At 40.1% G+C, this 144,179-nt stretch overlaps 2 protein-coding genes and 1 pseudogene across 6 annotated transcripts; 1 reads left to right on the top strand and 2 right to left on the bottom strand.

Annotated features, from left to right (window-relative positions):
- The first annotated feature begins 5,090 nt into the window (after positions 1 to 5,090).
- On the top strand, positions 5,091 to 46,170 carry TCP11L1 (t-complex 11 like 1). 4 transcript variants are annotated; one of them, XM_053562913.1, is made up of 10 exons: positions 5,091 to 5,370; positions 9,412 to 9,598; positions 14,576 to 14,708; positions 17,473 to 17,593; positions 18,822 to 19,042; positions 28,953 to 29,089; positions 30,643 to 30,839; positions 36,612 to 36,793; positions 39,987 to 40,159; positions 45,803 to 46,170. In XM_053562913.1, the coding sequence occupies exons 2-10, from the start codon at positions 9,436 to 9,438 to the stop codon at positions 45,997 to 45,999; spliced, it is 1,524 nt and encodes a 507-aa protein (XP_053418888.1). In that variant the 5' UTR covers positions 5,091 to 5,370; positions 9,412 to 9,435; the 3' UTR covers positions 46,000 to 46,170. The 4 variants fall into 4 exon arrangements, with proteins under 4 accessions (XP_053418888.1, XP_053418891.1, XP_053418889.1 ...); XM_053562916.1 differs by having other exon boundaries at positions 5,106 to 5,370; positions 39,987 to 40,041; XM_053562914.1 differs by lacking the exon at positions 5,091 to 5,370 and adding an exon at positions 5,729 to 5,802.
- Positions 31,392 to 31,750, bottom strand: LOC128566024 (cytochrome c oxidase subunit 6B1-like; annotated as a pseudogene).
- A 10,311-nt stretch (positions 46,171 to 56,481) lies between the features above and the next one.
- CSTF3 (cleavage stimulation factor subunit 3) lies at positions 56,482 to 143,724 on the bottom strand. Of its 2 annotated transcripts, none has more exons than XM_053562908.1 (21): positions 143,508 to 143,724; positions 124,622 to 124,723; positions 124,404 to 124,499; positions 82,887 to 82,919; positions 81,676 to 81,773; positions 79,835 to 79,901; positions 79,698 to 79,732; positions 79,486 to 79,612; positions 76,218 to 76,295; positions 74,748 to 74,910; positions 72,528 to 72,637; positions 71,768 to 71,884; positions 71,451 to 71,525; positions 68,486 to 68,629; positions 66,630 to 66,732; positions 62,700 to 62,769; positions 61,197 to 61,392; positions 58,576 to 58,729; positions 57,812 to 57,906; positions 57,606 to 57,666; positions 56,482 to 57,190 (listed from the first exon to the last, which is right to left on the bottom strand). In XM_053562908.1, exons 1-21 carry the CDS (start codon positions 143,532 to 143,534, stop codon positions 56,988 to 56,990), a joined length of 2,154 nt encoding a protein of 717 aa, XP_053418883.1. In that variant the 5' UTR covers positions 143,535 to 143,724; the 3' UTR covers positions 56,482 to 56,987. The 2 variants fall into 2 exon arrangements, with proteins under 2 accessions (XP_053418883.1, XP_053418884.1); XM_053562909.1 differs by lacking the exon at positions 143,508 to 143,724 and adding an exon at positions 105,000 to 105,082 and having other exon boundaries at positions 124,622 to 124,645.
- Positions 143,725 to 144,179: the final 455 nt, after the last annotated feature.

The raw sequence follows: 144,179 nt of genomic DNA, 5'->3' as shown, positions 1-144,179 counted from the left end.
GGTACAGGTGAAACTTACTAAAGGCAGAATACAAATGTCTACATACGGGCGGTGCCTGTGGCTCAGTCGGTAAGGCGCCGGCCCCATATACTGAGGGTGGTGGGTTCAAACCTGGCCCCGGCTGAACTGCAACCAAAAAATAGCTGGGCGTTGTGGCTGGCGCCTGTAGTCCCAGCTACTCGGGAGGCTGAGGCAAGAGAATCGCTTAAGCCCAGGAGTTGGAGGTTGCTGTGAGCTGTGTGATGCCATGGCACTCTACGGAGGGCCATAAAGTGAGACTCTGTCTCTACAAAAAAAAGAAAAAAAAAACAAATGTCTACATACAATAACTAAGAAAATGCCATGAAGGCTACGTTGAACATTTTGATGAGAATATTTCAGATTGTATATGAAACCAGCACATTGTACCCCTTGATTGCACTAATGTATACAGCTTTGATTTAACAATAAAAAAATAATAATAATTAAAAAAATGAAAAACAAAACAAAACACAACCGTAGGCTTGGCACTGGTAGCACAGTGGTTACAGCGCCAGCCACATACACTAAAGTTAGCAGGTTCAATCCCAGCCCGGGCCAGCTAAAACAATGACAAGTGCAACAAAAAATAGCCAGGTGTTGTGGCAGGTGCCTATAGTCCCAGGTACTTGGGAAGCTGAGGCAAAAGAATTGTTTAAGCCTAAGAGTTGGAGGTTGCTGTGACACCACGGCACTCTGGCACTCTACCGAGGGTGACATAGTGGAAGTCTGTCTCAAAAAAATAACCATAGGACAGATGTAGTGGCTCACAGCTATAATTCTAGTACTCTGGGAGGCCAACATGGGAGGATCTCTTTAGTTCAGGAGTTTGAAACCAGCCTGCGCAACAACCAGGTCCCATTTCTACTAAAAATTAAAAAAAATTGCCAGATATTGTGGAAGACACCTGTAGCCCCAGCTACTTGGGAAGTTCAGGCAAGAGGATTGCTTGAACTCAGTTTCGAGGTTGCTGTGAGCTAGGCTGATGCCATGATACTCTAGCCTGGGCAATAGAGTGAGACTGTCTCAAAAACTAAAAACCATAATCATTCACACAAACCCCAAATTCCTTAATATCAGGAACACTTAATGCAGTGTTCCAACTTTCTGATCTCAAAAGATTTTGATGGCTTTATTCAAATAATGCCACATTCAGATAAGGGGTCCAAATGTCCATAAGTTGCAATTGCTTAACATGGTTAAGTTTCTTTTAAAAAATCCATGGGTTCTTTTCTCCCTCAACACTTGTACCTCATCTCTGTCTGTCCCTATTGTGGAATAAACCTGGTCAGTTGACCTCGAGTCTTCCATAGTCTCAATTTTGCTGATTGTAAGTCTGGGTTGTCCTTTATCATGTACCTTTTTGTCCTATATTTCCTGTAAATTGGTCACTAGAGCTAAAGTTTTTAGCAACTTTTTAATCAAGTTAATGATTGTTTTGGGACAACTTCACTATCAAGATGTACACAGGTGACCTTTGAACAACACAGATTTAAATGCGCAGAATATGTCCATACTTGGATTTTTAAAAAAGTTCTGGCCCAGGTATGGTGGCTTGTGTCTGTAATCCGGGAGGTACAGGTGGGGAGACTCACTGGAGGTCAGGAGTTTTAGGACTAGCCTGAGCAAGAGTAAGACCCCTGTCTCTACTAAAAATAGGAAAAATTAGCTGGGCATTGTGGTGTGCACCTGTAGTCCAAATTGCTAGGGAGACGTAAGTTTGACATAATGTTTGAGACATAAGCCATGACTATTGCACTCCAGCCAGGGTGACAGACTCAAAAAACCAATTTTAGGCCAGGTGCAGTGGCTTATGCCTGTAATCCTAGCACTCTGGGAAGCCAAGGAAGGTGAACTGCTTGAGCTCAAGAGTTGTAGACCAGCCTGAGCAAAGTGAGATTCTGTGTCAAAGAACAGTGAGAGGAAATTTCCAGAAACATGCTACTGGAACTGTGGTGAGAACATGGTTGGCAAAACAACTTTGTGTATGCTATGTGATTTGCAACTTTTTTTTTTTTTTTTTGAGACAGAATCTCACTTTGCTGAGGTAGCACTTCCAGCGTAGTACAGGTCCAATGCTACCCTGAAAGCCTTGGGCAACCCCCTTGAGTCAATAGAACTGTCAGTTAACTTTGATGTGTGCCCTCATTACTCCCCAATGCCTTCTTGGCGGCCCATCCCCAGACATACACCTGATGCCTCGGTCCTAGCAGAGTAGACTCAGGCTGAGCACTTGATCCAGGATAGCTTCCTTGGAAGCCAAGACTGAATTTGTACAAAAATCAGCTTGACCAATCATTCTATGTAGGTAAATCTAAATTTTGAGGGAGCAGCAACTATGTGAAGAGAAGCCAGGCTGTAGGATGGAAAGGGAAGAATGGAATAGACTACAGGAGGAAGCAGAGATATGTTGTGAGAGCTCTTGTGTGTTCCAGGAGTAAGAAATGTGTTCTGACTTCTAGAACAGATGCCACCTTTCTCCTTCTAAGCCCATGTAGCCTTGCAGTGAACTCCCTTTAACTTTGAAGTAATTTGTTTCTAGTTCTCACTGCCAGGGCAGTGCCTGTGGCTCAAGGAGTAGGGTGCCGGCCCCATATACTGGAGGTGGTGGATTCAAACCTGGCTCCAGCCAAAAACTGTGGGGGGAAAAAAAAAGAAAGAAAGAAATAGTTCTCATTTCCCAACACCAAACCGGAAAGTGTTTATTTTTTTATTTTTTTATTTTAAGGGAAAACGGTGGGTGGAAGGGTGGGCACGGAGGCTCAAACCTGTAATCCCAGCACTTGGGAGACGAAGGCGCATGGATTGCCCGAGCCAGAGCAAGACCCCATCTCCTAAAACAACCAGGCATTGTGGTGGGTACCTGTAGTCCCAGCTACTAGGGAGGCTGAGGCAAAAGAATCACTTGAGCCCAAGAGTTCGAGGTTGATGTAAGCTGTGACGTCACAAACACTCGATTGAGGGTGACAAAGTAAGACTCTGTCTGAAAAAATTTTTTAAAGGAAACAGTTCAAAACAGTTCATGTGAACTTTATGGCCACCCAGTACATAAAGAGATTACAGGTGTAAACCATCCCAAATTAAATCAGAGTGGTTTTGGTATTGTTGCAGTGCTTTCTCCAAGTGAAACTTGGTTTTATGTGGGCCACTATGAAACTTTTTTGTTTTTGTTTTGTTGAGACATAGTCTCACTCCATCGCCCTGGGTAGAGTGCCTGGCCTCATAGCTCACAGCAACCTCAAACTCCAACAATCCTCTTGCCTCAGCCTCCCGAATATCTGGGACTACAAGAGCTCACCACAATGCCTGGCTAGTTTTCTATTTTTAGTAGAGACGGTGTCTAACTCTCATTCAGGCTGGTATTGAACTCCTGAGCTCAGTCAATTCACCCGCCTCAGCCTCCCATGGTGCTCTGATTACTGGTGTGAGTCACTGCACCCAGCTAGTATGAAAGTTTTGAGACAGACTGTGTTATGGTCCATTATTTCACTTCCAAGAAACACATAGTTGGCAGAGTCCTTTCTGAATCACCCATTCAAGTGTCAGCTTGCTCGGCTTATGGGGCTTCATTTATTTCCATCTGTGCAGATTCTACATTTCTTGAGTTTTGTGTATCTCAAAACTTCCACAACAACCCACATATTCATTCTCTTGCATCTTGCATCTCACTGCCAAGGAAGGCAGTAGAGGTGGTTCTGGCCTACCTGCACATTAGGAATACCTGGGAAGCTCTCACAAGCTTTTTGCCTGGCATCAACCCAGAGTTTGTCTGCTTTAGAACCCCTACCCCAAGTTTCTAAGGTGTAATGAAGATTGAGAAATACCCGTCTGGAGACTTTATGGTACATTATTAGTTTGGACTCAATTGAGAAGTAAATGTTTTCTTTGAGAATCTTAACAATTCCTTAGGTGAGCCATCTTAAGTGTTTGGGGTGGTTTGTGTCTTTTTTTCTCCTAAAGTGAATCTTCATCGAGAATTTCTGCTGTTCTAAAACAAAAATTCGCACTTTGATGTACAAGTTAGCAAATGGTTTGAGGGTCCTGCACTCTGCCTTCAATACTTTACGAATAACTACCTACACGTACTCTATTAAAAAGTAGTGTTTGAAAGCACTAATTCCACCCCATCTGCTTTGTTTCAGTTGTTTGAATTAAACAAGTTCTATAGGCTACAAGTAGGTGACATCGTTCATTTTCTTTAAGGTATGAAATGAACAGTTAAGAGTCACATGCCTTTTACATAGTATTCTTTAAGATCGAGCACAAAACAAACTTTCTGTGCGTGTAGTTTTCTATTTTACTGCTGCCGGCTGAGAAAAGTATGGTTTTCCCGGAGCATCAAGTAGTCGTCCAGTGCCGCCACAGTCATGGCCATCACCACCTGGGACCGAAAGAGGCTCCAAAATAGGCTTGTCTTAACTTGAAACACGGGAAAAATGTTCCTTTCTGGAACACAGACTAATCATAAAATGCTCTCAGAGCTCAGTGTGCTTATAACCACCGACACCAAGCTGAGCCCCCAAGGAAACCATTGTCCGGTCTTTGGTCTTTTCAGAGCTGAAGTCTTGCTCTTCCCATAGACAATTTGCAGCAGCCCCTTACACAGACTCTCAAAAACCGAATCTGTGCCATTGAAAACTGGCTGTCTACGTGGTGTGCATGACTTTTTTTTTTTCTAAAAGCCAAAATGAGAGAAGGGGAATAAACTTTGTGTAGCTACAAAGATGATAGACTGTTTAAATTTCAGTGCCAGCGAAGGCTGCGAACGCGATTACTCCTGAGAGGAAACTTCCTTTCAGCTCCTGCCCTGAACCAGTGCGATCCGTGCCCAGCTTTCCGCTCGCGCCCACCTCGTCAGCGGCACGTAGCCAAGCCTCCGCCTTTCCGTACGGAAACATGGCGCCTCCCCGTGTGGGGCGGGCGACTCCCCGTCTTGAGCCACTGCCCACTGAACCCTCTTGGCTAGAACCCAGCCGCGCCTTCCGCCTTTTTCTACAGAGATACGGCACGGCGGAGTTCTGTCCGAGCCACCCCTTCTGAGCCCTCTTGGCAAACCGGAGAAAAGCCACCCGCTTTTCCGTACGAAAACATGGCGCCGCCCTGTGTTGGGCTGGCGCCTCGCGGCTAAGAGCAGCCTCCTCCTCCTCGTCGCTAAGGAGCGGCCACTTTGGCCGCTGCCCCCTAGAGCCGGGCTGGGAGGACCGCCCGCAGCGCGGCGAGGGATGCGGCCTCCGAGGGGCAGAGGCTGAACCGCTCCTGCTGGCAGCGCATCGCTCCCGCCCTCGCCGCGGTGAGGCCGCCGCCTGACTCACGGTGGGAGCGGCAGGAGGGAGAACGCCGACCCCGCGGCAGGTGAGCAGAGGCGGCGAGAGGCTGGCGCGGCCGCACGGGAGGCGCGAGGCCGGAATCCCAGGCCTTTTTCCGTCGGGTCGCGTCCGGGTGATGTCGGGTGGAGGCGAGGAGGAGGCAGGGACCGCGGGCGGGTGCAGACCGCCCCTCGAGGCTTCCCTCGCTTGCTCCCGGCCCCGCCACTCCCTCGTCGGGCCAAACAGTTGTTTACAACGGAGTGCCAGGGGAGCTGAGTCCGGCGCCTGTGAACAGACCCCCCTCCCCCCCTTTTTCTTTTTTGTGAAAGATCCCTTCTGCTGAGAAGTCCCTGTGTCCAGCTTAGGCCCACGTGCGGCCCCGGCGGATGACCGTCTTCACGGCAAGCGAAGCATCCTCCTTCCCTCGGTCCCTCTTTTAGGCATAGTAGGGGTTGGTGATTGAATGAACGAGCGCACTGTAAGCATTTCAATGGTTTCTGGCCGCGTCCTGTAGCCCTTTAATTATAGTTACCATTTGTGAAAAGCCTGTTGTGTGCCACCCTCCGTTTAGCTCAATCTCTCGCGGCGGGGTGAGGGGGAAGAAGGCAGCTCCATTTTACAGATGAGGAAACTGACGTTAGTGAAGAGCCAGTATTGGGCCCCAGTTATGTCCCAGACCAACGCCCAGCCCTCCCAATGCACATCACAGAGATGACACAGGATTTCGTGTCTATCAACCAATATTTAGCGGGTGTCTATTTGGGGGATATACGTATGGAGCCAGTGTCAGGGATGTGCTTGGTCCTGGCACTTAAATTCAGAATCTAAATGAAGAGTTTTTAAAAAATGAAAACTATCACTTTTACCATCTGGCCCCAATGCATCTTTCGGTGGTTCTCTGTTGCCACTTCATCCTCTCTTTTTTTGTGTGCCTTGACTTCTACTCTGGCTTCTGCCCTCTGAGTGAAATGCCCTGTTTTTTGTTTTTGTTTTTCACCTCTCCTCCAGGCATTTTGTAACCAGGTGAAATCTTACTCCTTTTAAAGATCAATTCAGATGTCACCTTTTCTTGGAGGGTTTTCCAAACCTCCTCCCAGGCACAATTAGTTTCTTCCTCTGCTGTATTCTCAGGGCAATTTCATAATGCCACCAAGGCTTAAGTTTCAAATGGTTCCTTGTAAGCAGGTCTGTCTCCTCCCTAGACTGTGTATTTTAAATTGAATTTAAGGCAATGATGAATGCCAGATGTCCCGTAACCATCTCTAAGGGAGTTCAGAGGAAGGGGCAAACGCTGGTGAGGTCTGGGAAACATACTGAGGAGACAGGACTTGAACTGAATCCTAAAAGGGTTGAGTTAGTTTACTAAGCCGTGCATTAGAGACTTAGAAATCCTGCCTTTCCTCCTCACTGTACAGAACGAATTACTTCATTTTTCTGGGCTCCTTTTCGGCATGTGAAAAGGATAAAATGGGAAGTGTTTCTCTTTGTCCTTTCTCGTAGAATATACTGGTAATGTTAATCCTTTGGATCTTAGAGCGTTTCCAGACCCTAATAGAATTTAGGACAGAGAAGAAATGGGTGTATGGATGGGTAGCTAAAGTGGCACTTGAAAGGGGGAAATACATGAAAGCAATCTTCCTACTAATAATACAGGTCTGAAAATTTCAGTTCCAGTAAGTTCATTCTGTTTAATGGAGCTCTCTGAAATTTCAGGTAATTATGTCATCTGATTCTTCTCTCTGTAAAGTGGAGAAGTCTGCCAAACCTCCCTAAGGCAAGCTACATATCTTTTGATCCCTTGATTACCTTCCACATGTGTAATAAAGTCTACTTAGTGTTTTTGAAACTGTTTTGTGATCTTCAGGTGTTAAGGATGCAAATGTTAATTACTTTTAGTAAATGCAGAAACATTGTATCTTTATTCTTTCTTAATTAGAAACACCTTATTATTAAAAAAAAAAAAAAAGAAAGAAACACCCTATTAGGGCGGCACCTGTTGCTCAGTGATAGGGTGCCAGCCCCATATACCAAGGGTGGCTCAAACCCAGCCCCGGCCAAACTGCAACCAAAAAATAGCCGGGCGTTGTGGCGGGCGCCTGTAGTCCCAGCTGCTCGGGAGGCTGAGGCAAGAGAATCGCCTAAGCCCAAGACCTAGAGGTTGCTGTGAGTCCTGTGACGTCATGGCACTCTACTAAGGGTGGTAAAGTGAGACTCTGTCTCTACAAAAAAAAAAAGAAACACCCTATTAATAGAGACCCCTAGTGGGGAGAAAACCTTTCAGTGTATAAAAAATTTTTTTTTTTTTCTTTTGGCCGGGGCTGGGTTTGAACCTGCCACCTCCGGCATATGGGACCGGCGCCCTACTCCTTGAGCCACAGGCGCCGCCCTAAAAAAATTTTTTTAAACAACAACCTTTTTTTTTTTTTTTGTTGAGACAGAGTCTCACTTTATTGCCCTTGGTAGAGTGACGTGGCATCACACAACTCACAGCAACCTCCAGCTCCTGGACTCATGCGATTCTCTTGCATGAGAGAAAGGTCCCCAACACAATGCCTGGCTATTTTTTTGTTAGTTTGGCAGAGGACAGTTTTAAACACACCACCTTCAGTATATGGGGCTGGTGCCCTACTCACTGACCTACAGGCGCCACCCCAACAGCATCAACCTTTTAGTGTAATTAAAAGAGGCCTTTAGCCGGGCGTTGTGGCGGGCGCCTGTAGTCCCAGCTACTCGGGAGGCTGAGGCAAGAGAATCGCTGAAGCCCAGGAGTTGGAGGTTGTTGTGAGCTGTGTGAGGCCACGGCACTCTACTGAGGGCCATAAAGTGAGACTCTGTCTCTACAAAAAAAAAGAGGCCTTAATAACTGGCACAAACCAAAGAGTCAAGTGTTTGCCTATTCTAATCAGTGACTAAAAAAAAAAGAAAAGAAACTCCACCCAACTGCATGTATTGTGGTTATCTGTTAACTTCCTATTGTATTCACCATCTTTTCCTACTTACTGGTAAGGAGGTGATAAAAATATTTGCTTCACACTTTCCTTTTAAATACTGTATAAGATTATAGCTGGCTAGGCAGCAAAGCTGTAATCCTAGCCCCCTGGGAGACTGAGGCAGGAAGATTGCTTGAGCTCAGGAGTTCAAGACCAGCCTGACCAAGAGCAAGACCCTGTCTCTACTAAAAATAGAAAAATTAGCCGGTTGTGGTGCGGGCATCTATCGGCTACTTAGAGCTTGAGACAGAAGGATTGATTGACCCAGGCGGAGGCTATGGCACTGGAGCCCAGGCCACAGAGTGAGACTCAAAAAAAAAAAAAATGGTGGTGCCCTTAGCTCAGTCAGGTGCTGGCCACATACACCAAGGCTGGTGGGTTTGAACCCAGCCTGGGCCAGCTAAAACAATGATAACTGCAACAAAAAAAATAGCCAGGTATTGTGTTGGGGACCTGTAAGTCCCAGCTACTTGGGAGGCTGAGGCAAGAGAATCCCTTAAGCCCAAGAGTTTGAGGATGCTGTGAGCTGTGATGCTACTGCACTCTACCCAGGGCAACAGCTTGAGACTCTGTCTCCCAAAAAAAAAAAAAAAAGATTCTACCTTCTGTTATCCTCAGGTAAGGTATCTTATCCACATAAAATCAGAGAATCAGTTTGTCCTTGTGGATTCATTTGGAAGCCTGGTTAAAACTCCTGATTTTCAAGGAGGTTTTCTATCCACTCTAGGAATGAAAGTAAAGAGTTTAAGATTGAATCACTCTCTGATTAAAAAGGAAGCCAGCAGTTTATAGTGTGTCTTCTAGTAGTTTAAGGCCCTCTTTTCTTGTGACATGCTACACAGGAATGGACAGAAAATATTCCAACTTATACAGTCTGAGGTCTATAAAATTGATGAATTCCATGTGTCATTTCACAACTATCTGTTTAATCATTGAAGTAGAATATTATAACGGGATAAGATCTGAGCAAGGCTGTTTATTTTATAGATGAAAAATCTGAAACTCAAAGAGGTTAAATGCTTTGCCTAGTAGAGTCACATTGCTAGTTGGTGACAAAGCTAGAAACACTTTTGATTCATTTTTTTTTCCTTTCCTAGGAAAGTGAATAAACTTAATTGAGAATGTCTGACAACCTTGACAAGTCCAATATAAACAAAGCAGGAAAATCAAAATCAAATGATTCTGAGCAAAGCCCTGAAGATGCTGTGGAAGGTTCTGAGGAAGCTTTACAGAAAAAAATAAAAGCGGGCTCTCCCAGTCCCCAAAGAGTACAAAGACCTCACTGTAAGCAAATTTGACTTTGGTGAGAAGTCATATTATCATTGTTTTCAGATGTTATTTTTATTAGGCCTCTTTGTGATGTGGCCCTGAGCTAGATTCTCATAATATGATAACATTGCCAATAATTAGCATTTAAGAATAGTAGCAGTTTTTCATCTTGCAGCCTAGTTACTTGTGGGTTTTCAATTGCATGGGAAACTAAAATTTTAGAATAGTGTCCGGAATGCTCCTGTTTTTCTCCAGCCTCAGTAACATTCCAGTTCCTCTGAAGTGATCTGAGAAACTGGAGGGTGGAGTGCAAATTGCAGCATTAATTAAAAGGATGTTTGAAAGTCTGAGGCTGATTCCAGCCAGAACTGTGCTTGTGCAAGTTAAAAAATATATGAGTTCACCACTCCCTAACTTCACTGCCTCGGGGCTCCATTCCCACAAAGTTGTGGGATTCAGTTTGCTGAATGTGTGTGGTACAGTCATTTCAGATCCCTGGCAGGGAGCAAGCCTGGTAGATGAAAGGGTGGCAGTTTATGCCCATATTCCCAGTGGTTGCCTCTACTCATGTCTTTTATTAGGAATAATTAAGCTTTTTGAAGTGAGTCCGAAAATGAAAGTTTTAAGAAGGCGTGTCATAGTCTAAGAATGTCAGTATTGATGTTATCTCTTTAAAGTATAGATGATCAGTAATTCTGCATATTTGGAAGAATAACATTTTTGTTTTTTTTTTGAGACAGAGCCTCAAGCTATTGCCCTATGTAGAGTGCTGTGGCGTCACAGGTCACAGCAACCTCCAACTCCTGGGCTTAAGTGATTCTCTTGCCTCAGCCTCCCGAGTAGCTGGGACTACACGTCCCTGCCACAACACCCAGCTGTTTTTTTGGTTGCAGTTGTCATTGTTGTTTAGCAGGCCTAGGCCAGGCTTAAACCTGCCAGCCTCAGCCTCTGTGTATGTGGCCAGCACTATAACCACTGAGCTATGGGTGCCACCATAACATTTATACTTATATAACAGAAATATTTTTAGGGTTGATAAATACACTTGCTGTTGATAACTGATGTAGAATACTGAAAAGGAAAAAATGGCTGGCTTGTAAGAATTGGTTGACACTAATCTGAGGTGGTGATTTGATTCTAAAAGATGATCTATTCTGTGAAAAGATGTCCTTAGAGTAAGGATCAATCAGCTGTAACTTAATGATTTTCTCTTTAAGATCCTCTGCTTCCATTTACTTTCTCTGATCATAAATCACCTTGTGTTCTAACTTTTAATCACCTAGGTTGACCTGTTAAAGATGCCATATTCAGGGCTGGGTGCGGGGGCTTATGTCTGTAATCCTAGCACTCTGGGAGGCTGAGGTGGGTGGATCGCATGAGCTCAGGAGTTCGACACCAGCCTGAGAGGAATGAGACCCCATCTCTTTAAAAAAAAAAAAAATACCCAGCTGCTCAGGAGGCTGAGGCAAGAGAATCGCCTAAGCCCAAGAGTTGGAGGTTGCTTTGAGTCCTGTGACATCATGGCACTCTACCGAGGGCGGTAGAGTGAGACCCTGTCTCTACCAAAAAAAAAAAAAATAGCTAGGTGTTGTGGTGGGTGCCTATATTCCCAGCTACTCGGGAAGCTGAGGCAAGAGAATTGCATGAGTCCAAGAGTTTGAGGTTGCTATGAACTATGATACCAGGGCACTCTACCCCAGGGTGAGTGAGTGAGACTCTGTTTCATTAAAAAAAAAAAAAAAAAAAAAAACGATGCCATATTCAGATGACAGACATCAATTCTTAATGCCAGTTAATGTTTCCCACTTACTACTTTGGTTTATCGAATCAGGTCCTTGTGAGTTTAATTAGTAGATTCCATTCATTTTAGATGAATGGATGACGTGAGTTCTTACTTTTTTTTTTTGAGACAGAGTCTCACCGTGTTGCCCTCAGTAGAGTGCAGTGGCGTCACAGCTCACAACAACCTCCAACTCTTGGGCTTAAGTGATTCTCTTGCCTCAACCCCCCAAATTGCTGGGCCTACAGGCAGAGTTCTTAGATTTCTGAAGCTTATGACTAAACTTTGCATTATGGTGTCTCCCTATCTATTGAGTACATACTGTGCATTGGGTTTCAGTGGTGAGCCAGACATATACTGTCTCTGTCCTCATGGAGCTTGCAGTCTCATGAAGAAGCAATTTCTATTCTGTGTAATAAGTTATATGGATAATCTTTACACTGACTTAATATACTTTAGCAGCTGTCTGGGTGACAGTTGCCATCTGCCTTCCATAAATATCTATCTACTTATGTGACTAAAAGCATCTTTCTAGAGTGTGTAGACTTCTCAGATCATAAGACACCTTAGTAAAGAAGGGCAGAGAGTACAACCATTCTAAATTAGAACTTCATTTTAGTTTGGAATCTGTCAGCTGGCCCCCCAAAGGCTATGTTTAACTTAATGTGGTTTTTAGTTTCTCTAACAGGGCATCAATACGCAAATCCATTTAGTTTTATATCACATAAACTCCAAGGTAGGATAGATACAACAAATTTTTTTTTTAATTTTTTAAAATTTCAGATTAATGTGAGGGTATAAACCACCAGGTCACAATGTTTGCAATTGTCAGATAGGGTCCTTCTTGTAGTTGTGTCCCGCACCCAAGTTTTTATAAAACTTTTAAAGACACAGAGCCTCCCTGTGTTGCCTAGTTTGGCCTTCTTGAATTCCTGGGCTCAAGAAATCCTCCCACTTCAGCATCCTGAGTAGCTGGGACTGCATGCCGCTATATTCAGTTTAACCTTATTACTTTTTTTTTTGAGACAGAGTCTCACTATGTTGGCCTCAGTGGAGTCCGTGGCGTCACAGCTCACAGCAGCCTCCAACTCTTGGGCTTAAGCGATTCTCTTGCCTCAGCCTCCCAAGATAGCTGGGACTACAGGCACCTGCCACAATGCCCAGCTAGTTTTTGGTTGCAGTTGTCATTGTTGTTTGTTAGACCTGGGCTGGATTCGAACCTGACAGCTCCAGTGTAAGTGACTGGCACACTAGCTGCTAAGCTACAGGTGCCGAGCCGAGCTCTGAGATTCTTTCTTCTGCCTGGTCTAGTCTATTCTTAATGCTTTCCACTGTATTTTATATTTCCTTGAATGAAATTTTTATTTCCAGAACCTCTGCTTGATTTTTAACATATAGTTCAAGGGTAGCACCTGTGGCTCAGTAGGTAGGATGCCGGCCCCATATACTGAGAGGGGTGGGTTTGAACCCAGCCCCAGCCGAACTGCAAAATAAAACAGTAGCTGGGCATTGTGGTGGGTGCCTATAATCCTGCTATTTGGGAGGCTGAGACAAGAGAATTGCGCAAGCCCAAGAATGGGAGGTTGCTGTGAACTGTGATGCCATGACATTCTACCAAGGGTGATAAAGTGAGACTCTGTCTCTTAAAAAAAAAAAGTTTAAAATATAGTTCAATTTCTTTACTCATCTCCTGCATTGTTTCTTTGGTTTCTTTGTGTTGGGTTTGTATTTTCTCTTGTATTTCACTGGGCTTCCTTAAAATCCATATTTGAAATTCATTATCAGTCATTTCAGTCCTCTCATTTTGGTTGATTTCTGTTGATACAGAGTTATTGTTTTCATGGGAGAGGTGTGTCTTTTCACTCTGATTTTTCATGTATCTGAGATCGTTCACTGATTTTTCTTTTTTTTGTTGAGGCAGAGTTCTACCCTATGCCCTGAGCAGAGGGCAGTGGCGTCAGAGCTCACTGCAACCTCGGACTCCGGCTGTCGGCACCCTGCTGCCTCAGCCTCCGGGGCCACTGGGATTACAGGCGCTCTCCGCTGCGCCTGGCTGGGTTTTTCCATTTTTTTCACGAGTTGGGGGTCTCACTCTCGCTCAGACAAGCCTCGAACTCCTGAGCTCAAGCAATCCTCCCGCCTCAGCCTCCCACAGTGCTGGGATTACAGGCGTAAGCCACCGCGCCCAGCACACTGATTTTTCTTATCTGGAGCAGCTTTTACTTTTTATTTTTAGATTTTCTTTTCCTTATTTTTGTGTTTTTTGTAGATATGTTTCACAATGTTGCCTAGGCTCACCTTGAACTCCTAGTCTCAATCCATCTTCCCTCCTTGACCTCCCAAAGTATTAGGATTACAGCAGGTGTGAGCCACCATGCCTGGCCCAAATACGACTTTTCCCCAAAGTTTTTGGTGTAGGGGACCTGCATTCTATAACATTTTTGTGCGTACACGTTCTGATCTGTTCATTGGTCAGCTTCAGAGCTCTCATAGTCTTAGGATCCTGTGCAAGGTGGTGATTTTAGCTTTGTTTAAACAGCACCTGGCACCCTAAAGGACTTGATGCTGCTTTAATTTGGGGAGATTCATTCATGGCACAGTATTAGTGGTAGTACAAAAGTAAACTGCTGTTGAGAACAGAAGAGAAGATCTTAAATCTACTTTTTATTTTCTTTTAGGGTAGACAGGAGGCAAAAGGATTAGAAAATAAATCCTCATCTTATTGGGAAGATAATAATCTATAACTTTAGTTTTTCTAAGTATCAGTTTACTATAATTATTTTCCATTGACCAGTCTTAGTAAAACCCAGATGTTTTTAGTATTATAAAGGGTCTCTGCTTTTGGGGTTCTAGGTTAAAAGAAAAATGAATGTGAAATAGGCAAAATTCTGCTGTTGTTTGAAAATTCCAGGACATTTTTAGCCGGGCGTTGTGGTGGGCGCCTGTAGTCCCAGCTGCTTGGGAGGCTGAGGCAAGAGAATCGCTTGGGCCCAGGAGTTGGAGGTTGCTGTGAGCTGTGTGAGGCCATGGCACTCTACCGAGGGCCATAAAGTGAGACTCTGTCTCTACAAAAAAAAAAAAAAAAAAAGAAAATTCCAGGACATTTTAATGGAGGCATAATTGAAATTATTGTCTGGTATCAGAACTACTGCTTTCTTATTTTAACAGAAATGCTAATGTATAAAAGCAAATCTCTTACTCTTTTGTTACAGCTAGTCCTCCTCGATTTGTGACAGTAGAAGAACTTCTAGAGACAGCAAAAGGAGTCACTAACATGGCTCTAGCACATGAAATTGTAGTAAACGGAGACTTTCAGATTAAACCAGTTGAATTACCAGAAGACAGGTAAGGTAGTTAATAAGAAATATTATTTAGTAGAACACTGCCATTTCCCAGTTTTGGAAATGTTTCCTTCAGTTGATGCCAATACATTCAAATACATTTTTTCTTTTGTACATATTGCTAAAAAGTACTCTTGTTTTAGGAATTACAGAGTTTGAAAGTGGATCTTGGCAACACTGATCCTTCAAAATGCAAATGAAGGGTCTAGAAATCTCCCGTGAAAGTCTTTCATGTCAGCTTTTCTCTGCTCAATAGGATTTAGCTGCCTCATCTTGTGTTTTCATGGCATTGTTTCATTTATTTCTCTGCAGCTGTCACATTACACTGTAGTTGTTGGTTTACTTGAATTTCTTTACCAGGTCATAAATTTCACAAAGTCAGTGACTATGGTTTATTCTCTGTGTCCCTAGTGCCTAGCACATATCATTTTTTTAATTGAATGAAAAAGTCTAGTGATTATAAGGTATACCTTTTAAACATGTACCATCATAAGAAAGAGAAAACTGCTCATTATAATTGTAAAACTGCCATTGTTTTTTTTTTTTTTTTGTAGAGATAGAGTCTCACTTTATGGCCCTCGGTAGAGTGTCGTGGCCTCACACAGCTCACAGCAACCTCCAACTCCTGGGCTTAAGCGATTCTCTTGCCTCAGCCTCCTGAGTAGCTGGGACTACAGGCGCCCGCCACAGCGCCTGGCTATTTTTTGGTTGCAGTTTGGCTGGGGCCGGGTTTGAACCCACCACCCTCGGTATAATGGGGCCAGCGCCTTACCGACTAAACCACAGGCGCCGCCCAAACTGCCATTGGTTTTAAGACAGATTCAAGTTTCAGAGATATTAAAATGGGAGAAAAAAGTTTTAGAATCAAGGAAGTAGAGGTGTAAGTGCCTTTCTTTCAGCTCCACTGATGTGAAGGTTCTGGATTGATGTCTGATTTCCTGGGCCTGTTCTTCACGGCTGCAGGATGAATGCTGCAGCTCCAAGCATCTCATCATTCACCAGCATTGCAGGCAAGAGGGAAAAGATTATGTGAACCAGGGCTCTTCTCTTGTTAGAGAGGAACATTTTTCCCTGGAGTCATAAGTCAGACATCCCCCAACGTTCTGTTAGAATTTGCTCACATGCTACCTTAGCTAAGAGTGAGCCTGGAAAGCTTAAATCCGGCAAAGGGGAATGGAACTTAGGCTTAATAGATCAGTCATGATTTATTTTCCTAGGCAAAGTATATTGCTGCTCTGACAAACACTGGGATTTTGTTAACAGAGAAAGGAGTGGTGGTTGGATTGGTAAGCTGTAGTGTCTCCCATAGGAAGCTTCTAAATATGACTTTACAGGTATTTCTTGTATGTGTTCAAAGATAATACTTTTTGCTATTAATAATGAAGAATTACTTGTTTTGCTTTCAAGGCATAAAGACTGTTTTTTTGTTTGGTTGTTTTTTTTTAAGGCAAAGTCTCACTACGTCGCCTTCAGTAGAGTGCCATGGCATCACAGCTCACAGCCTCCAACTCTTAGTCTTAAGCAATTCTCTTGCCTTAGCCTCCCAAGTAGCTGGGACTATAGGTGCCTGCTACAATGCTGGCTACTGTTTTGTTTTGCAGTTTGCTATTGTTTGGTTGCAGTTGTCATTGATGTTTAGCAGGCCCAGGCCAAGTTTGAACCCGCCAGCCTGGGTGTATGTGGCTGGCACTGTAACTACTGTACTATGGGCGCTGAGCCATAAAGACTGGTTTTAAAGAGATGTTATATATACACGTCATTACAGTTTAGTACCAAGTTAAGCGACTGTCACATGTACCATATGAGAATAGGATAATTTTAGGAAATAAGTCTTTCACCACATTACATGCTAAATTGCTATATATTAACTACTTAATAATAAAAGTCTTAGGGAAATTGCTAGTATCAGGGAACTAAAAATTAGTATCTATGAACTTTTCAATATATTTTTTGATACAGAGGCGCAAGCTGTCGCCCTGGGTAGAGTGCCATGGCATCACAGCTCACAGCAACCTCCAGCTCCTGGGCTTAAGTGATTCTCTTGCCTCAGCTTCCCAAGTAGCTGGGACTACAGGCGCCCACCACAACGCCTTATTTTTTGGTTGTAGCTGTCATTGTTGTTTGGCAGGCCCAGGCTGGATTCGAACCCGTCAGCTCAGGTGTATGTGGCTGGCGCCTTAGCCATTTGAGCCACAAGCGCCGAGCCTAACTTTTTGATATTTTTTAATATGGTATTTTCATGTATTGTTAATTGGATAATTTGGCTATTAAATTAGTTGAAAGATCTTCTTTCCTATGAAATACTTATTGAAAAAAACCACTAGTGGCTTGGTGCCTGTAGCTCAAGTGGCTAAGGTGCCAGCCACATACACCAGAGCTGGCAGGTTCGAATCCAGCCCCGGTCTGCCAAACAACAATAATAGCTACACCCAAAAGATGGCCAGGCATTGTGGCAGGCACCTGTAGTCCCAGCTACTTGGGAGATTGAAGCAAGAGAATCATTTGAGCCTAGGCATTGGAGGTTGCTGTGAGCTGTGATGCTACAGCACTCTACCCAGGGTGACAGCTTGAGGCTCTGTCTCAAAAAAAAGAAAAAAAAGAAAAATCACTAGCTAAAGGTATGGTATCAGTTTCAGTATCTCTGGGAAATCTTTCCTTGATGCAAATTATTATTAAGGTTTCTTACCCTAAGAATTTGTGCCTTTGGAAGTGATTTGAAACTTTAATATTTTAGTTTTTGCCTTTTTTTTTTTTCTCATTGCCTCCAGTTTGCAGAAGAGAGTAAAGGAGATTGTACATAAAGCTTTCTGGGATTGCTTGAGTGTTCAGCTAAGTGAAGACCCCCCAACATATGACCATGCTATCAAACTTTTAGGAGAAATCAAAGAGGTGAGGCAGAGAATGAATTGTGGTGCTTTTCTGCTGTATTAGGAATGTTTAGTCAATCTTTGTGTTACTATGCCAGAAGACTTTGCAGAATTAAAGGATCAAGAAGATAAATTACTTGTTGAAATGTAGATCAGGAATATTGTTTGCTTAATGCCCTTTTGTTGTTGTTTTTTAATTTTAAGTAATAACCTGAAGGCATAAAAAAATGTTATTTTACAAAGTCTAGGTTTTTATTTCTGTATTTATTTATGAGACAGGATCTTGATCTTGTTGCAGTTAGAGAGCAGTGCCACCATCATAGTTCACTGCAGCCTTGAACTCCTGGACTTAGGCAATCCTTCCTCTTCAGCCTCCCTAGTTCCTGGGACTACAGGTGTCTACCATCATACCTGGCTATTTTGTTTGTTTGTTTTTGTACAGATGGGTTCTCACTGTATTCCCCATGCTGGTCTCAAACTTCTGGGATCAAGCAATCCTCCTGCCTTGGTCTCCCAAAGTGCTGGGATTTAAGGCTGTGCTGTTTCCAGCCTCTAGCCTATTTGTAAATTTTAATAGGTATGAATGCTGTGGGGCATTTGGGTAGAGAAGACTTGGTAGGGCGGCGTCTATGGCTCAGTGAGCAGGGTGCCGGCCCCATATGCTGATGATGGTGGGTTCAAACCCAGCCCTGGCCAAACTGCAACAAAAAAAATAGCCGGGCGTTGTGGCAGGCGCCTGTAGTCCCAGCTACTCCAGAAGCTGAGGCAAGAGAATTGCCTAAACCCAGGAGTTGGAGGTTGCTGTGAACTGTGATGTTATGGCACTCTACCGAGGGTGATAAAGTGAGACTCTGTCTCAAAAAAAAAAAAAAAAGAGAAGGCTCGGTAGAAGGACTGATTTTGCAATGCCTTGAACAATAGTAATCAGAGAAGAAATGTATCCATGGGAATTGGCATCTGTGGTTGGCTCACAGGTGCTTGTTAATAAATGTGTTTTCCTCTTCTTACCATTAACTTTTTTCTTATATCCATTTAATTGTTACCTAGAGCTTAAATGGAAGCTTAAATAGCTATTTGAAATGATTCATAAACATATTTTTCTGTCGATTTGTTGAATAAGTGGTTAAAATATGTACAACATTACAGTAGCAGTTGGTAAATCCTTATGTAGATAGTTATAAATCCTTTCATATGTAATAAAAAATGGTATGTGAGAAATTGTGATTAAACTTAGCTATGTTCTCTTGTAGACTCTCTTATCTTTCTTGCTGCCTGGTCACACTAGACTGAGAAACCAGATAATAGAAGTCTTGGATCTGGATCTGATAAAGCAGGAAGCAGAGAATGGCGCCCTAGACATTTCCACGCTGGCAGAATTCATTACTGGCATGATGGGGACACTGTGTGCACCTGCTCGAGATGAGGAAGTTAAGAAACTAAAGGACATTAAGGAAATAGTACCCCTTTTCAGGTATGGAAATATGTTAATCACTCACAGGGCACCTAAAATTTAAACTTCTGGAAGGCTAGGTATGCATGCATTAAAAAAAAATTTTTAAGGTAACATTTTGTAAAATGCCAAAAAGTAAAAAGAAGTAAGAAATTCACTCATCATTTTACCACTCAGAGGCATAATTACTTATCTTGATATGTATATTTCTACATATCAAATTCTTTCATCATTTTGTTGTAAAAAATTCCAGACCTAAAGAAAATTTGCAAAAACAGTTCAATCTTCAGTAAACCATACTGTAAACAAGAAAAAAAACAAAACAGTTCATCAACACTCAGATGTCCGTCACGTAGATCTACCAGTTTTTAATATTTTATCACATTTGCTTTATATTCTTATATATATAGCTTTTCATATATATATATATGTCTATATATGTGTATGTACATTTTTCTCCCTGAACTTTGAGGGTTAATTTGGACATGGGTGGGTGTGATGGCTCACCCTTGTAATCCTAGCATTCTGGAAGGCTGAGCTGGAAGGACTGCTGAACTCAGGAGTTTGAGGCCAGCCTAAGCAAAAGAGCAAGATCTCATCTCTACCAAACAGAGGAAAAATTGGTGTTGTGGCAGGTACCTCTAGTCCTAGCTACTTGGGAGGGTGAGGCAAGAGGATCACTTGAGCCCAGGAGTTTGAGGTTGCAGTGAGCTATGATGATACCATTGCACTCTATCCGGAGTAACAGAGCAAGACTGTTTCAAAACAAGAAGCAAAAAACATGGCAGATATTGACATTTTGCACTTAAATAGTTAAGCAGCTATCTCCTGAGAATGTCTGCATTCTCCTGCATGATCAAAAGACAACAAAAGAATTAAAGAAATTTAATATTAATATCCTATTAACTAAGATATAATACATATTAACTTATTTCAGTCTTTTGAATATTTAATTTTAAGTATATATAATTATGATTAAATTTATATAATTTTTATGCTAATACAGATGAAGGAATGACATGATGCTGCCTGAGAGTTTGACTTTTGGTTAACTGTTTTCCTGTAAATAGATAAAGGTATTATGCATCAAAATGCTATTAGACATCGCTTATAGGAAAAGTGACCTCTGACTGGTAATTGCATCTGAACTGAAAGGAATGATAATGAGCTATAAATACCAAATGGGAGTGACACCACACATTGGACTTCCTGAGTGAGACAATTTAATAACTGGGCATATCTGTCATGGGGATCCTGAAAGTCATGCTGTATAGTTGTTACAAAATATATTGGGTCTGAGAGCTGAGGCTTTTAACCCCGGTGGCTCCAGCCCTCTTCTGATGTGGCTCTCCTTACATCTGAGCTGACTGCTGGTGGCTGTCCCTGTAACTCTAGCTGAGGAGGAATGTGTGGTGCTGCCCTGCTAATAAGCTGTGTGAATAGGTGATGCCAAGCATGGAGCCTGTGGAGTCTTGTCAGTCTGAACGAAGAAGGCCCCCTTGTGTGCATTCCAAGGCTAACTTGCAGGGCTAACTTTCACTGTTAACCTTGTAACCTATTCATTTCACTTTTTTTTTTTGAGACATGGTCTTGTTCTGTTGCCCTGGCTAAAGTACAGTGGTGTCACAGCTCACTGCAACATCCACCACCTGGGCTCAAGTGATCTTCCTGCCTCAGCTTCCTGAGTAGCTGGGGCTGAAGGTGTGCACCATGATTCCTGGCTAATTTTTCTATTGTTTATGGAGATAGGGGTCTCGCTCTTGTTCAGGCTGGTCTCGAACTCCTGAGCTGAAGTGATCCTCCTGCCTTGGCCTCCCAGAGTACTAGGATTATAGACATGGGTCACCATGCCTGGCCTCACTTTTGATTGAAAGTTCTATTGATACAATTGTATTCACATGGAATTGTAAGAAATAATACAATATATTTTATCCCCAATGGTGACATTTTGCCAAGCTGTAGTAATACTATCACAACTAGGGTATTAACATTGATAGACTCCACTGATCTTAGATTTCCTGTTTTACTTGTATTCATTTGTGTATACTTTTTTTTTTTTTTTTTTTGGAGACAGAGCCTCAAGCTGTCGCCTTGGGTAGAGTGCAGTGGCATCACAGCTCACAGCAACCTCCAGCTCCTGGGATTAAGTGATTCCCTTGCCTCAGCCTCCCAAGTAGCTGGGACTATAGGTGCCCACCAGAATGCTGGGCTATTTTTTGGTTGTAGTTGTCATTGTTGGCAGGCCCAGGCTGTATTTGAACTCGCCAGCTCTAGTATATGTGGCTGGTGCCTTAGCTGATTGAGCTACAGTTGTTGAGCCTGTGTGTACGTATATTAACTTTTACACAGTTTTATCACCTGTAATATGTGTATGCCTCCCTACAGTCAAGATACTGAGCAGTTCCAACATCATAAGGATTTCTTGCATTGCCCTTTTGTAACTAGCTTATCTTTGAAACTCCCCATAAGCATTTTCTCTTTTCTTTCTTTCTTTCTTTTTTTTTTTTGAGACAGAGTCTCACTCTGTTGCCCGAGGTAGAGAGCCGTGGCATCATAGTTCCCAGCAACCTCAAACTCCTGGGCTTAAGTGATTCTCTTACTTCGCCTCCCAAGTAGCTGGGACTACAGGTGCCCACTACAATGCTGGCTAATTTTTCTTTTTTTTTTTTTTTTGGTTTTTGGCCAGGGCTGGGTTTGAACCCGCCACCTCCGGCATATGGGACCGGCGCCCTACTCCTTGAGCCACAGGCGCCACCCCTGGCTAATTTTTCTACTTTTAGGAGACATGGGGGTCTCTCTGTTGCTCAAGTTGGTCGAGTACTCCTGAGGTAAGCAATCTACCTGTCAGTCTCAGCCTTCCAGAGTGCTAAGATTATAGGCATGAGCCACCATGCCTGGCCCCCATAATCGTTTCAGTGATGGCAATATTCATTTGTATCTATACAATATTCATTTGGATAGATAAAATTATTTCTCTCATAAGAGAAAAAAAATTTTTTTTCTTGAAGCTGAGAAGTTTATTAATGAAGGGGTTTGGGTCAGCTGGTGTTTACATGCTTGACCCCTGCAGCCCTGTCTCCCGGCTGTATTAAGGAAGATGGCTGGCTTTTCTGCTGGCTGCAGGTGATATTATCCCAGGAGCATGCTGAGCCCTCTCTCCTGGGTCCCTGTTGCCATGGCTGGAGTCCAGCACTATCAGATAGATTGCACTTCTGTTTCTTGTGCTTGAGCTAGAGTATCAACATTTTTTAGGATCTCAGCATAGTATGGGCCAAATACTTGCTGATTATGACGCATCAGCTTGACAAACTTCCGGCCTACTTCTGTCAACTCTCCTTCAATGTGATTAAGGCCTTTGGGAAAGTGTAGCAGAGACTCCTACATGCCACGAACCAAACAGCATTTGAGAAACAAAAGGAGGCGCTGATCAATGATACTATGAACATGGTTTTCTTTCTTGGTGATGCTCTGGAGTTGTCCTATAAGACATACTGTGTTTTCACTGCTTAGGGCAGTAAAGCCCAGGTCCTTGAGGCCACAATGAATTCCCTGAGACACCTGTTCACTCACATTCAACATAACTTCTTCAGGCTTGGAGTTAAATTCCTCAGTCACAGCCTTAGTTATGCGTTTCAGTTTATCCACTAATCCAGGTGAGTTGAATAAAATTGAACCAGAGAAACTTCTAGCCACCAGTAAGACTGAGGCCAATATAGTCAAGTGGCACAAATGGGACCTCATTTCCTGGACCCGGATTCTGTCTATCAGCAGAATCTCAGGGAATTCTTTATTTTCAGGATCCCAGAGGAGGAGATTCAGGTAGCCCTGGTATAGCACCATTATGGGATTGGGAGGATCTCAATTCTTAGCTGCCTTGTCTGGAGGTGAACAGGCCATGCTGGAGGAGCTGGGGATGTCAGGAGAATTCAGACATGGTGTAATGAGGCCTGTGGCTGCTTTGGTTAGCCATTTCTTGGTGTAATCAAGGAGATTGGGTTGTTTGTCAAGGAGTTCCTGGAATTTAGCTCTTTCATACTGGATGGAATATTCCTGCAGGTAGGGTCGAATGCTCTGGATGGTATAGTTCGCCATGTCCATTTTCATTAGGCCCAGAACATGGAAGCTGCCCCTCAGTAACTGTGCTGGATCTGTTATGCTCTGTAGTTTCTTTACTGCTTCATCTCGAACTGGTGCACATAGCAGGGTCATCAGACTAAGAGTGTAGTTAGAGAGACGAGACGTCTAGGGCTCCACATTCTGCTTCTTGCTTGAGGAGATCCATGTCCCGAACTTCTTTAATCTCATTTTTTAGGCAGATGTGGCGTGGTAATATCAGTGATAGCAAAACCTCCTTAACTTCTGTCATAAGTTCAAGAGCACAAGTGAATTCGGGAGGATTACTCAAGAGGTTCTCTTAGATGGTCCCAAAAAAACATTGTACAATGTCTCCATGAACCTGTCTTCCAGACTGTTTGGAGATAAAACATTCTCTTCCATGTAGAAATCTTGGTTTACCATGATTTCATGAGCAATGCTCATCCTAGAAACTTCATTAATTGTTTCTATTAGATGAGGAGGGTAGTTATTTAAACAGAAGTCTTCCTCTTCTTGGTTCTTCTCTGATGTTTCAGAATTATGGGCTCCACACTTTGCTTCATTGGGATCATTTTGGAGTACAGTTTCCTCACTCTTGAGCATCTTGATGTTATCTCTTCCTCTGTTCTTGACCGGCTGCCCCGCAGCTCCATAAGAGAGAAAATTAGATTATTTGTAATTGCTTACTGTTTAACCTTGAAATGAAAATTTATATGTATAAACTTTTTTCTGGAATTTGGGTTATTTCTAAAGGCAGGTTCTTATTTATTTATTTAAAATATTAAGGGGGTACAAATGTTTTTGTTACATGGATAGCTTTTATAATGCCTTAAGTCAGGACTGTTAATGTGTCCACCGCCCAAATGGTGTTCACTGTACCTCTTAGGGAGGTTTTTCCCCTGCTCTAAAGGGAGGTTCTTAAAATGGGGTTACTGTGTGAGAGGGTATGAACAGTGTTAAGAATCTCATTCTATGTTACCAAGTTGTTTTCTGAAAGTTTTATAAGCAAAAAAAATTTCCTTCATTCCCAGCTTTGTTGGCATCGTTTATGAAAGAGAGAGGACAGATGGCATATCCTCCCTAATTTTTTCCATACAAACAAAAATGCCCTGAGTCGTAAGATTACCTCAGGGTTTAGAAAGAACATTTATGTTGTGAAGTGTTCCATAAAAAAGAAAAAAGAGCATTGAAAAGACCTCCTAAAAATATTTACTGATTTATTTATTCATTTGCTAGGCTTCTATTGAGCACCTCTCCTAGGCTAGGCATAGAATAGTGCTAGACATCAGAAATAAAATAATGGATAAGAGCTCACAGTCTGGTCAAGTTAAATGAGGGATTCCCTGGAACAGAGCCCTCAGGGGAAATAGCTTTGTAGCAAAATCAAACTCCTATGGTAAAAAGAGAAGGGACTGGGGAGACTGTAGCATATGGGGAAGAACGTGCCCCCTAAAGGAGGTTCGGTGCCTCTTAGCTCTGACTTGATCTGACACGGGCCCAAATTGCCAGATCTTTTGGTTTTTTAATTTTATTTGATTTTTATTTAGTTTTATTTTTTTGTTGCAGTTTGACCGGGGCTGGGTTTGAACCTGCCACCCTTAGTATTTGGGGCTGGCACCCTACTCACTGAGCCACAGGCGCCGCCCAGATCTTTTGGTTTTTATTTATTTATTTTTTTTTGTAGAGACAGAGTCTCACTTTATGGTCTTTGGTAGAGTGCCGTGGCCTCACACAGCTCACAGCAACCTCCAACTCCTGGGCTTAAGTGATTCTCTTGCCTCAGCCTCCCGAGTAGCTGGGACTACAGGCGCCCACCACAACACCCAGTTATTTTTTGGTTGCAGTTTGGCCCGGGCCGGGTTTGAACCCGCCACCCTCGGTATATGGGGCCGGCGCCTTACCGACTGAGCTACAGGCGCCGCCTATCTTTTGGTTTTTGAAGAAAAGCCAGAAACCCAGGTTTTTAAATTTTTATTTATTTATTTATTTATTTTTAATTTCAACTTCCTTGTTCATTCTTCTTCGTTTGAAGTACTCTTTTTTTGTCTTCCTCTGGCGATGTTCTTTATGTTAGTAGAGACGGGGTCTTACTCTGGCTGACTGCTGTTACATATAGGTCTCGAACCTCTGAGCTCAGGCAATCCACCCGCCTCCGCCTTCCACAGTGCTGGGACTACAGGCGTGAGCCACCACGCCAGGCCTTTTTTTTTTTTTTTTTAATTATTTTATTTTATTTTTAATTTCAACTTCCTTGTTCATTCTTCGAAACCCAGGTTTTTAAAAACACTGTGTGGGGCGGCGCCTGTGGCTCAGTTGGTAGGGCGCCGGCCCCATATACCGAGGGTGGCGGGTTCAAACCTGGCCCCGCTGAACTGCAAACCAAAAAATAGCTGGGCGTTGTGGCGGGCGCCTGTAGTCCCAGCTACTCGGGAGGCTGAGGCAAGAGAATCGCTTAAGCCCAGGAGTTGGAGGTTGCTGTGAGCTGTGTGATGCCATGGCACTCTACCGAGGGTGATAAAGTCAGACTCTGTCTCTACAAAAAAAAAAAAACAAAAAAACACTGTGTGAGCACAAAACATGTTTGTTGGTTACTTCCGGTCTGCAGTTTCTCAATGGCCTCTGGTTTCCTTTGAGTGAGTTTTGGGAGCTGTTGGAGATGCTCTCTAGGGAGAGGCAGAGTGCCTTGCAGAGGAAGTAGACTGCCCTGTGCATTTGGGAGATGGACAGAATAATGGGGGTGGGAGACAGAATATGGAGAAGGATTTAATTATTCCTCAAGCTGTGTATCTTTTCCCATATGTCATGACTTTACGTGTGAGTGAGATTATTCTGTCATGTAAAGTACAGCTCAAAGAGCGTCAAGGGACGTCAGAAGACATGTGATCCTTTCCTCCTTTTGTGTAGAGCCACACCTAAACCTGTACCTTTGGCTCCTAGCCACCTCCTCAAATTAGCACTTGTAGCTCTTGATATATGGCCGGAGAAGTTATAGCCACTGGCAGGCAAAGTCAAAGGCAGCCGTGGCATCAGGTACTGGGCACGTTTGTTTCCTATGAAAACAAGGTAACCTGTGTGAGAATGAAGATGGGGGTGGTGAGCTTCCCACCCTAACCTCTCCTGTCATGGGCTCTGTCCTTCTTCTGTGCTACTGCCAGGATTGGCCCAGAGCCAAGGAATGAGTTCTGGGCTGGAAAGGTGGGGAGGGGAGGAATAGTAGTTTAAAAACTTACAGGCCAGGCACCGTGGGTCACATCTATAATCCTAGCACTTTGGGAGGCTGAGGTAGGAGATTTACTTGAGGACAGGCGTTTTAAGAACAGTCTGAGGGTGGTGCCGGTGGCTCAAGGAGTAGGGCGCCAGTCCCATGTCGGAGGTGGTGGGTTCAAACCCAGCCCCAGCCAAAAACCACACACACACACACACAAAAAAAAAAATCTTAAGAACAGTCTGAGCAACACAGCAAGACCTGGTCACTACAAAAATTTAAAAATTATGGGCGGCGCCTGTGGCTCAGTCGGTAAGGCGCCGGCCCCATATACCGAGGGTGGCGGGTTCAAACCCGGCCCCGGCCAAACTGCAACCAAAAAATAGCCGGGTGTTGTGGCGGGCGCCTGTAGTCCCAGCTACTCAGGAGGCTGAGGCAAGAGAATCGCTTAAGCCCAGGAGCTGGAGGTTGTTGTGAGCTGTGTGAGGCCACGGCACTCTACCGAGGGCCATAAAGTGAGACTCTGTCTCTACAAAAAAAAAAAAAAAATTAGCTGGGACTGATGATGTATATAGTCCCAGCTACTCAGGAAGCTGAGGCAGGAGATCACTTGAGCCCTCAAGTGTTTGAGGTTGTAGTGCGCTATGATCACATCATTGCACTCCAGCCTTTGTGACAGAGCCAGAACTTGTCTCAAAAAAGAAAAAAACAAATTTAGAATCTTGGCCAGGCATGGTGGCTCACGCCTGTAATCCCGGCCCTTAGGAGGCTGAGGCCCGTGGATTGCCTGAGCCAGAGGGAGACCTCATCTCTAAAAATAGCTGGGCGTCTTGCAATCCCAGCACTCTGGGAGGCTGAGGTGGGCAGATTGCCTATTCTCACAAGTTCAAGACCAGCCTGAGCTAGAGCGAGACCCCGTCTCTAAAAAATACCTGGGTGTTGTGGCGGGTGCCTATAATCCCAGCCACTTGGGAGGCTGAGGCAAGAGAATAGCTTAAGCCCAAGAGTTTGAGTTTGCTGTGAACTATGACACCATGGCACTCTACCAAGGATGACAAAGTGAGACTCTGTCTCAAAAAAAAAAATTATAATTTTTCATACCATTATTTGAGTGTTCGTATTTTCTTTTTTTTTTTTTGTAGAGACAGGGTCTCACTTTATGGCCCTCGGTAGAGTGCCGTGGCCTCACACAGCTCACAGCAACCTCCAACTCCTGGGCTTAAGCGATTCTCTTGCCTCAGCCTCCTGAGTAGCTGGGACTACAGGTGCCCGCCACAACGCCCTATTTTTTTGGTTGCAGTTTGGCCGGCCCCGCCACCCTTGGTATATGGGGCTGGCACCTTATCGATTGAGCCACAGGCGCCGCCTGAGTGTTCGTATTTTCTAAATTTCTTTTTCTTGATCTACTTTTCTTTTTTTTTTTTTTTTTTTGAGACAGAGTCTTACCAGGTTGCCCTCAGTAGAGTGCCATGGCGTCACAGCTCCTAGCAACCTCAAACTCTTGGACTTAAGCGATTCTCTTGCCTCGCTTCCCAAGTAGCCGGGACTACAGGCGCCCACCATAACGCCTAGCTATTTTGTTTGTTGCAGTTGTCATTGTTGTTTAACAGGCCTAGGCCTGGTTCGAACCACTGAGCTACAGACGCTGAGCCTCTTAATCTACTTTTCCTGTAATTTTCAAACTTTTCTTGCTATCCTTTCTGAGATGAAAAAAGTATCTCAAAAAAGCTTATAACTGGGGAGGCGCCTGTGGCTCAGTGAGTAGGGCGCCGGCCCCATATGCCTAAGGGTGGCGGGTTCAAACCCAGCCCCGGCCAAACTGCAACAAAAAAAGAGCCGGGCGTTGTGGCGGGCGCCTGTAGTCCCAGCTGCTCGGGAGGCTGAGGCAAGAGAATCGCGTAAGCCCAAGAGTTAGAGGTTGCTGTGAGCCGTGTGACGCCATGGCACTCTACCCGAGGGCGGTACAGTGAGACTCTGTCGCTACAAAAAAAAAAAAAAAAAAGCTTATAACTGGCCTGGTGCTATGGCTCACACCTGTAACTCTAACACTCTAGGAGGTCAAGGTGGGTGGATTACATGAGTTCAGGAGTTTGAGACCAGCCTGAGCTGATCTCAAACTCAAATACAATACTAGCCAGGCATTGTGATGGGTACCTGTAGTTCCAGTTACTTGGAAGGCTGAGGCAAGAGGATCTCATGAATCCAAAGAGTTTGAGGTTGCTCTGAGCTATGATGCCATGGCACACTACTCAGGGCAAGAGAGTGAGACTCTGTCTCAAAACAAACAAAAAAAACATTTAAAACTATTTTTACAGGGTGGCGCCTGTGGCTCAGTGAGTAGGGCGCCGGCTCCATATGCCGAGGGTAGCGGGTTCAAACCCAGCCCCAGCCAAACTGCAACAACAACAACAACAAAAATAGTCGGGCGTTGTGGCGGGCGCCTGTAGTCCCAGCTGCTTGGGAGACTGAGGCAAGAGAATCGCGTAAGCCCAAGAGTTAGAGGTTGCTGTGAGCTGTGTGACGTCATGGCACTCTACCCGAGGGCGGTACAGTGAGACTCTGTCTCTACAACAAAAAAAAACTATTTTTACTTTATAAGTATTTAGTTCTAAATCCTTTTATCTCTTTTAGAGCAATTTTCTCTGTGTTGGACCTAATGAAAGTGGACATGGCGAACTTTGCGGTCAGTAGCATTAGGCCACATCTCATGCAGCAGTCAGTTGAGTATGAAAGGAAGAAGTTCCAAGAGCTTCTGGAGAAGCAGCCAAGTATGTTTAATATTTTGTGATGCTTTTTTATTGTCTGTGTTTTTTTATTTTAGTTGCTGTAGCTTATTGCATGATGATGTTATTTTCAGAATAAAACTGAAATGTAATAGAATAGTCTAATTTGAAGAAGGAAAAACACAAACAACTTCATCTTGAGTTAATCATTGAAAAGAAAACTTAATTGCTGGGCGTGGTGGTGCAGACCTGTAGTCCCAGCTACTATGGAGGCTAAGGTGAGAAAATTGCCTGAGCCCAGGAGTTCATAACCAGCCTGAGCAACATAGCAAAACTCATCTCTCAGAAAAACAAAAGTAAACTAGCTGGGCGTTGTGGCGGGCACCTTTGGTCCCAGCTACTTGGAAGGCTGAGGCAAGAGAATTGCTGAAGCCCAAGAATTTGAGGTTGCTGTGAGCTGTTAACGCCACAGCACTCTACCGAGGGTGACAGAGTAAGACTGTGAGACTGTGTCTCAAAAAACAAAACAAAACTTGATTTTAAGGGTGCCTCCTTTGGCAGAGCCACAGCACCTCCCCGGACCTGGCAGACGTGGTTTTTGTCCAGATCGTGTGCACAAGATTCTCCTATTCTCTCTCTATCGCTGAAAATGCCTGCTGTATCACTCAGCGTAGAAGATAGAGGGAGCATGATAGTGGCTGAAAGCCAACTGAGGGCTGTTGCTCATAGTGCTCTAAATGCAGTGAATTTCATACCAAACACTTCTCCCTGGCCAAAAGTCAACCAGGTTGATAGGTGGTTAAGATCTAGACAAAGTTGGCTCGGCGCCTACAGCTCAAGTGGCTAAGGCACCAGCCATATACAGCTGATATGGCGGGTTCGTCACCAGCCCGGGCCTGCCAAACAACAATGACAGCTGCAACCAAAAAATAGCCGGGCGTTGTGGTGGGTGCCTGTAGTCCCAGCTGCTTGAGAGATGGAGGCAGGAGAATCGCTTGAGCTCAGGAGTTGGAGGTTGTTGTGAGCTGTGATGCCACTGCACTCTACCCAGGGCGACAGCTTGAGGCTCTGTCTCAAAGAAAAAAAAAAGAAGATCTAGACAAAGAAAACGCCTCATTATCAGAGGATACTTTACACAGAGAAACTTTAGCCCATGTTTCATTCCATCTGCCTCTGGGCAAGAATTTTTGTCATCCCACAGAGCTAGAACTTTGTCGTCAGAACTTACGGCCACATCTCATGCAATGTCAGAATGGGAAGAAGCAGCGAATAAAAGTGAGCTTGTTGAATACCTACTGGGTAGCAAGGCCTGGGTAGATGTTATATGTTCATTGTCTTGTTAAATCCTCACAAGAACCTGTTAGGCAGATGTTGTAAATTTCCTTGTATTAGGAATCTGATATTCAGACAGACTGTGTCTTGCCTGAGATCACTCATCTAGTCATTGGCAATACTGTGATTTCAACAGGGTTCTTTTTGATTCCAAAGTTCATTCTCTATGTTCTACCACACTACCAGGACAGTTTTCTCCTAAAGTAATTCTGAGCAGCATACTTTTGCAATGTCATGGTAATGTTCACAACTTTGCTTTTTCACAGATTCCCTGGACTTTGTCACCCAGTGGCTAGAAGAAGCCTCAGATGACCTTATCAATCAGAAGCGTAAACATGCCCTACCAGCTGGGGGAGGGGCTGCTGGCTCTGGGGACGCTCCCAGGCCTAGTCCTGTGGCTATCCAGAATTATGCGTACCTGAAGCTTCTGAAGTGGGACCACGGCCAGAGGCCTTTCCCAGAAGTAGGTGCCTCTGAGCAGCCCCTGTAACTGCTCACATTTTTTTTGTGCTGAACTTGTAAAAACGAACAACTCTATTCTAAGTCACATACCAGAAAATTCCCCCTTTTAAAGTGTACAGCTCCATGGTTTTTAGTATATTCACAGAGTTCTTCATCTATTACCACTATTTAATTTACAACATTTTCATCACCCCTAAAATACTCCCCTACCCATGGGCAATTGGTCCCCCCATCCCACCCCGGCACTGACTAATCCACCCTCTATCTCTGTGGATTTACCTGTTCTGAACATTTTATATAAAGGAAATCATGCAGCACTGGCCTTTTGTGTCTGGCTTCCTCCACTAAGCACCATGTTCATCCATGTTAGAGCAGGTTTCAGTGCTTCATTTCTTTTTATCCACTGTGTTTTTTTTTTTTTTTACTTTTTCATCGAGTTTTTATTAGTAAAGTCATGATTCAGAATCATCAGGCACCCACGTCCCCCTCTACTATCCTGGAATAAGGAAGAAGGACGGAGGACGGAGGATGGAGGACAGAGGAGGTGAGGTACAGCCACTTCAAATCTTCCCAGGAAACATGCCTTCTGCCCGACGGTCATCCCAGGCCGAGACCCAGGACACGGGACAGAGCGACTTGTGCACACGGTGGTCCCATTCACACCCAGAGACGTCACCTCCTTTTGCCGTCATTGCCTTCTGGCAGCCGTGGTAGTCTAGGTAGCTCTGCCAGCAGTGTCTGGTCTGGTTCTGGTCGGGGAAGCGGCTGTCAAAGGGGCAATCTTGTAGTTCTTGATTTTGGTCTTGATGTCTTCTGCCATGGTGCTGACCCGAAAGACACCCCGGACGCACCTCAAAGCTCAATGTGACCCTCAGCAAAGACCCACTGTGTTTTTTTATTGTGGTAAAATATATTTAACATAAAAATTACCATTTTAGCTATTTCTAACTCAGTGACGCTAGTATATTCACATTGTTGTAGACCATCACCACTGTCCATCTCCAGAGCATTTCCATCTTCCCAAACAGAAACTCTCCTCTGGTCAAACATTAATTCCCCATTCCCTTCGCTCCCCCAACTGTGGCAACCACCATTCTACTTTGAATCTTTAGGAAATTCACTAATCTGGGTACCTCATCTAAGTGGAATTATGCAATATTTACCCTTTTGTGTCTGGCTTATTTTACTTAGCATAAAGTCTTCAAGGTTCATTTATGTTGGGTGGTGCCTGTGGCTCAGTGAGTAGGGCGCCGGCCCCGTATACTGAGGGTGGCAGGTTTGAACCTGGCCCCGGCCAAACTGCAACAGAAAAATAGCTGGGTGTTGTGGCGGGCGCCTGTAGTCCCAGCTACTTGGGAGGCTGAGGCAAAAGAATCGCCTAAACCCAAGAGCTGGAGGTTGCTGTGAGCTGTGACTCCACAGCACTCTGAGGGCGACAAAGTGAGACTTTAAAAAAAAAAAAAAGATTCATTTATGTTGTATTGTGTATCAGTATTTCTTTCCATTTTAAACCTGAATAATGGATTCCACTGTATGGATATACTATATTTATACTATATTTTGTCTATAGATTCGTTTATCATTTGAAGAACATTTGAGTTGTTTTCACTTTTTGGCTATTGTGAATTATGCTTCTGTGAACATTTGTGTACAAGTTTTTGCATGGGCATATGCTTTTTCTTTCTTTTTTTGTCATTTAATTCTTTAATGGAAAAAGCCATTAATAATCAAATGAAGGAATCACTTTAAAAAACCTATACTTAAGTAAGAAACATTTCTTTTTTTTGAGACAGTCTCACTATGTCGCCTTCAGTAGAGTGCTGTGGTGTCACAGCTCACAGCAACCTCAAACTCTTGGGCTTAAGTGATTCTCTTGCTTCAGCTTCCCAAGTAGCCGGGACTACAGGCGCCCACCACAACGCCTGGCTATTTTTTGTTGTTGTTGGAGTTGTCGTTGTTTTAGCGTTTAGGGTTAGAACCCAATAACCACTGAGCTGTGGGCACCAAGCCTGAACATATGTTTTCAATTCTCTTGGTTATATACCCAGAATTAGAATTGCTGGGTTATGTAGTAACTCTTAAGTTTAACATTTTGAGGCGCTGCCAACAATTTTCCAAAGCAGTTGCATCATTTTATGATCCCCCAAGCAATGTGTAAGATTCCCAATTGTGCTGCTGAACTTTTATCCTGTTTTTACTCATCTTGATCAAAACCGTAGTAGTGGTGTTGTTTGCAGCTTTATGTGAAGAAACTTCTTCCCCTTCCATGGTGAGCGATATTTCTTCTTTTTATGTTTTCACAACAAATACTTACAACTGCATTGTTTCTTAAGGGGATGACTAAGAAGGGACTCCCCCATTTTGTCTGCAAATAGATGATTTGGTGAGTGTAGACTCTTTTCTTTTTTGAGATTGCAGGGGCTTCTAATCTCTAGCCCTAGATCTTGCTACTTCTCTAAATATCTCTCATAACTTCCATAATTGTCCTTTCTAGAAGTTGTAAGCTTAAAGTTTTACCTTTTGCCTGAGTTCTCTGTTTTATGCTGGAGGAGGATCTACAGAGGATGTTAAATTGAGGGGGACAATGTTCCTTTCTGAATAGTTACATGTTCTTTTCTGGAGGGAAATTTTCAGCCTAACGTGTCTCTTAAAAAAATAGCTATGGGGGGCGGCACCTGTGGCTCAGTGAGTAGGGCGCCGGCCCCATATACCAAGGGTGGTAGGTTCGAACTTGGCCCCTGCCAAACTGCAACAAAAAAATAGTGGGGAGTTGTGGCGGGTGCCTGTAGTCTCAGCTACTCAGGAGGCTGAGGCAAGGGAATCACCCAAACCCAAGAGCTGGAGGTTGCTGTGAGCTTATGATGCCATGGCACTCTACAAAGGGCAACAAAGTGAGACTATCTCTAAAAAAAAAGAAAAGAAAAGAAAATTAGCTATGGAGACAATGATAGTTTTTGTTTGTTTGTTTTGAGACAGATTCTCAAGCTGTCACCCTGGATAGAGTGTCGTGGTATCACAGCTCACAGCAACCTCAAACTCTTGGGCTTAAGAGATTCTCTTGCCTCAGCCTCCCAAGTAGCTGGGACTATAGGTACCTGCCACGTGCCCAGCTATTTTTTTTTCTGTTGTTGCAGTTGTCATTATTGTTTTAGCTGGCCCGGGCTGGGTTCAAACCCAACAACCTCAGTATATGTGGCTGACGCCCTACCCACTCAGCAATGGGCACTGCCTGACGATGATAGTTCTTACTGGGGACAGATGTCTACTCTCTTGGTCCTTGGAAATTTTTTGCATCTAAGCTGGAGTACTTCATACTGTTAGGAAACACAAAGCAAAGTCAAGTCACGGGAGGCTGATAGTGAGCCCATTGAAGCCAGTTTGTTTAATAAGAGGATTCTTATCTTCAGAGATAGTTTCTATTTGAGATGAGTTCTGGCCTAGAACCCCACAATGTTCACTGTTCATGTCTTGATTTGGCATATCTCAGTTTCTTACAGCAAGACCAGTCCTTCAGGTTCATTTGATTAACCCGTAAAAACTTACATCAGAAACTGTATCTCTTCAGTTTTTCCTCTGCTCTTTCCCTCACCCCACTCAAGAGGCTGTGGCATGGTGGGTGTCAGGAAATTTACTTGTTGCCTGCTTTCTGCACCAGGCAGCTTTGGGATGTTACCTGTCAGCCCTACTCTGTGTATTTAACCATTTCCTTTTCTTTTCATTTATTCACTTACCAGTTCTTGAGAGCTTCCTTTGCGCTAGGTGGTGAGGGTGTACCCTCCAGGAATTCCTCCCTTCCACTGTCCAGTATAGAGTAACTAGCTATCCTGGTGTGCTAGGAATTAAGGAGAATTCACAAGATTTGGGATTTTCTTGGGGGCTTTGTTTTCTTAAGTTTTTTGTCTGTTTTTGAGACAAGATCTCACTGTGTCACCCAGGCTGCAATATAGTGGTGCGATCAAAGCTCACTTTAACCTCAAACTCCTAGGCTAAAGCGATCCTCCTGCCTCAGCCTTCCAAGTAGCTGCAACTACAGGTGTGCACCACCATGCCTGGCTAATTTTTTTTTTAAACTGTTGTTTTTTTTTTTTTAGAGACAGAGTCTCACTTTATTGCCCTTGGTATGGTGTCACAGCTCACAGCATCCTCCAACTCCTGGGCTTAGGCGATTCCTTTGCCTCAGCCGCCCGAGTAGCTGGGACTACAGGCGCCCGCCACAACGCCCAGCTATTTTTGTTGTTGTTGCAGTTTGGCTAGGGCTGGCTTTGAACCTGCCACCCTCGGTATATGGAGCTGGGGCCCTACCAGCTGAGCCACAGGCGCCGCCCCAAGGCTAATTTTTTGTTTGTTGGTTTGGTTTTAGAGATGGGGGTCATGATATATTGCCCAGAGTCAGCTTGAACTCTTGGCTTTAAGCAGTCCTCCTGCCTCAGCCTCTCAAAAAGCTGGGATTTCAGGAATGAGCTGCAGCACCTGGCCTGGATTTCTGTTTCAAAACTGGGACAGTCCTGGAGAAACTGGTCACCCTAACTCTGTACCTTATTACTTCCTTCCTTCCATTTTTTTTTTTTTTTTTGAGACAGTCTTAAGCTGTCACCTGGATAGAGTACCATGACGTCACAGCAAACTCCAACTCTTGGGCTCAAGCAATCCTCTTGCCTCAGTTTTTCTGTTTTTTAGTAGAGACAGGATTTTGCTTTTGCTCAGGCTACTCTTGAACTCATGAGCTCAAGCAATCCACATACTTCAGTCTCCCAGAATGCCGGGATTATAGGTGTAAGCCACCACCCCCAGCCACTTTTTTCCTTTCTGATGATATAACCTTTATCTGTTGAGTGCTGGCTCTGACAGCCACTTTATATACAGGATCTTGTTGTGTGTTTTTTATAAAAATTTTATTTTATTTTATTTTTTTGAGACAGAGCCTCAAGTGGTCACCCTGGGTAGAGTGCTGTGGCATCACAACTCACAGCAACCTCCAAAACTTCCAATTCCTGGGCTGAAGTGATTCTCTTGCCTCCGCCTCCCAAGTAGCTGGGACTACAGGTGCCCACCACAACGCCCAGCTGTTTTTTTGTTGTAGTTGTCATTGTTGTTTGGCAGGCCCGGGCTGGATTCGAACCCACCAGCTCAGGGGTAGGTGGCTAGCGCCTTAGCCACTTGAGCTACCGATGCTGAGCCTATGTACAGGATCTTTTTCATCTTTAAAACAGCCCTGCGAAGTAGGAATCCCCACTTTGAAAAGCTTGCATGATGTCATTGTACTGTTAAGTGCAGAGCCTGGAGTTATCCCCAGGTCTGTCTCAGTGAGTGCTTTATTTTATTTTATTTTTTTATTAAACCATAGCTGTGTACATTAATGCGATCATGGGGCACCATACAGTGATTTTATAGACTGTTTGACACATTTTCATCACACTGGTTAACATAGCCTTCCTGGCATTTTCTTAGTTATCGTGTTAAGACATTTATATTCTATATTTACTAAGTTTCACATGTACCCTTGTAAGATGCACCGCAGGTGTAATCCCACCAATCACCCTCCCTCCGCCCATCCTCCCCCTCCCTTCCGTCTCCCCCCTCAGTGAGTACTTTATATCGCACCCTTTCTCAAGGAGAAAGGGCTCTGACATGGAAGCGTGCTCCATCCACACATGACTCCCTCATAGCTCCAAAACAACTCTAGAACATCATGAGGGAAACTGTGATCCCACTGCCCTCTGCTGGCCAGTCCAAACCTTCAGCTCAGCCATGACTTACCTTGTATTTCTTACAGACAGTTTTGATGGACCAGTCCCGCTTCCAAGAGCTCCAGCTGCAGCTGGAGCAACTCACCATCCTAGGGGCTGTGTTACTGATCACATTCAGCATGGCAGCGCCCGGAATTTCTAGCCAGGCTGACTTTGCTGAGAAACTCAAGATGATTGTGAAGATTTTGCTGACAGATATGCATCTACCGTAAGTGGCTGCATCGTTAGCGGATGGATGGTAGGCGGTGGGTGACAGAAGACTGGAAGGCAGAATCCCGGGCCACTTTCTAGGAACTGAGAGGAAACCTTGCTCTCTAACTTGGTTCCCTTGATGAAGACCCCAGCAGAATTTTTCAGGGCCATAGCATCAAAGTGAATCAACAGCTGGTTTAGCAAAGCTCTAGGGTAGGATCTGTAAGATGTTTGTTAACTAGTCTGCAAGGCCTAGAGGCCACACTCTAGGAGGGTTTGGGTCATTATCCTAAGAGCAAGAGGGAGCCACAAAGGATTAGAAGCAAGAGGAGACATAATTAGATTTATGGGGGATTTTTGTTCTTTTGTTTGTTTTTAGAGACAGAAACTCACTCTTTCGCCTAGATTAGAGTACAGTGGCATGATCACAGCTCATAGCAGCCTGGTATTCCTGGGCTCCAGCAATCCAATCCTCCTGCCTCAGCCTCCTGAGTAGTTGGGACTATAGGCACATACCACCACACCTGGCTAACTTATGACCTTAATTTTAAATTTTGGCTGGGAAGGGAATAGTAGATAGGAGAGAGAATTTAGGAGTTGAGAGAAGAGGTGGCTTTAGCTGGGGGTCTGCCGTGGACAGGGTGAGGGGCTGGTATTCATGGTTGCCTGCTCGGAAGAGTTTGAAATCCTGGGCTTGGGGATCCTGTGCCCCTCTGTGCCCTTCTACCACACTCCTCCCCAGGCCTGGCTGGGTGCCGGGTGCCATCAGCTGATTTGCTCTCCCTCCTCAGGAGCAGTGTGCTGTCTGCTCTTTCCTCCTTTAATGGGGTTGTCCTTGTCTCTTCACCTCCAAGGCCCCTGTTTTTGATTATGTTGAGTGCTTCATTTCTTTAAGGGCCATTTTTTAAACATTTAATCATAGCTGTGTACATTAATGCAATCATGCGGTACAATGTGCTGGTTTTATATACAATTTGAAATATTTTCATCGAACTGGTTAACATAGCCTTCATGGCATTTTCTTAGAGTGTTTCATTTCTTTTCCTAAACCTTTCAAATGCCTTAAACTCTTGCTAGAGCCCATGAAGAGACTGAGGTGTGGAGACATTGGGGAAAAAAAAATACGATGACTAGGATCCATAGTAAGAAATTTATTTTGTGAGGTACAGTGGCTCACACCTATAATCCTGGCACTCTGGAGGCCAAGCCTGAACAAGAGTAAGACTTCATCTCTACTAAAAATAGAAAAAATTATCTTGATGTGGTGGCACACACCTGTTGTCCCAGGTACTTGGGAGGCTAAGGCAGGAAGATGACTAGAACTCAGGAGGATGAGGTTGCAGGGATGATGACACTGCACTCTACCCCAGGTGTTAAAGCAAAGACTGTCTCATAAAAAATGAATCTTTCTTTACTTCCTTCCTTCCTCCTTTATTCCTCCCTCTCTTTCTCCCTTCCTTCCTTTCTTCTTTCTCTCTTTTTTTTTTTTTTTGAGACAGAGCCTCAAGCTGTCACCCTGGGTAGAGTGCTATGGCATCACAGCTCACAGCAACTTCCAACTCCTGGGCTCAGCGATTCTCCTGCCTCCACCTCCCAAGTAGCTGGGACTACAGGTGGCTGCCACAATACCTGGCTATTTTTTGGTTGCAGCTGTCATTGTTGTTTTGGTGGGCCTGGGCTGGATTCGAACCTGCCAGCTCAGGTATATGTGGCTGGCACCTTAGCGGCTTGAGCCACAGGCGCCGAGCCTAAGTGGAGGAATTTTATTGCTGAGTTTGCAGAAACCATGGGTGTGTTCATTGCAGTGTGGGTGTGTCCACTTGTGACTAAGAGTTCAACACTCCTGACTTGGGCCAGGAGACTTTTTGCTTAGCCAAGCCCTAGTCTGAGGCCCTTGTACAGGCACAGCTCTGAGCTGTCACCTAGATCCCTTTCCAGTTAGAACTGGTCTGTCAAAGCTACCATTGATGGGGGTCCCAGTTCAGCACTTCCTCAGGAGTCCAGCCCTGAATGCCCATATCTGCCCAGCAGTGAGTCCCAGGATTTGGTTCCATGATCCCTATTAAGTCTGTACATAGGAGCTAGACCCAAAAGAAAGTACCATATAGTCAGGCCTGGTGGCTCACACCTGTAATCCTAGCACTTTGGAAGGCTGGGGCAAGTGGATTGCTTGAGCTCAGGAGTTCAAGACCAGTCTGAGCAAGAGTGAGACCCCATCTTAATAAAAATAGAAAAACTAATACCAGCTACTCAGGAGGCTGAGGCAAGATCATTTAAGTCCAAGAATTTGAGGTTGCTGTGAGCCACAATGATGCTGTGGCACTCTACCCAGGGCATCAGAGTGAGACTCTGTCTCAAAACAAAACAAAACAGAAGTGCCTGCTCACAGAATACCCACTAACAGGAGGGTCCCAGGAAATTAACACACTTTTTTAACTTTTGGATCTTAATTTTATCTATTCTTTTAAAAATAGATAACACATGCACTTTTTTTTTTTTTTTGGTGGCCGGAGGTGGGTTTGAATCTGCCACCTCCAGGGCTGGCACCCTACTCCTTTGAGCCACAGGCGCTGCCCCCACGTGCACGTATTTCAGAAATCAAAAGTTACTAGCCAGATGTTGTGGCACGCCTGTAGTCCCAGCTGCTCGGGAGGCTGAGGCAAGAGAATCGCGTAAGCCCAAGAGTTAGAGGTTGCTGTGAGCCGTGTGACGCCACGGCACTCTACCCAAGGGCGGTACAGTGAGACTCTGTCTCTACAAAAAAAAAAAAAAAAAAAAAAATCAAAAGTTACAAAAGGGTATTCAGTTAAAAGGTTCTCTCCCATTCTTGCCCCATAGCTGCCAAATTTCTGGGGTTTTGTGTATTCCGCTAGAGGTATCACAAGATACTCTTAAGTTCCAGGCTTACTCCATCATACAGAGGCTAGCAAAAAGTTGTGTTTTGGATCTTTGGTCCTGGTATATTCTGAATCCCCCCTTCCCACTGTCCTTTCTAGTGGAGGGAGAGAAAGGACGTCTTCTCCAGTCAGGTGTGCACAGCCTGGGATGTAAGAGAGAAGGGAAGAAAGTCACAAATTGTCTCTTGAACATGTAAATCCATTGGTGGGTGGTGTAACTCTTGCCAGGGCATGGGCTGTTGGAGCTGGTTATGGCACTTTGTTTATAGGCACTTTCTTCCTCTGGCTTTTCTTTTCCTTTCTCTGTTTAAGCTCCTTCCACCTAAGAGATACCCTGACTACCATTGGGGAAAAAGTCTGCCTGGAGGTGAGCAGCTGCCTTTCCCTGTGTGGGTCCTCTCCCTTCTCCACAGACAAGGAGACCACGCTCAAGGGCCAGATCCAGGCTGTTGCCAGTCCCGATGACCCCATCCGCAGGATCATGGGTATGTTTGGGGGAGGTAGGCAGCAGGGCTGCGCCCTCAGGAGGACTGGGGGACTGGGGATGGACTCCTCTGAAGAGATCTCATTGGACTTTGGTGGGAATAAGAGTGCTCCTGGGTGAAGAAAGAGGATGATTAATTACCACAGTGTGATCAGGGCCCTGAAAGGATGGACAAGTGATCAGGCTGCCATCATTGTTCTGAGGGCTCTGACTTTGGAATCATAAGCCTTGGTTCATAAGGCTTGTTCCAGCACTTACGGTATAGCTTCAGCAAGTGACTGGACACTCAAGTTTCCTTATCTCTAAAAAGGGAATGATAACAACCACCTTACAAGGCAACTGAGAGGGCTACCTGGGAGGAGATATGTAAAGTCCTTACCATAGTGCCTGGTACTCAGTAAGAAGTAGCTATTATTAAAATAGCTGAGGGTGGTGCCTGTGGCTCAAGGAGTAGGGTGCCGGTCCCATATGCCGGAGGTGGCGGGTTCAAACCCAGCCCCGGCCAAAAACTGCAAAAAAAAAAAGACATTTAAAATAGCTGAATATTAATATTAAAATGTTATTTAAAAAGAAAATCAAGGACTCAGTGCCCATAGCTCAGGGCGACATAGTGAGACTCTGTCTCAAAAAAAAATGAAAAAAGAAAAATCAAGGCTGGGCAAGGTGGCTTATACCTGTAATCCTGGCACTCTGGAGGTCAAGGCAGGTGAATCACCTGAGTTTAGGAGTTCGAGACCTGAGCAAGAGTGAGACCCCATCTCTAAAAATAGCCAGGCATTGTGTCAGGTGCCTGTAGTCCCAACTATTTAAGAGACTGAGGCAAGAGGATTGCTTAGGCCTAAGAGTTTGAGGTTGCTGTGAACTGTGATGCCATGGGACTCTACCCAGGGCAAAAGAATGAGACTCTGTCTCAAAAAAAAAAAAAAAAACTATTAAAATATTAGTACTTGGGGCGGCGCCTGTGGCTCAGTGAGTAGGGCGCTGGCCCCATATACCGAGGGTGGCGGGTTCAAACCCGGCCCTGGCCAAACTGCAACCAAAAAAATAGCCGGGCGTTGTGGCGGGCACCTGTAGTCCCAGCTACTCGGGAGGCTGAGGCAGGAGAATCGCGTAAGCCCAGGAGTTGGAGGTTGCTGTGAGCTGTGTGACGCCACGGCACTCTACTGAGGGCCATAAAGTGAAACTCTGTCTCTACAAAAAACAAAATATTAGTACTTGGCTCGATGCCTGTGGCTCAAGTGGCTAAGGTGCCAGCCACATACACCTGAGCTGGCGGGTTTGAATACAGCCCGGGCCCGCCAAACAACAATGACAGCTGCAACCAAAAGATAGCCGGGAGTTGTGGCAGGCACCTGTAGTCCCGGCTACTTGGGAGGCGGAGGCAGGAGACTCGCTTGAGCCCAGGAGTTGGAGGTTGCTTGATGTGAGCTGTGATGCCCCGGCACTCTACCCACGGTGACAGCTTGAGGCTCTGTCTCAAAAAAAAAAAAAAATTAGTACTTAATAGTAACATATTGAAGATAATAAAAGTATTAAAATGGTAATATCAAAGTATTGTTATTAAAACTTACAGGGCTGCCCCTATGGCTCAGGGGGTAGGGCACTGGCCTGATATACTGAGAGTGGCGGGTTCAAACCCCGCCCCAGCCAAACTGCAACAACCAAAAAATAGGCAGGTGGTGTAGCAGGCACCTGTAGTCTCAGCTACTTGGGAGGCTGAGGCAAGAGAATCTCCTAAGCCCAGGAGTTGGAGGTTTCTGTGAGCTGTGTGACCCCACAGAACTCTACTGAGGGCAATAAAGTGAGACTCTTGTCTCTACAAAAAAAAAAAACAAAAAACAACTTATAATAAACTGGTGTGGTGGCTCATGCCTATAATCCTAGCACTCTGGAAGGCTGAGGCAGGTGGATTGCTTGAGCTTAGGAGTTCAAGACCAGCCTGAGCAAGACCAAACCACAGGCGAGCGCCATCATGTCTGGCTAATTTTTTTATTGTCTTTTTGTAGAGAAGGGGTCTTGCTATGATGCTCAGGCTGGTCTTGAAATCCTGGCCTCAAGCAATCCTCCTGCCTCAGCCACCCAAGTGCCAGGATTATACACATGAGCCACTATGCCCAGCTATATTAAACTATTTTTAATAAATATTCTATAAAATTTGAAAGATATTCTGTATTAGCTATTACTTTTTCATCACCAGAGCAGTTTTACTATGAAAAATTCTGTTAATTAGCTTGATTTAATCATTTCACAATGTATACATATATGAAAACGTGTGTGTATATATGTATAATTTTATATATACATTGATATAATGTTAGTTATACATTAATAAGGCTGGTGGGGGGAAGAAAATTATCTTTTTGGGTTTGATCAAGGAAACAATATTTTAAAAACTCAAGTTAAATTTTTTAATTGGATTCAATTAATTTTCAAGCTCTTATTCTTTGAAAGCAAATAAGTATTTTAATTTTTAACGTTAATTATTTATTTATTTTTTCACTATTGGTTTTTTTTTTTTATTCACAGCTGTGTACATTAATGCGATCATGGGGCACCATACACTGGTTTTATAGACCGTTTGACACAATTTCATCACACTGGTTAACATAGTCTTCCTGGCATTTTCTTAGTTATTGTGTTAAGACATTTACAATTTTTTATTCTTTTTTGAAAGCAAATAAGTGCTAAAGAAGTAATGAGAAATTAGTAGGTTTCACTTCAGGCATAAACAGAATGATCATGGTTCTTTTTTGTTTTTGTTGTTTTGTTTTGTTTTTGAGACAAGAGTCTTACTCTGTTGCACCTGGGTATAGCTCTGGCCTCATAGCTCACCGCAACCTCAAAGTCCTGGGGTCAGGTGATTTTCCTGCCTCAGCTTTCTGATTAGCTGGGACCACAGGTGCTTGCCACAATGCCCAGAAATTTTTCTATTTTCGTTTATTTTATTTTATTTTTTTGAGACAGAGTGTCATTTTGTCACCCTTGGTAGAATGCCATGGCATCATAGCTCACAGCAACCTTAAACTCTTAGGCTCAAGTGTTCCTACTGCCTCAGCCTCTCAAGTAGCTAGGACTACAGGTGCCTACCACAATGCCCGGCTGTTTTTAGAGATGGGGTTTTGCTCTGGCTCTTGCTGGTCTTGAACTCCTGAGCTCAGGCAATCCACCTGCCTCAGCCTCTCAAAGGGCTAGGATTATAGGCATGAACCACCATACCCAGCCTAATTTTTCTATTTTTATTTTTTAAATTTATTTATTTTTTGAGACAGAGTCTCACTGTGTGGCCCTCAGTAGAGTGCTATGGCATCAGAGCTCACAGCAACCTCAAACTCTTGGGCTTAAGCGATTATCTTGCCTCAGCTTCCCAAGTAGCTAGGACTACAGGCACCCGCCACAATGCCCAGCTATTTTTTTTCTTTTTTCTTTTGTAGTTGTTATTGTTGTTTGACAGGCCTGGGCCAGATTCAAACCCTCCAGCCCCCATGTATGTGGCAGGCACCCTAACCACTGAGCTACGGACGCCAAGCCTTTTCTATTTTTAGTAGAGATGGGGTCTCACTTTTGCTCAGAGTGGTCTTGAACTCTTGAGCTCAACTCAGCCTCCCACAGAGCTGGGATTACAGGCTTAAGCCACCACAACTGGCTCAAAATTTATTTTAAAAAAAAAACAAAACACTTCGTCCTGGCTCAGCGCCCATAGCACAGTGGTTATGGTACCAGCCATATACACTGAGGCTGGCAGGTTCAAACCCAGCCCAGACCGGCTAAGCAACAATGACAGTTGCAACAGAAAAATAGCCAGGTGTTGTGGCGGGGGCCTATAGTCCCAGCACTTGGGAGGCTGAGGCAAGAGAATTGCTTAAGCCCAAGAGTTTGAGGTTGCTGTGAGCTGTGAAGCCATATCACTCTACCAAGGGCAACACAATGAGGCTCTGTCTCAAAACAAAACAAAACAAAACAAAAAACCATTTCATCCTAGCTTTGTATTGGTCACAGTTGTCTGTGGGTCCCCCAAGAGGAGCTCTTCCAGATCTTGCAGGACCCTCAGACCATCTCGATTTACACTCAGCTTTAACAGAGGTAGGAAAGTGCCTGTCCGTAGACCTGTGGCTAACAAGCTGCTTCTCGACCTGTTGTCTTGCTTGTTTCCTAACAGCTAGTTATAGCTATGAGGATTAAAAACCAGTTCTTGGGTGGGCCTGTGGCTCAGTGAGTTGAGTGCTGGCCCCATATACCGAGGGTGGTGGGTTCAAACCCAGTCCCAGCCAAACTGCAACAAAAAATAGCCGGGCATTGTGGTGGGTGCCTGTAGTCCCAGCTATTCAGGGCTGAGGCAAGAGAATCGCCTAAGCCCAAAAGCTGGAGGTGGCTGTGAGCTGTGATGTTACAGCACTCTACTGAGGGCGACAAAGTGAGACTCTGTCTCTAAAAAAAAAAAAAATTAAATTAAATTAAAAACCAGCTCTTAGGTAATAACAGTAGGATGATCTACACTCCTGAGTAAGTCTTCCTGTTCTGGGAACCTTAGAGAACCAAATTAACTTAGGGATGGGGCAAAAGAACCCATCCTATCAGTGTGTTTTGAGTTTAGAAGGTATAAGGGGCAGGGCATATAGTTTGAAAAAGCCCGTTCAGGGCGGCGCCTGTGGCTCAGTGAGTCCCATATACCAAGGGTGGCGGGTTCAAACCCAGCCCCCGCCACACTGCAACAAAAAAATAGCTGGGCGTTGTGGCGGGCGCCTGTAGTCCCAGCTACTCGGGAGGCTGAGGCAGGAGAATCACGTAAGCCCAGGAGTTGGAGGTTGCTGTGAGCCGTGTGACGGCACGGCACTCTACCGAGGGCCATAAAGTGAGACTCTGTCTCTACAAAAAAAAAAAAGAAAAAGCCCGTTCAATTTTAGTACATGTGCTGCTGAAGTGAGCGCAAAAAAGCCTGTTCAGTATAAATGTCCTTATTGTTTTTATAATGAAATCTGTAAGAAGTGTGGCTTGATCAAATCTTTTTCAGCTGGGGAGATTATGCGGAAGAGTGTAAAGGCATCATAGAGGGGAATGGGTTAGGAAAGCATCAAACGAAATTATTCTTCAGAGCAGGACCAATTTACAAATGCCCACAACTTCCAGGGCCTTCCACAGTAGCATTAGGGAAGGAAGCTCATGCTTCTTTCTTGTGAGTATAGTAAGAAAAGAGACCACAAGCCAGTGGTGCTGGGATTTTCTTTTTTCATTTTTGAACTTACAATTTGTGCCCTCTTTTCATGTGATCTCAGTATATCTTGTTCCCACGAAAGCAAAACATTTCTTCAGTCTCTTTCTTTATCCGTACATTCATTCTTGCATTCCAAATGTGTTTTGAGCTTCCCCTGGGAGCCAGGTCTCATGCCTGCATGGTGCTGGGTGATGAGAGATGATGAACAAGAGAAGCCCGATTCTTACCTTCATGAAACTTACCCTCCAGAGGGGGAGAGGAAACATTACAAATGGGATGACTGTTCAGAAGTGCAAGGTTCTATGGGTAGGGTCTAGGGGTGTGACTGGGGAAGACTTCCGCTAAAGAGTGATGATTAAGCTAAGAACCGAAGCATAATCAGAGAAGTTCATAAGGTCACTCTGAAACAACTAACAACTGTGTTTTCCATCACAGAATCTCGAATCCTGACCTTCTTAGAAACCTACCTTGCCTCGGGTCATCAGAAGCCATTGCCTACAGTACCTGGGGGATTGGGTCCAGTTCACAGAGAACTGGAAGAAGTTGCTATTAAATTTGTTCGCCTGGTCAACTATAACAAGATGGTCTTCTGTCCCTATTATGATGCAATCCTCCGTAAGATCCTCGTCTGATCCTAACTTGTATGCCCCCTGCAGCAGCAGTATTATTTACTTGCCTCAGAATATCTGTTCTGAACTGTAATGTTGCTTTGGAAAATGGCTATGTAGTACATTTCTATTTAACAGCACTGATTCCAAAGGGAATACTATGTGTATCACTGTTGAAAAGAGTTGTTGAAAAATGCACTGAATTCTATTTTGAGAGATTGTATTTATGAGTGCAAGTTTACAAATCAAAGAAGCTTTTTGTTTTCTTGAGTTTTTATAGGTTACACTTAGCTTTTAAACTTTCAACTGCCAGTGTCTCCTCTTGTATTCCATCATGATTGTAGCAACGGTGTCCTTCCGAAGAGGCTGGGACCTTTCTTCTGCAATCTGGGTATCTCTCCTTCATATACCCCGTGAGTTAAAGAGACCAAGCCATGACTTCAGCTCTTGCCCCTCCCTCACACAGTGCCCTCCCCCAAAGTATTTTGTGTTGGAAGGGCTACATGAAGTCTTACTACTATTTAATTTCTTTTCCTTTTTCTTATTTATTTATTTTTCCTTGCCTGGCCTAGCCAGGGTACTGGAGCCCCCTTTGTTCTAGAGAAGAGTTATTTAATTTTAAAAAGGTTATTCTTTTATACAAAATTACTTCTGACCCTGGATGATGACTTATGAGATTTAGAGAATGGAAATTCTTTGACTTTTAAGCCTTGAAAATTGAAGAACTTTTTTTTTTTAGTTTAATGTGAAAGAAGAGAGAAATATCAGAGATTCTACTGAAAAAAAAAATGAGTCTAATACAGTACACAGATGTGTTCATTGAATTGGAATTCTGGAATTAGATCTGAATGTTTTAAGGTAAAATAACTCAAGGTCACTAATCTCCAAGATAAGGAAATCAGAAAATCCCTGGTTTTTGAACAGTATTTTTCAAGGAACTTCAGTGACCAGAATTCCTGACATGTCCTATGACTATGAGATTAATTCGAGTCTCATAAATGATCTGTTAAAAAACAAAAATAGGAGAGTGTGTATATATTTTAGACAGGGACATTGTATTAGAAGCAGAGCCATGAAGTTGGAAAGATCCCCAACTGACAGAATCGCAAGGAATGAGATAAATGTAAAGAATCCCTTTATTGGGTGGTGCCTGTGGCTCAGTGAGTAGGGCACTGCCCCCATATACTACTGAGGGTGGCGGGTTCAAATCCAGCCCCGGCCAAACTGCAACAACAACAAAAAATAGCTGGGCGTTGTGGCAGGCGCCTGTAGTTCCAGCTACTCGGGAGGCTGAGGCAAGAGAATCGCCTAAGCCTAAGAGCTGGAGGTTGCTGTGAGCTGTGATGCCACAGCACTCTCCCGAGGGCAATGGAGTGAGACTCTTATCTAAAAAAAAAAAAAAAAATCCCTTTATGGAAGCAGGTAGGGCTGGAGTGGGCTGGCAGGGTTTGAAGGGGCAGCAGGAGCATTCACTCTGGGCTGTGTAGTGGGGCAGGCTTCGTAAGGGTGAATGGTTGTATCAAGTGTGTGTGCTTTCTCCACACACAAGCTGTGTGAGCTGTGCTCTGCTGCTGTGTCACACTTGCAGTCAGAAGTGTGTGCTGCAGTATAGGGTCAGAGTCATCCAGGAGTGTCCAACCTGCAGCCCGCTGCCACATGCCGATTTGGTGAGGACTTTTTTACTTATCTGTGGTGTTGAATATCATGAAAAGTATACATGGATCTTTTCTTGCTCATCAGCTTCCGTTAGTGTTTGTGTACTTAGTGTGCGGCTTAAAACAACTCTCTATTCCAATGCATGGCAGAGGTAAAAAAAAAAAAGGTTGGACACCCCTGGTGACTCAAGGACGAATTTTCCCTGGTTTCTTTAGAAAGATAAAATTTCTTACTGACAGACATAAAAGTAATCCAGTCCATAAAGACTTCTGGGCGAGAAGCTAAAAGAAACTCGGAAGTCATTCCAGATGGCCCCTTCCTGGAAGGCCAGCAGCTATTCTTGAGGAACCAGGGGAAAGGACTCATTTCATGGCAGGCACCGTTTTCTCTGATCTTTTGCATAAGGAAATGTGAGTTAGGAAAGACTTAAACAAGCAGTTGGGTTGTCCTTTACAGGATAGGCATTACAATAGTACTGATGTGGGGAGGAAAGCAGGTACTCTATGAGAACAGGATCAGACCCAGTAGTATCAGAAACGACTCCACTTTATTGGGTGGAGTCGTTTTTGAGATTGTTCATGGTCCCGTTATAGAGCTTGGGTTTATACAGAGGACTTGGGAACTCAGGTGGAAATTACACGTCAGTAGATGAGCACTGATGTCAGTTCTAATCTATGCTATATGGTAAATTTTTTAAAATGCAAGTAGAGTCAGGTGTTTCTTTAGGTCCCAGGCAGTAGATCCTGGAGCATCTGGGGGTCACTGTAAATTGATGACTGGTCACATTTTATGTGAGAGTGCTTTTAAAGACCAAAATCACATCTTTTTATAGCATGTTCAGTTAGGTTGCTTTGGGAGTTGTTCCTTTGAGGCCTGAGGTTGCTCTGGGGCAGTTCTGCCTGCTGGCCTTATGATATTATCAGTTCCTGGGCTGAGAAGCCCTGAACACCCAGGGGTGGCACTCTTTAATGCCTCAGCCTCTGAGTGTTTGGGGGCTTTTTCTCTCCTTCAAAGGGGAAAGGAGCTTCCCACACACACACCTGCACAGGATCAATTCCCATTTCTGAAGTCATTCTTCCTAAATCTCAAAAACTCTTCTTTTGTAAGACAACTCTTACAAGATATTTTTTCCCCTTGTGGGTTGCTACATTGACAGGGTTCAGTCTGGGTGGTTTGAAATCTTGATGCACATATAATGTGGAGCTTCATAGACTCTCTTGGCCCCTCTGCTCCCTCAGTGTCCACTGGTGGAGTCCTGTGACTGCACAGGCCAAGAACGAAGGAAGCACACTTCAGAATCAGATATTCATATTGAATCATTTTGTTCTTGCTCTATGAAGATAAGTGAGCTATTTTTCTTCCTGGAATCTCATAGGATTATTACTAAGGGCCAGGAAAATTCATTTAGGTCATTTAGTCACTCAGGAAACGTCACTAAGCATCTGTCTACGTGTCATTCCCCCCCCCCACAGCTCTCCCTCTAAAATAAAACATCCTGTGGAGTATAGCATGTCCTTCAGAATTGAATTGATTCTATATGCTGTTAAGTAACAGATTTGTGGAGATAAGTGTCTTTTCCCAAAATTGCTAAGTTTTTGGTGGTTGTACTTTGCCACAGTGGATAGAACTGAGCACCTTGAGAGTGAGGTCAGTATCACCAAGCCTCTTCAATCTACTGTTAAATAATTTGACAGTCTGAGGAATGAATGGCTGGGTATCCAGAGCAGTAACTGCTACTTTATTAGCTCTTGGTTGGGTGGGTGGATAGATTCTCGGTCCAGGTGTTTTTCTTTTGTTTTCTGTTTTTAGAGACAGGCTCTTGCATTGTTGCTCAGGCTAGAGCGCAGTGATGTACTTATAGTTCACTGTAATCTAGAACTCCTAGGCTCAAGCCAGAGTCTTCCCACTGTGCCACCATTCATGCTAATTTAAAAAAAATGTTTGTTTAGAGATAGGATCTTACTGTGTTGCCCAGGCTGGGATTATATCCTGTAAAACCTAACTATAAATATACTTCAGGTAAGAACCACACTGATCTCCCAAAATGCTGGGATTATATCCCATCTAACCCGACTATAAATATCTTCGGGTAAGAACCATAACTGATAACAGTGTCTACTGATGAGATGGAGTAGGTAGGTGTATACGAACTTTTTTCTCTGTGAAGAAAAGTTAGCATTTGACTTAATGGGCATGCAATCCACACGTACTGGCTGACAATTCTGAATGGATTGTTCAGTGGTTCAGTTTTTGTGGAAGTGCTTATTTTCATTTCCTGGGAATAGAGGAGGTGTTGCTGCCACCAACTTTCCTGGTCAGTTTCATAGCAAATAGGTGTTTGCTGTTTGATTTTCAGTGACCTTTTGGCATGCCCTGATTTATATGTATAACATTTGTTTAATTTTGAGGCAGGGTGATGAGTGGAAAGACTAGGCGCTGTCAGTAAACAGGGTTCTGATCTCCACAGTTTTATATCCTCGCTGGGGCAAATCAGGGCCTGTTTCTAATACCTATAACATGAAAGGACTAAGACTTGATTTTTAATAAAGGTCCCTTCTAATTATAACGTTTGGTCATGGCAAAATTCTGCATAAAGCTCAGATTTAGAGGAACATCTAGTTTGGAGTCTTCCCTCTGTTGCTTTCTTATTGGTTATATGATATGTGTACTGGGCCAGTCATGCTCTCTTAGGCCTCAGTATTTTCATCTGTGAAATGGGAACACTACTATCTTGCATTGTTGCTGTGAGGATTACATTTTGTAATGGATATAAGAATGGTTTTGCTTCATTAGCAGTAAAGGAGAGCCTATAACCAACCCTCTACCTGTGTAGGTGCTCGTCTGTTATTGTTGAATTCCACAGTTAGTGCCCAACTTCCCTTGAGTCGAGCACATTTTATAGGGCTAAAGGGGAGGTTTTCTTCCTAGCCTATCCCCAAACTGGTGTTTACGTTCATTATCTCTTCTGTGCCAGCGCTGCAGCCTCACCTTTGCTTACTTCCTGACATCCTCTCCGCCCCAGTGATTTCTCCCATCTCCATTTGTATGTTGTTTGAACTAAATGTGTCCATGTATGAACAAATGAACAGATGAATGAATTGGTAATGGATGATGGCTGTGAAGTCATATTTAAATGCACTATCTTACTTAAAAACAATCTAAATAAATAACTCCAATGGTATTTCCAATTGTGTAATTATATTGTATTTTATATTGCGTAACTTAATGGCTAACCTTTTTGTTCATAGAATTCAAAGCAACTTCATAGTGTGGGTGGGAGGGATAAATTTTAAGCCCCATAAGCTCTATTTATTGACATATCCAGTGTTTACTGGTACTTTCAGAAATAGCCAGAGTTCTAGAAAATATGCATTGGAAGCCTGAACAATTTTACTTAAAACTGTTCCTTGTGTGGGTTTCTGTCACACCTGACTTAAATATATTGCCTTCTGAATGTAGAAACCAGAACTAAGCTATGGGCCTGGTTTGATGTTATGTCACTTACTTGATTTCCAAATCAGATGTGTCTGGTGTTAGTAGCCCTAGTCAAATTTCATTTCTCTTAAACCTATTTTTAATTTTGCTTTATATGAACTAAACATTGAGAACTTGTAACTTCAATATCTGACTTAAAATTAACCTTAAAATTAAAGTAACAGTTCTGTTTTTTTCTCTTCCTTATTCATGTTGCTTCTCCTTTTAAAAGCACTGTCTTCTTTTTTTTTTTTTTTGTAGAGACAGAGTCTCACTTTATGGCCCTCGGTAGAGTGCCGTGGCCTCACACAGCTCACAGCAACCTCCAACTCCTGGGCTTAAGCGATTCTCCTGCCTCAGCCTCCCGAGTAGCTGGGACTACAGGCGCCCGCCACAACGCCCGGCTATTTTTTGGTTGCAGTTTGGCCGGGGCCAGGTTTGAACCCGTCACCCTCGGTATATGGTGCCGGTGCCCTACCGACTGAGCCACAGGCGCCGCCCAGCACTGTCTTCTTTATACTCAAAGCAGAGCTTTGGTCAGTGCTCAGACAGGAAAGAAAGTTTAATAAGCAGTGGAAATGTTTGTAATGACTCTTACTCTCAAAGCTTGGTAAGCTGACACTTCTGTTGAGTAAGATTTTACTTAAATTAGTCATATGATACCTGAATTTTATTACTTGATATGAATTACCTTTCAAGACTTCTGAATTTTTTAGTAAGTAAAACATAAGTTTGTTCAATGTCATAGTCAAGAACTACCAACTTCAGTGAAATTTGGTTTGGGAATTGAAATGTAAAAAAGCAATTTACGAACATGGTAATTATACTTTACTGTAAGTGAATTTTGTGTGTCGTGGCATCAACTCTCACAGCAACCTCCAGTTCTTGGGCTTAAGCAATTCTCTTGCCTCAGCCTCCCAGGTAGCTGGGACTACAGGCACCTGCCACAATGCCCGGCTATTTTTTATTTTTTTTTTATTTCAGTTGTCATTGTTGTTTAGCAGACCTGGGCAGGGTTTGGACCCGCCAGCCTGAGTGTATGTGGCTGGCACCCTACCCACTGAGCTACAGGTGTTGCCTGTAAGTGAACTCTTAACATGTACATATTAACTACAGGCCAGTAGAAGCTTATAAAATTACCAAATAAATTCGTAATTATTGACCAAGGTAAATATACTGATAAAAATTATTTATTTTTTCATTCTTTTAGAGTGCTATGATTTGATCATTCAGAGAGCTATGTTTACTAGTGATTTTTTACTTTACTAGGTGTGGCCACGTATCTATAACCTCTTGTTTAAAGTTTAATGGTAAAGGCCAGAGTTTGACCTTTTTGAATGCCATGGCATCACCTTAGCTTACAGCCACCTTAAACTCCTAGGTTCAAGCAGTTCTCCTGCCTCAGCTTCCTGAGTAGCTGGGACTACAGGTGCCCACCACCACACCCAGTTAATTTTTCTATTTTTAACAGAGACGGGGTTTCACTCTTGCTGAGACTAGTCTTGAATTCCTGAGCTCCAGTGATCCTCCTGCCTCGTCTCCAAGAGTGCTGGGATTACAGGCATGAGCCACTGCACCTGGCCAAGAATTTGCTTAATTTTGTTTAAGAAACAATCCTTGAATACTTTGTCTACTTCTAGAATCTTGAGATACTATAATTGCTTTATAAAAAGGAAAAATATGGATATCTTTGGCAATTTTTCTGGGTTCAGAAATATTGATAAATAAGAGTCCTTGGAAATGTAGAACTGATGATACCACGAGTCTGCACAAAGGTAAGTTCAGATGTCTAACATTATGCTGCTGCTTAAAGTATGTTTAACGAAAGCAATTATCAACTGTTCAGGCAGGATCACTTTAAAAATTAAAGCTTCATAAATATATAGTAGTTAGGACATTAGAAAAATATTTTTTTCTTTTTTATTTGAGACAGTCTCATTCTGTCACCATGGGTATAGCGCCATGGTGTCATCATGTCTCACAGCAACCTCAAACTCTTGGGCTCACGCAATCCTCTTGCTTCAGACTCCTGAGTAACTCTGACTACAGATACCTGGTATAACACCTGGCTAGTTTTTTATTTTTAGTATAGACAGGGTCTTGCTCTTGTTCAGCCTTGTCTTTTTTTTTTTTTTTTTTCCTAGAGACAGAGTCTTACTCCAGTGCCCTGGGTAGAGTGCATTGTGGTGTCATAGCTCACAGCAACCTCCAACTCCTGGGCTCAAGCAATACTCTGATACTGTCAGCCTCCCAAGTAGCTGGGACTACACGTGTCTGCCACAACACCTGGCTAATTTTTCTATTTTTAGTAGAGACTGGGGTCTCGTTCTTGCTCAGACTGGTCTCAAAACGCCTGAGTTCAAGTGATCCACCCACCTCAGCCTCTCAGAGTGCTAGGATTATAGGCATGAGCCACTGGCCCAGCCTAGAAAATATTTTTTTCTAATGAGAAATAATCCTTTTTATGTCTAAAGAACAGATCATTTCTAAGAGAAATATCTTGGAAATAAGTGCTGTAGGAACAATTATGATATACATAATGGCCTTAACAGTGATTAGTGGCACTTTTTGCCAGGTGTATATGTATATATAAAATGTTTTCTCTTCATTATGATGTTAACATCATTTTTCATGCATATTCACGTGGCTTTGTTTAGCCATCTGTTATTACAAACCACTTACAGGTATTTCATATTATTTTATCTTCTTCAAAACATTAACCACCAAAACAGTTTAGGAAAGTCTACACCAGTGGTTCTCAACCTTCCTAATGCTGTGGCCCTTTAATACAGTTCCTGTGGGTTGCAACCCACAGATGGAAAACCACTGGTCTACAACTCTGTCTTTTAAAGTCTGCCATATGGTACCACTTGTGTCTTTTAAGATTGTTTTTTGGCTGGGCTGGTCTGGCAGTTCACACCTGTAAATCCTAGCACTTTGAGGGGCCAAGGTGGAAGAATTGATGGAGGCCTGGAGTTTGAGACCACCTTAAGCAAGAGCAAGACTCCTGTCTACAAAAGATAGAAAAGTTAGCCAGGCTGGTGCTGTGTGCCTATAGTCCCATCTACTCCTGAGGAGGTTCCCTTGCATTTGAGGTTGCAGTGAGCTATGATGATGCCACTACATTCTAGCCAGGACAACAGAATGAGACTCTTGCAAAAATAGTTTTGTTGATAATTGTAAAATAAAAAAACACAGCTCGTAAATAATACTTGGAAAGATAACAAAATCAGAGACACTGATTTTGAGGCACTTTTAGCTTTAATGGGAAAGTATTAGAAACCAAACATGCATGTGACCAATTTCTATAAATACAACCTTGCTACATATAAATTTATGTGAGAAAATGATTCAAGATTACCTTTCTTGTGTTATAAACAAGTGTTATGGGAAATTTGAAGCTGGTTTTTAATTGTAAGATTATTTAATAACATGTGAATTCACATACTAAATTGTTTCCAAGGCCAGGGTGGTGGCTCACACCTGGGCAGCTGAGATAGGTGGATTGCTTGGGCTCAGGAGTTCAAGACCAGCCTGAGCAAGAGTGCGACTCCCCCCTCATCTCTACTGAAAATAGGAAAACTAGCCAAGTGTTGTGGGTAGCCTGTAGTCCCAGCTACTCGGGAGGCTGAGGCAGGAGAACTGCTTAAACCCAGGAGTTTGAGGTTGTGAGCTATGATACCACGGCACTCTACCCAGGGCATCAGAGTGAGATTGTCTCAAATAATAATAATAATAAAATAGTTTCTAATATGTAAGACAGTTTTATAACCACAATACTTTTCCTTTTCTTGTTTTGTTTCATTTTGTTTTCTTCCTGATTTTTAGCTTTTGACTACTAATGAGTTAATAGGAGCTAATGTTGCCAAAGAGTAAAACATAGTTCTTTGGACTTAATTTTTTTTTCCTTTTTGAGACAGAGTCTTACTGTCACCCTCTGTAGAGTGCTGTATAATCATAGCTCACAGCAACCTCAAACTCTTGGGCTGAAGTGATTCTCTTGCCTTAGCCTCTCAAGTATCTGGGACTATAGGCGCCCACCACAATGCCCAGTTATTTTTAGAGATGGGGTCTTGCTCTGGCTCAGGCTGGTCTCCAACCCATGAGCTCAGGCAATCCATCTGCCTTGGCCTCCCAGAGTATTAGGATTACAGGCTTGAGACATTGTGCCTGGCTTTGGACTTGATGTTCATGACAAGTTTTGGCTTACTCTAATTATAATTCAGTTAAGTATGACTTTCTTTAATGCTATCTATATTTAGCTCATAAAAAAATGTTCTTGAGCACTAAGCATCTTTCAAAATATTCAGGATGAGTATCCTTAATCTGAAAATCTGAACTCCAGAATGCTCTAAAATCTGAAATATTTTGGGCACTGACATGGTGATACACAAAGGAAATGCTCTGTGTGGCTTTTCAGATTTTGAACTTTTGAGTTAGGGATGTTGGACTGGTAAGTATGATGCAACTATGCCAAAATACTACTGGTCCCAAGCATTTCAGATAAAGTATACTCAATCTGCAACTATGTGAGAACAAGACAGTGGGTGGTTAAAGGGATTTCTGAAGTCATGTTGCTTTTAAGAGACAAAAGACCAAAATCTGCCTCAGATTTAATTGTGGGGAAATGCATTCATATTTGAAGATTTCTAATACGTTTAATTTGCCTCTTAAAAATGTTTTCAGTATCACAAGAATGGAAAAGTAAGAATCCAGTGTACTCAATATGAAACCAGTAGATAAACAAATATGCACTCACATAAGAGAAAAACACAAATTCAAGTGAGGGAGAGGAAAGAGACATGGAGGAACAAGGGGGATTGTTGCACTTTCACTTAACAGGCACGATGTATATGGCACACCTGGGTGAGGGAACTAACTACAACTTGGACTCTACCTAACAAAAACAATAAGCTAATCATCTGTACTCTCATATTAATCTGATATTTAAAGAAAAGTTTTCATTTAGTTCCAAAAGAAATTAAGAACGTGGTTAAGTATACATATAGTAATTAAATTCAAGATGGCCTATCTTGTATTTTTGACATTTACTTTTATACTATTGGCTGAATAACTTACGTTATTCCTAAGGATGAACATGGTGGCTTATGCCTGTAATCTCAGCACTTTGGAAGGCCAATGCAGGAGGATAGCTTGAGGCCAGGAGTTCAAGACCAGCCTGAGCAGCAAGACTCCAGTTCTACAGAAAGAAAAAAAAGTTGGCTACTCAGGAGGCTGAGGCAGGCGCATTGCTTTAGTCCATGTATTTGAGGCTGCAGTGAGCTATGATCATGCCCCTGTATTCCAGCTGGGCAACAATCCCTTTTCTTTAAAAAACAAAAAAAATCTAAATGAAAGAAGCAGAAGGAGGCACAGTGTTTTTGAGATCCTTTTATTTTTTTAAAGGACTGTTTTAAAATTTTAAACTACAAAACAGATTCCATACATTCTGCCATAAATAAAAACAAACAATAAGGCAGGACTCTACATAAGCAAACCAAGAACAGCTGTTTTTCAGAAAATGTGATAAAATGCTTTACAATCATAAGCCATCCAGTTTTTAAAATAAAACTGTTGAAAACTCACAATCTTCAAGCGGCACATACGACACACCCTTGAAGAGGGAACAAAGGGTGATTCTGCCATTTTGTACTGTTCTCACATTTTTGAAAACCTAATTTTGCTTAGAGCATGGGTCTGTTCCACATTCTAAAATTCACACAGGTTTTTTTTCTCAAGAACTGTATGATAGAGGCACCAATGACAACTTTGTTTCCAAGAACCTGTAACAAAGCGTTGTCTCTTTTAAACATATGACTTAAGAGGCAAAAAAGGGAATCCTGGATAAGAGTTTTTTTTCAGAGTCAGGTGTTAAGCTTGCTTCACCGAATTCGCTTCTGCTGCCGTGCTCTGTAAATGTCATGAACAGGGGGGACAACAGCTCCCTTTTCTTCATCATCATCTGAATCTTCGTTGGGCCTTTTGACAGCCTTGGTGAGCACTGCGTTGCTTTCCACAGGGCCATTGCCTTCTACAGCTAGCTCAGGGACCCCACCAGTAATGATCCTCACAGCTTCCTCAACGGCTATGGAAGTGAAACACAAAAGGACAGATGGCGGATATTTAAGGTATGCTACTGTGAAAGGATATGTATGCTGTGCTTTGGATACTTTATCAGCAAAGTATAATAACAAATTACTGATACTAAATAATTAAAGGAAAGAACTGCTATTAAAAGTAATGAAATATTCTCATAAGCCAAGTCTGATAGTGCATGTTCACATGAATAGAAAGGACAAGCTTTTATGACATGTTAGTAGAATTAGAATATGAATAAGTCTCTCTCTTGATCCAAGGAGGGTTTGGATCACTCCTGGGCTTCGTTTTACTTTTGCATGTTGCCTGTCTGGTTTTGGAAATTTCAGTGCCAAAGAATAACAATCTACCTAGGAGACAACAATGTGAAATTACAGTCTGAAAATGGAGCTTTCACTACTTACTGTTTGGTATCTTGCATCTTCGGAAAATTTCCATTAGTTCATCCACTTGTACAAAAGGACCCTGTTTTGACATGAATACAGTTTAATCCCCAGTAATCTGACAAGTTAAAATAGCAATATTTTATATTTCCCATTATACAAAAGAAAAAGCATGTAACTGCTATAACCCATAAAGCCAGTAACCACCATGAAAATAGTGAACCAACCTGGAAACAGATAGGAGGAGGAAGAAGTTTCATTAAAACAACAGCTGCAGGAGGCACTGGGAACACTCCACCAGGGACAGGGTGTAAACCTGGAGCTGTGAGAGAAAGAAAAGCATAAAGCAAGTAGGATGGAAGAATTTCTATATACACAAGAGCTAAAATAATTTGTATGTCTATGTCGCTTTGTTCTGGACATTTACCCACGGGACCAAACTCAAGTAGGGGAGATAATGAAAGCAGCTCAATCTTCCGTGACCAGTGGGAGGCAGAAAAGTAGATGAGTGGCTTGTGTAAGACAACCCAAAGGGTGAACTAAAGCCAGTTTTTGTCAAAGACTACTTCTGAGCTGCACAAATCATTTGTTCAGCAATCCTGTTAAAGTCAATTATTCAACAAATGTAATCAAAAGAGCCTTGTTCAGAAAGAATTAGAGGGGTTACTAAACATTACGTTAAGTATAAAAATACCAAATAACATTGCTGAAGTGAGTTTCCAGCAGTTTGGGTAATCTGCATATAGAAGCATTTCTGAAAACTATCACTGCCAAATGGGTTACTGGAAATGGAAATCTGGATCATTGAAATTTTGTTTTTAGTACATTCTTATAATCTGGTTCAAAGATTATAGCCAAGTCACTTGCCCTAGTAACCATTAAGTCTAATAATTAACCTGCAATGGAAAGAATGTTACCCGTCCCCCACCTCTTAGATTTAAATCAACAAACAAAATGAAGTCTCAATACTGGATCTAAAGTCTGAGCTTACGTGCTAAATGTCGTGGCTGAAATGGAATCATCTGCTGAGTGTCTGGTTTAGGGTATTCTGGTTTTCTATCCACTTCATCTTTCAAAACAGGCACTATTGAAGGAGCTACAACTGGGTCTGGAATTATAGCGGCTAGCTTAGCACGGGAGACATCCTGAAAATGCAGAACAGAAAAATCCTAAACCTGAAAAGGGGACTTAAACAAGTATAATTGTGCAGTTCTATAATCTTGAGAATACAGTGTGAATAACTGTGTTAAAACCACCAGAAGAGAAAATGGAGAGAAAAAAAACTAATGTGGTAAAGACTTAAATACTCAACAAGGAAAGCTATTTGGCTCTAAAGACTCGGTGTTTTATAATCTTACCACAGTGCCAATCAAGAATCACTACACTCAGTGTCACGTTGACTTTTGTAGACAAAGTCATGAGACTGGGCACCAAGGAGATGGTAGGGAAATTTGGAGAACAATTCAAAATTCAGCATTTATTCTTTCCCTGATGAGGCAAATAGTAACAACCTCAAAAACTTTTTTTTTAAGCAGCACATCTCTCAATCCACATCCACATTTTATACAAAGGACTGAAACTCAGAAAGGTTGTGATATTTCCCTGGCCATATAGCTAATAAGAATATAGAGAGGAGGACTGAGAGCCTAGGCCTCTGTGACCTCAAACCCATCCACAGTGTTCTTTTCAGTACACTAGCAGTGCCCTGGCAGGGCTGAGAACAATCCTCTAAGAGACGTCAAAGGTAGCAATATACCACCTATCAACAGAGGCCCTATCCTAGAGGAGTTCCTCTGCTATAGGCAATTAGTGTCAATCTCTTTGTGCCACCATTATATGATATAAAAGCATTTCACTTTCTCAAAACTCTTGTTCACAATGCAGTTGGTGACATCTAGTGTTATATAAGCACATCTAAATGAGTAGGCACATTGGGAATAGTCTCTCTCACTCGAATGCGCATATACACCACAGAGCAGAAGCACATTAATTCTTCTCAAAAGACTAAGAGTAGAAATAGAAATACAAGATGAAAAATTCACATTCAAGAAGTAGTTCTACTCAAACAGTAAGATTATTTTCACTAGCTTCCTTAATTTAAGCTGAAATAGCCTTTTTGTAATAACCACTAACAGTTCCACAAAGTAGAGTAAGTCTTCACTTAATATTGCTGATAGGTTGTTGGGAAATGTCATTTTAACTAAACCAATTGTTTCCTCTTTGAATGAAGAAACATCATTTCCCTTCAGGTTGCAGTTTCTAGGAACCTATTGCTAGGCTGGTGAGGACTTAAATGTCTTTGGCTTTTCATCAAGAAGTAAACTAGAAGCAGGAACTGCTCAACCTTTGGAGTTCAGAATAGGAATGTGGGACCGGCACAGAACTGGGGCTTCCACTAACCAAAATGTCTGAAGCTCAATTATGGGTAGTTTTTCTCAAATTTGTTAATCTGGTTCAGACACAGAGTAAGATCCAGGCCAAAAGAGGGCAATGGGAGGTGGAGCCTGTGGCTCAAAGGAGTAGGGCGCCAGCCCCATATACCAGAGGTGGTGGGTTCAAACCCGGCCCCAGCCAAAAAAAAATCCACTCCCAAAGAGGGCAATGGGAAAAAGAATGATGGTCAGGAACATCTAATGCTGGTTAGCTTAAAGGACCAACCAAAGACTTTTGTGCATATAGCATCCCTTTTGATTTCCATCTTTGTCTCAGTTCACAAAACACAGAAGATTAAGAAATGATAGACCTCAGCACTCTGGGAGGTCAAGGCAGGTGGATTGCCTGAGCTCACAGGTTTGAAATCAGCCTGAGCAAGAGCAAGACCCCCGTCTCTAAAATAGCCAGGTATTGTGGCAGGTGCCTGTAGTCCCAGCTACTTGGGAGGCTGAGGCAAGAGAATCGCTTGAGCCCAAGAGTTTGAGGTTGCTGTGAACTGTGATGCCAAGCACTCTACTGAGGGCTACAAAGTGAGACTGTCTCAAAAAAAAAAAAGAAATGATAGAGTATTGGATTTTCTCAGCAAGGGCTATTTATGGGGCTGTGTAAACATGAATCTCTCCCCCTAGTGTATACAGATTCAGGTATCAGATGCTTTTTCTCGCAGAAGAGTTTTATTCCGAGGTAACCTAATCCCCTGAAGGGCCACTGAAGGAGGGCTGTTGTAAGGATACAGATCCCTTACGGAACTTTATGGATTTAACATGCCGTAATGTTTCTTCATTGTATCTTTCAAAATATGCATTAGGAACTACCTCTGGTTTAAGATCTGTCAAAACAAAGCTCCTTAATTTGATAAGAGCTATTAGAAATGAAGTAATACCTAAGATGATACTTAGATTTTTTTTCCCTCCCCTTCCATTTGATGTAAGATATAAGGTACTGACAATTTCAGGGACAGAATGAAAATGTTTTTAAAATTTCATATCCTCATTTTTGTTCAGCTACTTTTGACAATGTTTCACAAATCCAAGGAACTTTTTTCTGGTTTTCTGCAAATCTGTTCTAAAACTAGATTAATTTATATTTCAGAATTTACTTTATAGTGAAGGTTATCCATGATTTCTTCTAAAACACTGGAAAAGGGACCCTTTACACATCTAGATCCTAAATACATACCTTATAGCCAAGTGCTTTTAGTTCACTCGCAGAGCAAGGGTATAAATCCATAAACTTGTATCTATCTACCAGTAAAGCCGTTTCTTTGCCTTCATACTCTTCTTTGAATGCTGTAAACCGTCTTTTCTCTACTTTGAGTATACTAGCTAGATCACCAATATTACTCTCGAAAGCTAGAAATCGGGCCCATATTTCTCTGTAAAATAAATATAATCAATACTTAATTATTTTGGATTTGGGACAGAGTTCATTTACAACAAAGCCTTAAGTTCTCCATTTCCCCCTAACTTTTAAAAAGCTCTTTTTTTTTTTTTTTTTTTGCAGTTTTTGGCCAGGGCTGGGTTTGAACCCACCACCTCCGGCACATGGGGCCAGCGCCCTACTCCTTTGAGCCACATGCGCCACCCTGAAAAGCTCTTTTTATTACAAAGATTTCTAAACTACAGAAAATTAGAATACTATAATACCTATATACCAATATCTAGCTTGTTAACAGCCATATTTGCTTCATCTTATTTTTTGCTTAAGAATTTCAAAGTAAATTATAGCTATAACATTTTACCCTAAATGCTTCAGTATTTAAGCCCTTTTTTGAGTTTTTACTTATTTAGTATACCTTCCTATTCTTTGTGGTCAACAAGAGAGATACTTACCTTAAGGTAAACTCAAAGTGGAAGAGTTGGAATAGGAACCTAAAGAGATTTCTAATTTCTCCTGAATAATGTGGTTTCATCATTTTGACCAGTTGCATGAATTATAATGTAGAATATATTCTTCATCTAATGTACGAACAAAAATGTACTCCAAAATCTAATTACTACTATTTCCACTAATGTGGGTCACTGGGGACAAACTGGTGCCTCATTACTGTTTTAATAACCCAAATTAATGTTCAGACTCCTTAAACACCTTTGTACTAAGGTAGTATTTTGAGCACCAGTGATATATCAGGTAGGAGACTATCATAAAAATCCTACACTGGTAGACATTATATTTTTTACTTAACAAGAAAGTGAGGACTGGTAAGGTTATATTTGCCCAGTGTCTAGTTGGCTGAGCAGGAAATTGAATCCAAGACTCCAAAACCTTACTATTTCCACAGTACCACTATATTATTGTTGTTCTTCTGTTGGGTAAAACTGACAAGAGCAAACACCATAAATGAGGGACATGATACGAACAATAAACTTTAAATATGTAAGTCTGTTTCAAGTATAGGGAGGTAAAAATTTCAGAACTCCTATCTTAACGTGTTCATACCAATTTCTGGGGATATATTAAACTAAAATGATAACACATATATTAAAATATTTAATAATTAATTGCTAAGGCATCTCAAAACAATTCTAATCACTGTTCAGATTATTTAAAAATAAACAGAAACTGCAGGTAGGTAAAATAAGCCTTGAAAGAGGAAATTTCTCCTGAAACTAATACCCAAGCAAACATTACCCCATAGATCCATTAAAGCTGCCTTCAGAACAAGTTTCCACAATGGCTTACCCAGATTTCTCAGGGGGAAGGCTTCCAGATGTTAAAACTCGTTCAAACAAAACTCGAGTATTATTGTCCTCTAGAATATTTAAAAAGATTTTAAATATGTTTTTAAAAAGTTCACTTTTACAATTCAACAACATATTTTCACATGCATTATCTCATTTAACCTGCACAAAAATCCTATGCAAAAAGGTAATTTATCACACCTGATTTTTGTGGATGAGGAAACCTAAGGTTCAAAAAGATTAAGTAATTTAATCTGGCTCTGTTACTGAGCAGCAGAGGAGTAAATAGAAGCCAGGTTTTTTCACTTCTAGTTTATCCCTCTGTACTGTATAGCAGTGGTAATGCAAAAGAATTTATAACAGTATGATGTCTGAATCAGCTATCCCATCTGCATTTTAAAAATAATGAAAATTACATATCTGCTGACATAACAGGTCACCAAGGTTTTTTTTTTTTTTAGAGACAGAGTCTCACTATTGCCCTCGGTAGAGTGCGTGGCATCACAGCTCATAGCAACCTCCGACTCCTGGGCTTAGGTGATTGTCTTGCCTCAGCCTCCAGAGTAGCTGGGACTACCTGCCAGAACACCTGGCTGTTTTTTTGTTGCAGTTTGGTCAGGGTCAGGTTTGAACCCACCACCTTTGGTATATGGGGCCAGTGCCCTACCCACTGAGCCACAGGTGCCGCCTGTCACCAAGGTTTTTTAAACACACTGAATGTGAAAGATGGCAACATCAAACTTAACATAATTGAATTTCTTATTTTGAGGTACCAAGGCTATGCTGTATCTAGCTATTTTAACTTCTTATACATATAAGAGTAACAACTAGGTTGGTAGGTTCATATGCAAATATTAAGTTAATTAAGAAAGGTTGCCAGAGGTGGGTTACATTTTAAGAGTTTTAGGAGGGTCTCTGTAAGTCAGAGAAAGAAAATGACACTTCTTGTTAAGCTTTAAGGATCATTTAAATTTAAGGATCTTGGCCAGGTACAGTGGCTCATGCCTGTAATCCCAGCACTTTGGGAGGCAGACGCAAGAAGATTGCTTGAGGCCAAGACTTCAAGACCAGCCTGGGCAACACAGCAAGACCCCAGAGTCTCACTGTACCGCCCTCGGTAGAGTGCCGTGGCATCACACAGCTCACAGCAACCTCTAACTCTTGGGCTTACGCGATTCTCCTGCCTCAGCCTCCTGAGCAGCCGGGACTACAGGTGCCCGCCACAACGCCCGGCTATTTTTTTGTTGCCGTTTGGCCGGGGCTGGGTCTGAACCCGCCACCCTCGGCATATGGGGCCAGCGCCCTACTCACTGAGCCACAGGCGCCGCCCCGTCTACAAAAAATTTTTAAAAAATTAGCTGGACATGGTGGTACGTGACTGTAGTATTAGCTGCTTGGGAAGCTGAAGTGTGAGATCATTTGAGCCCAGGAGTTCAAAGTTACAACGAATGGGGCCACTGCATCCTAGCCTGGGTTTAATAGAGCAAGGCCCTGTTTATAAAAACAAAACAAAAATAAAGAAATAAAATGTAAAAATCCAATAATAAATCTACAATTCAACCATTGAATTGTATACTTGATGCATTTATGGTATATAAATTATACCTCAATAAAGCTGTTAAATAAAATCCAGACTTGTTGATTTTCGTTGCCTCAGGGTTTCATTGCCTTACTTGGTTTATTATTTGTCCATATGCAAAATAAAAATATGAGATTAATGTATTGGATCAAAGAAGATAGTATCATTTTGGTGACGTCCATCTTCAATTTAACATACTGTACTTCTAAAAATGTTAAATAAATTTTGCATTTTCTTTTTCCTTTATCCTAAGCTTTGCTTCAGCTTTCCACATTTTTTGCTATTCCACATAACTTTCCTACAACTTGTTACATCTGTGATCTCTGCCTGGAATAATGCCTACTCCTCTTTCTTGGCTAACTATTAGTAGCGCATCTTTCAAGATCCAAGTCATGTGCCCTTCTCTGTGACACCATTTAGAACAGCACTGTCCAAGAGAAATAGAATGCAAGCCACATATGGCATTTAAAATTTCTGCTAGCCATATTTTAAAAAGTAAAAACAAGCGAAATATTTTATTTAACCCAATGTATCCAAATTCTTAATTCAACATATATTAAATTCGAAAAATGAGGATATTTTGTTTTTTGTACTATGTCTTTGAAATTGGATATGCATTTTATACTGACACCACATTTCATTTCAGCCTAGATACAGTTCAAATGCTCAATATCTAACAGTTTAGTGGTTACCATAATTGCACAGCACAGCTCTAGAATTTATATTCTCTTCTCTTTGCTTCCAAAATATTTCATTCAGGGTTCTATTATAGTCTTTAGCACATTTTTTTATGATCAGCACTACCATCATAAATAGTCAACATTTATGGAATGTTTATCACATTAGATAAGTAAAACACATGCAAAAACTCATTTATCCTCTCAATAATCCTATGAAAATTATGATCAATCTGCAGATGAGAAAAATGAAATTTCAGATTACATGTCTAATCTCAGAAGTATGCTACAATGAAGCATCAAATCATGGAGCAATTATATTTACACATTGGATTTTCGCATAAGAATGTTCCAGTAAAGAGAATGGAATCCTATTCCCCTTTGTATTTCCAGACCCTGGTAACCAAAGGGTAATGAATAAATGCTTGACAGATGGATGGAAGGATACATAAATGAACGAACTATCTCAGACATTGATTTTTGGAAAACAATATCAGATGTCACAGATATTTTTAAAATAATAAAAAAATACATACTAGTAACTATCCTATAAAAAAATAAACAAAATAATTTAAAATTGGTAAGGAACATTGATTTTATATAAGAAAACTTCTTTATCAACTAAATGCCCCACTATCTCACTTTTTGGAGTTAAGTCTTTTTCCAGAGTGTAGAATCACTAAGCTGAAATACAAAATCATATTTAAGTTTTATTCTTTTATACTATTTAGGCATATAAAATGCTATATATTTCTGAAATATTAAAATTATTGATACTTATTTCTATATTCGTTTACATGGCACATCATTATGTATTTCTTTTTTAAACCAAATTTTATACCGGATCATTTTTTGTCAAGAAACTGCATACCTAGACTGTAGGTAACTAGACTAAATGACTTACCTAGCACAGTGCCTAGTACATGGTACAAACTTAATAAAAGATGGCCATTAATACAACAGAATATGGAAATAAAAGTAAAGAAGCTAAAAACTATTATTTCTTTTTTAAATCTCTTTCCCACTTGGGCATCTTTGAGATTTGGTGGCTGGAAGATTTTTTAAATCTGTTTTCCCTCCAGAAAACTGGAGACAGGTTGCCTGGAGTTACAAATGAACAACATAAACAACTCTGTGTATCCTAATTGTTTTTTTTTTTTTTTAAGAGACAGAGTCTTACTTTATCGCCCTCGGTAGACTGCCATGGTGTAACAGCTCATAGCAACCTCCAATTCCTGGGCTTAGGTGATTCTCTTGCCTCAGACTCCAGAGTAGCTGGGACTACAGGCAACCACTACAACGCCTGGCTACTTTTTTTGTTGCAGTTTGGTCAGGGTCAGGTTCAAACCCCCCACTCAGTATATGGGGCCAGTGCCCTACCCACTGAGCCACAGGCACTGCCTTGTGTATCCTAATTCTGACTGCAACTTTAACCACTACTAATAGCACTTTACAGATTAAAAAACTATTCTGCAGAGTCAGAAAGTACCGACATTACTCAATAAATATAAATTCATGGTTGACAGGCCACAAATATTTCTTGAGTGCCTATCAAGTGCCCATTTGGTATGAAGTCAAAATTATAACACATTTGAGAAGGAAAAAAAAAATCCAGCAATGTAATTTCAAATGGTTTAACAGGAAGTAACCAGTATAGATTCTAGGATCAACTTACCATTGAGGTGAGAAAGATAGTCAATATAGGCTAGGACATATTCTGGAATGTCTCCATACTTCTTTAGCCCTAGTTCAAAAATCTTAAAGGCAACAGATTTGTCCTAGAAGTAAACAGAGTAAAGCATCAATTTCCATGAAATGTAAGACAAGATACTCAAAACAAACAACATTTAAAAATAATAAGGTACATAAGAAGTAAAAGCAATTAATATCTGGGGGAAAGAATTGAAACTGGACCTGTACCTTTCACCACTCAAAAAAGTTGACTCAAGATAAATAAAAGATTTATATCTAGGACATGAAATGATAAAAATCCCAGAAGAAAATGGGAAAAATTCTTTTTTTTTTATAGATACCTGATTTATTTATTTATTTTCCCCCTTTTTTGCAGTTTTTGGCTGGGGCTGGGTTTGAACCCGCCACCTCTGGCATATGGGTCCGGCGCCCTACTCCGTTGAGCCACAGGCGCCGCCCGGGGAAAAATTCTTAATGATATCAACCTGGGGAAAGATTTTATGAAGAAGACCTTAATGGCAACCACCACCACCAACAAAAATAAACAAATAGGACTTAATTAAGATGAAGTTTCTGCACAGCTAAGGACACAACAATTAAAGCAAACAAGACAACCTTCAGAATGGGAAAAGATATTTGCATATTATGAATCTAATGAGGGGTCGATAACTAGAATCTATAGAGAACTCAAATTAATCAACAAAAAAAGAGCAAACAATTCCATCTATCACTGGGCAAGAGACGTGAACAGAACCTTCTCTGAAGAAGACAGACAATGGCTAACAAACATATAAAAAAAATTCTCATTGTCCCAAACCAACAGAGAAATACAAATCAAAACTACCCTGAGATATCACCTACCCCCAGTGAAAATAGGCCACAGTGAAAATAGGCCACATCACAAAGTACCAAAGCTGCCTATTTTGGATGAATGTGGAGAAAAGGAACACATTTACATTGTTGGTGGGGCTGCAAACTAATACAGACTCTTTGGAAAGAAGTATAGAGAATCCTGAAAGAACTGAAAACAGTCCTTCCATTTGATCCTACAATCCCATTACTAGGTATCTACCCAGAATAAAAACAATCATTTTATCATAAGGACATTTGCACTAGATTGTTTATCACAGCTCAATTTACAATCACCAAGATGTGGAAACAACCTCTGTGCCCATCAACCCAGGAATGGATTAATAAACTATGGTATATGTATACCATGGAATACTATTCAGCCCTAAACAAGATGGAGATTTTGCATCCTTCATAACACATGGATAAATTAGGAGAGCATTCTCCTAAGTATCACGAGATTGGAAAAACAAGCATCACATGTAGTCAATACTAATATGAAGCCAGTAGATGATCTAATATACGTCCACACAAGAGAAAAACTTAATTCAAGCTGGGGAGAGAGGGAGGAAAGGGGGAAGGGACGAAAGGAAGGAGGATCATGTACTCCCACCTAATGGGCACAGGTAAGGGTATATGGCACACATCCTAGGTGCAGGACACAACTACAACAGGGATGTTACCTAACTAATGTAAACACTATAACCTAATTCAACCCTCATATTCATCTGAAATTAAAAAAATTAACATCATGTTAAGCAAAAATTGCAGAGTTAAAAACTAAGGGGGTTTTGATTCAGAAATATGGGATTTAATAAGGCACAGTTGGGGATCTGGATGATGGATCATAAAATTTTACAAAAATATACTTAGATCTTGTCACAAAATGGAGCAATTAAAGTTTAATGACAAGACACTAGGATGATTTTTCTATTAACTGATGTATCTCAGATGAAGAAAATTATTTTATCTTTATATTTCTGTATTTACCTTACTACAGTAATACTCCATGAGTGCTGCAGTAACATAAACATGGTGGCGGGTTCTGGTATCTTCTCTTGCTTTTTTAAATATCATTCTTCCAGATTTGATACCTTCTGCTCTCCTTGCAAATTTCATATATTGGATATATACCTATGCAAAAATAAAAGTATATTCTACAAATTAGGCAGTATGTATAACATATATGAAAGCAATCTTTATTACCAAAGCAATTAGAAAGTAGGATTATAGATAACAGCTATTTGAATCCATATACTAATCTTTTCTGGTATTAGAGATGCATGCAAATTAATCTGGTTTTGTTTTTAAATTGAGATATAGCTCACACACCACAAAATTTGCTCTTTAAAGTGTACAACTGATGGGTTTGGTTTTGTTTTGAGAGTCTCACTCTGTCCCACAGGCTAGATAGAGTGCCATGGAGTCATACTCACAGCAACCTCAAACTCCTGGGCTCCTGAGTAGCTGGGACTACTAATGTCCAGCTAGGTTTTTTTTCCTATTTTTTTTTTGTAGAGACAGAGTCTTGCTCTTGCTGAGGCTGGTCTAGAATCCATCCACCTTGATCTCCCAGATTACTAGGATTAAAGGTGTGAGCTACTGTGCTCAGCCACAATTGGTGGTTTTAAACATATTCACAAGGTTGTACAATCATCACCACTATCTAATTCTAGAATATGCAAATTAAATTTTAAGGAGGAAAAGTGTAAAACAAATAGAAAACACTTTTTTCTTTTTGAGACAGAGTATCAAGCTGTTGCCCTGAGTAGAGTGCTGTGCTGTCACAGCTCACAGCAACCTCAAACTCTTGGGCTTCATTGATTCTCTTGCCTCAACTTCCCAAGTAGCTGGACTACAGGCGCCCACCACAACATCCAGCTATTTTTTGGCTGTAGTTGTCATTGTTGTTTGGCAGGCCCGGGCTGGATTCGGTATATGTGGCTGATGCCCTAGCCACTGAGCGACAAGCGCCAAGCCAGAAAACACTCTTAACAGGAAATGCCAAGATCTAAAAAAACTCAAGATTTGATTTAATACAAGCATGTTTTACAATACATGTTTAACTTTACATTTTCTTGGTTTCTTTAAACAAAGCCAGGATTCCATCTTTTAAAGACAATATGATGCAACTTTATTAATAAACTGTGAGCAATACTATAAACCCAACACGTACAGAGTGTCCAATACATGATGACTATGCAACACTTGCTTAATAAAAAAAATAACTATTAGAAGGGTCCTGGTTTTGCTACCCTTTTTTTTTTTTTTTGGAGACAGAGTCTAACTTTGTAGCCCTTAATAGAGTGCCTTGGCATCATAGCTACAGTAACCTCAAACTCTTGGGCTCCAGCAATCCCCTGGCATCAGCTTCCTGAGTAGCTGGGACTACAAGGACCCACCACAACACCTGGCTTTTTTTTTTTTTTTTTTGAGACAGAGTCTCACTATGTTGCCCTGGGGAGAGTGCTGTGGCGTCACAGCTCACAGCAACCTCAAACTCTTGGGCTTCAGCGATTCTCTTGCCTCAGCCTCCCAAGTAGCTGGGAATACAGGCACCCACCACAACGCCTGGCTATTTTTTGGTTGTAGTTGTCATTATTTTTAGCAGGCCAGGGCCAGGTTCAAACCCATCAGCTCCGGTGTATGTGGCCAGTGCCCTAGCCCTGAGTTATGGGTGCCAAGCCAACATCTAGCTATTTTTAGAGAGGAGGTCTTGCTCTGGCTCAGGCTGGTCTCCAACCTATGAGCTCAAGCAATCCACCTGCATCAGCCTTCCAGAGTGCTAGTATTACAGGTGTGAGCCAGCACACCCAGCCTCCCTACTTTTGATGGATGGATGGCTGAATGAACTGTAAGCCCCTTAAGGAAAGGAATTTTATCTAGTTTGTCATTATATTGCTGGAGTCTAATACAATGCAAAAACTCCAACAATATTCTTGCTGGATATGTTTGCTGAATGAATTTAAAAATGATGCATAAATATAAACATTTAGAGCAGTAGAATCCAATATAAACAAACAAAAAGCACTGTAGCTGTAATTGATTTGAGGCAGAGGAAGGCCTGGAGCTCCACTCATAGGCCGGTGCCCCTTCCACTCCCACTGTGAGAGTTTCATTACATTTTTGGAGAAATTTAGGGACTACAGAACAGGATTTGGGATAAAGTGAGTTTATGTCCAACCCTTTCTTAGAATATTGGTTTTTTCTGCCTCATTTGAAAAGAATTTTTTTTTTTTTTAAGAGACAGGTCTCACTTTATTGCCCTTGGTAGAGTGCCGTAGCATCACAGCTCACAGCAACCTCCAACTCCTGGGCTCAGGCAATTCTCTTGCCTCAGCCTCTCAAGTAGCTGGGACTACAGGCGCCCACCACAACGCCCGGCTATTTTTAGTTGCAGTTTGGCCGAGGCTGGGCTTGAACCCACCACCCTTGGTATATAGGGCCAGTGCACTACCCACTGAGCCACAGGCGCCGCCCTGAAAAGAAATATTTATTAAGCAACAATTATGTGGTATAAAGAAGCTTCAAACCATGCTTATGGAAAGTGTTAAAATTCTTCTGTAGCTATTTCATGTGGTTGCATAAAAAAGCAAAAAAAAAAACAAAAAACAAAAAAACAGCAGAGAATAGATCAGTAATAGTCAAGGACTGGGGCAGAAGGAAGGGTTACCTACAAAAGGGTCACATGAGGGAATGTTTGGGGGTGATGTAAGAGTTCTATATCTTTTTTTTTTGGCCGGGGCTAGGTTTGAACCTGCCACTTCCGGCATATGGGACCGGCGCCCTACTCCTTGAGCCACAGGTGCCGCCCAAGAGTTCTATATCTTAATTATGGTGGTCCCATCAGGCAATGTTATTTTTCAAGATTCATAGAACTATATAACAAAAACAATGAAATTATTTTTGTTAATCAGACTGTAAAGGTAGGAAAGAGATTTGTAAAGTTACTCACCAAGGTGGGGTCAATATCCTCAATTGCTAGAAGTCTGTTATATATACTATGAACCTTCTCATACTTCATGCGACTCTAAGGTGGTAGAGAATAAATGAATATAAATATGTGGCTATAAACCAGCAAAGATGTGAGCGCTAAGGAATCCAGAAACTGTACATCCTGCCCCTACAATGGCATCTACTTTGAGCACAAATATGAGCTAAAGACTAATAAATTTGTTCATTTTGCATTATCTCTGCAAAGAAGCTGCCAGAAAAAAATTCAGTCATGTAGTAATTCTTGTATTGAAAGAAAGTTTTAAACATTTTACTTACCTCTTCATAATCCGCATATGCAAAATAAAGAAGCATATTTTTCTTCAATAAAGTGCTTATGGCTCTTTCATATATATTAGCAGCTTCATCACTAAATAATTTGGCATTATTCATATCCTAGGGGAAAAAAACTCATCCTCAATAATTTTAATAAAGTTAAAAGACACTAAAATTAATAAAATTGCATCTACTTTACTTATATGTACCTCAGAAAACACATACATACATGTGGGTGCACACACGAACACATACAAGAATCATGTGATACTCTAGGTTTTTTTTTTTTTTTTTTTTTTTTGAGAGCGCCTCTCACTCTGGCACCCTGACTAGAGTGCCGTGGCATTACAGCTCACAGCAACCTCAAGTTCTTGGGTGCAAGAGATTCTCTTGCCTCAGTTTTTCTATTTTTAGCAGAGATGTGGTCTTGCTATTGCTCAGGCTAGTCCTGAACTCCTGAGCTCAAGCAATTCACCTGCCTTGGCCTCCCAGAGTGCTAGGATTACAGGCGTGAGCCACCACGCCTGGCCATATAAGTACTCTAAATCATTCATCACTTTAATACATTAAAAAACAGCCACTATATTTTAATTCTAAGTAGTATAATTATATGAGCATTACTAAGATTCATAGGGACATAAATTTAAAATTTTCAACATTTATACTTTATTATCAAAATTCAATGTTACATGTTTCAGTAAATCATTGCTATAACAAAACCATAAAAAGACCGAAGTGGGTGGTCAGGGGAAAGAATACTCACTCCCTTCTCTGCTAGCAGTTTACTTGACTGCTCAAGATACTGAGCCGCTTCATACCAAATATCAGGGTGATGGCCCAGCACAAGCAGGCACTGTTCATAAGCAAACATAACTAAGGAAAGACATTCACAAAAACAGCCAATTAAAGTAAATAGTATTTGTAAAACCATCAATACAAACATCATAACTGAATTATTAGGCTAAGATAGGCCCCTCAAAAATGAATAATAATTAGAAATGAAAAGCTTGAGGGATTTCTGATATCCACCCAAGCCCCACCTATCCATCACTTATTAAATTAATATTTATTTAGTACCAACTATATACTAGGGAATGTGAAAGGCATTACTAGTATGTGGCTGAATAAGAATTCCTATATTCAAAAAGTCTGCAGTATATGATTTAAGGAAGCAAAGCTAAAAAGGATTATGATGAAGAAAGCATAGTGTACTCCTGAAATTTACAGCAGCAGGACTTAACATAGTTTAGGAACTCAAGAAAGGCTTTACTAAGGAACTGACATCTAAAACAAAACCTGAAGAAGGGATAGAAGCTGGTCAGATGAGAAAATAAGTGGAGTGGAGGAAAGATGAAGTACAGAAAAATGAGGTAGGCAAAGGAAACTGTTTGCAAACCTACAGGGGAGAGAGCAAGGCAAGATTGAAGAATTCAGTAAAGTCCAAATTCCAATCCAGCAACAGCAGAGCAGTTTATATCACACTAACCCTCCTGAAAGTAAAGATTATAAACTAAAAAAAAAAGCAACTCTTTAAGGTACTGGAGAATGAGCAAAACAGAAGCAGAATTCAGAGGAGATTGAGCCCTTGAAAAAAATGAAACCATACTAGATGAAATCCATACTTAATATGGCTTTTTCCTTCAAGAGCACACCCATGTATATGCAGTTCTGGGAGAGCAAGAGTTCAGGTCAAATGCTACAGACTTGAAGTAACAGAGAGATCTGAGCTTTGAAAACACTTGGAAATTGATGGGTGAAATCCCCAAAAGTAGAGAGCCAGAGCCTGAAAATCTGGGTTATAAATGTCCTCAAGTCCTTAGCTGATACCTGAAATGTACATTCTACAGGAAAAAAATAGAGAGACCAGCAGAAAGCAAAGCTGGAAGCCTTAAAGAGTTCAATAGGTAACTCAGCAGCTGCCTATTTTAAGGGAGATCAAGTTTGGAATTTGAATCCTATCAAGTTAGGTGGTCTGAGTAAATACCTTGGACTTTCTATTCTAAGAGGTAAAGGCTAAGTCTCAGGATTAAGAGATTTACCCTGAGATTAAAGGTAAAAAATTAAAATAGACCTGTTTTAATCATTAAAACCAAGCTGTCACAAAGTCCAAGTGATCTACCAGTAATTTAACTTCCTACTAAAATAAAACTCAGCATTCTTCAAAGGAATATAACAGAATCCAGTCTTTACAGTGAATCATTTGTACATTTGTACAGTGTCCAAAAGAAAAAATTTAAATATCTAGACATGATGAAACAGGAAACTATTGGGTGGTGCCTGTAGTTCAATGGGTAGGGCGCCGGCCCCATATACTGAGGGTGGTGGGTTTGAACCCGGCTCAGCCAAACTGCAACAAAAAATAGCCAGGTGTTGTGGAGGGCACCTATAGTCCCAGATACTTGGGAGGCTGAGGCAAGAGAATCGCCTAAGCCCAGGAGTTGGAGGTTTCTGTGAGCTGTTACACCACGGTACTCTACGGAGGGTGACAAAGTGAAACTCTGTCTCAAAAAAAAAAAGAAAGAAAGAAAAAGAAACAGGAAAATATGACACATAGTCAAGAGAAAAAGCAAAAATTCCATGATAGCTGATGGCCTAGATATTAGAATTTTTAGATGAGGACTTTATAGCTACTGTTATATGTTCAGAGATATTTTTAAAAGATAGTAATGAACACAGAATCTCAACTGAGAAATGGAAACTATAAAAAAGGAACTAAAAAAAAAACTTATAGAACTGAAAAGTATGAAATGAAAATTCACCAGATGGACTTCATAGCATACTACATGTGCTTAAACAAAGGTTCAGTGAACACAGAGATAGATCTATAAAAATTATTATTATTTTTTAATAAAAATTATTGAATCTGGAGAACATAAGGGGAAAAGAAAGATTATAGGTAAAAGCACAACCTCAGTAACATATGGGAATATCAAGTGGCCTAACACACATATAATTGGAGTCCCAGAAAGGTAAGTCTTGTTACCTCTCTTTGTTATGAGGGTCTGATCCTCCGTACGAAGAGGGTTGCTCTTTTCCCATTGTATATATTTCTTCCACATATCTACTTGCTGAGCTTCTTGAGGGGTATTCTGAGGAGGCACTGACGGAGCATTGCGGTCCAAACCTTTCATTACTGTCTCATATTCCTAGATAACAAACATTTAGAATTCATTGGTATGCTTGGAACAACTCAGATATTTGGGATGGAATTAATCAGTTTAGAATATTTTGTACAAAATGCCTAGTTTTCCCAAATACCACTTTGTTAATATAATCTAAACTATTTAAGAGTAGGGAAAAAGATAACAGAAGTACTAACCCATTCGAGAACAGGTTCCCAGAAATTGGGTGCACAGAATACCCATGGGCCCTTTCTACAGGTGACCTAGCAGGTCACTCTCCAAAAGTAGGAGTTAACAGATCAACATAACTGAAAATATGGTGGCATTATTATTGCCATCTTCAGAGAAATTGTCTCTTTTAAAATTTCAATAGTTTGTATTAATAGGCTATTTTTTCTACCTTCTTTTTTTTTTTTTTTATGGTAGAGACAGAGTCTCACTTTATGGCCCTCGGTAGAGTGCCATGGTGTCACGCAGCTCACAGCAACCTCCAACTCCTGGGCTTAAGCGATTCTCTTGCCTCAGCCTCCCGAGTAGCTGGGACTACAGGCGCCCGCCACAATGCCCAGCTATTTTTTTTTTGATTGCAGTTCAGCCAGGGCCAGGTTTGAACCCGCCACCCTCGGTATATGGGGCCGGCGCCTTACCGACTGAGCCACAGGCGCCACCCTATTTTTCCTAACTTCTAAGAGTGTCAATAAATGAAAAGATATGCACACAAGAAAAAAATCTGTCCTATAGTGCTATAGACCACAGAGTAAATACATTATTCAGATGAACAGGTACAAGGAAAAGATAAGAATTACTTCATCAATTCTACGTAGAACCTTGTCTCTACATCCTGTTTTCTCATATTAAAAAATAATTTCTTCCAAACTGTATTTATTCTATGTTATCCACACAAATAGATGTTTCATTTCAAATGTATAATTTGCTCAGACACTGCAATTAACTGTTGTTAGTTAAGGTTGTTAATGACTGAAAATATTAAGAGTATTATGGGCGGCGCCTGTGGCTCAAAGGGTAGGGCGCTGGCCCCATATGCCGGAGGTGGCAGGTTCAAACTCAGCCCTGGCTAAAAAAAAAAAAAAAAGAGCCTGTAGTCCCAGCTACTCAGGAGGCTGAGGCAAGAGAATCGCTTAAGCCCTAGAGTTAGAGGTTGCTGTGAGCCATGTGATGCCATGGCACTCTACCCGAGGGTGGTACAGTGAGACTCTGTCTCTACAAAAAAAAAAAAAAAAAGAGTATTATAATACCAGATAGGAAAAGCTCTATTATAAACAACCCACTCATAATATCATTAAAATAAATGGTCTGATAGTATTCCATACCTTTGCTACACGTCTAGCATTCATGTAATCTCTACTCCGATCTTCAATCATTTTTTTAGCTAAATGAATGTTGATACCCTAAGAAAAAAACAATAACATGAATTATTTAAAAAATTGAGTATAATATCTTTTGATAGTTAATTTGTTCATTTATTAAGTAAGTTTAAATTCTTTATTTTGGGATAGGTGCAGTGGCTCATGCCTTTAATCCTAGCACTCTGGGAGGCTAAGCCAGATGGATTGCTGGAGCTCAGGAGTGTGAGACCAGCTTGAGTAAGAGTGAGACCCCATCTTTACTAAAAGTAGAAAAAAAACAACAAAAAAAACAACACTCCCTGGAAGTGGTTGTACGTGCCTGTAATCCCAGCTACTCAAAAGGCTGAAGCAAGAGGATTGCTCAAGTCAAGAGTTTGAGGTTGCTGTGAGCTATGATGCCATGGCACTCTACCCAGGGCAACAGAGTCAGACCCTTGTCTCAAAAAAAAAACCTTTAAAATACTTTTTGTTTAATAAAACAAAGGCTCAGTCACATTGTATGCCTCAAAGGTTAACAGGATCTGCTTATGTCTATTATGAGCTGGCAGTAAACTTCCATGTAGCAGAAATTTACAAAGATGGAGTAACTTGAAAAGGGTCAATTATTTCATATAAAATTCTATTAAGAAAAAGAATGATATACACATTCATTTGGGTGAATAGCCATAGTCGACTTTAATAGTCCTTTTCTTACTAGGTGTGTATAGCCTTAAAGGCAAAAAAGACAGAAGTAGCTAGGAAAGATAAATATTACCACTCATGCCTAGCTGTTCTCCATGAGTAGTCCATGGATCCTGGTCCTCTAGAATCTTTCAATGAGTCCATGAGATCAAAGCAATTTTCACATAACAGTAAGACATTATTAGCCTCTCTCGCACATATAAAGTGGACTTTTCCAGAGGCTACATGATGTTCAATATCATAACAAAATGAATTTAGAAGCAGGTATGAAAATCTAGCTATTTCTTATTAAGCTAGCTATTAAAAAAGATTTGCAAACATATAAAACAATGTCACTATTACCCAGGGAGAGTGGCTTGCACCTCTAATCCCAGCAACTTGAGAGGCTGAGATAAGAGGATAGCTTGATCCCAAAAGTTTGAGACCAGCCCAGGCAACATAGCAAGACCCTTCCTTTCTTTTCTTTCTCTCTTTCTTTTTTTTTCTTTAGACAGAGTCTTTGTTGTCCTCAGTAGAGGACCCTGGCGTAATAGCTCACAGCAACCCCAAACTCCTGAACTCAAATAATCCTCGAGACTTGACCTCCCCAGAAGCTGGAACTACAGGCAGCTGACACTACTCCCAGATCTTTCTTAAAGTCGGCATCTCGCTCTTGCTCAGGCTGGTCTCAAACTCCTGAATTCAGGCAATCTACCCACCTTGGCCCAGAGTGCTAGGTCAAGGTGGGTGGATTGCCTGAATTCAGGAGTTTGAGACCCAGGCTATGGTCAGAGTGCTAGGACTAAGGCATTGTGTTCGGCCCAAGACCCTGTCTTTATTTATATTGTTTATTTTTATTTTTTTTTTTAGACAGAGGCTCACTATGTCACCCTTGGTAGAGTGCTGTGGTGTCCCACCTCACAGCAACCTCCAATTCTTGGGCTTAAGTGATTCTCTTGCCTCAGCCTCCCAAGTAACTGGGACTACAAGTGCCTGCCACAATGCCTGGCTATTTTTTGTTGTTGTTGTAGTTGTCATTGTTATTGAGCAGGCCTGGGCTGGGTTCAAATCTGCCAGCCCTGGTGTATGTGATGGGTACCCTAATCACTTAGCTATGGGCACAGAGCCAAAACTCTGTCTTTAAAAATGAAAAAAAATTAGTCAAGCATTGCCTATAGTCCCAGCTACTCAGGAGGCTGAGGCAGGAGGACTGCTTGAGCTCAGGAATTCAAGGCTGTAGTGAGCTATGGTCTTCCCACTGCATTCCAGCCTGGGCAACATAGCAAGAACTTGCTTCTCAAAAGAAAAAAAACTGTTACTCTTCTTACTAAATTTTTTCTTGTTTTGGAAAATATACATAGTAGTTTTCTTTTGAATGCTACTTATATCAAAATAAAAGGTTTCTTATTATTAAATGAATTAATAAATACCTTGAAAATTTCTCAGTTTTAATTTCTTCTTTTTTTTATTATTATTTTTTAGAGATAGAGTCTTACTTTGTCGCCCTCAATAGAGTGCTGTGGCGTCACAGCTCACAGCAACCTCTAGCTCTTGGGCGTCACAGCTCACAGCAACCTCTAGCTCTTGGGGTTAGGTGATTTTCTTGCTTCGGCCTCCCAAGTAGCTGGGACTACAGGGCGTCTGCCACAATGCCCGCTATTTTTTTGTTGCAGTTTGGCCGGGGCCAGGTTTGAACCCACCACCCTCGGTATATGGGGGCAGCACCCTACTCACTGAGCCCCATAGGCACTGCCCTCAGTTTTAATTTCTAATGTGCTAACTACTGATAGATAAAAACCACATTAAAAGTTCCAAAGTTTCCTTTGGCTCGGTGCCCATAGCTCAGTGAGTAGGGCACCAGCCACATATACCAAAGCTGGTGGGTTCAAACCTGGCTCCGGCCAGCTACACAACAATGACAACTGCAAGAGAATCACTTAAGCCCAAGAGTTTGAGGTTGCTGTGAGCTGTGATGCTACAGCACTCTACCAAGGGTGACATAGTGAGACACTGTCTCAAAAAAAAAAGAAAGTTTCCTTCCCTAGGTTTGCAATGTGTTGTGAAAAAATAAAAATGAAAAATAAAAGTTATTTGTGTGGCTCAGCGCCCCATAGCTCAGTAGTTAGGGCGCTGGCCACATACATCAGGGTTGGCAGGTTCAAACCTGACCCAGGCCTGCGAACCAACTACAACTACAACAAAAAATAGCCGGGTGTTGTGGTGGACTTGGGAGGCTGAGGCAAGAGGATCACTTTAGCCCAAGAGTTTGAGGTTGGTGTGAGCTATGACACTACAGCACTCTATCCAGGGCGACAAAATCAGGCTCTGTCTCAAAAAAAAAAAAAAAAAAGAAAGAAAAAGAAGAAAAGAAATAGTTACTTAACAGTAATAGGGAGACTTTCAAAGCCTTGTAAAATAGGAGTAGCTCCTTTATTACAATCAATACACAAACAGACAACATGTAACACTGATATCTAGGTACTTGATACTGGAAAGTCTAGAATCCACAGATCCACAATGCATAAAAATTAAAATGGCCTGGTTTATAATAAATAACTCTGGCCCAATTTACCTCTTCATACTTATTATAGTCTCTCCAGAGTTGTTCAATGTTGATCATTGGATTAACGCAACCTCGTTGATAAACTCTTCGGACAGCTGTTATTCTCTGATTTTCTGCATAAGATCCAACAGCTTCCCTGAGATCAGATAAGAAATGCCATCAATTAATCATATTATAACTAAATCAACAGTTTATATGAAAAAAACTATAAAAATACTTACACGCCTTTTAAGAAATTGATGTAATCCACCCAAATCTAAGAAAGAAAATAAAAGGTTATAATCTTTCTTGAGATTTTCAAATTAAAAATTTTTTCCTACAGATCATATGGCACAGAGAAAAAAATATTTAACTCTACCTGATAGGACATAATTTCCATTCCAATTTTATCCAGTGCAAAGTCATATGCTTGAGCCATTTTTTCTCTGAAAATAAATGTGAAAGACATGGTTATTAAAAATTTTTTGTTATTAAATTGTATCTATAATTAAAACAATTTCTGATCATATGATCAGAACAGTATTTGAACCTTTTCTATAAATAAAAATTAAAAACATCTTTGTAAGTATATAATGAAAGTTCTTTACGTTAAGCTTATCAGTGTCATTAATTGATGTACTTTGTTTCCTTTATCTACTGCTTGTAGATAAGGCCTCAAAGATAAGGCCCAGGTCTGACTTATCTTTATATCCTTTAAGTTGCCTAATTTTAGATGTAGCCAATTAAAATGTGGAAATATGTAGTTCTCTCATTAAGGAGTTAAGTTATACCTGAAAATCTGTTAGTTCTAAAATAAAATTTAGGGGGAAAGAACTTCCTCTTCAAGATAAGAAAATAATGTATAGGCTCAGCGCCTGTGGCTCAAGAGGCTAAGGCGCCAGCCACATACACCTGAGCTGGCAGGTTGGAATCCAACCCGGATCCGCCAAACAACAATGAGGGCTGCAACCAAAAAATAGCCAGGCGTTGTGGCAGGCGCCTGTAGTCCCAGCTACTTGGGAGGCAGAGGCAGGAGAATCGCTTGAGCCCAGGAGTTGGAGGTTGCTGTGTGCTGTGATGCCATGGCACACACTCTACCCAGGGCAACAGCTTGAGGCTCTGTCTCAAAAAAAAAAAGAAAAGAATAATAAGCAAAAGATTATAATAAAGATAGAATTCTAGTCTGCCTGTTAGTTATGAACAAAAACAGCATCAGAAAATGTCCCTTATGGGCGGTGCCTGTGGCTCAGTGAGTAGGGTGCCGGCCCCATATGCCGAGGGTGGCGGGTTCGAACCCAGCCCCAGCCAAACTGCAACAACAACAAAAAAAATAGCTGGGTGCTGTGGCGGGCACCTGTAGTCCCAGCTACTCGGGAGGCTGAGGCAAGAGAATCACTTAAGCCCAAGAGCTAGAGGTTGCTGTGAGCTGTGTGATGCCACGGCACTCTACCAAGGGCCATAAAGTGAGACTCTGTCTCTACAAAAAAAAAAGAAAATGTCCCTTATTTAGATTTCAGCAAAGATGGGTAAGTGGGTGTAAGGAAGAAGCAGGAGGTTAATTGTTCAATAGAATAGTCAAAGATCTCTTAGATCACTTATTTAGCACATCAGATTAAAATCTGCCAAGATTTGTACCAGTAAAAGTATAAAGATGATGGCCAAGCAAGGTGGCTCATGCCTGTAATCCTAAATTTGGGGAGGCCATAGTGGGAGAACTGCTTGAGGCCAAGAGTTCAAGATCAGCCTGAGCAAGATCAAGACCTTGTCTCCAAAGAAGAAAAATAGCTGGGTGTGGTGGCACACACCAGTAATCCCAGCTACTTGGGAGGCTGAGGCACGAAGATCCCTTGAACCTAAGAGTTTGAGGTTGCAGTGAGCTATGATGATGCCACTGCACCCTAGCCCAGGTGACAGAGCAAGACCCTATATTCAAAAAAAGGAAAAAGTATAAAGGTGTTTCTTTAAAAAGTTTGACAGCAGGCCTCTCAACAAAGTAGTTTGGTGTTGTTAAATATACAGTGTTTCAGTATAGAAGGCTTGAGTCTAATGCCAGTGGCTTTCTTTGAAGTGCTTTCCCCAAGGTTACTGACTTCTTGGGGAATCCTGACTTTTCAAATCCTATGTCTCTTCCCATCTGGTACTAAGAGAGGAATGAGTTTGTGTGGGATTCGCTGTGTGCCTGGAGATGACCTGCATTAATAAGGCCCTGATTTCACTTACTTGTAACTCGGTAGTTTACCCTTGGTTTCTCGGACATATGAAAGATAACACTTCCATAAATCAATGTGCAAAACCTTCATAAGGCATCTCTGAAAAAGCTTTAAATGCAAGAATATATAATCAGAATCCAGCTAAATAAATTTGGCATATACATGGATAAAATGCAGCTACTTATTAAAAAAACAAATTCACCTAAGTGAAGTTTCTCAGGCATGGAAAGAAAGACACCACATGTATTCTCTAATAATTTGGAACTAATCAATGGGTACACATGGGCACAGAGAGAAGTAAAAGCCATTGGAAATCAAGAAGCGGGGACAGGGAAGGAGTAAAAACGTATCAACAGGTACAATGAACACTATTCAGGTGATGGGCACACTAATAGCCCTGACTTAATCATTATTAAAGTTATCTATGTACCAAAAACATTTGTACCTGGTTAATATTTTGAAATAAAAAGGAAAATAGGCAGGGCACGGTAGCTCATGCTTGTAATCCTAGCACTCTGGGAGGCCAAGGCGGGTGGATTGCCATAGCTCACGAGTTGGAAACTAGCCTCAGAGCAAGACTTCATCTCTAAAAATAGTCGGGTGTTGTGGTGGGCACCTGTAGTCCCAGCTACTTGGGAGGCTGAGGAAAGAGAATCACTTAAGCCCAGGAGTTTGAGGTTGCTGTGAACTGTGATGCCACAGTACTCTACTGAGGGTGACAAAGTGAAACTTGTCTCAAAAAAAAAACAAAAAAGGAAAATAAAAACAAAAAACAAATTCAGCTCCCTTCATGAATTTATCTTCCTGTTAATAAAAGGCAAATAACAATTTCCTCTTGTTTTCAGTTTACACAATTAAAATTATTCTCATGGTCAGTAGAAGTATAATTATTTTCCTTTTCCAAAATTTTTATGGTGAACATTTTTAAACATAAAAAAAAGTTGAGGGTGGTGCCTGTGGCTCAGTGAGTGAGGTGGCGGCCCCATATACGGAAGGTGATGAGTTCAAACCCAGCCCCGGCCAAACTGCAACAACAAAAAAAATAAATAAACTTAGCTTAAAAAATAATAATAATAAAAAAGTTGAATAAGTACAATGAACTCTTAAATAATCCCTACCTAGAGTCAATAATCATTAACATTTTACTGTGTTTGCCACATATATATTAAGCCTTAAGCTAAATTTTAATATAAGATTCAAAGTATGATTAAGAGGACTTACCTTTTCAACCTTGTCATAATTTTTAGCTTTAATCTGAAGAGAAACAGAAAAAAATAAAGAATCAACCTCATTCTTTTGAACAAAACATTATATATATGTGTGTGTGTGTGTGTGTATATATATATATATATATTTTTTTTTTTTTTTTTCTTTTTGAGACAGAGTCTCACTTTCTTGCCCCTGGTAGAGTGCTGTGGCGTCATAGCTCAGAGCAAACTCAAACTCTTGGGCTGAAGCAATTCTCTTGCCTCAGCCTCCCAAATAGCTGGAACTGCAGGCACTACCCCAAAACTCAGCTGTTTGTTTGTTTTTTTACGGACGGGGGTCTCACTCTTGCCCAGGCTGGTCTTGAACTCTTTAGCTCAAGTGAACCACTTGCTTTGGCCTCCCAGAGTGCAGGGATTATAGGCATGAGCCACTGCACCCAGCCTATTTCTATATTTTTGAAACAATTTTTAGCCAACTCTGAGAATTCATCCCTACACTTTCCTATTAATTTTACTTTTCAAAAATAACAAATAGGACAGGTGTGCTGGCTCACGCTTGTAATTCCAGCACTTTGGGAGGCTGAGGCAAGTTAATCACTTGAGGCCAGGAGATTGAGACCAGCCTGAGCAAACACTGAGACTCCATCTCTACAAAAAAATAGAAAAACCAGTCATAGTGGCGTCCAGTGTAGTCCCAGCTACTTGGGAGGCTGAGGCAGCATTGCTTAAGCCTAGAAGTTCAAGGATGTGGTAAGATATGATTGTACACAGCACTCCAGCCCGAAGGAAAAAGAGCAAGACCTTGTCTCAAAAAAAACAAAAAAAGAAACCCATAAATAATTGATGTTTGAATCTAAACAAATACTATGCATTGTAAATATGCTTATATAAATCTAATCTATATGGATAGATTTTTATAAATTCATTTACAATGAAATTTTGTGAATTTAAAGTTTTGTAAAATAGTCATGAGACAAATACAGAAATAAATATGGATCTACCTAAATAAGACTTTAGCAGACAAACTTAAAAGGATTACTTTCCCTCAATAGCCACTAGAATAATCTGAGAACAACAAAAAGATTTGCAAATTTTGACCACACATATTTAGTCACGTCATCTACTTACTATATTGTGGGCACTGTGTTAGGCACTGAAGCTACCACAGTGAACAAGACAGGTCTGTGCCTGCCCATATAAAGGTTACTATTTTATGGAGAAAATAAGACAAGGAAATGGAAAGTCATTATAAAAGATTGATAAGGGCTAACATGGGGAGAGCAGGGTGCTATAGGAACATTTAATAAAAGCCAAAAAACAAAGAGTTGAGGAGTTACCAAAGACCGAAAAGTTATGATCTAAGGATGAAGTGTTTGGTAAAGAAAGGGAAGAGATATTCTGTCAAGAGGTTCAATGCTACTAGATCTCTCTCTTTTGTTTTCATTGGATGTTAGGTGGGATTAGGTGCTCAATTGTGTTAATCAGCAAATCTTTGCTTCACCTGGATAAGTAAGTATAATAAATATTTTGGTTGGTTAGAAAAGTTTTGGCTTATGGTCCTTTCCTTTCTAATATAGTATAAAACTTTCCCCCAGTTTTCTGGTTTATTTTTTGCTGGTAACTTTTTTCTCTGGACTCATAAATTTTCATCTTGATCCTCAGAGTTCATAAATCTTAGCACAGATCTAAACACAGATCTTTGTTCTATGAGGCCATTTAGTCAAGGCTCTGAAGTGCAACCTTGTAGGTTCATATTCTGGCTATCCACTTATTCTCTTTTTTCCTCATCAGAATAATGGATAATAGTACCTACTTTGTTAGGGCTATTCTGAGAACTTAATGGGTAAATAAATGTGAAGCCTTTAAAACATTGCCTAGCAGAGTCAGAACTCAGTAACTGTCATTTATTATTATCACCACAAATTCTACTTGGATCTTAGCATACCCTTTGAACCTAACAATTCTAGCCATTCTTAGTTCAAAAATTTTCTTTTTAAGTTGGGTGAGGTAGCTCATGTCTATAATCCTAGCACTCTGGGAGGTCCAGGTGGGTGGATTGCCTGAGCTCACAAGTTCAAGACCAGCCTGAGCCAGAGCAAGACCTCGTCTCTAAAAATAGCAGGGCATTGTGGCAGGTGCCTGTAGTCCCAGCTACTTGGGACATTGAGGCAAGATAATTGCTTAAGCCCAAAAGTATGAGGTTGTTGTGAGCTGTGACACCATGGCACTCTACCAAGGGCAGCAAAGTGAGATTGTGTCTCCAAAAACAAAAAATCTTTTTTTTCTTTTTAAAATGATCTCTCTTTCATCTGTTCCTTTTTCTCCTTCTAGGTCTTTTGGTTCTATCCTCAAAAATCTGTTATCTTTACCCTTTCTTTGAATTTTTGCTCAAGGTTTTAGAATAATTTGTTCACTAGATTCTCCAGGCTATTCATTTACATCTCCATGTGATCACTCTCTCCACCATCTAACCAGTTGCTGTATTTAGTTCATAAATAGTGGTTTTTGACACTCAGAGTTTAAAACTGCACTTTGAATCTAGTGTTCATATCATTATTTTGTTCCAGCTGTTGTCTCTCTCCTCCAACAGATCTATTTTGTTGCAGGATTGTCCCGACAATTTTAGTTTTTATTATCTTCTGATTGCAGGATCCGTAGATGTGCTGTTATTTATTTTGTCTATTCCCTGGAGCTGTATGGGCAGTCCTACAGTACTACAAGTTGACCTTTTCTCTACCATGACAGCTATGTAGCAAGTGTAGGCAGCAAACATGCTATTGCTAGTCCTCTGCCACGGAGCCAGAAAGAACTCTCTGCTCAAGAGTTAGGACGACTCAACCTGCCTGTTCTGTTCCTTTTGGTTTCCAAGAGGCCCAGAAGGATGTCAACATTTCTCTGGTATAGGGCAATTGAAAGGTTCCAAGTAATTTCTAACGTCAGCCTTGGTCTTCATTCTAGGCCAGCTGTTCTCAACCTGTGGGTCATGACCCATAGGAACTGTATTAAAGGGCCCCAGCACTAGGAAGGTTGAGGACCATTGTTCCAGGCTCTCTACCAGTATTTTTCTTTGAGACTCTAAGAATAGCATCTAGCTGCTTGGCTCAGTACAGGAAAATAGGCTGAGTTGACAGGGGAAGTGAAGTAGGATGAGTTCAAGTCACTGCCTTCTTAGATGCAGGTGAGACTATACACAGTTCTTATAGACAGGAAAGCCAAAAATACCCATTGGGAAATTTGACAAAGAATAGAAAAAGGCCAGGAGAGAAAACACAAATAGTTAAAAATCACAGAGCATATGTACAAATTTCCAATGTGGGCAAGATAAATTAAAATAATAGATACCACTTTCTACTGATCAGAATGGTAAAAACTTAAAAGGGGATTACCACTATCAAAGATATATAATGAAAAGGGATTTCATACATTGCTGGAAAAAATATGAATTTCTATAGCCTTTACAGAAAGCCATTGGTAAGAACTAGTCTAATAAAGCGTCAAGATAGGCTGGGTGCAAGGCTTATGCATGTAATCCTAGCACTCTGGGAGGCTGAGGCAGGAAGATCACTTGAGTTTAGAAGTTTCAGATAAGCCTGAGCTGGATCTAGACTCCATCTCTACTAAAAATAGAAAACTCTGCCAGGCATGTTAGCACATGCCTATAGTCCCAGCTCCTTGGGAGGCTGAGGCAACTCTTGAGCTCAAGAGTTTGAGGTTGCTATGAGCTATGGCGACACTATGGCATTTTACCCAGGGTGACAGAATGACAGTGTTTGTCTCCAAAAAAAAAAGCACCAAGAAATAAAGGTATTTGTACAAGGCTATTTGCTGCAAACACTGTTAACAAAGTAAGTGCACACCAGTAGGGAAATGGTTTAATAAATAATGGTGCATCCACATCATGAATTACATATGCATATAAAATGAATTAGAGGCCAGGGGTGGTGGCTCACACCTGTAATCTTAGCACTTTGGGAGGCTGAGGCAGGTGGATTGCCTGAGCTCACAGGTTGGAGACCAACCTGAGCTAGAGCCAGACCCCATCTCTAAAAATAGCCAGGTATTGTGGTGTTCACCTAGAGTCATAGCTACTTGGGAGGCTGAGGTAAGAGAATCACTTAAGCCTAAGAGTCTGAGGTTGCTGTGAGCTATGGCACTCTACTGAGGGTGACAAAGTGAAACTCTGTCTCAAAAAAAAAAAAAAAAAAGAATTAGAGCTATAATAGATAACTGGGAGGGTATTTCCATCATATGTTAAGTAAAAAATAATAAAATACATATAATCCATTTTTATAAAATGATGACTAAAAATAATACCTATGTATATATTTATGTATGATATTGAGCACAGAGAAAAATATAGGATATCCACAAGGTTGGTAAACATAGTTATGTATGGTTCTGGGGTGATATGGGTGGAAGGAAAAACAGAGGCAAGAAAAAAAGAGACTGTACTGTAAGTATATGATCTCGTTTATGCACGTTAGTAAAATAATCTCTATTATGCATGTGTATGAAATATAAACTCAGAAAATTTAAATTTTATCCCCCACACAAATTGGTCTTGTATCTTAAATTTATCAGCTATTTTTTCAACTGCATTATACAATAAATATACACAGAAAAACATAATTTTTGACTAATACAAAAGACTCTCTGACCTTCAGTAAAAGGCCAATGACTTGTCATTCATTAATTCAACCATTAAATATTAGATAGCCCTTCTACAGAGCAGGCACTGGTGGCAGCGATAATCCCATTATTTACTAAAGATTATCCATTCAAAACATACTTTTTCTTGTTAACCAGTGTGATGAAAATGTCAAATGGTATATAAAACCAGTGTATGGTACCCCATGATTGCATTAATGTACACAGCTATGATTTAATAATAAATAAATTAAAAATAAATAAATACAAAAAAATGGAAAAATTTAAAAAAAAAAATACTTTTTTTTGCTGTTTTTTTGGCCAGGGCCAGGTTTGAACCCACCACTTCTGGTATATGGGGCTGGCGCCCTACTCCTTGAGCCACAGGTGCTGCCCCCCAAAATACTGCTTTGGAGATTAAATGGGCAGTGTGATAAAAAGAAAAGAATTTAATCAGGCCAGGCACGGTGGCTCACGCTGTAATCCTAGCACTTTGAGAGGCCGAGGTAGGTGGATTATTTTGGGTTCAGCAGGTTGAGACCAACCTGAGCAAGAGCAAGACCCCTCTCTACAAAAACAGAAAAACTAGTTGGGTGTTGTGGTGGGCGCCTGTAGTCCCAGTTACTAAGGAGGCTGAGGCAAGAGGATTGATGACACCTTGGAGTCTGAGGTTGCTGTGAGCTATGATGATGCCAAGGTAGTCTACCCAAATAAAATTTAAGCCAAAGTTTTACCTTTGACAGTCTTTTTATTGAGACAGAGTCTCATTATGTTGCCCTCCGTAGAGTGCTGTGGCATCATAGCTCATAGCAACCTCATACTCTTGGGCTTAAACAATTCTCTTGCCTTAGCCTCCCAAGTAACTGGGACTACAGGAGCCCACCACAACGCCTATTTTTTGGTTGCAGCTGTTATTGTTGTTTAGCTGGCTCAGCTGGGCTCCAACCTGCCAGTCTTGGTGTATGTGGCTGGTGCCCTACTCACTGAGCTATAGGCGCCAAGCCACCTTTGACAGTCTTGATTGAAATCTGCATTGCCTGATTTACTTGGCCGTTACTTTACCTTTTAGCCTTGTAGGCCTAGCTGAGAATTTGAGAGCATTTAAAAGCATTTACGTTAAAAAAAAAATTAATCACATTGCATCAACTACTTATTCTATTCTAGCATCAGCTTTTCCACCTGTAAGATAGGAAAAAGAGGGGGGCGCCCGTGGCTCAGTGAGTAGGGCACTGGCTCCATATACCGAGGGTAGCAAGTTCAAACCCAGCCCTGACCAAACTGCAACAAAATAAAAATATGTTAAAACCATAAAAATAAACAAATAAATAAAATAAGTTAAAAAAAAAAAAGATAGGAACATCTACTTCAAAGAGTTGGTATCAATAATTTTAAAAAAAGAATATAAAGGGCGGCGCCTGTGGCTCAGTGAGTAGGGCGCCGGCCCCATATGCCGAGGGTGGCGGGTTCAAACCTCAGCCCCGGCCAAACTGCAACCAAAAAATAGCCGGGCGTTGTGGCGGGCGCCTGTAGTCCCAGCTGCTCGGGAGGCTGAGGCAAGAGAATCGCGTAAGCCCAGGAGTTGGAGGTTGCTGTGAGCCGTGTGACGCCACAGCACTCTACCCGAGGGCGGTACAGTGAGACTCTGTCTCTACAAAAACAAACAAACAAACAAAAAAACCTAAAAAAATTAAAAAAAAAAAAAAAAAAAGAATATAAAGCATGTAGACATTCTAGATGCTCATAAATCATACCAATTAACAAAGCTTCGAACCAAAAGTGTATAAACTTTTCATTAAATCTTCTCTAAATAGTTAATGTAAATGAAGTAGCCAAAAAGAACAATGTTGTTATTATTACTGGCCTCACTTGGCAGAAGAGCAAAGGTTACAGTGCAGGTCATACTCAAATTCCATTATTGGCAAGACCAGCAGGTCAACACCCTGCCTACAGCCATCCTACCAAGAATCCGTTTCCTTCTTTAACAGATTATTACCCTAAGTAAATATTATTACTTAGTTTGAGATGCAGATGCTGTTAGATTCTGCTTGTCTTAATTACCCAAAATATATATTTTTTGAGACAGTCTCACTATGTCACCCTTGGTAAAGTGCTATGGCATCATAGCTCACAGCAACCTCAAAGTCTTGGGCTGAAGCGATTCTCTTACCTTAGCCTCCCAAGTAGCTGGGGCTACACGTGCCCATCACAACATCCGACTATTTTTTTTGTTGTAGTTGTCAATGTTGTTTGGCAGGCCCCTCCAGTGCATGTGTCTGGCACCCTAGCTGCTGAGCTACAAGTACCAAGCCTATTTACTAATATTTCAATGAAAACACCTTATCTGTAAGTTAAATATTCTTAAATATATTTAGCATAGTGTGTGCATTAACACAGGAATCCATTCTACTTGGTAATGGAAGCTTGGTTTAAATTTTAAAAATAAAGAAAAATTCTTGATACTTTGAATTTTTCTTAAGTTTTTGTTTTGACATCTTGCATTCTCAAATCTTATTATTATGAATCAACAGAAAATGCTTACATTTAAATTTCATTATATACATACAAATAAGTTTTCAAAGTTCAGGCCTACTTATATTTTACCTATTAAAAGTAATGTTATGTAATTCTTTTTTTTTGAGACAGAGTGTCACTATGTCACCCTCGGTAGACTGCTGCGGCATCACAGCTTACAGCAACCTCAAACTCCTGGGCTTAAGCAATTCTCTTGCCTCAGCCTCCTGAGTAGCCAGGACTATAGGCACCCACCACAATGCCTGGTTATTTTTTTGTTGTTGTTGTTGTCATTGTTGTTTAGCAGGCCCCGGCTGGGCTCAAACCCGGCAGCTTCAGTGTATGTGGCTGGCACCCAACTCACTGAGCTACAGATGCTGAGCCAATGTTATGTAATTTTAATGACAGTTGCTCGTAATAAATTATCTTTAGTTTCTGCAGTAGTTCTTAAACTTTAACATGCAGAAAATCATCTGGGGTGATTATTGAAAGAATAGATCTTTATTCTTTAATAGGAATCCAAAATTATTCTAATTCAAAGAGATCCAAGTTTTCACACTTTGGAAGCACTGATCTAGAATAATAAATTATCATATATTTACTTCATATAGAAGAATTGATTTTTTTTAAGTAGTTGGAAATATACCAAAACATGAACACTTGTATGTTACTAGGATGAACTTCAAGATTTCTAAATGTGGACATATTTTTGTAATTTAAAAAATCATTACAAATAAAAATTAAAAATAATTTTTAATACTTATCTTTTTGGTATATCTGTTTATCATAAAAATTTGTCATACAATTGCATCATTACCTTTTAAATGAATTATCTGAATTTTACCAAGATATGAAAAGTTACTATAGAGGAGAAACAAAATTTTTTGAAATTTGCCAACTTCCTAATGACTATTTTTATTTTATAGAAGGATAACTGGAATAATATCAAGATTAATTAAATCTTAATTTTAATTAAATACCAATCAATCAATATTTACAGGATAGTAAAGCAAGAGTAATACAGATGCTTCATGACACTTTTGAACACTTCATATTTCCAGTCTTTTGTAAACTTCCACAATTATTTCTCAAGCATTTAATATGCCATCAATTATCTTTTGGAACTAAAACTATCCTCAGAGCAATTACTGGAACTAAGCACTTAAAGTACATTATTCAACTTTGTAAAGTATAATTTTATCAGAAGAAAAAATGTCTAATAAACCTTTGACTAACTGAGGTATCATTCATTTTTTCTTTTTTCTTTTTTTTGTAGAGAAAGAGTTTCACTTTATCGCCCTTGGTAGAATGCCGTGGCATCACACAGTTCACAGCAACCATCACACAGCTCCAGGGCTTAGGTGATTCTCATGCCTCAGCCTCCCAAGTAGCTGGGACTACAGGCGCTCGCCACAACGCCCAGCTATTTTTTTGTTGCAGTTTGGCAGGGGCCGGGTTTGAACCTGCCACCCTCGGTATATGGGACTGGCGCCTTACCCAGTGAGCCACAGGTGCTGCCCCGGTATCATCCATTTTTAATACAATTTAAATTAGCCATGCCCTTTACCTGGAATATCTTATAGGCAGATCTAAAGACACCACAATATTTAGTTGTTCAAAAAACCGTTAAGAACATTTTTCATGTCTCATCGATTCATTGAACATTTTATGAAATGCCTATAAAATTCAAATTATTCTCATCAGAGAAATAGAATTCTACTTTAATAGCATTTTGACAGAAATGCTCAAATTCAAATTTTTTATCCCTTGAGGAAAAATAATACCATTAAATCAGAATTTTTAAAAAGCATTTTTTAAAAATCATCAATTAGAAGAATCATTAATAAGTAACTTCAAAAATATATCTGACAATCTAAAGGAAAATCTAAGTTTGTATATTCTTTTTCCATACAACCTTTTGGGATGAGTGAGTGCTTATGTTTTAAGACATTAATGGGCACATAGAAGCAGGGCTGGGATCCATCTAAAATGAGTTCTTATGCCAGGTGTTTACAATGAATCAAATGAGTGAATGAATTGCACACTCATATTCCTAATTTATTTCCTGCATCTTCTCTAAAGTATAGCATATGCACTTTTGTGGGATTTATGATAATCAATTTAAATTGAGTTTGAGATGCAGATGCTGTTAGATTCTGCTTGTCTTGATTATCCAAATAGCTTAGCCCCAATCCTGAAAACTGAAAGCAAATGGAATCCTAAATATAAACTCATCTTCTATTTGTTTACTTTTTCACTACTCATTTTCAGCTGCACCCCTTTCCAATCCTTATACTCTGAACATATGTCCTAGGATTATGGAATGCAAATAGTTTTAGGGAATTTGGGAAACACTGAGGAATGACATATTAAGATATACAAACAGGTTTTTAAGTTGCTGGTATGGGTTGCAGAATATTCTCCTTTCCATCATCCACTCCCAATTTTAGGTAGAAATGTCAGCGAAGTAGTTTCTGCAAATAAATCCATTTTTATTCCACAAATGATTATGTGCCTACTATGTGGCAAGCCCTTTTCTAACACTAGAAATATAGGTGGGGATTATACTTAGTCTTACAACTCCTGGAATTTTATTTTAATTATATTTTGGGAGGGGAGTCATTACCTAAAAAAATTAGGCAATTCATATTTTTGCTCATCTATACTTCCTAATTTTTCCTGTAATAAGTTGTGTTATTTCTATAATTTACAATTTTCCTATTTAATATAGATATAAATGTATAACTATAATATATGCCGAATTAGATTTAACAAGATCTTCTAAACTATTGATGTTCCATAAATTTTCAGTTTTCAAAGGCCCTTAAATATATCACAGAATTGTTAAAAATGTGTGGAAATTGCCGGGCGCGGTGGCTCACGCCTGTAATCCCAACAATGTGGGAGGCTGAGGAGGGAGAATCGCTTGAGCTCAGGAGTTCGAGACTCGCCTGAGCGACAGTGAGACCCCGACTCGTGAAAAAAAATGGAAAAACGCAGCCGGGAGCCGTGGCGAGCGCCTATAATCCCAGCGGCTTCCGGAGGCTGAGGCAGCAGGGTGCCCACAGCCCGAGTCTGAGGTTGTGGTGAGCTATCATGCCCACTGCACTCTGCTCAGGGGCATAGGGTGGGACCCTGTCTCAACAACAACAAAAAAAAAAAGTGTGGAAATTACAGACCACTAAAGTCATTATAATCAAAATTAAAATATGCTAAAGAAAAATTATTATCTTCATGTCTAGATTAAATTATTTTCATTCTGATTCTTTGTGCTAATCACTAGATATTAATTATTCCACTTTCCTAACTACAAAATATTTGTCATATGTCCTTAGAATTTTCAAAGTAGATATAGGGATATGGACCTTAATTTATAATCTAGTTATAAAAGTTTATAACTTAGTTGGAAACATAAAATATTGAAAATACAGGAATTTCAATTTAAAGCTTTTTGCATATGCTGTATGTCCTATAAAATTCAGAGGAAAAGGAGTCCTATGTAAAGTAGAATGACCAAGGAAATTGGTAGTGAAGATACTCACACAAGAAAAACAGGAGGCATTGGAAAAATAGGTTGGCAGATCGTGGTGAAGGTCCATTACCGAGGTATAAAAAGCCAGGCAGAGTTAAATTTTAAACACAGAAAACCTCAGTGGATGTCACTGTGTCTGATGAAAGTAGAGAAAGTTTGGCTCATCAGTAGGTTGTGGGGTACAAGTGAGGGAGAACACAATGAGATGAAGCAAGCAAATATTAGCTACAGTAGTAGCTACAAGAGTGCTGTCTATCATCCTTAAATGGTGTAATATTGTTCTTAGCTTGGGGGAAGGAGAAGAGGGAGAAAAAACTAGTAATGTAGAAGGAAAAACAAATTTTTTTCCATGGGAACAAAAATGAAAATGTTATGAGTTATTATACAGTCAAATTCGCTTTTCATTATGTTTATTATGAGAGAACACAATTCAGGTAGAAACTGTCTAAAGTTAGCAGATAAAGGATTGGTTTCATTAATAAGACAGTGGGATTAAATATGCATATTTGAGTCATTTGTAAAAACAAATTTTTATATACACTTAAGAGCATATAATACTTAAGACATTAAGTACATTCTCTAAAATGGAGAATACACAAAGACTCGTTTCTCTAAAATATCCATTTCCAGGCAGAGAAAAGAAAATCTCAAAGAGTACTTGAGGTAAGAAGAATAGGATAAAATCATATCTAAGAAGTCAAAGGACAATATTATAAGAAAAAGGGACGTGGTGGAATATGCCAAAGAACAAAAGAAATGAAGGCATAGAAAAGATCAATGGATGTGGCAATAAGAAAGTCACTGCTTCTTTATTACACAATTAAACATTGAAAAAATCAACTTCTTAGGATGTGAAATTAATGACAAAATGCTATTACTAGCAGCATTTATTAAATATTTAATGTATAGAAGCACTACTCCAAGATTTTACATGTATTATCTCATTCAAACTTCAGAACAGCACTCAGGTAAAATATTATTTTTCTTCACTTAAAGATGAGAAAACTGAGGCATAGGGAGATTTAGATCAATCATACAACCAAGCTCTTAATCACTTTACTCTCTCAAACATGGTAAGTGTATAGACTATTTATACTATAGAAAATCTGGGAACCTACAGCACCAAAGGCAGAATGATTAAACAAACTTTGTAGGCCTGGCGCAATGGCTCACGCCTGTAATCCTAGAACTCTGGGAGGCTGAGGTGGGTGGATCGCCTGAGCTTAGGAGCTGGAGACCAGCCTGAGCAAGAGCAAGACCTGTCTCTACTAAAAACAGAAAACTACCCAGGCGTAGTGGTAGGAGCCTGTAGTCCCAGCTATGTGGGAGGCTGAGGCAAGAGGATTGCTTGAGCCCAAGAGTTTGAGGTTGCTGTGACTTATGATGCCACAGGATTCTACCTAAGGTGATGACTCTGTCTCAAAAAAAAAAAAATTAAAAAATAAATTTTGTAAATCATGCTTTGTCTAAAGAATAGAATGGAATGGAGATAGATACATATGTATATACACGCATATAAAATTTTAAGAACAATGATGTATATTTATAATACTGAGTGTAAATATAGCCACAGTGCATTGGATATATTAAAAAGTAAAATTTTAAAAATATGTATTTAATAGGAAGAATGCACACAAAACCACTGACCAAAAATGTTATTACTGGGAGGGCTGAGATAGTAATTGTGTCAGTTCCATTTCCATAACATATTTTATTGCTATAACAATTTCATAACAGTAAAGACAGTTGGTTTTGTTTTTGTTGTTTTTGAGACAGTCTTTCACTACATCGCCCTCGGTAGAATGCTATGGCATCACAGCTCACAGCAACCTCAAACTCGTGGGCTTAAGCGATTCTCTTACCTCAGCCTCCCAAGTAGCTGTGACTACAGGTGCCTGCCACAACGCCCGGATATTTTTTTCGTTGCAGTTGTCATTGTTGTTTAGCTGGCCTGGGCTGGATTCGCACCACCAGCCTCGCCATAACCACTGTGCTACAGGCACTGAGCCTCATCGCTGATTTTGGACAGTATATTCCTCTTTGGAGTAATTCATTGGTAAAATTTTTCTCTTAATATAAATGTTTATAAATACTCTCAAATTCAGATTTCAATCAAGACTGTCAAAGGTAAAACTTTGGCTTACCAAATTGGCATTTGACAGATGCCAATTTATAGGGCATCTGTCAACAAACATGGCTTAACATTTATAGACTCAATAAGTATCTAAACCCTTCGTAAATAATTTGTCAAAACCATATTTCAAAGAATAATCTGTAATTTTTGAGTCAGAAAAATACAGCAGCGAATTTATTTTTTGAGAAAAGTGAGTACTTTGGTCTGACGTATCAAAAAATTACTTGTTAACCTTTGTGGTTCAGTTGGTTGTTCCACTCTGCTTCCCACTAGGTCATCTCCCACATCATTCCTAAAAATGGCTATACTTCACAGATCTCCTTTCCACAGGGTAAATTAAAATTGAGAAATGTGTGCAGTGGTTTGAAATCCTCAAGCGATCAAAAGAAGTCAGAGAATTGAGTTTATAGGCCACTAATGTAAAAATCTCCATCAATTCCTGGCAATGTTACATAGCCAGAGTGGTACTCAAGTAGATGCTTTAGATTTGCTTCCTCCAAATGTCCAATATTAGTTTAATGCACATCAACTTCTAGGCTTTTCTACCCTGCAACTTAATTTATAGCTTTTATGAATTATCACCTTAATAAAATAAAAATCCTTACAGGCAAATTAAAAATTTTTTCAACAATACAATTTGTCTAGGATTACCAAAGGAAATTGATTTGCCTTAGGAAATATCTCACCCCATTCTCATTTGCTGAGTTAATCTCCCATTAGAGTAGCCACACAACTATTTTTTTAAGAATATAAAGGAGAATTTTTCAGAAAACCATTTACTTAAAATTCTCTTTACAATTCATTAATCTCTCACTATAGTTTTTCTTTTTTTTTGAGACAGAGTCTCACTTTGTCACCCCCAGTAGAGTGCTATGGTGTCACAGTTCACAGCAACCTCAAACTCTTGGGCTCAAGTGATTCTCTTGCCCCATCCTCCTGAGTAGCTGGGACTACAGGCACCCACCACAACGCCTGGCTGTTTTTAGAGATGAGGTCTCACTCTGGCTCAGGCTGGTCTTGAATCCGTGAGCTCAAGCGATCCATCAGCCCCAGCCTCCCAAAGTGCTAGGATTATAGGCATAAGCCACCATGCCCAGCCTGCACTTTTCACTGCATACTATTTGAAAATGGCTGTTTAAAAAAATATTGGCAGTTATATTATCCTTGGACAAAAGTCTCATTTTAATCACTTCCTCTACTATAGATCCTTGTAGTTCACTAATCAAGACAATTTCCTTCCCACTGTGACAGATTTCTATCTGAATACCACTTCACTTAATTTCCCATGGCATCCAAAGAGTTCACATATATTTTTCTATGTATCTTCCTTAATGCCAATTTAAATCTACCTGTACTTTATGAAATCAAGTATAACAATTACACTAAATATCTAGTATCATGAATAATGCTTCATTTAGTCTTTCTTAAGATCACTGTTTTTTGAGACAGAATCTCGCTCTGTTACCCCAGGTAGGATGCAGTGGCATTATCATAGCTCCCTAAAACCATAAACTCCTGAGCTCAAGGAATCCTGCCTCATCCTCACAAGGAGCTGAGACTACAGGTACGTACCAGCTAAATGTTTCTGTAATAACAGAGTCTTTGTGTTGCTCAGGTTGGTCTTAAACTCTGGAGCTCAAGCAATCCTCCTCCCTCAGTCTCCATGAGTGTTAGCATTACAGGCATGAGCCAATACCCTTGGACAAAACCACTTTTCAAAAACAAGATTATGACTTGGAGCCTGTGGCTCAAGAGGCTAAGGCGCAGCCACATACACCTGATCTGGTGAGTTCGAATTCAGCCAGGGCCTGTCAAACGACGATAGCTGCAACCAAAAAAAAAAAATAGCTGGGGGTTGTGGCAGGCGCCTGTAGTGCCAGCTGCTTGGGAGGCGGAGGCAGGAGAATCCCTTGAGCCCAGGAGTTGGAGGTTGCTATAAGCTGTGATACCACATCACTCTACCCAGGATGACAGCTTGAGGCTCTGTCTCAAAAAAAAAACAAAAAAAACAAACAAGATTAAGCTTCTACAAGGAAGTAGATACACATTTAATGGACTGCATTTCTCTACCTTTTTTTTTGTCGTTGTTTGTTTGAGACAGAGTCTCATTTTGCTTTCCTTGGATTGCTGGGGCATCATAGTTCACAGCAACCTCAAATTCTCTGACTCAAGTGATCCTCTTGCCTCAGCTTCCCAAGTATCTGGGACTACAGGTGCTTGCCATAACACTTGGCTATTTTTACCTACTATTTTAGAAACAGTCTCAGTTTTGCTCAGGCTGTCTTGAACTCAACCTCCCAGCATTTCTCTACTTTTTAAACAACTTGCCCAATCCTCCAGTATTTACCTAACAACAGATTCATAATTAAGGAAACAACTCATTTCCTCATTCCACAAAATTTATAATACATTCCTTTGATAAAATCATTCTGTTTTTATCAATAATGCTACTCTAATATTCTTAACTTTAGGTTAGAAATTATTGTATTTTTATATTGACCAGCATTCTCCAGGTCTGCTTTAATCTGTCATTTTATCCAAGTAAGCACAATCAACATTTGTATTATGACCCAATTCAATTCTATTTTTCTCAACCCTACATACATGCCTGAGTTTATTTCTATTTTGCTCTTGAAATGACTTAATTCACCCTAAACAGGCTTGATCTCATCTTAAATAACCTAATCAAATATCTACTAATCATTTTTTCACCAAAATTATGTATGTATTCAACCAACGCTGTTTTCTCTGTAAGTATTTATTTTTACTAAAATTCTAAAGGGATTTAAAAAATCATTGCCAGGCTCAATTTGGAAAATCATATCAGCACACTTTGATAATAAAATAATAATTCTAAAAGGTCAGTCTAAGGAAAAAATTATGAAAATGTAAAAAAATTTAAGTAAAATTACATATCTGGTTACACTATGAATAACAATAAAAGACTGGTTAAACATTACATATCTAGAATATACTACTGTGCCACCATTAAAAATGATTTTGTAGAATAAGTAACACAAAAATAAGCTATCATGTGATAAACACAGTTGTAAAAAAGTGATCTAGTAAAGCTACAGTAATTATAGTTTAACAGTAAAAAGTATTGGAATTATGCAATTTTCCTCTATGCTTATAATTTCCTATTTTTTCTATAACATATATACATTGGTATTTTATGTAAGAAAAACACAATGTTTTATTTCTGTTTTTTAACCGTCATGGTAAGTTCAACTTTGCTTCCTCTCTTTCAAGTTTCATTCATTTGGTATCATTTCATTATGCTTCCCTTTCAAAATTGAAATAATTCCAAAAATATTATTTGTCTAGATAATTATCTTCGATGACAACTACTTATGAAAGGCTACAACGATAACTGTATTTTTGAAGTCCATCTAGGTATTATTCTTACTCATTAAAAGTATAACTTTGATAAAAAACTCATCATGAGTTCTATTACATAATCTCTGTTAACATTAACTAAAAAATCTCACTTAAATAAAAAGGTTTAGAAAGAGTGCTAAGTATTGTACTGTTGGTTCAATTCAGACTAAAATGGAGTACTAGGCCATGTGAGGTGACTCATACCTGTAATCCTGGGAGGCTGAGGTGGGTGGATTGCCCTGAGCTCACAGGTTGGAGACTAGCCTGAGTAAAAGCAAGACCCCACCTCTAAGTAATAGTTAGGTGTTGTGGCGAGTGACTGTAGCTCCAGCTACTTGGGAGGCTGAGGCAAGAGAATCGCTTGAGCCCAAGAGTTTTGAGGTTGCTGTCAGCTGTGACACCATAGTTCTCTACCAAGGGTGACAACATGAGACGCTGTCTCAAAAATAAATAAATAAATAAAAATAAAATAAAATGAAAATAAATACTTAACAAAAACATACCCTATTTTTTCTGGAATTATGTAGTTTGAAATCATTGGTTTGTATTTCACATTTTATCTCCTCCAAATAAGTGTACGCTCACATTTCCAAACTTATGCCACCAAAGGTAAAGAAATGCATTCAGGGTGGTGCCTGTGGCTCAGTGGGTAGGGTGCAGGCTCCATATACTGAGGGTGGTGGGTTCAAACCTCGCCCCGGCCAAACCGCAACAAAAAGATAGCCAGGCCTTGTGGCAGGTGCCTGTAGTCCCAGCTACTTGGGAGGCTGAGGCAAGAGAATTGCCTAAGCCTGGGAGTTGGAGGTTGCTGTGAGCTGAGATGCCGCTTTACTCTACCGAGAGCAATAAAGTGAGACTCTGTCTCTACAAAAAAAAAAAAAAAAGAATTAGATAAAAAAAAAAATTTTTTTTTTTTTTTTTGAGACAGAGCCTCATGCTGTCACCCTGGGTAGAGTGCCGTGGCATCACAGCTCACAGCAACCTCCAACTCCCGGGCTCAAGCAATTCTCCTGCCTCCACCTCCCAAGTAGCTGGGACTATAGGTGCCCGCCACAACACCCGGCTATCTTTTGGTTGTAGCCTTCATTGTTGTTCGGGGGGCCCAGGCTGGAGTTGAACCCACCAGCTCAGGTGTTTGTGGCTGGCACCTTAGCTGCTTGAGCCACAGGTGCCGAGCCTACATTCAAATTCTGTACAGCATATTGTCATTAAGATATTAGTAAACAAGAATGAAGTGAAGAGCATACTGGAAATTCCTCCTGTCAGAACAATGCCCTCACCTGGGTATGGTGGATCACGCCTATAATACCAGCACTCTGGGAGTCTGAGGTGGGTAGATTGCCCGAGCTCACAAGTTTAAGATCAGCCTGAGCAAAAGACCCCATCTCTTAAAAAAAAAGAAAATAGCCAGGAGTTGTGTGGACACCGTAGTCCCAGATCCTTGGGAGGCTAAGGCAAGAGAATTGCTTGAGCCCAAGAGTTTGAGGTCGCTGTGAGCTATGATGCCATGGCACTCTGCTTAGGGTGACAAACTGAGACTGTTTCCCAAAAAAAAAAAAAAAAAACAAAGTCCTTGTTGTACTGCAGTAAAATGTAAATAAAGTTGAAAGGAAAAAAATCTGAATAGCTAGCTCTGGGTCGAGATGGTGATGCTTCTGCCAGCAAATGAAGTCCAGGGGTAGAGATTCCTATAACCTAATAAACACATATGGCAAATCTTTCTAGTTGATTCTAATATACAGGTGTAATTTTGTCCAAGACTAATGTAACAAGTCAGTATAGCTGTCAGATTATCAAAAGGTGTGACATGTAAGAAATAATAAGAAAAAAAGTTTCCTCAGTTTCTCAAAGAAGTCAAGCTCATGCCAGCCCTTTCTCGATCACTACCAAACCCTGAGGGAAGACAGGAGAATCACTGCTCTGTTCCTCACCACATCCCATCATCCTAATGCAAAATACATATAAATTATAAAATAATCTCTTGTGGGGTGGTGCCTGTGGCTTAGTGGGTAGGGCGCTGGCCCCATATACTGAGGGTGGCAGGTTCAAACCCGGCCCCAGCCAAACTGCAACAAAAAATAGCCGGGCATTGTGGTGGATGCCTGTAGTCCCAGCTACTCGGGAGGCTGAGGCAAGAGAATCGCCTAAGCCCAGGAGTTGGAGGTTGCTGTGAGCTGTGTGACGCCATGGCACTCTACCAAGGGTGATAAAGTGAGACTCTGTCTCAAAAAATAAATAAATAAATTAAATAAATAATAAAATAATCTAACAATGGGCTCTGAAATTGCTACAGTTGGGATATATCACTGGACATGAGGGTTTGCACATTGGAAAAGCAGACTCATTGGTTTACTTCACCAATGGTAAAACTGGTTTTGAAATGTTTACTGTTAGGTAAGTAGAACAAAGATAATCTTAAAAAAACAAATATAATCTTTATACATAAAACTCGCTTCAAAGAGATTGCTGATTCCAAAGAGATGCCTTCATGATTTGGATTCTATTATTTTCTATAAAATGGCCTTATTAGGCCGGGTGCAGTGGCTCACACCTATAATCCCAGCACTCTGGGAGTCTGCAGCGGGTGGATTGCCTGAGCTCAGAGGTTCAAGACCAGCCTAAGCCAGAGTAAGACTTCTCTAAAAATAGCCAGGCGTTGTGGCAGGCACCTATAGAGCCAGCTACTTGGGAGGCTGATTCAAGAGAATTGCTTGAGCCCTGGAGTTTGAGAGGTTGTTATGAGCTATGACGACACAGCACCCTACCAAGGTTGACAAAATGAGACTCTGTCTCCAAAAAAATAAAATAACCCTATTGAATAGCTAAGAAAATCTGAAGTATGAATCAAGATTTTTCTTCATAAGAAAATTTTATAGGTAGCCAGGCATTGTGGCGGGTGCCTGTAGTCCCAGCTACATGGGAGGCTGAGACAAGAGAATAGCTTAAGCCCAAGAGTTTGAGGTTGCTGTGAGCTGTGACACCACGGCAGTCTATTAAGGGTGACATAATGACACTGTCTCAAAAAAAAAAAAAAAAGGAAGAAAAATTTTACAGGTAAATCAATTTGAGAGAAAAAATATAATTAGCAACAAAAATATGCCCTTATAAAATCTACTTAAACCTATTTTCACTACGGAAGGGTATGAGTCACCTCATATCTTTCTAATGCTGAGATGCAATTTATAAAGCTTAATTTTTATAGATGAATGAGAAAAATAATTTACAACATGAGTTCATTTAAATGGGAAATTAGACATTTGACAAACCAAATAAAAACCTAAGCACAAAATATTTATCCAAAACAAAAACATTTAAGCAGGTAAATAAGAATACCCAAATAACAAAGGAAAGTATTAGTCTTTCATCTCAGAACATATTTATCATTCCTTCCCAACGAGATAAACGAGCACAGCAATAAAGATAACACTATTTAAATGTCATACCAAAACTACTATGTAAGAATCATACTAAAGTGAAAAGTTTCCCTTGAGTTCCCTAATGTGTTCCTGTAAGAAAAACAAAATAGAAAAATGGACTAGGTAGATCAGTTCTCAGAGAAAGAAACCCAAAAGGCTCTTAATATGAAAATATACTCAATTTCATTAATAAGAGAAATGCAAATGAAAACCACACTGAGATGACCATGTTTTTTACCGGTGAGTACTGGCAAAATTAAAAAGTGTAATAACACATTGTATGGCAAAGACTTGGGGAAATGGGCTCTTTTAGGAATTATCAACGGGATTTTAAATTCTGACAACCTCCCTGGAAAGCTATTTGGAAATAGAAAAATTTTTTAAAGTCCAAATACTCTCATTCAGCAATTCTATGTCTAGGAATTTAGCCTACAGAAATAGTCACACAAATGAAAATGACATACACAGCTACTGCAATATTGTCTGTAACAAACAGAACATGAGCAAGAACTTAAATGTCCTTCAGAAGGGAACAGGGTAAATAAAATATAAAATATTATGTACTTGCAAAAAGAAAAAGATTTCCAAAATTCACTTTGTTAAACACGACCAAAAAAAAAAAAGATAAGAAAGTAAGGTAAAAGCAGAGTAAATATATGTATGTGTGTTGAACATCTCTAGATTCTGAACATTTGCTAGGGAATGGAATTGGTTGGTGCCCAAGGGCAGCTTGGGCAACACTGCAAAGGTAGGTTACCTTTCACTGTAGGTTCCTTTTGTAACTTCTGATTTTTAAAATGTACTTTAAAATACATAAATACATATTTTAAAATCTTCTTTTGGGCCAGGCAAGGTGGCTCAAGCCTGTAATCCCAGCACTCTGGGAGGCTGAGGCGGGCAGATCACCTGAGCTCACAAGTTTGAGACCAGCCTGAGCTAAAGTGAGACTCCGTCTCTAAAAACAGGCGTTGTGGCTGGCACCTGTAGTCCCAGCTACTTGGGAGGCTGAGGATCAGTAGTTTGAAGTTGTTGTGAGCTATCACACCACAGCACTCTACCAGGAGCAACAAAGTGAGACTCTGTCTCAAAAAATAAATAAATGAATAAATAAATAAAATCTTCTTTTGGTGATACATAACTTTTTCTGGCTTCTTTTACATTTAACATATTTCTATGTTTTCACCATCTATTGTTAAAACAAATACTCCAACCCCCCCCAAAATGTACAAAAGATAAAGAATATGCATTATACATACAGAAATTAGATATTGAATAGTTTTTTTTACATTTTTTTTGGCTAGGGCTGGGTTTGAACCCACCACCTCCAGCATATGGGGCCAGCACACTACTCCTTTGAGCCGCAGGTGCCGCCCAATATTGTTAAACTATTTAAGTAAACTTTTTTAATGGAATGAGACATTGGTGTAACTCTAGATCATATTAAAAGTAGTAATTCCCAACCAAGTCAACATGTTCTATAAAGTATTAGACATTTAATAATAAAATTATTGAAGCAATATATTTGGGTAAAAATTTAACTGAAATTCATTTTTCTTTTTTTTAAGAGACAGAGTTTCACTCCATTGCCCTCCATAGAGTACTGTAGCATCACAGCTCACAGCAACCTCCAGCTCTTGGGCTTAGGCAATTCTCTTGCCTCAGCCTCCCATGTAACTGGGACTACAGGCAACCACCACAACGCCTGGCTATTTTTTGTTGCAGTTTGGCTGGGGCTGGGTTTGAATCTGCCACCCTCAGTATATGGGGCCGGCACCCTACTCACTGAGCCATAGGCGCTGCCCTGAAAATCATTTTTATTTAACAAAGTACTTATTTGCCCGGCACGGTGGCTGTAATCCTAACACTCTGGGAGGTGGAGACAGGAGGACTGCTTGAGTTCATGAGTTCAAGAGCAACCTGAGCAAGAGCGAGACTCCCTCTCTAAAAATAGCCAGGCATTGTGGCGGATGTCTATAATCCCAGCTCCTGGGGAGGTGAAGGCAAGAGGATTGCTTGAGCCCGAGAGTTTGAGGTTGCTCAAAAAGAACAAAAACAAACAAAAAAACTATACTTGTTTGATTCCACAAACTATAAACTTCTGATACTACTCAAGTGAGATTACAACTCTATTAATAAACATAAAAATAAAATTCATAATCATTTTTACTTGAAAAAATGAAGCTAAAAATATATCATTAATTAAAATTCTAGTAAAAGTCCTTTCACTTAGGAGAGCATTCATTGGAATAGAATGACTTAGATGGAGTACCCTGATGGATATTTAATAAATGAGCTTCTTATTTAGGCAACAAAGAGGAAAGCAGAGCTTATTCTTAAATATATACATTTCTTAAGTTATACAACTGAAAATGTCCAAAACTACACGTGTAACTTTGACAAGGTTATGCTAACATTGTCTGGAAATGTCCTTATCATCCCCACAATTTAAAGATTTTGTTTGTAGGTACAGAACTTTCAGGTTGAACCCCGAACAGTGGCACACACCTGTATTCTCAGCTGGAAGACTGAGATGGGAGAATCGCTTGAGCCCAGGAGTTGAAGGGCGGCTTGGGCAACACTGCAAGACCCTGTCTCAAAAAATAAAAAGAACTTTAAGTTGACACCTCTTTTCTTTCAACAAATTGAGACAAATTCCATTGTCTTCTGGCTCCAGTTGTTGCTGTTAAGTTACCGACCTACATTATTTTGAAAGTCATTTCTCTTTTTGTTTCCAACTTTCTGCAACTTACATTTAGTTTTCTTCATTCTCATGTCTAGTTGTAAGTTTTAGGGTTGTGTAAACAATGCTTGATATTTAGTGAACATCCTGTATCTGATTGAAGCCTTCAATCATTCTGGAATATTCTTAGTATTTAGCTCTTCAAAGCCAGGTGTCTCCCCTCTACTTCTAGAAATGGTTTCGCTCTCTTTTGTGTCTCTTAAACATCTTTCGTATTTTCCACTTCATTGTCTCTTTAAGCTCTAATCTAGATTCCTTGAGTTCTCCAATTCTCTTCACCTGTTAATGACCTAATCTAAATTCTGATTTCCGAAGTCTTTCCAGGTCTGTTTATTATGTATGTTGTTTGCTTATTTTTTATCAACTGAATGGCTCCTTTTCCTTGGAAATTTATTTATGGAGATTCTTTAAGGCCTAGGTTGAAGATGCATCCCTTCAAAAAGGGGTTGAATAAGCTATTATCAGGCACCTAAGGGACATAATTCAGGTTGAGTATGCTTCACATTTGTGGCTTGAGTTTTCCTGAATTGTTCTCAAGTGATGTTTATTTGCACAAATCCATGCAAGGACCATTGTTATAACATCTGGGGAATTTCCCATTCCATTCTGCTTACATCAAAACAACTTTCCTCAGTCCCTTACAGGTAGGAAAGTGGCAGTGATTTACTTCTGGTTCACTTTCCTCCTGAGCACAGTCTTTGGGCACATAGTTTCGAGGGGAGAGGCACTGGTCATCCCACTTTGGGTATAAGCCTTGGTCTTTGACATTTTCTGTCTGAGGTCTTAAAGTCTTCAAAATTGCAGTTCAAATTCTCCCAGTTTGGCGAGTGTTCTCAGGGCAAAAACAGTTCAGGCATTCTGTTTTATCTCCCTGTGTTCCTTTTTCTTCCCCCCATCCCGTCCATCCAATTAGGTTTTGGCCTGGTAATTCCTTAGAGTTGTGTTAGTTCTTCAATGCTAGTAAAATGTTCTTAAAATTCTTTCCAGCAGCCTTAGTTGTTTTCAGTGAGAGAGCTAATTTGAGTAACCTAGCTTACCATATTACTCAATAGTCTCCCTCAACATATTAACACCAAGCTTTCAAAAAAAATCAGAGAAAAATTGTGTATGGAAATTATCTTGAAAAGCAGCTAAAAACTCTTATTAGGGAGGCTGAGGTGGGAAGGATCACTTGAGCCCAGGTGTTTCAAGATTGCTGTAAGCTATGAGTGTACCACTGTACTCCAGACTGGGCAACAAAGCAAGATCCTACCTCTAAATAAATAAATAAATTGAGCAACTAAAAACTCTAGAACCAGTGTTCTTTCAAACACAAATTCCAAATGTAAAAAAAATTATAAATTTATTTAACCAAATATATTTCCTATATGATATTCCCAAATAAGTGTAACTAAGCTCTTCTGAAACACTTTATAAACTCAACTATTTTAATGTTTGCTATGCCTAAGTGAAGTTTGGGTGAAAAACCATAAGAAGAAAAAGTATTATGATAAATAGAAATGAACACAATCTACTTTTATTTTTTAAGTGAAAGCTATAGTGAGTTTTCTATGTTTTAAAAAACACATCTATAAAGTTGTTCATGAACAACTTAAAACAAGAATTTATAATTTTTTAGTATCTATGTGTCTCAATGATTTTCCACTCAATCAGATGTTGGCACCATGCAAATATATAGTCAAAGCTGTCAAAGGGATCGAGATGAGTTAAAAAGTTAATGGTTTATTAATTTCACTAATCAACTTGTGAAATTTGACAAAGCAACATGTGAAAGTGCAAGTTTTTATGATATATGCACCCATACAAATATCTCAAATTTTAATAGATATGCCTGAATTTTTATTGCCCCTAAACAGGAATTTATCTTCCTTACCACTTTTATAAGTTTTATGTGAAAGCATTTCAGAATCACAACCAATTTTTTTAAAAGGTACTTTAAAAAACTAGGCAAATTAGTAATGCCTTTTAATTGAGTAATTTATTATTATTTTTTTTTGGCCGGGGCTGGGTTTGAACCCACCACCTCTGGCATATGGGACCGGCGCCCTACTCCTTGAGCCACAGGCGCCGTCCAATTGAGTAATTTATTAAAGAAGTAAAAATCTTTCTCATGTACACCAAGATAATTCAAGATGTCAAAGAAACTTTACTCTAAAATACTTAAATGAAGGGCCGGGTGTAGTGGCTCACGCTTGTCATCCTAGCACTCTAGGAGGCCGAGGCGGGTGGACTGCCTGAGCTTACAGATTTGAGACTAGGCTGAGCAAGCGTTGTGGAGGGTTCCTGTAGTCTCAGCTACTTGAGATAATGAGACGAGAGAATCACTTGAGCCCAAGAGTTTGAAGTTGCTGTGAGCTGTGACACCATAGCACTCTACCGAGGGTGACAAAGTGAGACTCAGTCTCAAAAAAACAAACAAAAAAACTTAAATGATTGGGGATATTGGACAATGCAAAAGAATAGTTTCTTTAGTGTTCTAAATATAAAGACAGATCTTTTTTTAGCCTGTAAGTAAAGGTATAGCGCAATTACAATTTTACACTCATAAAATAGGTGCTATAAATTGATATAACTCTAATTTTTAGACATTAGAATTCAATTTGTAAAACACAATTACTTGCCACTGTGGATTTTTCACTCAACAATTATTTAGAGTGCCACTATATGCCAAGCATTGTTGTAGGTTCCCAGAACACATCAAAGAGACAAACTCCAAGCATAGTTAGTAAGCTGCTTGATATATTAGAAGGTGATTAAGTATTATAGGTTAAAAAGGAGAGCTCAGCAAAGGATGAGCTGTTCTGGGATGTTAGGGATAGGGGTAAAAATTTTAAATAGGGTAGTCATAGATTTCAATGAGAAGTTAACATTTTTGTAGATCTGAAGAAAGAAAGCTAGCAAAGCAGCTCCCAGGAGAAATTTCTGTAGAGCAGATAGAGCAGCCAATGTAAATACTCTAACGCCAAAATGTGTGTGGAATAAATTTAAAGAACTTCAAGAAGGTTGGTGTGACTCGAGAATAGACTTTACCATATAGATTATCTACTATGCCAATACTATGCACAAAATTAAGTTAATATCCTAGTATTCACTAATTTTCTATTATTAATCAGCCTACCTGAACTTATTAGGAATTAACTGATCATGTGAAACATTTAAAAATGTTAGGCTTTTCATGTAATTACTAAGAATACAGGTATAAACTCATTAAAAATACATCAATTTAAAAAATTATATCCAAGTGCTGCTTGAAAGTTTTAGAACCCTGGTTATTCTAATAATGTTTTTGGAGATTCTAAAAAGTAGCCAAACCCAATAAAATTTATAAATTTTATTGATTTATAAATCAATAAAATTAGAAAGAAAATTTAGAAAGTAATTAAGACCTTATAACTTCTTGTTTCTTGGACACATGATTGAAAACCACAGTTCTTGTGCCTTCACCTTTCTTAATTTTAACCAGTCTTTAATATTCCAAAGGTATTAAAAAGAAAGACATCAGGAGGGTGGCACCTGTGGCTCAAAGGAGTAGGGCACTGGCCCCATATGCTGGAGGTGGTGAGTTCAAACCCAGCCCTGGCCAAAAACTACAAAAAAAAAAAAAATAATAATAATAAAAAGAAAGAAAGAAAGACATCAAGATATTATTTTCAAGGTTCTCTTTAAAAGTAAGTTTCAATCTTAGATAAAAGAACTGACAAAAGAATGAAGTAGTATTTTTTAATCTTGGTCATTAATTTTTTGTCCCATTGGCATAACCATCCCTTTTAGTGCATACTTGTATATTAACATATATTTAACCAAAAAAGGAGAAGGAAGTTTCAGAAGCTTTTTCATTAATAAAATTGATATAACAAATAAGCAATCTTTTTTTTTTTTTTTTGCAGTTTTGGCTGGGGCTGGGTTTGAACCTGCCACCTCAGGCATATGGGGCCAGCGCCCTACTCCTCTGAGCAACAGGCACTGCCCCATAAGCAATCATTTTATCCATATGGAATAAGTCAATATGTAAACCATGTTACTAGAGGAGCTAGACACTAATAATGCAGTATCTTATGCTGGCATTTAGTAAAAACATATTTTACTCCTGGTACAAGTTATTTCTTTTTTTTTTTGAAACAGAATCTCACTATGTCACCCTCTATAGAGTGCTGTTAAATCATAGCTCAAAGAAACCTCAAACTCTTGGGCTCAAGTGATTCTTATGCCTCAGCCTCCCGAATAGCTAGGACTATAGGCGCCTGCCACAATGCCCGGCTATTTTTTGTTGTAGTTGTCACTGTTGTTTGGCAGTCCTGGGCTGGGTTCAAACCCGCCAACCCCAGTGTATCTGGCCAGCACCCTAGCCCCTAAGCTATAGGCGCCGAGCCTGTGGTACGAGCCTGTGGTACAAGTATTTCCAGGAATCAAATTGTTTGATGTAACTGCTCAAGTTTTACCTGTTGAGGAAAAACAACTAATTTTTTCCCATAGAAAAGGGTTTTGGGAGACCAGATACATTTTGGACCAGCCCATGAGTTTGAGGTGGCAGGGAGCCATGATTTCAGCATTGCATTCCAGCCTAGGTGATCCTATCTCCAAAAACACGTTTTTTTTTTTCCTTCTGAAAAAATGAAAACTGGTCAATCAATATCACATTTTCCTCTAACTATATAAAGATTATGAAAGGGAAAAAGGCTACATAAGACTCAAATATAAAGTGAAAAAAAAGAAACCAAAAGAGAATTTCTAACCAACACGCAATTTTTCTTTTAAGAATTGAACAGGACCCTTCCACTGTCAGTAACCCTGTAAGTTTACATAACCATTTGAGTAAAATAAGGGTCCAGAATTATAAGTGATACCTCAACTTTAGGTTTTCTTAGAGCAAAACTGCATCCACCTTATTATTTTTAGATATTATGAAATTTCAGAGGTTCATGCCTTTTCTCCGATTCTTCCTCTAACTGCTTAATTGCAACTCCATGTTCTTGACTTCTATAATTTAAAAAATTCATATAATAACAAGTCATCTGTTTAAAATAATATGACTAGGAGCAAAATTCAAATGACAAACTTACCAAGCTAAACCCGTTCAACTCAAATAAAGCCTGTTTTCTCTGTCCTTTGTTAAGGCCCAAGCACTTGCAATTCTCTTGGCCAGGTATTCTCTGCTAACTACTACACATACTTCAGGGCCTATTTACAGATTTCCTTGACTCATCCTCTCCCACCCTCTCCATATTTTCTCTACTAAAGCATCTATCACCCAGTATTGTAATTACTTCCTAGACCAAAATACAATTTTTTTCACTGAGGTGTATGTAGCATCTAACAGTGTCTGCCATGTGTTTCAAAGCAATTTGGGAAGGCAGTGTTCCCATCTTCCCTGATATACAAAGTAAAAACAAGAACCTGAAATTAGACATTTTGTTTATTTACCTATAGCCACATAAAAACCTACGAAAACATATAGATGGTATGGGCCCTGAAAAAGTACTACCAGATGACCTTTTTGAGAGCCTATAAATTTAAGTCATTGTGCTACTGAAGAATAGTCTAATACTTGGAGCAATTTTATATGACTATAACCCAGGAAAATATTTCAATAGGCATTGTAAATTTCATTGTACCAACAAGCTGCCATTTTAGGGAACTTTTTGTTGTTGTTGAGACAGAGTCTCACTATGTCACCCTTGGTAGAGTGCCATAGCGTCACAGCTCACAGCAACCTCCAACTCTTGGGCTCAAGCGATTCTCTTGCCTCTGCCTCCCAAGTGCCTGGGACTATAGGAGCCTGCCACATGTTTTAGGGAATTTTTTTTTTTTTGCAGTTTTTGGCCGGGGCTGGGTTTAAACCCGCCACCTCCAGCATATAGGGCCAGCACTTACTCCTTTGAGCCACAGGTGCTGCCCTAGGGAACTTTTAAGAACAAATTCTCTATAAAATTACTTCCCAAGAAGGTCAGCTGACAACACAACTCTGCATTGTTTTAGTCTACAGTCGCCTTAAAGTTACAAACTACAACTCATAAACTTTTCTTCCTACCCATAAAGTATCTTATCATCAAATGGAGTAAAATTCTAAAATACTTCAAAATTATGGTAAACTCAAGAGTTATCAATTGTGTTTTACGGGTAAGTCAAATTCTGATGTAACCACATAATGGTTTACTTAGAATCAATGAAGCAGTATCAGACAGCTACATGAAGATAATTTGAGTTTTCCTTTTTTTGAGACAGAGTCTCACTATGTCACCCTCAGTAGAGTGCCGTAACGTCACAGCTCACAGCAACCTCAAACTTAGACTTAAGTGATTCTCTTGCCTCAGCTGCCCAAGTAGATGAGACTAGGCACCCACCACAACACCTGGCTTTTTTTTATTTTCTCCAGTTTTTGGCCAGGGCTGGGTTTGAACCCACCACCTCCAGCATATGGGGCCAGTGCCCTACTCCTTTGAGCCACAGGCGCCACCCAACACCTGGCTATCTTTTCGTTAGTTTTCATTGTTATTTGGCAGGCCCCAGGCCAAGTTCAAACCTGCCAGCTCCAATGTATGCAGCCGGCGCCCTAGCCGCTGAGCTACAGGTGCTGAGCCGATAATTTGAGTTTTGAGTTACACAGATTGGAAATATTCTAGCCAAGGATTATCTTGAATTCCTAAGCCCAAAAAGCCACAAATTACAAGTAACTGGAAAACCATCTATCTAATTTCAATAAATGGCATTTTCCCTTTAACTATAGAAGTCAAGATCATCTTTCAAAATCTTTTTGAGATTGTGCCCTGAAGATTTCAATCTTTCATTGTTATTTATGAAGTTTTGTTTTGTAATTACAATCAAAGACCTCCCCTCCAAAAAGCATAACTCGACAAAGAAAGTATAGTCCAATTTATCAGAAAACTCATCTTGCAAGACTTCTATACTTCTTTGAAAAGTATGAAAGTAACTGTTTAGTAAGCATAGCCTACCTAAATTCTTAGTTGGCACTGATTTAGGTAAATGCCATTTAAAAAACTGCTAACTGCCAAATCAGAACAGCAAGTTATTGCTCTTTTGTTAATGTGGAATGTAAAATATGTTTGAAGCAGTATTTATAAGAACATACTTATAAATTTCTTGACAGTCCAAAGTTACAAAGACCTGCCCCTTTTCTGTACAGAATTGCTTTGTGCTATGAAATTAAATTAAACTCAAGTATATATAGCTAAAAGGTCAAAAAACTCGGATGGGTGGAGTACCCAGAACCATAACTACAATTGTAGAAATAATATTTTATGTAAAGTATCATTTGCACTTGCATGGACGTTATTGTGCCATGACATCTACAATATTTGTTGAAGATTCCATTGAAGCAATTTTATGTAGTTGTGAGTAGCTATATATAAAATCTACTTTTCCAAATACATGCCAAAATAGCTAGGCTCGGCACCTGTAGCACAGTGGTTACAGTGCCTGCCACATGCACTGAGGCTGGCGGGCTCAAACCCAGCCCTGGCCAGCTAAACAGTAATAACAACCGCAACCAAAAAATAGCCAGGCATTGTGGTGGGCACCTGTAGTCCCAGCTACTTGGGAGGCTGAGGCAAGGGAATCGCTTAAGCCCAAGAGTTTGAGGTTGCCATGAGCTGTGACACCACAGCACTCTACCCAGGGCAACAGCTTGAGACTCTGTCTCAAAAAAAAAAAAAAAAAAGAAGAAAAAGATAGCTAAGCTAAATAAGAATGCAAGAAACCCTTGAGAGCAAAGGAAAAAAAAAGACTATTTATATACTACATAACTTTTCCAAAACTATATATATTTTAGGTTTTACTATACGACTAGTTAGTATAGTGGCTAGTGACTGGGAGCCCAGATTGAGGAATCAGGATACCTGCATTTAAGTCTCCAGCTTTCCCACTTCTCAGTAGTTTAAACTTAATGTTTTGGTATGAGTAAAGATAACTTAAGCCCTCTAAATACCAGAAAAAACAAACATCTCCAAAAAACAGGGATTATATAGACCTATATCAAAAGGCAAATTATGGTTAATCACATAATTCATCTGAAGTACTAATCAGTGTGTCTAATATATTAAAAGTCCCAATAAATGTTAGTTATTAAGACAAATAATCAAAAATCACTATCAATATAATTGAAGTCATAAATGATTTGTTAATGGAGACCTTTTTTAACTTCTGAACATCCATCTTAAAAAAAATTTCACTTCCAAAAATTATCTCTTCTATTTTTCCATAAAACTTGAAAATACTGTATATATATTTATACTTAAATTTTAACAATGGAAAAAACTTACTTTTAAGAGCTCCAGTACAAATTGATGGATATTTTGGGTAAGATTCACAAAAATTTACCACACCTACGGTGCATCTTACAAGGGTACCTGTGAAATTTACTAAATGTAAAATATAAATGTCTTAACACAGTAAGTAAGAAAATGCCATGAAGGCTATGTTAACCAGTTTGATGAAAATATTTCAAATTGTATATAAAGCCAGCACATTGTACCCCATGATTGCATCAACGTACACAGCTATGATTTAATAATAAAGAAATTCACAAAAATCGCAACTTTTCCAAATATATTAAAATTCAGAGTAAAATCAGTTAAAACATTGCCCTGTTAGTAATAAAAATATAACAAGTGCCTCTCTACCCTCCCACCCCAAATATAATGGGAGTTCTATTAATTTTTGTCTAGAATTGTTAAAATTTTCCATTTATGTCATAATTTAGATGGGAATCACTTGAGTTCTTATTAGACTTTTCATTCAGATGGGGAAAGGTCAAGTTGGAAACAGAACAAAATCTGTGGCAAACTGATACTGAAACACAAAGCACAACAGAAAAAAGAGTATTTTTAGACAACATTCCAATAGTTTTATCAGTCATAAAAATAGGGAATTTTAGAAAACAATGAACCTAGGACCATTGGAAAAATGTAAATATGAACTGATTATCACATTTAAACACTACTGTTCCTTTTAGGGTGATAATGGAATCGTGATTTTGTAGAACAATATTCTTTATATAAGCACAGAAATATGAATTAAGGTATATAGGTATTTGTTATGCTAGCCTTTCAATTTGCATTTGCAAATATATCTTTTTGATTTACTTGTTTTTAAAGCAAAAGATGCCACTTTTACAAAAAACTTATATAAATTTCCATTTGAAATAATTTGAACTTGTTCAACTAAATAAATCAATACATCTAGCTCCTACAGCCTACACTGCTTAAGAAATTTAAGTTTTGGGTGGCACCTATGGCTCAGTGAGTAGGGCGCCAGCCCCATACACCGAGGGTGACGGGTTCAAACCCGGCCCAGGTCAAACTGCAGCAACAAAAAAAATAGCCGGGCGTTGTGGCAGTCATCTGTAGTCCCAACTACTCGGGAGGCTGAGGCAAGAGAATTGCCTAAGCCCAGGAGTTGGAGGTTGCTGTGAGCTGTGACGCCGCAACACTCTACTGAGGGCATTAAAGTCGAGACTCTGTCTCTAAAAAAAAAGAAATTTTAAGTTTCTGTATTAATCTATTGAGTGGGGGAGCCATTTTTAAGTTTTATTCCCCATATGATTTATGACAGAATTGACAGGCATTACAGACAGAATGATTTTATATTTAAAAAAATTGCTTAAATCAAAATCCCCTGGGTGGCACCTGTGGTTCAAAGGAGTAGGGTGCCGGCCCCATATGCCAGAGGTAGTGGGTTCAAACCCAGACCTGGCCAAAAAAAAAAAAAATCTCCTAAAGTCCTGTAAAGTGTCTTTTCTACCTATAATCACTAGTTTCAGGATGAACATATTGAAAAACACTAGATGATTTGATGGAAAATATCACGGATTCAAACAAGAATCAATAGGTTCTAAATGGGTTAACAGCTAATGGATGAGAGAAATAGAATATTTACAAAGTCTCAAGGTATCTCCCCATCACTTTTTCTGTTAACTACAAAAGGATCCTTAACCACACGGTAGGCAAGCTGGTCAACACTTACACCACATCATCAAAACTGACATCCTCAATAAGGGATAACTGAATATCAGTGTGCCTCTGAATGAGATACACTGAAGACACATGACCATTTTTACAGCTTTGCAGCTAAAACCTACAACCTAAATCCAATATCAAAGCAGCAAACAAATTTAAATTAAGGCTGAGGAACTTTTCTATATCAAAGGAGACCAAAGAGGAATGTCAATTATATTATGAACTTAGATACTGATTCAGAAGAAAATTGCTATGGAGTATTACTATAACACCAGTAGAACAGACTGTAGATAAATCTACGAATGTTAAATTTCCTAACTTGGCTGTATGTGTATCACTATTAGGAAACACATCAAAATATTAATGGTCATGATGTATGCAAACCAATCTCCTCCAGTTCAGAAAAAGAACTGCTAAAGAGTATACTGCCAAAATGTTAAAAACTGGTTAATCACTGTAAAGAATATGAGTTTCTTGCAACTTTTTCTAAGTTTCTTTTTTTTTTTTTTTTTTTGTAGAGACAGAGTCTCACTGTACCGCCCTCGGGTAGAGTGCCGTGGCGTCACACGGCTCACAGCAACCTCTTAACTCTTGGGCTTACGCGATTCTCCTGCCTCAGCCTCCCGACGCAGCTGGGACTACAGGCGCCCGCCACAACGCCCGGCTATTTTTTGGTTGCAGTTTGGCCGGGGCTGGGTTTGAACCCGCCACCCTCGGCATATGGGGCTGGCGCCCTACTCACTGAGCCACAGGCGCCGCCCAACTTTTTCTAAGTTTCAAATAATTTCTGGGCGGCACCTGTGGCTCAGTGAGTAGGGTGCCAGCCCCATATACAGGAGGAGGCAGGTTCAAATCTGGCCCTGGCCAAAAACTGAAAAAAAAAAAAAAAAAAAAAAAAAAAAAGGCAATGCTCTTGCTAGTCAACCCATATAAAGCAGATTAAACACATTAACTCCTGATTGGCATACCATTTGACTCTTCAACTCTACCCACAACCTAAATGTTTTTTTTTTTTTTTTGTAGAGACAGAGTCTCATTGTACCACCCTCGGTAGAGTGCCGTGGTGTCACACGGCTCACAGCAACCTCCAGCTCTTGGGCTTACGTGATTCTCTTGCCTCAGCCTCCCGAGCAGCTGGGACTACAGGCGCCCGCCACAACGCCCGGCTATTTTTTTGTTGCAGTTTGGCCGGGGCTGGGTTTGAACCCTCCACCCTCGGTATATGGGGCCGGCGCCCTACTCACTGAGCCACAGGCGCCGCCCATAACCTAAATGTTTTAATCACGTTCTCCCCTACCACCATATCTCAATTAGGAGACCCACAAAACCTTTCAGAAATGTTAACTGATATACAATAGCCAAAAGGATTACCAAAAGAAATGGTAGATGGACTTAACAATGTCTGCACTTCTGTAATACTTCATATAGTATTATTTTTTGACATTTAAGTTTTATAAAAGTGCTCACACACTTCTTGATAACATTAATGTGCTTAGATTCTCAATCATGGCTGGAAAAATCATTCTAAAATTACCATTGGTTTATTTTTTTGTCCTCATACTTGATTTAAAACTGTCAAAAGCCATTAAGGAAATACTTGGGGTTTTTTTAAACAATGAGAGACATGAGTAAAAACTGGTCAAGCAACATACCAGATATTCATTTCTAGTAAAAAATTCAGAAATGGATTCAAACCACCTTAATACAGAAAGTTAAGAGAAAAACGTTCTAGGTGAGAACACTCCATTCCCTACACCACAAAAGAATGATAAGTACTTACATATAACTCAAGTACTACTTGAATGAATAACTGTTAGCCAACAAACCGAATATAAATATGAAGATGTGGTGTTCTTATTTAAACTCTCCAGAGTTATGTATAAGTTAGCTAACCACAAAAAACTACTGTTGGGCAGTGCCTGTGGGTCAAAGGAGTAGGGTGCCAGCCCCATATGCTGGAGGTGGTGGGTTCAAACCCAGCCCCAGCCAAAAACTGCAAAAAAAAAAAAAAAAAAGCTACTGTTACTCTTCTAAGCCACATTTTCTAGCTTAAATGACCCTCCCATAACACTTGAAACTTCCTTAGAGATTAACTGATTCTTATTTTGGCACGCATGGTTTTTTTTGCTTTAAATAAAGTTTATGGATCCACAAAATCAGATTTCAGACCCAGAAATTCAGTGAGCAAAAACTTTTTAAAGCTAAAATGATGCAATGCTGATAGTGGATTTAAGAAACAGTCACCATAATATACCAAGCACACAGTAGATGCCTCATAGATTATATACAAAGTACAAGGTAGGAGACTATTTATTGTCCAAACATAGGAAGTATTGTGCCAGCTATGAAATATACTGATAACAGTAAGACTTAAATACTGCCCTCTAAAGCTTCAATTCCCAAATCTGGTTGCCAGAAACACCTAAAAAACAAAAAGATACCAAAGAATCTGTCTGTTCTCTGGAGACTGAACTACAGTACTGTTAGGCTAACTGGAAAGCTTGGATGTGTTAAAAACGCTTTCCATGTGATCGTAAAGCACTGAAATTTAAAAAGTATGACTCTGTGAACAATAATCTCATTTATTTTACTCATGTTTAAAATGAGAGGGCTAAACTAATTCATCTACCAGTCCTTAATTTCTGATTTAAAATAATGTCCACTTTGGTTTGAAATATGTAATACCTGCAATCATAACTTGGTGGGAAAAATTTCAAGAAAATCATTACCACAAAATGACCAACCCACTTTTTTCTTCAAATTCGAGGTGTAGAAATTGCCACCATAAAAAAATACCATCTTCCATATATGAATCTTTGGACAAAAAAAGACTTCCAATAATATGTATAATAGCTCTGAAATCTTGCATTTAAATCAAGTTTCAATTGAACATGTTCTGTCACATGAATAAAAGTATATTTGCTTTAAGAAAGATTAAAAGCAGCCTTGGGATCTTGTTATCCTTGAACCTTATTATAGTTCCAACTTTTTTTTGAGACAAGAGTCTCACCTCGTCACCCTTGATAGAGTGCCATAGCATCACAGCTCACAGCAACCTCAAACTCTTGGGCTCAAGTGATTCTCTTGCCTTAGCCTCCCAAGCAGCTGGGACTACAGGCAACTGCCACAATGTCCAGCTATTTTTGGAGACAGGGTCTGGCTCTTGCTCAGGCTGGTCTTAAACTCCCAAGCTCAAGCAAAATCCACCTGCCTTGGCTTCCTAGGGTACTATGATAACAAGCATGAGCCACCACACCTGGTCTTATCAACACATTATTTCAAAACTACATGTCAATTCTTTAACATCAAATTGTCTTGAAAGCTATTCTTAAACATTTCCAAATAGAAAATTTTTCTTTGGAAGTCTCTTAGCATACAAGGTGATAAAACTTACCCATGTTATTGTTTTCCTGAATCATAGAAAAGCAGCTGAGTTTCTCAACAAGATGTATTCAAAGCAAATATTCACAATTTTTGTTCAAATTGCTGTAGATTCTGGTATGTGAGGAAAAATATATACAGACCATACCTATTACACCAGTATACTAAACAATTTGTTTTCTGTTACCAAGTTGCTAAGAGTTAAAATAGTTTCATAATAAAATTTAAAGTTTAAAAACGTAAATAAATCTGGAAGTTTGGGAATAAATTATTTACAAGCTAATAAATGCATTCTTGCCAGTTGTTCAGCTTTTTTTATGGCTATGAGTGGTGATATTTTAGACATCTTAATTTTCTGGAAATTAAGGTTTTCAAATGGCTTGAACCAAATTCATTCAAAAGGACAAGCAGTTTCAAAGTTGATGCACTGAACAAAATAAAAACAATGAGTCCATTAGAAAATATTTAAGACTTAGAGTGGTTCTTTTGTTTCATATAGGAAGTTAACTGACACCAGTTCCTTTAAGCTCAAGTTAGAAGCAAAAACGCTGAGCCCTAAGAAGGCTTATTGTGTTGGAATTAGTTCTATTTCCAAATACTGAGGTTTCAAGCTATGCAATCTTATGAAGGGCTTAAATGTGTTTGTGTTGACTCATGAATGCCATGTTGAAGAGTATCTTATGTCTCTTGGGATAGGTATTCATGTACCAAAATGACCCCCTATATTCCTTTATAGCTAAGTATTAGGTTATTACATATTAAGTATTATATTATTCCATAAATGTCCAAGAAATTTAGGCTAAAACACTACTACACCCAAAAAAACTTCAGATCCTATGACCCAACTCCTTTTGGTTTCACAGCTAATTTTAGAAATGTACATGTACTTTTTATCATAAACCCAGAGATGGCCTTTTCCACATTTTCAGAATGTAACTTATTATATAAAAGAATAGAATCTAAGAAAAAAAAAAAAAAGAATAGAATCTAAAGAAGGAAAATGATCATTTTCTCCCAATATGTTTACCAAGGACTGCAGATTACAGTTTTGCTTTGTAAGATTGAGAAATATAAAAACAATAGGTTGATTAGCATAGATTTTGCTTTAAAAAATGGCTACGTTTCATATAAAAGAATAAATTGTTTGGAAGATATAAAGATTAGAAAACATAAGATGTTATTTTAAGAAATTTTGTTACCTAAATGACTATATATCCTTTTAGAAATAGTTGCCTTGGGTGAAGAGAAAAAACCCCAAGGGAAAAAAAATATACACACAATGTTAGTAGGAACACCACCTAAACATCTCTGCTACAATGGGTAAGGAAAAGAGATGGAATAGGATGCTTCAATAAAACCTAAAATCGTTTACTACTTATAATAGTGAACATGCAAATATTTCCTTTGCTTATCAAATAGTATTTTTTCAGACATTTGATACTGTGTTTGCAAGTACTTCCTGTTGTTTTCTTTTACATCTCTACTCTACAGGAATATATGCATCTAAGAAATTGTACAGAAAAAAGCATACTGAGTTTTAAAGTAAATCTGAATAATCACACAGACATGGACCAACATTTATTACAAACAGGAAAAGTACAGATCTATTAGAAAGGAGTACAATTTTTTTTTTAATGGCTGCAAGGTAAAGTATAAAAAAGAAATTATCATTATCTGTATGATAATGTAGTAATTTTTAATCCGCATTTTAAAATCACTATATAAACAAAACATTATAATACATAGGCTGCTATGTAAAGGTATTAAAACAATATCAACAGTGAAGTTTATTTCAATTTAGGTCACTCATGTTGCATCCTGAGTTCACTTCCATTTTGCAAGAAGAAAGATTATTTTAAAGTCTTCTTCCAAGAAGAAAAGTTATTTTGAAAAATTGTAATGTATGTTCTAGAACCCATTATTTATAAGAAAAACCATGTAGAGAAAAGAATTCATGTCTTCTAAAATTTTTTAAATAAAAAGCAATCAATTCTCTATATACTTTTATTAAAGAATTACAGCTTTCACAGACAGCAATATACATTGTTGCTATTACCAGTAGCATTACCTTCTTCATTTCTGCTTCTGCTACCAATAAAAAACATCCTTCAGCCAAAAAATTTATGAATGTGGCCCAATTCAAAACAATTACTTCCAACAGTAAGATACTGTAGCTTACATGTTGTCACACTGATTACCTACTTACATGAAAAGCTACAGAAACCATTTGGGGGGGGGGGGGCGGGCAATTTACAAGATCATGGCCAAACTGTATAGATTTTTCTCAACTTTGCAATACTTAGTGACCCTTCTGTGATCATTGTAATAAAAAGTGGGTTTTCTTTTTTTATTATTTATTTTGAGACAGAGCCTCAAGCTGTCACCCTGGGTAGAGTGCCGTAGCATCACAGCTCACAACAACCTCTAACTCCTGGGCTCAAGTGATTCTCCTGCCTCTGCCTCCCAAGTAGCTGGGACTACAGGCACCTGCCTCAACGCCCATGGTTGCAGCCATCATTGTTGTTTGGTAGGCCCAGGCTGGATTCGAACCTGCCAGCTCAGGTGTACATGGCTGGTGCCTTAGCTGCTTGAGCCACAGGTGCCAAAAGCCTTTTTTAAAAAAAATTTTCATTCTAAGTAGCATGATGAAAAAAATGGTTCTTTAAAGAGCACTGAGGCTCTGACTGGGACATTCCACTGTAACTCTAAGTGTTTCAAAATTCACATTTCTTAAGTTCAAAAATATACTAAACTGCTCTTAAGACCTATGTATACAATTAAATAGCTGGAGACATATTAAAATGTTTCCTTTTACTTAAAACTAAGAAGCAGCAAAAGTACTTTTATATCACAGTGATCATATTTAGACTCTATACTTGATAACAATATCACTTTAAGAATAGTCAGACAATTGCCTGTCCTTATGATATTGTTAAATCACGTGTAGTGGTTTGGGAACACAAGAGTAGAGCAATACATTTCAAGGGCTGGAGGCAAAATGTTATCTCTGATGTATTACAAACAACACTGAAATAATTTGGCCCAATTATTGAGATTATATAAATTATAAATACAGAGGTTCATTCTAAATGCCCATTCAGTAGGACAAGAGAATTTATCTCCAACAATTTCCATAATGCATGAAAAAAATAAAAGCATGTAACAAATTAAGGATGACATTTTAAAATCCAAATTTAACACAGCTAAGTACTGCTAAACACTCAGATATGAGAAAAGTTGACACAGTATCACTAACTTGTTTTCTAAATATTTATAATTTGCTCATGTTCAACTGATGCTTCAAATTTTGAAAAAGTTTTTTCAACTACTTTACTTCTTTGTACTGAAGTATGATTTGCAAAACATTTCTCCAAGGAAGCAAATTATCTTGTTATTAAAGCTGTATCTTCTATTAGAAAAAATAATATATTTAAAGTCACACAAGTTGGTTTAGCTGAATATAAGTGAAACATTACAATTTCCCCCCTTAAAGTATTGAGCTACAACAAATGTATTCACAAAACTTTATTTTCTTGAGAGTGCATACAGAATGTTATGTAAATACTATATTACTTTCCATGTAAAGGCAATCTTATCACTTCAGATTTTTAGAAGTATCACAAAAAGGTTATATGTCTTCTCCAGAAATATTAAAGGCCACACTGAGTGATACGACCAAAGAAAACTAGCCTGTCACAGGCTAAACAAAATGTAAAATGTGAAAATAAAAAATAAAAAAAGAGCAAATCAGAAAAAAGAAAACCACACCTCAGCATATGCATTTCTAAAACCAGTATTCAATTTAAAATGTTAATTCCTATACCAAAAATATAAAATTTTTAAAATACACATATTCTTTACCATTTTTACTCAATGTTTTATATATATACACATATTTGCATGTGTGTGTGAGTGAGATATAACTGCATATATTACCAACTACATAAATCTAGCAACTGCTAGCAGCTCTGAAATATTATGAAATGAGCCTGTTATTTAGCCAACTTTCAGCCCTTGCAATAATATCTCGTCTTGAAATTCTTTTTTAGAATGCAGTTTGTATCTCATACCTAGGAAATAGGAAAAACCCATTGTCTTTATAATTACAGAATGGCGCATCTAACTGCTAATTTCAGTTTAATTTACACTATAATAATATGCATGAACAATGCCTGAATACTTGAGAAACGATTTAAAAAAACTAAGAAAGTATCACCTCTCTAAACAAAAAGGATTATGTACCAATTATGTGTGTTTCTGATGAGCCTGAATATAAGCTAATGTGTTTATAAATTCAGATTAGAATGCAGACCAGGTGCAGATGATCCAGTTCCTTGTTTTTATAAATGAGTAATACAAAGCAGCACTGGCTTCAGCAAATTTCAGACCTCACCTGTTGAGTTTTGTGCCGGTCTACTCTGATGATTTAAATAAGGAAGAAATGGTCCCAAAGGATAGGTGATGAAACCCTAAAGATGTATATATTAATAGTCATGGGCCAAAACTACCAAACCCCACATAAGGTACAATCTTCTCCCACACATACAAACACACAAACACACATACCACATACACAACCACACACACAACAACAAAACACACACCATGTTCCAGCTATTATCCAGTAATTCCCCTTCTCACAAAGTAGTATAATCTAAACTATAGCACAAATACGTTGAGTACACTGTAGCCTCTTTTTAAATCTGCTGCTGACTGGGTCCATGCTGAGGACGCATCACAGGTGACACAGTGTTGTGAAGTCTATTCAGTACTACTGGTGACTAACACTCTTTGAATAGGTCCAAAATATTAATAACAGACCCCATATCAAATTTCAGCTACAGTGGAAATATGTTACGTTGAGGCTGCAGTGTACTTGACTATGTTGAGAATTTATATTATAAAAAAGTAATATTAAATAAAAATAAGTAATGCATATAAGTATTATAAATAAGTTATAAAAAGAAATGGATATTGTTTTCAGCTTAATGTGGATATCATTTCCATGTCACCCTTACTACCTCATTAATTTGTAACCTTAAAATGATTAGTTGGTGCCAACTGTTAGCAACACATTAATACTTTATTATCATTTTTACTGCTAATTCCAGTTTTCAAAAATTAACATTTTATTTCTAATCATCAAGAATGGGATCCTTACTCTTTAAAATAAACATGGCTGATTTCAAATTTCAAGACAGATAAAAAGAAAAAAAAAGTATCATGGTGCAAATTATGATTAAACAGATTTGAGTCATATTAGCTTATTCCTGCATAATGTAAACTTTACCTTACAGAAAAAAACTTTCTTTAAACTACTGAAGTGCTTACATTAACAAACCATGCATTTTCACAAAATTATAATTTGAAATAATTATTCTCTTTAAAATGTTTCATTTCACCCCTCAAAATACCCTATGAAAAACTAAGTTAACATTTCTGTATTTTCATATAATCCCATTCATATTAGTTTGTAAGTAGGAATAAAAAGAAAAATGAGTTCTAAATAAATGACACAGGAGGCAATAAATTGACACATGACAAGTAAATAAAAGGCTAAAGCACTCCAATACCATTGAAACTGTTTTAATGTTGTTGCAATTCCAAAATGCAACAATCATCAGCTTGTAAAAGACCCAAATTTCAAAAATTCATTTTAATTATTCCTTCATACCTATTTTACAAAATAAAGGCAAAAGACATTTAAATCCTCCTTGTCCTAGTTGTGCTATGTTCCTAACTTGTTTCCTATCACTACAGGGTATGCTGTAATTCCCATCAGATGCTATTTAAGAAAAAATAAAATAAAATAGTAACCTCTGCTTCAATGTACAGTTTCCAGAATCTGCCAGAACTGGGGAACTGGGCAACAAGGCGTTCATAAGTCTTCCGTGCTTTGTCTATAGGTTGATTCTAAAATTGAAAACCAATAAAGAGCATTTACAATGTTAGGATCATGAGAACAGTATTTACTGCAGAACCCGGTAGTGTGCGCGGACCCATAGAGAAGGAAATGTAACCCTATGTCACTAAACCTGTGCCTCTCGAATGAGAATGCTCCAAGCATCAAGGTCATATGGGTTCTCTTCTAATTTCTTTTCGGCTTTCTTCACCTTCTCTGGGACATACTCAGCTGCCTGGGGGGAAAATAATAACAAATTGAAGTTACTGCTTGAAAAATCTCATGCCTAACTTAATTCAAGAATAATATGAACAACTTAATTCAAGAATAATATGAACAGTCCCTGGATGCAATGTCAATAAAAGCATAAAAACATCATATAAAAGAGAACCATTTTCTGGAATCTATATACATAGTCATCCCTCAAAATCTGTGGGTTGCAAATCCTTGGATTCAACCAAAAGTAGATCACAAATAATGCAGGGGATAAAAAAAGGACAACTGTGCCTGTAATTAATCTTAGTCTTGTCATCATTTCCTAAACAATACAGTATAACGACTATTTATACAGCATTTCTACTGAACAAAGTAGTGTAAGTACTCAAAAATGTACATGTTATATGCAAATACTATGAAATATATACCATTTTATGTAAGAGATTCAAACATATGTAGATTTTGGTATCAGGCATGGGGGGGCGGGGTTCCCCAGAAACAATCACTCACAGATAACTGAGGGATGACTATGTTACCAGAAGTCACTTGCATAAAAAGAATAAAATCACATTTTTATTCAAATAAACTTACTTTTATATTAAATATTGCAAAACAGCAGTTCTCAAACTTTATGGTCCCAGGACCCCTTTACACACTTAAAAACTATTAAAAACCACAAATACATTTTTTTCTTCTAGAGACAGAGTCTCACTTTATCACTCTCAGTAGAGTGCCATGGTGTCACACAGCTCACAGCAACCTCCAACTCCTGGGCTTAGGCGATTCTCTTGCTTCAGCCTCCCGAGTAGCTGGGACTACAGGCGTCTGCCACAACGTCCAGCTATTTTTTTTTTGGTTGCAGTTTGGCCAGGGCCGGGTTTGAACCCCGCCACCCTCAGTATATGGGGCCGGCGCCCTACCAACGGAGCCACAGGCGCCACCCCACAAATAACTTTTATATGGGTTATATCAATACCATTATAATATGTGTATATATGTGTGTGTATATATATATTTTTTATTTATTAAAAAAAATTTTTTTTGAGACCGTCTCACTGTTGCCCACGATAGAGTGCCATGGCGCCAGCCTAGCTCATAGTAACCTCAAACTCCTGGGTTCAAGTGATCTTTCTGCCTCAGCCTCCCCAGTATGGGGACTACAGGCACTCACCACAATGCCTAGCTAATTTTTCTATTTTTAGTAGAGAAGGGGTATTGCTCTTGCTCAGGCTGGTCTCCAACTCCTGAGCTCAAGCAATCTTGTGTTGGCCTCCCAAGAGTGCTAGAATTACAGGCATGAGCCACCACACCTGGCCATCAATAGCATGTTAGAAAGTAAAATTGAAAAAAAAGTTAATATTCACTCATGTACAAATAACAATTTTGCATGTTAACATGTTTTATATGAAAAATAACGTTTTTTTTTCTTTTTGAGACAGAGCCTCAAGCTGTCGCCCTGGGTAGAGTGCTGTGGCATCACAACTCACAGCAACCTCCAACTCCTGGGCTCAAGTAATTCTCCTGCCTCCGCCTCCCAAGTACCTGGGACGACAGGCACCCGCCACAACGCCTGGCTATTTTGTTGTTGTTGTTGCAGCTGTCACTGTTGCTTGGCAGGCTGGGGCTGGATTCAAACCCGCCAGCTCAGGTGCATATGGCTGGCGCCTTAGCCGCTTGAGCCACAGGTGCCGAGCCCATATGAAAAATAACTTTAAAACTTCAGTAAGAAAGTCTTTGTTTTACATATTTGCAAATCTGTTTAATGAATGACTTAATAAAAGGCAACTGGATTTTATCAGGTTCAGCAATCTGCTGCCATAACACTCCACACAGAAGCTGACAAGTTCCACTCTACACTCATGAGAGATTAAGTGTGAAAAAGCAAATAATATCTTAAATTATGAGACAGTCTGAACTTCCATATCCTCTGAAAGTTTCAGGAACCCCTGGGTCCCGGGACCAGCTCTGAGAAACACTGATATTCATCCTGAGCCACAAAAAAAAACATGAAATGACATGGAAACTTTATTTTGATGTAAAAAATTTTAAGAACATGACTCACAAACTGCATATATACAGCATAATAAAAACTACAAAACAACCTCCAATAACGGAGATTTTAAAAACATACTAATACTCCCAAAGTATTCATGCTTGGGAGATGAGTAGTGGAAGTACAGGTGATTTTTTTCCCCCATTCTTTCATTCAGTATTTCCTAAATCCTTTAATAAAGTATTTTATTTTTATTATACAAATTTAATCTTTGAAAAAAATGCCTAAAATAGTAGCTAGCACCTGAGGCATAAATACAACTACCACTGTTGAAATTGTTCAGAATATTACTGCGTACTGCAAATAACTGAGATAAATGTTAATTTAAACAACAAAGTCTTGTTTTGACTTTTTTCTAAGACTTCTTGAAATCTACTAATGAATATTGATAACTGATAATACTGAAGCACAGAAAGGGAAGTACTGTCATAACTCCCCCCCCTTTAAGTGAAAATAGTATCTCCTGGAATAATTCTGTCAAAATGCCAGTTTAGAAAGATTTAAAGTCAGCTGTTTAGACCAAAAAAAAAAAATCACATAGGAGAAATAAACTCATTTTTTTGAAATAAATTAGCTTGCCCCACCACTAGTATAATTTAGAAAGGAAAACATATTTTAAAAGACTAATTTCAATCACAAGATGTTTCACTAACTTATAAGAACTTTATGAATAGCTTGCTCAAGGAACTAAAACTGGAAAAAGTTTATAAAGGACTACTGACTCCCCACCACATAAAAACTAGTTTGGTAATGTTGACAACCCAATCATTGGACCAGGACTGTTTAGAAAGAATGGTAATTAGAAAATCAGCAAATAAAAAAAGTGGCATTTCATATCAGAATATTAGCTTATTCAGTAAATGGTGACAGAATAACTAGTCACCTGTAAGGTCAACTTTATAAAGTTAAATTCCTTCTTTGCCCTTTCTACCAAAATAAATTTTAAGATAGATCAAAGATTCAAATGTTAAAAAAAAACAAAAAAAACACACAAGAAAGAACTAGAGAAAATATGGTAAAATACCTTTGCATGGGAAAGGCTCTTCAGAAGCCTTTAAAAGAGTAAACTCAATTACATAAAAAGTTTAAATTTGTGGGTGCGCCTGTGGCTCAAGGAGTAGGGTGCCAGCCCCATTTGCTGGAGGTGGTGGGTTCAAATCCAGCCCTGGCCACAAAAAAAAAAAGAAAAAAAAGTTTAAATTTATGCATGGGAGAAGTTATCACAAAGTCAAAAGACAAACCTTCATAAGACAGAGTACTTAAATGCATTAGCATAAAGTCCAGTCAATAAAAGACCAGTGATTCAAAAAGAATATGGGTGAAGTATATGAAGAGTTTATGGAAAAAGAATAATCTTTTTAAAACTCAAAAGAAATGCAAATGTAAACCATAAGCTAGAGATCATTTTATAGTTAACATTACATAAGCAAGAGTTTGTAAAAACAGACATTCTCCAAATGTTGGCAGGGACAATTAGCAATAATGCACAAAATTTAATACAAATGTCTCACCCTAAATTTCACTTTTAGCAACTTACACTATTGCACATGTACATAAACATATATACTGAAAGGTAGTCAGCTATTAGACTGGAAATAATTTAAAATAACTATGTATGAAAGAACCAATTATGGAATTGATAATCTCTAAAAAGAACAAAGACCAGCAGGTAACAACATGGAACAATCTCCATAGTAACAGTTTTTTTAAAAAGGGTGAGCAGGGGAGACACGTACACTTACTTTAACACTGTTGTATACCCTTCTGTCACTTCTGGTGTGTTTTTACGTTCATTTAAGAAATATTCATTCCATGCCTACTATATACCAGACATTGTTAAAGTGGCTCTTGGCATACAACAAAATAAAAAATTCCTTCGGTCTTCCTCTTGAAAAGTTAAACTTAAAAAATTTAAAGTAAACTAGAATTTAGTTGTGAGATACCAATTATAAAATGATAATAGTAAACCAAAATTGATACAGAAACTAAAAAACATCCAATTATACTAGAATTGCTTTAGTAACAAAAATCCAAAACCACTCTGAATAAAAGATTTGCTTTGGAAAGACGACACCAGAGGATGAGGTGGACAAACAATCCTACAAGATATGACAAGTAGATTTCTTTCGGCCTTTTAGTAGCACTGAAGCTCAAGTGTGTATAATAAACCTGATCATATCTTGAATTTGTCACTAATAAATATGGGTGGTCATTTCTTTCATGGTACTAAGATTTGTGATTTGTGACCTCTGAAAGAAGGATATGACTGTAGAGAAATATAATTACTGCTACGGTTTACTGCTGTTATTTTTTCTCTCCTGCCAAGGAAGTTCAATTTTAAATTTAAAGAGCTACATTCATTACCTTACAGTGTTCATTGTTATCCTTTCTAGAGTTTAGGACCTATCTGTTGAAAACCTACCTACCAAATTAGATAGTATATACCATATAATCTGTAAAGGAACAGAGAAACTCGTAAGATAGAATCCAGCATTAGACCAAGCATAATCACAGAAAGACATATAAATTTCTCCTTATTCCCTACACTGATTCTCAAACTCGGCAGTGTCAGAATCACCTCAGGGAGACTTTTTTTTCTACAGTCTCTGTTGCCCTAGGCTAGAGAGCCTTGGCATTGGCCTAGCTCACAGCAACCTCAAACTCCTGGATTCAAGTGATTCTCCTCCCTCAGCCTCCCAAATAGCTCTAGCTTGGACTACAACGTCGGGCTAATTTTTTCTATTTTCAGTATAGCCAGGGGTGAGAGGGTGGGTGTCTTGCTCCTGCTCAGGCTGGTCTCAGAACTCCTGAGCTCAAGCTCAAGGGATCTGCCCATCTTAACCTCCCAGAGTGCTAGAATTCCAGGCCTGAGCCACCATGCCCAGCCAGAGGTTTGTTTTTTTTTTGAGACAAGAGTCTCACCCTGGGTAGTGCCGTGGCATCACAGCTCACAGCAACCTCCAACTCTTGGGCATACGAGCAATTCTCTTGCCTCAGCCTCCTGAGTAGCTGGGACTAAGGAGCCCGTTTCTACACCGGGCTATTTTTTGGCTGCAGCTGTCATTGCTGTTTAGCAAACCTGGGCCGGGCTCGAACCCACCAGCTTCAGTGTATGTGGCTGGCACCCTACTTACTACTGAGCTATGGGCGCCGAGCCCCAGCCAGAGGGTTTTAAAGTGCAGCATCCCTAGTTGAAAACCAGGGCTCTCTAGTTGCTCCTGTTTTGGTGCCACAGAAACTTTCTGCAGTCTGGTGAAGCCTATGAGCTTTTTCTCAGAATAATGTTCTTAAATATACAAAATAAATTCTGTGGGATTTCAAAGAAAATCACTTATACAAAAATGTAATTTTTGAGGCCAGGCACAGTGGCTCACGCCTGTAATCCCAACACTCTGGGAGGCCGTGGCGGGTGAACTGCGTAAGGTCATAGGTTCGAGACAAGCCTGAGCCAGAGAGCGAGACTTCATCTCTAAAATTAGCCAGGCGTTGTGCCAGGTGCCTGTAGTCCCAGCTACTCAGAAGGCTGAGGGAAGAGAATCACTTAAGCTCAAGAGTTTGAGGTTGCTGTGAGCTGTGACACCATAGCACTCTACCAAGGAAGACAAAGTGAGACTCTATCTCAAAAAAAAAAAAAAAAATATATATATATATACACACACACACACACACATAATTTTCAAAATATTTTTATAACAAAGTTTTGGATTTTTTTTTTTTTAAAGAGACAGCGTTTTGCTATGTTGCTGGTCTCCAACTTTTGGGCTTAGGCCATCTTCCTGCCTTAGCCTGGGATTACAGTTGCTTGACATCAAGTGGGGCTCTAAAGTTGTATACAGTAACATATACTTAATATATTAAAAAACAAATTCTAGCAGCCACTCCAGTGATGACTGCAAACAATATTTTGAATATTTATGTGAAAGTCACAGCTGCTACTAACAGTACCACCACATAGTTTCAGGCATATATTACTGATAAAAGAAAATGCTAATTTTCAGTTAGAGATCAGTAAAAATTTTATCTTCCCTCATCCAATTTCATGAAACCCCTAAAATTCTATCTACAGGTATCCAGAGGATAATCAAGAATATGAGCTGTATCTCTTAGTACTTTTCTCTGGCCTACAATGTAATTAAATGTTCATTAAAATCACCCATACAGATAACCATCAATCAACTGCATTAACAATGGAAGCTAGCCTGTAAGCTCAAGCAGCTAAGGCGCCAGCCACATACACCAGAGCTGGAGGGTTTGAATCCAGCCCGGGCCTGCCAAACAACGACAACTATAACAAAAAAATAGCCACGCGTTGTGGCAGGCGCCTATAGTCCCAGCTACTTGGGAGGCTGAGGCAAGAGAATCGCCTAACACAGGAGTTGGAGGTTGCTGTGAGCTGTGATGCCACAGCACTCTACAAAGGGCGATAAAGTGAGACTCTGTCTCAAAAAAAAAAAAAAAAAGAAAAAACAATGGAAGCTAACCAAAATGGTCAAGAGCCCTGCTAGTTATGACTGCATTTAATTCCCAAGTGTCATCTGAGGTCACACCCATGTGGGAGCCCAGGAGTTCAAGATTGCAGTGAGCTATGTATGATGCGATGCACTGCACTACAGCCTGGGTGACAGAACAAGATCTTATCTCTTAAAAAAAAAACAAATCTTTTATCATCACAGTTATGAACCAGTTAGAAGTCAAGGCTGAGAGTACAGTATTTTTGTTTCCAGCTTGGTTACCATACTGCTATAGGACATTTTCCCAGTATCCACAAACGATACTGGGCCTCCATAAGGAATGGAGCTGTATTGTTATTTCCTGAATCTGTAGCCAGAGCAAAGGAATCGGTCCCTTTAAGAAAACACAGGGCAAGTTTTCAGTGCCCATCTGTAATGGCAAAAGAACAGCTGTTCCATGCTTACACATTCCAACAACTTATTACTATAAAAAACTATCAAAATCCAGTTTTTGCCTTTGGAATAATAGGCAATGGCCAATGGCCCCAGTACCATTCTTCAGGGGATGTTTTTCTGTGTTTTTGTTTTTTTTTTTTTTGACACAGAGTCTCATTTTGGGTCCCCCGTGCCCCCATGGCATCATTGCTCACAGCAACTTCAACTCTCCTTTGTTTTTGTTCATCGTTAAGCTCATCCGGTACCTTTTTTTTTTCCTTCTTTTTGCAGTTTTTGGCTGGGGCTGGGTTTGAACCTGCCACCTCTGGCATATAGGGCCAGCGCCCTACTCCTTTGAGCCACAGGCGCTGCCCCGGTACCATTTTTGCACACACTTTTCTCTTGCAAAAATTTTCAGCTAAGACTTTCCTAACTCTTCATCAATGTTTACTCTGTTTGCTATGCTTTTCACAGTCAGCTGATTTTTTTTTCCCTTGAGTTGCACTTTGTCACCCTCAATAGAGCACTGTGACATCATAGCTCACAGCAACCTCAAACAAGATCTTGGGCTCAAGCAATCTCTTGACTCAGCCTCCCAAGTATTTGGGACTACAGGTGCCTATCACAGTGCCCAGCTATTTTTTTTGTTTTGTAGAGACAAAGTCTCACTGTACCGCCCTTGGGTAGAGTGCCGTGGCGTCACATGGCTCACAGCAACCTCCAACTCCTGGGTTTACGCAATTCTCTTGCCTCAGCCTCCCGAGCAGCTGGGACTACAGGCGCCCGCCACAACGCCCGGCTATTTTTTTGTTGCAGTTTGGCCGGGGCTGGGTTTGAACCCGCCACCCTCGGCATATGGGGCCAGGGCCCTACTCCCTGAGCCACAGGCACCGCCCAAGTGCCCAGCTATTTTTAGAGGCGGGGTCTCCCTCTAGTTCAGGCCATCTGCCTGCCTCTGCTTCCCAGTGTTGGGATTAGAGGCGTGAGCCAAGCCTGGCTTTGGGGGATGTAACGGGGAGCAGGATGGGGCCCTACATCAAGTAGTAAAATAAAAGAACAATTCTCAAGGCATGAAGATTACCAATTACTTAATTTTCTATTTTCTTTTCTCCGTCTCACCCCCCATTTTATTTTCTCTGTGAATAGCAATACATGTACAATGGCTAAAAGTCTGGAGATGCTGTAAATATATTATGTGTTCAACCTTTTAAATTTTTTAGTCCTGGCTTTGAGACATGACTCACACACCATACAATTCATTCATGTAGAGTACATAATTCAACAGTTTTTATTTACAAATATATTTGGAATTGTGCAACCATCACAAATTTTTAAAAAATTTGTCACCCCCAAAAGAAATCTATATTCCTAAGCATTCACTTCCACATCCCTCCAATCTATAAGCCCTGGGTAACCATCAGTTTACATTCTGTCTCTATGGATGTGCCAATATTTCATATAATCATACAATGTATTCTGTTTCTCATTTTCGATTAGCATAACATTCTCAAACTTCATGTTCAGCATGTATCAAGCAATGTTCTTTTGGTTGCTGAATAACATTTCATTATATAGATATCCTACATTTATTTATTCATCAGCGGATGGACCTTGGATTATTTTCAGTTTCTGACTATTATGAATGCTGCTATGAACATTATAGTACAAGTTTCTTTGCAGAGTTCATTTTTTGCATTTTTTTCTCGGTTATATACCTAGAAATGGAATTGCTGATGGAATTGCTAAGTCAGCTGGTAACTCTGTCTAACATTTTGAAGAACTGCCAGACAGTTTTTCAAGTGGCTATAGTACTTGACATTGTCCCCAGCGCTGTAATTTTTCTGCATTTGTTACTGTCTTTTTGATTACAGTCAGCCTCGTGGGTGTGAAGTAATATCTCACAGTAGTTTTGATTACATATCCCTGATGGCTGTCAAAGTTGAGCATTTTGCATTTTTAATGCTCTTATATTGGCTACCTGCATATCTTCTTTGGAGAAATACCTACTTACATCCCTTACCTTTTTTTCTTTTTATGAGATAGGGACTTGGTTTGTTGCCCAGGTAGCATGCAGTAGCATCATTACAGCTCACTGCAACCTAAAACTCCTGGGCACAAGTGATTCTCCTGCCCCAACCTGCCAGAGTACTAGGATTACAGATGTGAGCTACTGCACCTGACCACATGCCCATCTTTAAATTGGGTTTTTAAAAATTATTATTTTTGGTCAGGTATAGTGGCTCACAACTCTAATCCCAGCACTTTGGGAGACTGAAGCAAAAAGATCACTTGAGGCCAGGAGTTCAAGACCAGCCTGGGCAACATAGCAAAACTCCTTATCTTAAAAAAAACAAAACAAAACAAAAAAAGCACGCCTGTAGTCCCAGCTACTCGGGAGGCTGAGGCAAGAGAATCGCTTAAGCCCAGGAGTTGGAGGTTGCTGTGAGCTGGGTGAGGCCACGGCACTCTACCGAGGGCCATAAAGTGAGACTCTGTCTCTACAAAAAAAAAAAGCAAAGAAAGAAAGAAAAATCAGGTGTAGTGGCATGCACCTAGTCCCAGCTACTTGGGAGGCTGGGGCAGGAGGATCACTTGATCCTAGGAGCTGGAGAATGCAATAAGCTATGATGATACCATTGCACTCTAGCCTAGGCAACAGAGACCTTCATCTCAAAAAATATGTATATTCATGGCACTTTGAGAGGCAGAGACGGGCAGATTGTTTGAGCTGAGGAGTCTGGAGTCCCAGCTACTAAGCAAAACCTGGACCTTATCTCTACAAAAACAGAAAAATTAGCTGGTCATGATGGTGCAGTCGTCCCAGTGACTTGGTTGGGGAGGCTGAGGCAGGAGGGTATCGTTTAAGCCTTAGAGTTCGAGGTTGCAGTGAGCTATGATGACACCACTGCACCCTTGCCTGGGTGAAAGAGCCAGACCTTGTCTTAAAACAAACAAACAAAGAACTTACTATTTTGGCTTCACAGGCACCATGCACTGTTTTAACTATTCACAAACTTTTCGTAAAGGATCATTTTATAATCTTAAAAATTGAGGAGCCCAACTGGATTGTTTAAAAAGATGTGGGTTACACACCAATGTTTACATTAAGTTTTTTTCTATTTTAATTTCTAAAGTATTTATTATTTCATTTAAAAAAAGAATAAACTCCTTAAATAGGTTTAAGAACATAAAAACAATACAAATTACAAAGAATATATTCCAGAACAGTGAAAAGAACAGCACTGCTGGGTGGCACCTGTGGCTCAATGGGTAGGACGTTGGCCCCATATACCAAGGGTGACAGGTTTGAACTGCCTAAGCCCAGGAGTGAGTTGTGAGCTGTGACGCTATGGCACTCTACCAGCACTTTACTAAGGGCGATCAAGTGAGACTATGTCTCTTTAAAAAAAAAGCAGTTTTACATTTTTATGATCTTTTTAATGTCTAGCTGAATAGAAATTCTCTGCTTCTGCTTAATACCTGTTGGACAGGTGGAAAAGCGAGCAAAGAGCATTTGTAAAAGCTCTCTCATATAATTATGGATAGGTAAGAAAGCCTCTGGAAAACTATGTTATGTCTTTTTTTTTTTTTTTTTTGTAGAGACAGAGTCTCACTTTATGGCCCTCGGCAGAGTGCCGTGGCCTCACACAGCTCACAGCAACCTCCAACTCCTGGGCTTAAGCGATTCTCCTGCCTCAGCCTCCCGAGCAGCTGGGACCACAGGCGCCCGCCACAACGCCCGGCTATTTTTTGGTTGCAGTTTGGCCGGGGCCGGGTTTGAACCCGCCACCCTCGGCATATGGGGCCGGCGCCCTACCGACTGAGCCACAGGCGTCGCCCAACTGTGTTATGTCTTACTGAAAATCCAAACCACTTGGTTTCTATATGGGCTCTTGTTTTATGAAGGAGGTTGTTAATGGGAGGGTGTTATGAGAAGAGGTGACAGACAATATTATATTAATGCTTGAAAAATAACATAGTTTCGGGCGGCGCCTGTGGCTCAGTCGGTAGGGCGCTGGCCCCATATGCCGAGGGTGGCGGGTTCAAACCCGGCCCCGGCCAAACTGCAACAAAAAATAGCCGGGCGTTGTGGCGGGCGCCTGTAGTCCCAGCTGCTCGGGAGGCTGAGGCAAGAGAATCGCTTAAGCCCAGGAGTTGGAGGTTGCTGTGAGCTGTGTGAGGCCACGGCACTCTACCGAGGGCCATAAAGTGAATCTCTGTCTCTACAAAAAAAAAAAAAAAGAAAAATAACATAGTTTCTTCCCATTCCCACCGGGTGATAAAATAGGGTTTTTTTTTTTTTCTCCAATAGCTATTTTCATAGTACACTAGAAGGTTTGTTTGTTTGTTTTGTTTTGTTTTTTTTTGAGACGAAGTCTCACGCTGACACCCTAGAGCAGGCGTCCTCAAACTTTTTAGAACAGGGGGCCAATTCACTGTCCCTCAGACTGTTGGAGGGCCAGACTATAGCTTAAAAGAAAAAACTATGAACAAATTCCTATGCGCACTGCACGTATCTTATTTTGAAGTGAAAAAACAAAACAGGAACAAATACAATTACACCGCCTCATGTGGCCCACGGGCCACAGTTTAAGGACCCCTGCCCTAGAGTCATAGCTCACGGCAACCCCAAACCCCACCTCTTGCCTCAGCCTCCCAAGTAGCTGTGATTATAGGCGCCTGCCACATGCCACCCCTAGTTTTTTTCTATTTTTATTAGAGACAAGGTCTTGCTCTTGCTCTTGCTCAGGCTGATCTCAAACACCTGAACTCAAGCAATCCATCTGCTTCAGCCTCCCTGAGTGCTTGGATTACAGGCATGAGCTACCTCACCTGATCAATTGGAAGTATTTTATGCTCAATTTCATACTAAAATTAAGTTAGAACAAGGATCAGCTTAATACAAACGATATACACCAAAAGTAGAAGAGGGGGAGATGGCAGGTTAAAGATTTAAGCCTATGTAAGCTCTTAACTATGACCAACAGAACAGAGATAATACTCAACAATGGAGTATTTCTCACGAGGTAAAGATTATCTAAATATAGTGGGAGCGGGCATGCAGGAAAAAAAAAAATCACTAAAATACTATCCTCAGATTATGCGCCATTTTCTTCCTCCACTTATTTGCCAATAATGTATTTAAAACTCCTTTTGCAGACCAGGTATCCTCTCTAACTCAGTAGTTGGCAACTTTTCATTTACGTAAAAATCACATATAAAACAGGAGAAATGGTAGTTTTTGCCTCAAATAGCTATTTTCATAATACACTAGAAGGCTTTTTTTTGAGACAGTCTCACTCTGTCACCCTGGAGTCATAGCTCATAGCAACCTCAAACGTTTGGGCTGTGATACCCGTTACAAATAAAGATTCTTAGCCCCACTTACAAAATCTGATATAATAGGTCTGAAAATGGAATCTAGGCATCTATACTGTTATAAAGCACCTAAATGGTTATGATGCAAATGGACTATGGACTCCATTTTAAGAAATATGTACTAACTATCTATTCTGTAAAAAAGTTTTCCAAATGTCATCATTCCTTAAAAATAAGGTGGCATCAGACCCAAGACATTCCAATGAATTTTTTTGCCAAAATATTTTAAAAATGCATAAAAATAGCTGGGATTTGAGGCGGGGGCCTCCAATCCTGGGTAGTTGGGAGTCTGAAGCAAGAGAATCCCTTGAGGCCAAGAGTTTGAGGTTGCTGTGAGGTATGACACCATGACACTCTAATGACGGTGACAAAGTGAAACTGTCTGATAAAAAAAAAAAAGTATATCTGAAGTATCCCTGTAATTAACTTTTTTTTTTTTTTGTAGAGACAGAGTCTTACTTTATGGCCCTCGGTAGAGTGCCGTGGCCTCACACAGCTCACAGCAACCTCCAACTCCTGGGCTTAAGCGATTCTCTTGCCTCAGCCTCCCGAGTAGCTGGGACTACAGGCGCCTGCCACAACGCCCAGCTATTTTTTGGTTGCAGTTCAGCCGGGGCCGGGTTTGAACCCGCCACCCTCGGTATACGGGCCGGCTCCTTACCAACTGAGCCACAGGCGCCGCCCTGTAATTAACATTTTTTAAAATTAAAAGCAGACCACAGTAGCACTCTATAAAACTTTCTTAGAGAAGAAACTTAAATGAGCCAATTAAGTTGGAGAATATTTTATGTAACTTATATCACATTAGGACAGGATATCAGCTTAATTCTGTGTTCCTATACCAATACTAACTCAAACAAACCCTACATCATGTTTGTCGTGAAAAAAACTGATGTATCCAGCATAGAATATAAACCCTTCAATTCTTCAAAGACTAAAAATCTAAACATGCAAACAATTCAAAATTTAAAAAAATCTAGGTTTAAGATGTTGGTTCAACTAACTATACATATTACTTCTTATTTAACTTATTCATGTTCTAGGAAAAAATCATTACAAAATAAAAAAGTATTTAACCCTTTTGAATTTGAAAGAAGGAACTCCTTTCAACCAAGGGTAGCCTAAATATTAATTCATTAAATTATGTTAAAAAAACTTTTTTTTTTTTTTTTGAGACAGTCTCACTTTGTCACCCTTGGTACAGTGCCGTGGCATCATAGCTCACAGCAACTTCAAACTCTTGGGCTCAAGCAATCCTCCTGCCTCAATTTTTCATTTTTAGGAGAGATGGAAAGGGGTCTCATTCTTGCCCAGCCTGGTCTCGAACTTGTGAACTCAAGCAATCCACTGGACTCAGCCTCCCAGAGTGCTAGGATTACAGGTGTGAGCCACCATGCCTGGCCAAAGTTAAACATTTTTTCTTTTCTTTTATTTCATTTATTTATTTATTATTATTATTATTATTATTATTTTTTGAGACAGAGCCTCAAGCTGTTGCTCTGGGTAAAGTGCTGTGGCATCACAGCTCACAACAACCTCCAACTCCTGGGCTTAAGAGATACTCTTGCCTCTGCCTCCCAAGCAGCTGGGACTATAGGCACCCGCCACAGCACCCAGCTGTTGTTTTGGTTGCAGCTGTCATTGTTGTTGGGCGGGCCCAGGCTGGATTCAAACCCTCCAGCTCAGGTGTATATGGCTGGCACCTTAGCCGCTTGAGCCACAGGCGCCGAGCTGTCAAACATTTTTTAAAAGAATCAATTACGATACAGTTTTGCCTTTCTGAATTTATTCAATATTTACTGTGTATCTTAAGTTGCCCATTAATCCAAAAATAGGTCTGGGTTTTTTTTTTTGGTAGAGACAGAGTCTTATTTTATCGCCCTCAGTAGAGGGCCGTGGCACCACACCGCTCACAGCAACCTCCAGCTCCTGGGCTTAGGTGATTCTCTTGCCTCAGACTCCCAACTAGCTGGGACTACAGGCGCCCACCACAACACCCAGCTATTTTTTTGTTGTTGTTGCAGTTTAGCTGGGGCTGGGTTTGAACCTGCTACCCTCAGCATCTGGGGCCAGCACCCTACCCACTGAGCTATAGGCATCACTCCTAAAAATAGTTTTAACAATTGCTGAGTCAAATCCTTTTACATCAATTCTCACATCATTACCAACTGTCCAACAAAACAAACCAAAAAGATTCAAATACGGTATGTCCTATCTAAAGAAAAATAAAGATTTAGAGATATGGTAGAAAAATTTAAACCATGAATTGGTTTTTGGCAAGTGTCCAATTAACAGGTCAAATATCCAAATACATATTTTGTTCTTCTGATGTTCTACCTAGGATGTATACTCCTATATTCCACTGAAACTGACTAATCTTCAAGGAATGTAATTTCTCCGAACACAGTACATTTCTGTAGTACCGCTAAGAAAAATACTTTCATTCTACGAGCACAGATCAATTTCTTTTTTCTTTTTTTTTTTTGTAGAGACAGAGTCTCACTTTATGGCCCTCGGTAGAGTGCCGTGGCATCCCACAGCTCACAGCAACCTCCAACTCCTGGGCTTAAGCAATTCTCTTGCCTCAGCCTCCCGAGTAGCTGGGATTACAGGCGCCCGCCACAACGCCCGGCTATTTTTTGGTTGCAGTTTGGCCGGGGCTGGGTTTGAACCCGCCACCACTCGGTATATGGGGCCGGCGCCTTACTGACTGAGCCACAGGCGCTGCCCCACAGATCAATTTCTATTAGTAACAATTATTGCCAAGTATTATATATAGTCCAGTTGTCCAACCTAAGCAATATTAATAATAAAGATTAAATAAATTTGCCTGCCCTAAATACCACTTCAAATAAAGGGGCGGGAGGGGGGGAGTTTAGGAAAGGCTATTAGGGGAAGATTTTGTTAAGAACAGATAAAAAACAATTGGGTCCAAAGAACACATTGTCCAAGGGAGGCTATTTCCCTCCCTTTAGGTGACCCCCCCCCCCAAATATGTGAACCTTGACTTTCAAATTGTTTGGATGCTGTTACTTCCTTAACAGCTTGTAAGTACTAAGGGCTACCCAACAACATAAACCAGGTTTCAAGACTCTTGAGTGTTTCAACTTCCTTTCCCTGTAAGTACATATTGTCTAAATCTTCCCAAAACTATTTTTTCACTAAAAGAAAAGCTCTGATTTACACTCTGAATTTTCCCCCTTTGAGAACTATCAGTAATTATTAATAATTTGTGCTTCACTAAGAGCCGAGCATGCTGGCTCATGCGTGTAATCCCAGCACTTGGGAGGCCAAGGCAGGTGGACTGCTCTGAGCTGACAGGTTCAAGACCAGCCTGAGCCAGAGCAAGACCTCATCTCTAAAAACAGCTGAGTAGTGTAGTGGGTGCCTGTAGTCCCAGCTACTTGGGAGGCTGAGGAAAGAGAATTGCTTGAGCCCAGGAGTTTGAAGTTTGCTGTGAGCTATGACACCACCGCACTCTATCAGGGGTGACAAAGTGAGACTGTCTCAAAAAAGAAAAAAAAATAATAATAATTTGTGCTTCTCAAACTCGTCATTTTATCAAAGTGAGGATCATTTGTCTGAATTTTAGGCCTAACTCTAGGATAGGCTATATATTGTTTAAAAAGCAAAATGCTTTTTCTGAAAGACAATAACATAGAAACAAAATTTTAGAAGCTTAAAGGTGCACATGTATTGATTTGGCCAAACACATTTCTCTACCGTTTCTTATCCAACAAAGATTTAAAAACCATCTAATCTTATGCCTAAAACACTATACTTTTTATTAATTACTTATGTATCTGTCCTCCTATCAGTTTAAATTCTTTGAAAATTTTGTAATGTACTGCATATAATCTAGATACAAAATTAATTCATTTACTAAAGACCTGTAAGTTATCAAAATAGCATCTCCTAAGTTTTTAAGGTGTAGCGATAAGTAAGAGTCTCTTCCAACTCTTCCAACACAAGAAGCTCAAAACCCAATGGAAGAACTCTTAACAATAGCATATGAAATGCTTTTAAGAGTAGGGCACTAGGGCGGCGCCTGTGGCTCAAAGGAGTACAGCACCAGCCCCATATGGTGGAGGTGGGAGGTTCAAACCCAGCCCCGGCCAAAAAAACGCAAAAAAAAAAAAAAAAAATTAAATTAAATTAAAAAAAAATAGTGCACTAGTTAAATGGAGCTAAGAAAAAAAAAAAGATCAAAAGTTGAACTAAGCAATAAGAAAAAAACCCACAAAATAAAAATACAGCCAAAATTCTACACTGAAGGGCGGCGCCTGTGGCTCAGTCGGTAAGGCGCCGGGCCCCATATACCGAGAGTTGCGGGTTCAAACCCGGCCCCGGCTGAACTGCAACCAAAAAATAGCTGGGCATTGTGGCGGGCGCCTGTAGTCCCAGCTACTCGGAAGGCTGAGGCAAGAGAATCGCTTAAGCCCAGGAGTTGGAGGTTGCTGTGAGCTTGTGTGATGCCATGGCACTTTACCGAGGGCCATAAAATGAGACTCTGTCTCTACAAAAAAAAGCTGTTTTCAGCTTTTTTTCTGAAAACAAATGTGTTTGTTGGGGGGAAGGCATCTATATGCACATTAAACTGACAAAAACAGTAAACAAGGAACTTCAGAAGAATGTTCTCAAATGCTGTAAGGTTGTTTAAATAGCTCTCTAAATGCAAAACTGAACTTTCTTACAAGATTAAAAAAGAATTAGAGTAATAAACCTTAGCAGTGATTTTGCTTCTCTATAGTCATTTCCCTCTTTCAGAGGGGACAAATCACAAATCTCAGTACCAAGAAAGAAATGACTATCCATAATTTTTTAGTATCAAATGTTTAAAATTGGTACACACTTGAGCTTCAATGCTACTAAAAGACCAAAAGAAATCTACTCCTCATATCTTGTAGAATTGTTTGGCCACCCCACTCCCTGGCATCTTTCCAAAGCAAATCCTTGATTTGAAGTGGTTTTAGATTTTCTATTATTCTTTAGTTTGGTTCAATCTTTTTCTTATCAATAATTTCAGCTCATTTTAGGTACTCTGCTTTCCCTTAGATTTTCACTGACCATCATACATCAAGCAAGGGTCTACTTGGGGTGGAGGGCAGCTTTTTTTCTGTAAATTTTCATCACCACTTGTTCCCATTTAAACTCCACACTTCTAAAATATTCGTGGTCATGGCAACATCTCTGTATCTTTACAATTTTAGGTAAATTTTAGAATTAACAATGAATTCCAATAACTTTCAATGAAACCTGAGTACATTTCTTCACTTTCAGATTACAAAACACTAGCCAAAAATAGGTAGGCAAAATGAAGTTTTGACAAATAACTTGAAGACTTAGCATTCCTGGGCATCCTAACTATATGTAAAATGTAAACACTGTGAAGATTTCAGGACTGATACCAGTCTTGGAGCAAACACAAAATCAGGTTAGCCAAGTTTTGCCCAGGTAATGAAATTTACAGTCACCCAAGACTGAAACAGGAATTCCTATTTTGCCTCATCTTTATCAACCTACAGTAACAGCTTCCAAGTTTTAAGCCTGGGACTTGAAAAATGAAAATCTAAGTGTATGTCGTTGCTATAGCAATGGGAAATTTCAGTAAATTGAGACTCTGCAGGGTACCTAGCCTCCATTTTAAAAACTCTATCTAAACATACTAGGACTCAGATGGAAAAACAACTTAATGATGTTTTATAAAATACCAGCTTTCTATTTCACACCAAAAGATAAATACTATTCAACAATATTCTGAACACAAAAAGCAAAAGGAACAAATCAGTTACATAAAAACCTGAGTTTTAATATTTTTAAATATCACTCATACCTAATACTAAAACAGATCCTTTTATTTACAGTGGCCAAGACAGACCCCTTTCCAATTTATCAAACTCTGCAATGTTGTGTAGCTGGAAAAATGAAAATGAGATGTGGGCTAGAAAGGAGAAAAGGAAGCGAGAAAAAGCCTCAAAATTCCTAAAACCTCAGCATAATCATGCTCTACTTCTAGAATGCTGCTTTCTCCATTCTCTCTCTCAAGAGTCTGTCTCTACAGATTACTTTTGTCTCAAGTGTCTCTAGAATTAATAACCTATTTCTGGATAAGTATATTTGACTGGGGGGGGGTCGTAGTCAAGTTTTTCTAAAACGGCGGGTACGCAAGAAAATAATCGATTCCTCACAACCCTAACTCCAAAATGTTATCAAAGAAACGCATCCCATCAGGAATATTGCCATGAATCTAAATGGCACGAAGCAGACTCCGGCTATTGTCTAAATCAAATATTTGTTTCTATTAACGTCTAAAACAGGACAAGTCGAGAAATTCTACATCTCAGTCAGATCTCGCTCCCCATTCCCACTATTCTTTTGTACCCTGTCCCCTGACGCCTTCCTCTGGGGAACATGGCTGGGGCACTCGGACGAACAGACTTGGAGAGAAGAGGTCGCCACGAGGCCCCACCACGCTCCTTCCTCACCTGCTCCGCGGCTCCGTCTCCTGACATGGCCCCAGCCGATTAGAACAGGAGCACTAGCCGTCGACTGGAAGCTAGAAAAGAAAAATTAAACTAAAACCACCCCCAAACCAATAAATTTACCCCCTGCCCAGCGGAGCCAGACAGCCAACACAAATCGCCACCGCCCACTCAGATATGAATTAAAATGGCTGCGCCCCTGCCGGCCGAGGAGGCGGTGGCTTCTGCATTAACTTCCGGGGTAGTGGGTGGTGCTAAGAGCGCAACTCGCCGGTTATTCTGGGCGTGCAGACGCAGAGGGATCCCGGAAGGCGGGCCTAAAGCCTGGCCTGACGTCACGGCCGGGGCAGAAGAAGCTGCAGCCGAGGTGGCTGCTTCCGCCTGTGAGGCGGGAAGCTATTTCTTCTGGAGATTCGCGCGCTTTATGGAATTTAATTATCACGCTATAGAGCTCATTTCCTCACAGCTTAAGCCTGACTGCCAATCAGTTCAGGTTAGGCAAACTGACCACCTTCCATTGTTACAAATGCCTACTTCTTGAGGGGAAAAGCAATCCGTGAAGTTTTTGGGGGGCTCGGCCAAAGCTGCTTACTTTTCTTGCGGTAGGAGGGACAAATCGAGCTCATATTCATTTTTACGCTCACCATCTACTATTTTGCAGAAGGTTTTGTGAAG

Source organism: Nycticebus coucang, chromosome 14 (assembly GCF_027406575.1).
Source record: "Nycticebus coucang isolate mNycCou1 chromosome 14, mNycCou1.pri, whole genome shotgun sequence".
Lineage (NCBI taxonomy): Eukaryota > Metazoa > Chordata > Mammalia > Primates > Lorisidae > Nycticebus > Nycticebus coucang.
The sequence above is the reverse complement of the archived record's forward strand: the minus strand, read 5'-3'. Positions and strand labels throughout refer to the sequence as shown.

What these genes read in the sequence shown, in the direction of transcription:
- TCP11L1 (XM_053562913.1), top strand. Translation starts at nt 9,436, where the DNA reads ATGTCTGACAACCTTGACAAGTCCAATATAAACAAAGCAGGAAAATCA. An exon ending in TTTTAGGAGAAATCAAAGAG is followed by an intron (nt 17,594 to 18,821) that starts GTGAGGCAGAGA and finishes GTTCTCTTGTAG; the next exon opens with ACTCTCTTATCTTTCTTGCT. An exon ending in GCCAGAGGCCTTTCCCAGAA is followed by an intron (nt 30,840 to 36,611) that starts GTAGGTGCCTCT and finishes TATTTCTTACAG; the next exon opens with ACAGTTTTGATGGACCAGTC.
- CSTF3 (XM_053562908.1), bottom strand. Translation starts at nt 143,534, where the DNA reads ATGTCAGGAGACGGAGCCGCGGAGCAG. An exon ending in TGGAAATTATGTCCTATCAG is followed by an intron (nt 79,733 to 79,834) that starts GTAGAGTTAAAT and finishes TTTCTTTCTTAG; the next exon opens with ATTTGGGTGGATTACATCAA. An exon ending in ACTATAATAAGTATGAAGAG is followed by an intron (nt 76,296 to 79,485) that starts GTAAATTGGGCC and finishes TTTTTTTCTTAG; the next exon opens with GGTATCAACATTCATTTAGC.